Source organism: Hypomesus transpacificus, chromosome 5, assembly GCF_021917145.1.
Source record: "Hypomesus transpacificus isolate Combined female chromosome 5, fHypTra1, whole genome shotgun sequence".
NCBI classification, from domain to species: domain Eukaryota; kingdom Metazoa; phylum Chordata; class Actinopteri; order Osmeriformes; family Osmeridae; genus Hypomesus; species Hypomesus transpacificus.
This window is the reverse complement of record NC_061064.1, coordinates 1,127,185-1,264,684: the sequence shown is the minus strand read 5'-3', so window position 1 is coordinate 1,264,684 and position 137,500 is coordinate 1,127,185. Positions and strand designations below refer to the sequence as shown.

General features: G+C 51.2%; 6 protein-coding genes across 21 annotated transcripts in view; 3 read left to right on the top strand and 3 right to left on the bottom strand.

The window, feature by feature from the left end:
* The window catches only part of ksr1a (kinase suppressor of ras 1a), a 21,801-nt gene extending 12,805 nt beyond the window's left edge, over window positions 1-8,996 (bottom strand). For both annotated transcript variants that reach the window (XM_047020839.1, XM_047020838.1), the window contains exons 1-2: window positions 8,520-8,996; window positions 558-698 (exon numbers count right to left, since the gene is read on the bottom strand). In XM_047020839.1, the coding sequence (XP_046876795.1) occupies window positions 558-698; window positions 8,520-8,729 (351 nt within the window). In that variant the 5' untranslated portion in view covers window positions 8,730-8,996. The remainder of the gene's footprint in view (window positions 1-557; window positions 699-8,519) is intronic.
* Window positions 8,997-14,717: 5,721 nt separating this feature from the next.
* Window positions 14,718-19,000, bottom strand: LOC124468118 (CUE domain-containing protein 1-like). The gene is made up of 9 exons (XM_047020713.1): window positions 18,540-19,000; window positions 17,689-17,819; window positions 17,248-17,374; window positions 16,819-17,029; window positions 16,595-16,687; window positions 16,236-16,383; window positions 15,819-15,877; window positions 15,674-15,743; window positions 14,718-14,798 (listed from the first exon to the last, which is right to left on the bottom strand). Exons 1-9 carry the CDS (start codon window positions 18,846-18,848, stop codon window positions 14,729-14,731), a joined length of 1,218 nt encoding a protein of 405 aa, XP_046876669.1. The 5' UTR covers window positions 18,849-19,000; the 3' UTR covers window positions 14,718-14,728.
* A 6,508-nt stretch (window positions 19,001-25,508) lies between these two features.
* On the bottom strand, window positions 25,509-43,662 carry LOC124467967 (vascular endothelial zinc finger 1-like). Of its 2 annotated transcripts, XM_047020499.1 has the most exons (6): window positions 43,556-43,662; window positions 34,708-35,453; window positions 31,014-31,083; window positions 30,564-30,726; window positions 29,097-29,132; window positions 25,509-28,333 (listed from the first exon to the last, which is right to left on the bottom strand). In XM_047020499.1, the coding sequence occupies exons 1-6, from the start codon at window positions 43,586-43,588 to the stop codon at window positions 27,996-27,998; spliced, it is 1,386 nt and encodes a 461-aa protein (XP_046876455.1). In that variant the 5' UTR covers window positions 43,589-43,662; the 3' UTR covers window positions 25,509-27,995. The 2 variants fall into 2 exon arrangements, with proteins under 2 accessions (XP_046876455.1, XP_046876456.1); XM_047020500.1 differs by lacking the exon at window positions 29,097-29,132.
* A 2,323-nt stretch (window positions 43,663-45,985) lies between these two features.
* On the top strand, window positions 45,986-47,528 carry LOC124468199 (gap junction delta-2 protein). The gene is made up of 2 exons (XM_047020835.1): window positions 45,986-46,057; window positions 46,361-47,528. Exon 2 carries the CDS (start codon window positions 46,363-46,365, stop codon window positions 47,452-47,454), a length of 1,092 nt encoding a protein of 363 aa, XP_046876791.1. The 5' UTR covers window positions 45,986-46,057; window positions 46,361-46,362; the 3' UTR covers window positions 47,455-47,528.
* A 1,089-nt stretch (window positions 47,529-48,617) lies between these two features.
* Window positions 48,618-108,192, top strand: LOC124468198 (unconventional myosin-XVIIIa-like). Of its 14 annotated transcripts, XM_047020829.1 has the most exons (47): window positions 59,116-59,190; window positions 61,021-61,044; window positions 61,790-62,653; window positions 63,280-63,357; window positions 63,474-63,545; window positions 65,082-65,147; window positions 65,622-65,709; window positions 66,063-66,169; window positions 66,913-67,089; window positions 67,195-67,405; window positions 67,536-67,678; window positions 67,923-68,023; window positions 68,619-68,682; window positions 68,839-68,983; window positions 70,541-70,552; window positions 71,256-71,435; window positions 72,060-72,153; window positions 72,721-72,913; window positions 75,418-75,504; window positions 76,866-77,007; window positions 78,700-78,859; window positions 79,017-79,203; window positions 79,519-79,741; window positions 79,851-79,960; window positions 81,790-81,855; window positions 83,221-83,349; window positions 87,212-87,355; window positions 87,900-87,989; window positions 88,074-88,193; window positions 88,373-88,490; window positions 89,249-89,376; window positions 89,581-89,735; window positions 90,943-91,066; window positions 91,541-91,741; window positions 91,820-91,930; window positions 92,218-92,322; window positions 92,686-92,832; window positions 93,023-93,136; window positions 94,436-94,552; window positions 96,113-96,196; window positions 96,855-96,992; window positions 97,480-97,665; window positions 97,807-97,946; window positions 99,889-99,933; window positions 103,981-104,103; window positions 104,479-105,871; window positions 106,746-106,820. In XM_047020829.1, the coding sequence occupies exons 3-46, from the start codon at window positions 61,883-61,885 to the stop codon at window positions 105,854-105,856; spliced, it is 7,374 nt and encodes a 2,457-aa protein (XP_046876785.1). In that variant the 5' UTR covers window positions 59,116-59,190; window positions 61,021-61,044; window positions 61,790-61,882; the 3' UTR covers window positions 105,857-105,871; window positions 106,746-106,820. The 14 variants fall into 14 exon arrangements, with proteins under 14 accessions (XP_046876779.1, XP_046876776.1, XP_046876775.1 ...); XM_047020820.1 differs by lacking the exons at window positions 59,116-59,190; window positions 61,021-61,044; window positions 61,790-62,653 and adding exons at window positions 48,619-48,725; window positions 49,883-51,040 and having other exon boundaries at window positions 70,547-70,552; XM_047020819.1 differs by lacking the exons at window positions 59,116-59,190; window positions 61,021-61,044; window positions 61,790-62,653 and adding exons at window positions 48,619-48,725; window positions 49,883-51,040 and having other exon boundaries at window positions 72,063-72,153.
* Window positions 108,193-123,196: 15,004 nt separating this feature from the next.
* LOC124468245 (seizure protein 6-like) overlaps window positions 123,197-137,500 on the top strand; it is an 80,046-nt gene continuing 65,742 nt past the window's right edge. Inside the window, exon 1 of the mRNA XM_047020904.1 lies at window positions 123,197-123,404. Within this exon, the coding sequence (XP_046876860.1) occupies window positions 123,320-123,404 (85 nt within the window). The 5' untranslated portion in view covers window positions 123,197-123,319. The remainder of the gene's footprint in view (window positions 123,405-137,500) is intronic.

Below are 137,500 nucleotides of genomic sequence, written 5' to 3'. Positions count from 1 at the left end.
CCTAACCCTAGCCCTAACCCTAACCCTAACCCTAGCCCTAACCCTAGCCCTAACCCTAACCCTAACCCTAGCCCTAGCCCTAACCCTAGCCCTAACCCTAGCCCTAACCCTAACCCTAGCCCTAACCCTAGCCCTAACCCTAGCCCTAACCCTGGAGGTCCTGTCTGTGGTGGTTACCATGGCCTCATCAGCTTGTCTGATCCAAGACCAAATCATTCAGCACATCAAGCACAAAATACAGCCATACTAGAACATTCAGACAGGAAACACACACACACACACAGACACAGACACACACACAGGCAAAGTGGTTCAGCTCTGACATCCAGAGTCCCTGGCCTGGTCACTTCTGCCTCCACCCTGCCTCCACCCTGCCTCTCCCCTGCTTCTCCCCTGCCTCTCCCCTGCCCCCACCCTGCCTCTCCCCTGCCTCCACCCTCCTCTCCTCAGACCAGCAGCAGAACCAGCAGCAGACTAGCAGCAGAACCAGCAGCAGACTAGCAGCAGACTAGCAGCAGACTAGCAGCAGAACCAGCAGCAGAACCAGCAGCACGTACCTGGATGAGCTCCGTCCGCAGGTTGATGGTGCGGAGCCAGTCCCCCAGCCTGGGGAAACTGTCCAGCCCCACCGGACGCTCCTGCTCCGGAACCTTCCGCTTACACTGCAGCTGCTTGCAGATGTACTTCATAAGCTTCACCTGCAGGGGGCGGCAGAGCACACAGCAGAGGGAGGGGGGTTAGAGGGGCTGGAGGGGGGGCAGGGAGGTTAGGGGTGCTGCGAGCAGGTCTAATGACTGTCGGGTACAACACACTCCTCTGTAGACAGACACACAGCAACGTAGAACTAGAACATAGAACACACACACACTCACACATGCACACACAGCAGATCATCTCTCACCATCTTCTATTTATCTTATCCCAGAATTATCCAGAGGCTAATCTGACACTTAAATTATTCCAGTCCCAGAAACACACATCTCATCCTCTTCCACACAGCCCTTTGTCTCCATGCAGACCATAACCCACACAGCCCTCTGCCTCCATGCAGACCATAATCCACACAGCCCTCTGTCTCCTCCAGACCATAACCCACATAGCCCTCTGTCTCCTCCAGACCATAACCCACACAGCCCTCTGTCTCCTCCAGACCATAACCCACACAGCCCTCTGTCTCCTCCAGACCATAACCCACACAGCCCTCTGTCTCCTCCAGACCATAACCCACACAGCCCTCTGTCTCCATGCAGACCATAACCCACACAGCCCTCTGTCTCCTCCAGACCATAACCCACACAGCCCTCTGTCTCCATGCAGACCATAACCCACACAGCCCTCTGTCTCCATGCAGACCATAACCCACACAGCCCTCTGTCTCCATGCAGACCATAACCCACACAGCCCTCTGTCTCCATGCAGACCATAACCCACACAGCCCTCTGTCTCCTCCAGACCATAACCCACACAGACATCTAACAGGATTCTTATTTTTAACCCTCTTTTTTGTTGCTTTAGCCTTCAGCAGCAGGGCTGTCAAACAGATATAAATAGCTGTTATTATGGGATGGGAACAGCCACCGAGGGCATCTGCACTGCTGGCATGGCAACCAAGTGCCATTGGAACATTTCAGTGGCTGTGGGTGGGACACTGTGACATCACAGCCCTGGAACACACTGAGTTCACAGTGAGGCTAGCACACACACCAACCCCCCCCCCCCCCCCCACCAGCTCCCACCTCTACAGGCCTCACACACACCACACCAACCCCCCTCCTCCACCCACCACAAACAGAGGTTTGGCTGCAGCGAGGGGGGGGCTTGCCCCTCCAGATAAACCAAAGACTTTTGAGCTCTCCTTTTCTGTTCCAACTCAACTGAACAGACATGAAGAGGAAATGAATAAAAAGGTGTCAAGACGTAACTTGTAGACCCTTGACCAGGTTCATTCTTACTGGCAGAAGAAGACAAGAGAGAACCACCTTAACCTCCACCAACATTACGAGGACACCTACATTCCTGCCCACCAGCCCCCAACCCCTCCCCCCCAGGCTCCCCATGTCCCCCACCGGCCCCCCACCCCTCCCCACCCCTCCCCACCCGCCCCCCACCCCTCCCCCCCAGGCTCCCCATGTCCCCCACCCGCCCCCCACCCCTCCCCACCCGCCCCCACCCCTCCCCCCCAGGCTCCCCATGTCCCCCACCCGCCCCCCACCCCTCCCCACCAGGCTCCCCATGCCCCTCCTGTGAGTAGCTCTTGCTAGCAGGGCTGTGGTGTTAGTTTGCTGAGCCCAGCGCTCCTCTGCTGTGTCGTATTGTGTGTCTCCTTATCTCACCTCCATCACTGAGTGTCCATTACACGCTGTGTCCCCGGGCCGACTGAGCCACCAGCCCACACTCAGGAGCAACAGAAGCATCCAGCAGTCTTTCCTCAGCTCATTCACTCCCTCTCCCACACACAAACACACACACCAAGCACCTCACAGAAAGGCCTTGCAGAGTCAAGCACACTCTCAGAGAGAAAATGTGGCCTTGGGTTGTGAGAAACAGCCTGGCAGGAACCAACAAAAGCCTATCCAGTCAGAGAGATATGATAGAGAGACAGAGACCACAGAGAGAGAGGGAGACCACACAGAGAGAGAGAGAGAGAGAGAGAGAGAGAGAGAGAGAGAGAGAGAGAGAGAGAGAGAAAGAAAGAGAGAGAGACAGCCCACACAGAGAGAGAGAGACGGTGAGAAAGACCCCCGATCGCCCGCCTCGATTAACTGGACAGCTATGGCACTTCCTCATCTGTGTGGAACTCAGGGGGTTAGGGTCGGTTCAGCCCCGCTCCATTTACCACAACACCTCTGGACTTTGACCTCTGTTTTAGGTACATGCAGTTGAGCAGCCAATGAGAAGAGCCGGTTCTGTGGGTGGAGGAGTGATGAGCAGTTTCCAGAACCCCAGCGTGCTGAAAGATAAGGCTGGTATTCATACAGACAACGATCTGGGTTTACTTTCCTAGTCTAACCCTAACCCTAGCCTAGCCCTAGTCTAACCCTAACGCTAGCCTAGCCCTAGTCTAACTCTAACCCTAGCCTAGCCCTAGTCTAACCCTAACGCTAGCCTAGCCCTAGTCTAACCCTAACCCTAGCCTAGCCTTAGTCTAACCCTAACCCTAACCCTAACCCTAGCCTAGCCTAAGTCTCACCCTAACCCTAGTCTAACCCTAACGCTAGCCTAGCCCTAGTCTAACCCTAACCCTAGCCTAGCCTAGCCTTAGTCTAACCCTAACCCTAGTCTAACCCTAACCCTAGCCTAGCCCTAGTCTAACCCTAACCCTAGCCTAGCCCTAACCCTAGTCTAACTCTAACTCTAGCCTAGCCCTAGTCTAACCCTAACCCTAGCCTAGCCTTAGTCTAACCCTAACCCTAGTCTAACCCTAACCCTAGTCTAGGAAAGCAAAGTCTCTTAATCTTTTTCAGTAAGACTGACACTGCAGGTTAACACCTGCTCTGCTTAAGGGGTAACACACACACACAAATACACACAAACAGGCAGCGTGTTGCAGCTAACCCTAACCCTTCCAGTAAGCGTGTTCTGAGGTCTTTACTGTGGGGTTTGGTGAGGCTGGGCGTCATAGACATCTGTATCACACACACACACAGGCACACACACACACACAGGAGATCACACAGGCAGTGCAGTGAACAATACACTAGTGCAGGAGTGACGTCAGGTTGCCTAGCAACCCCACCGAGCCGTCAGCAGTGTTGAGTGGGATTTTCCCAGAGAGGTGAAACACCACAACACAGAGCACCTGCTGAAATGTCACCCCCACACACAAACACACAGATACACACACACGCATGCATGCATGGACACACGCGCACACACACACACCTCCGCTGTCGCTCTATCCTTCATTAGACCACCATTTGATTTTCATTTCCTGGACTTCACACAAACACTAAAGGTGTTTTGTTTCTTTAAAAAAGCCAACCATTACCAGCTCGTCAGGTTGTTCAGCTGAGAGGCCCCACACCTCCACACCTCCACACCCTAACCCTCCACACCTCCACACCCTAACCCTCCACACCTCCACACCTCCACACCTCCACACCCTAACCCTCCACACCTCCACACCCTAACCCTCCACACCTCCACACCCTAACCCTCCACACCTCCACATCTCCACACCTCCACACCCTAACCCTCCACACCTCCACACCCTAACCCTCCACACCTCCACACCTCCACACCCTAACCCTCCACACCTCCACACCCTAACCCTCCACACCTCCACACCCTAACCCTCCACACCTCCACACCTCCCCCCCTCACACCTCCACACCTTCACCCCAGCTCACTCTTTATCACTGTCGTTACACATTAACAGTCTTTTAATATTTCTAAGAGCTAGAAGAAATGAAAGCCGTATTTCAGAATAAAACCCTTTTGTCTGTGATCTACCTTCCTTCGCCACTCTGGTTTTAGACATGGCATGAAAGCACATTCAGCGTAACACAGAAACAAATAACCATCATTTAAGACTCGCCATCTGTAACAAGGAAGCTTTCCAACAAGACATTCATGTGACACCGCTTTTGTCACCAGGGATCAAGCTACCAACCCTCCCATCAGTACACAATATTATCAGCATCAGCCAAACCACAGGCCAGCCCTGCCCCCGTCAGGGTACAGGCGTCCTGCCTCATCACAGCTTATCAGCAGGCTGCAGGACAGACAGCCTGCAGGACAGACAGGCTGCAGGACAGACAGCCTGCAGGACAGACAGGCTGCAGGACAGCAGGCTGCAGGACAGACGGCTGCAGGACAGACAGGCTGCAGGACAGCAGGCTGCAGGACAAGCAGGCTGCAGGACAGCAGGCTGCAGGACAGACAGGCTGCAGGACAGGCAGGCTGCAGGACAGCAGGCTGCAGGACAAGCAGGCTGCAGGACAAGCAGGCTGCAGGACAGACAGGCTGCAGGACAGGTCTGTGTACCGGGCAGGTCTGTGTACCAGGCAGGTCTGTGTACCAGGCAGGTCTGTGTACCGGGCAGGTCTGTGTACCAGGCAGGTCTGTGTACCGGGCAGGTCTGTGTACTGGAGCTGCAGGTGTCTGGATGCTGCCAGCAGGCTGTATGGCAGTATATCACTAATCCTTTGTCCTGACTCTGAGCAAGGTTAGGAGCCCAGCTCCACCACTGCAGCAGCCTGGCCATGGCCAACACATCCAGTTACACCCATGGATTTACACTGGCTACACACCTCTGTCTGTTTGTCTGTCTCACTCTGTCTGTCTGTCTGTCTGTCTGTCTCACTCTCTCTCTGTCTGTCTGTCTGTCTGTCTGTCTCAATGTCTCTCTGTCTGTCTGTCTGTCTGTCTGTCTGTCTCAATGTCTGTCTGTCTGTCTGTCTCAATGTCTCTCTGTTTGTCTGTCTGTCTCACTCTCTCTCTGTCTGTCTGTCTGTCTCAATGTCTCTCTGTCTGTCTGTCTCAATGTCTGTCTGTCTGTCTCAATGTCTGTCTGTCTGTCTGTCTCAATGTCTGTCTGTCTCAATGTCTCTCTGTCTCGCTCTGTCTTTCTGTCTGTTTCTCTCTCACATAAGGCACATGGAAACAGTGGATAAGTCACTGTGCTAACAAGTATGTGAGAAAGACTAACATCTCTTCTGACTGAGACAGAGACACAGAGAGCAGTGAAGTGAATCCCCGCTGTAGAGTCTAGCTGGGTCATGACTGCATCCACCACATCCTGCATGAGACCGCAGGCCTCCACCCTCTCATCCACCCATGACCTCCTCCCACAGAGCGCTCAAAGAGTGGTCCAGAACACACCGGCCCGTGGCCTTCTCAGGAAGTTGGGACTGGTTCCAGAGGTCAGAGTTCACATCAAGCCCAGGTGACCCTTCGTCAGCCAATCCCCTTCACAGGATCACTGTCCTCGGAGTTAACGGAAGGGAGGGAGAGAGGGAGGGAGGCAGCTTCTTAAAACACTAGTGTTGTGATGCAGCTCTGCCCATCAAAGGCAATTTTCATCTTCCCTTCATCCCCACCCCCTAAAGAAGAGAGTCGTTCTTTACAATCACACAACACTTCCTCCTATGGTGGCAGATGCACACACAGCGGTTGCCATGTCATAGGAGGAAGCCCAGCTGATTCTCCCCTCCCTCTTCCTCCCGTTTGCCTCTCTCTTTCTCTCTCTCTGAGTCTTTGCGCGTCATTTGATTTTCTTATTTAACAACCAACCCTGAAAATGCGTAGGAGGAAAGAAGTCTAAATATAGACCCAGCCAAGAGCGAGTAGAAAACTCGGTCCAACACCATGAGAAGACAAAACAACAATGCTCTCCTTCAGGAGGCTCAGGCTGGATCACCTGGGCTGATGATGTGACAGCAGCACTCATCCAAAAGATTAACAGAGGGAGAATTAATCACCAGGATCATCAACATACACTGAATGAGGATCCCGGCTCAGTGTAAAGCAGAGATCTGGACTCTGCTCTGGTCTGGCTGCTGTGCAGCGCGGTCTGAATGCAGTCACGCTGAGGGAAGCATGACTGCTGATGGTGTCCATCACCTCCTCAGACCAGCGCTGCAGCAGGAACACAGACACAGGGAGAGAGACAGGAGAGGCTCTCAGAATGACACACACCATTGTTTTTTTATGTGGGACCAAGAGAGAGAGATAGAAAGAGGAAGAGAGAGGGGAGAGACAGAGAGAGACAGACAGAGAGAGTGAGACAGAGAGACAGACAGAGAGAGTGAGACAGAGAGACAGACAGAGAGAGACAGAGAGAGTGAGACAGAGACAGAGACAGAGAGAGAGAGAGAGAGAGAGAGAGAGAGAGAGAGAGAGGAGAGAGAGAGAGAGAGAGGAGAGAGAGGAGAGAGAGAGGAGAGAGAGAGAGAGAGAGATGCCACACGTCAGGGATAAGCCTGTGGAAACTGAAGTACCTTACTACCTTGCAGTCCTCCACTTGAAGAGCAGAGCACTATTATCTCCTCACTGGCAAGGATCTGTAAAGAACCTGCCCTCAAGTGGAATAACAAAGCTCTTTCAGTGAGAATCTAATATGAGTTCAAGCCTCTCTTGGTCTCTGGAAGCAACAGCCATGTTTGCACTGAGTGTGACAGCCATCCTTTCCCTCAGTCATCACAGGAATCAGAGTGCTTCGGTCATTTACTTGTATCAAGACAACTGATATTTTCCACTGGTCCTGCTGCACTGTTGAGATATACTCCTGCGCTTCTGAGAGAGAGACACATTGAGGCACGCTTGATGTATTTCTGTCGGTTAGACTTTCAAGCCCATGACACAAGGCCTCATAGCTTGGAGCCCTCCTTCCTCCACAACTTGTCTCCACAAACCTTCTTGTGAGAGATAGGATCAACACCACTGCAGAAGGTTAGGATACCAGGCTTCTGTACCGGGAAGTCACACTCTAGGACTCGACCTGGGATGTAGGTTTAGTAAAGTACCAACAGTACCAGAACGCTACCAAGTTAGCTGACTTCGACGTTTTGAGTCTGTATGATAGTCTGGAGTCCAGAAAACCGCAGAGAGAAGGAAGAAGTGAAAGTGTCGGTTTGATTGGCGCTAAAGCTAGGAGCGGACACAAACAGCCCTTTTTTAGCATCCTTCATATGACACAAGTCCCCCCCCCCCCCCCCCCCTGTCAACTCAGTGTTTCAGCTAAATCACTGCCGAGCGAACTCGAGACCCGATCGGTATCCTGTTTTCCTTCTAATATTTCTATATTAATAGATGTCGGAAAGGAAGGTAGAAGATAAGGCCTTTCGAGATCGGTTACAATTCAGCCGTTCCAAACAATATCTGAGTCGGCTGAATATACAGGGCTATAGCTACCATTCATGTAGCCTAGAGGCCTTCGCAGTCCCTCTGCGGAAATCATTACTAGTTCGTCAGAATGATCTGCACACATCTCAACAATGAATTACACACCGGTGCAAGAGCTTTAATGGCAGTGCAAGTACACACGTCAATTAATAGACATTTGCTTAGAGTTATGCAGGAACTAGTATTGACATGAGATTCATTGCCATCCGATGTTATTATATAGGCTAATTTGATTTGCCCCTCAACTAGATTTGCCTGATGCAGAAACGCGAAATCGTGAACCAAGACGAAATTATTGACAGACCCAGTTTGAAAGCTTAGAATGAGTGGAATTGGACCCGTTTGATGTAAACTGCACACAATAGTGCTGCAAACAAAATATCCGGGGGTCCATGCCAAATATTTCACCTAGAAAAAGAGGTCAGAATGAGAGCAAGCGTCCGGAGGAGCGTCTATATTTAGCCAAAGCAGAAATATGGAAACCCTCCATGCAGCGTTATATTCTTGAAATAACCATTAAACCATTGCATCGCGCAAGGCTACAGCAAAGAACTGCAGAGAATTGTGCGAAATAGGCTCACTCACTCATATGGAGCCTTGCTATAAGAACCGAGGCGGACATATAGGCTACATGACTCTGCAAATTGGACGCCTGTGTTTATGCCTTTTATTACCTCCAAAGTACGGATTTCTTGTTGTGTAAGGTCGTTGGATGCGGCGCATTTGGTCCGGAGCCCCTGTAAACTGGAGATGGAGATTTCAATCATGTTCTGGATGAGTTCGCATTGATGTAGCGCGGCCATCGCTGCGCCACCGCCGCTATCCCTCTCCGAGTGCTCATCACTCTCGACCATCTTTCCACCGTTATCAGTCACACTATCCATTCCTCGGCATTTGGGCTCCGCTTTTAGGGCTTGAGTCAAACTGTGACTGTTGAAATGCACATGCAACGGCGACGCGATATAACGGAACTTAACGAATGTCCCGGTTGAAATCTCCCAAATAACTCAATAATTGTATTGGGGTGAAATGAAAACGATGGTCGCTGATGATAATATCATAGAACAAGGCAGTGCAAAGTCCGGTAGCGCTAGGGCTGTGTGTTCTGTCCGTTTAGCTGAGAGGCTCTGTCTTCTCTCTCTCTCTCTCTCTCTCTCTCTCTCTCTCTCTCTCTCTCTCTCTCTCTCTCTCTCTCTCTCTCTCTCTCTCTCTCTCTCTCTCCTCTCTCTCTCTCTCTCTCTCTCTCTCTCTCTCTCTGACAGCAGAGCCTTTCTGCCGTCTGTCAGCTGTTGGAAACAACATTGGGCGCGTTGCAATTTGGGAAATGAAGTTCTTGCGCAGTGGACATCCGCTTATTTAAAGCACACAAGGCTATGGTCGGCAGGCGTTTCACTTCAGGCTCATCGCTATGTCTACACCTCGTAGGCCTACGTTGTACTCGCCTGATCAAATCGGATATTAACGTAATGCATTGTTAAGACATCTGAGTATTAATAAACTATAGATTCTTTGTTCTGGTGCTCTACTGAAGACTATCTGAGTCGGTGTGACTGTGGAGGCAGACGAGAGTGGCAGAGTCAGACGAAAGGAACCGTTCAGTTCTGCTGCTGTAAACAAACAAACACACACATTTAGTCATTTAGCAGACACTCTTATCTAGAGAGACTTACAGCAAGTACAGGGACATTCCCCCCGAGGCAAATAGGGTGAAGTGCCTTGCCCAAGGACACAACGTCATTTGGCACAGCCGGGAATCGAACCAACAACCTTCTGATTAATAGCCCGACTCCCTAACTGCTCAGCCATCTGACCCCCACACACACAAACACCCCCCCCCCCACCCCCTCACCCCCTCCATCACCCTGGTCTCAGGTTAGAGGCAGATCAGGACCATGGAGAGCTGGGGTGTGTGTGTTTAACTGCACATGTGTGTTTAACTGCACGTGTGTGTGTGGGAGTGTAGCGCAGGCCAATCAAGCCGTCATGACTGAAGCTCGCCGTGGTGTTAGGGTGAGATGTTCCCACGTCTTATACACCATGATTACCACTTGAGTCTGAGTCACACGTTTAGTCCTCTACCACCCCCCTGCCCCCCCTCGCCACCACCACAACCCCCCACCATCTGTTGTCAGTCTGTCAGGCTCGGTGGGCTGAGGGGAAGGGAGAGGGTACCTCTCTGGTCCTGCTCAGCAGAGCTCCTGCAGCAGTCCTGGTCAGAAAGCGTTGTATGGTGGTCCTCACCCAGACAAGCCTGCAGGGATGGGGAGGTTGTGGAGGTGTGGAGGGGGGGCACAGCATGTTGATGGGACTGATCATGTTGCATTGGACAAAGGCACGTCCAGGGAGGTTCCTGCTGTGGGTTAACACTGGTGACAGGCTTAGACCAGAGGGAAGCTTTAAGCCTCTAGTGCATACAGTAAAGCCTCATACAGTAAGCCGTTCCGTTGGGGTGCAGATAGCCGTAGCATCTGCTCAAGACTATTGTACTCTCAGGCTGCCAAAACAATTGTCAAAAAAGAAGCCCTCTATACCAAATTGAATGTAAACCATTGTCCATCTCTTAAAGTTCCAACATTAGAATCTATTACAGTACAAGTTGTGTTTATCATTACAAAATATATTTAGTTGGAAACATCTTCATTGAATTCGGTCAAACCATCAGCTCTCAGTTTCACACAAAAATACACATCATCAACAGTTGCAAATAAAATATTGGCCAATATTTACCAGATGTCGAACTGGCCGAGCGCTTGGAGAGCACCAGGCTGGAGGGAGGAGGAGGAGGAGGTGCACCAGGCTGGAGGGAGGAGGAGGAGGAGGTGCACCAGGCTGGAGGGAGGAGGAGGAGGAGGTGCATCAGGCTGGAGGGAGGAGGAGGTGCATCAGGCTGGAGGGAGGAGGAGGAGGTGCATCAGGCTGGAGGGAGGAGGAGGAGGTGCACCAGGCTGGAGGGAGGAGGAGGTGCATCAAGCTGGAGGGAGGAGGAGGAGGTGCATCAGGCTGGAGGGAGGAGGAGGTGCATCAGGCTGGAGGGAGGAGGAGGAGGTGCATCAGGCTGGAGGGAGGAGGAGGAGGTGCACCAGGCTGGAGGGAGGAGGAGGAGGTGCATCAGGCTGGAGGGAGGAGGAGGTGCATCAGGCTGGAGGGAGGAGGAGGAGGAGGTGCACCAGGCTGGAGGGAGGAGGAGGAGGTGCATCAGGCTGGAGGGAGGAGGAGGTGCATCAGGCTGGAGGGAGGAGGAGGAGGAGGTGCATCAGGCTGGAGGGAGGAGGAGGAGGTGCATCAGGCTGGAGGGAGGAGGAGGAGGTGCATCAGGCTGGAGGGAGGAGGAGGAGGTGCATCAGGCTGGAGGGAGGAGGAGGTGCATCAGGCTGGAGGGAGGAGGAGGTGCATCAGGCTGGAGGGAGGAGGAGGAGGTGCACCAGGCTGGAGGGAGGAGGAGGAGGTGCATCAGGCTGGAGGGAGGAGGAGGTGCATTAGGCTGGAGGGAGGAGGAGGAGGAGGTGCACCAGGCTGGAGGGAGGAGGAGGAGGTGCATCAGGCTGGAGGGAGGAGGAGGTGCATCAGGCTGGAGGGAGGAGGAGGAGGAGGTGCATCAGGCTGGAGGCAGGAGGAGGAGGAGGTGCATCAGGCTGGAGGGAGGAGGAGGTGCATCAGGCTGGAGGGAGGAGGAGGAGGTGCATCAGGCTGGAGGGAGGAGGAGGAGGTGCATCAGGCTGGAGGGAGGAGGAGGAGGTGCATCAGGCTGGAGGGAGGAGGAGGTGCATCAGGCTGGAGGGAGGAGGAGGAGGTGCATCAGGCTGGAGGGAGGAGGAGGAGGTGCACCAGGCTGGAGGGAGGAGGAGGAGGTGCATCAGGCTGGAGGGAGGAGGAGGTGCATCAGGCTGGAGGGAGGAGGAGGAGGTGCATCAGGCTGGAGGGAGGAGGAGGAGGTGCACCAGGCTGGAGGGAGGAGGAGGTGCATCAGGCTGGAGGGAGGAGGAGGAGGTGCATCAGGCTGGAGGGAGGAGGAGGTGCATCAGGCTGGAGGGAGGAGGAGGAGGTGCATCAGGCTGGAGGGAGGAGGAGGAGGTGCACCAGGCTGGAGGGAGGAGGAGGAGGTGCATCAGGCTGGAGGGAGGAGGAGGTGCATCAGGCTGGAGGGAGGAGGAGGAGGTGCATCAGGCTGGAGGGAGGAGGAGGTGCATCAGGCTGGAGGGAGGAGGAGGTGCATCAGGCTGGAGGGAGGAGGAGGAGGTGCATCAGGCTGGACGGAGGAGGAGGAGGTGCATCAGGCTGGAGGGAGGAGGAGGAGGTGCATCAGGCTGGAGGGAGGAGGAGGTGCATCAGGCTGGAGGGAGGAGGAGGAGGTGCATCAGGCTGGAGGGAGGAGGAGGAGGTGCACCAGGCTGGAGAGAGGAGGAGGAGGTGCATCAGGCTGGAGGGAGGAGGAGGTGCATTAGGCTGGAGAGAGGAGGAGGAGGAGGTGCATCAGGCTGGAGAGAGGAGGAGGTGCATCAGGCTGGAGAGAGGAGGAGGTGCATCAGGCTGGAGGGAGGAGGAGGAGGAGGTGCACCAGGCTGGAGGGAGGAGGAGGAGGTGCATCAGGCTGGAGGGAGGAGGAGGTGCATCAGGCTGGAGGGAGGAGGAGGTGCATCAGGCTGGAGGGAGGAGGAGGAGGTGCATCAGGCTGGACGGAGGAGGAGGAGGTGCATCAGGCTGGAGGAAGGAGGAGGAGGTGCATCAGGCTGGAGGGAGGAGGAGGTGCATCAGGCTGGAGGGAGGAGGAGGAGGTGCATCAGGCTGGAGGGAGGAGGAGGAGGTGCACCAGGCTGGAGAGAGGAGGAGGAGGTGCATCGGGCTGGAGGGAGGAGGAGGTGCATCAGGCTGGAGAGAGGAGGAGGAGGAGGTGCATCAGGCTGGAGAGAGGAGGAGGAGGAGGTGCATCGGGCTGGAGGGAGGAGGAGGTGCATGTTAACTTGCTGAGCGGACAGAGGGCACAGACTACCGCCCTCTTAAGCTGTGTGCACCCTGTGCTCCTGGCAGACCAGCCTGCCTCCTCTAAGCATGGGTCCAAACATCCCAGCCAGGATTCAGATTAAATGGGATTGTGGACAATCTGACGGTGTGTCCTGTGGTGGAAGGGGCTTCTCCAAGCGGCACAGGAGGACTGAGGATGAACGCAGGGTCAGTCCTGGCTGGATGTCTTCAGGAGCGAAGCAGTTACAGGGGGACTGAGGATGAACGCAGGGTCAGTCCTGGCTGGATGTCTTCAGGAGCGGAGCAGTTACAGCTCTGGCTTTGAGAGAAGTGTGTCATTTCCAAGGGACTGGGCCAGGCTGCTTATAGAGACACACACCCAGCCCAACACACGAGGGCTGGGTGTCAGGGGAAAGACGGGGAAAGACGGTTCAACCAGGATCAACCAGGAAGAGAAATACAGATTTGGACTAGCTCTTTCCTGACAATCCAGGACAATAAAATATTTACAGGAATATCATTTTTTTTTGCACAGAAAGAAAGAGGAAGACAATGAAACACAATCTTTTTAACCATACAGCTTGTAAACACAAAGCTACAGCAACACAAGATGGACTGAAAACATGGAGGAAGCATGCATACGAGCTGCTGGGAAATATTTGTATACAGCTCCACCTATTGGACAAGGCTGGTCAGTGGTTTGAACTCGCAGGACCTCCATGAGGGGAAAGCCTCGGGTCACAAATCTCATCAAACAAAACAGAGTTTGTGGTTCTCACAAGAGGCAGATATACAGTCATAGTTCCATTTAAAACAATGTTGATTTATTTGAGTAGAAAAAATTCGGGATGATTTGAGTAAGCACAAATCAAATTTTTGATCTATTCAGCCTTGATTTGGTTGCAACATGTCACAGGTATTTCAGGGAAAGGAAGGAGCCTGGAAATGACAGAAGGGGAATTCTTCTGTTTTGACATCAAGCTGCAACTCTGGTTTGGGCCATTTTTATTTCTGTTAGACTTCAGTCACATGATCCTGCCATCCTGCGTGATTGGCCAGGGTTCGCTAGCAGCAGATCTGCCTGTCAGTCAGTCAATGGTCACAGCGCTTCCTCTGTGAGGCCAGATGATGCTGAACCATTTATAGATGCTCACCCTTCACCAGGAGGAACAGGAAGTTGACCCTGCTTTATTCTGGGAGAAATGATGTTTTAGTTTGGCTGTGGCTCAGGGGGCAGGGCAGCAACTAAGAGGGTTGATCCATGACTTGAAGTGTCCTTTAACAACACACACAGTGCCGCTCTGCTGGTGAGCAGGCCAGTGCCTTGCATGGCTGTGTGTGTGACTGGTGTGTGTGTGTGACTGGTGTGTGTGTTTAAGGTGCTTGGAGAACCGTTAACGTAGAAACAGGCTGTAAAAGTGCAGTCCATTTACCACTAGAAAATAAGTAGAAACACAGAATGAATGTCAAAGCCCAAGGACATCAAACATGTACGGGTTTTTAAACTGTATCACGTCATAAATCACTACACCACAGGGTACAATATTATTTTATTAGTCAAATGGAATTCTAGGCTGTTAAAGAAAAGATTTACATAGGAGATTATTCTCAAAATATTATAATCAATAATCACTTTTCTTTGTTTTGATCTGAGTTATAAGATATTTTCAAGTCTACAGCAATAGAGCAACAAACCAATCTCCTACAAATACAAATACATTTTGGAATTAATAAAAAGTTTTTTCCTAGTTTAAGCTAGATAATTTTGTTTGAACTTCAGCATCATTTGCAGAACATTTGGTTTATAAATACTGACAAATAGCAAGAGTAAAATGGTTCATGTATGAGTTTCACAAATGAGCTGATGTTTGTTCCTATTTCTAGGTGCTGCTGAACCCTTGTGAGACGAACGTCCAGAGTTCTCCTAGACAGCTCCGCTGTGCCGTGAGAAGGCTTCCTCAGGTCCAGACTTGGTGTCTGCATACAGGGTTTTACTGTGGTGAAGGAGAACAAGAAGGAGAACAGTTACCTTTCTCCATTTCCACACGGAATGAAAAAGTAAGAGGCAGAAATCCTGTTTGATCCATTAAACCAGCATACCTCCCTGTTACCTGTTCCCATGTATTACATGGTAATACAGTAGTTTTACACTTCTATACACCTAATACCTAACCTTGCCTCACATCACACTCTGCTGTCTGTTGTTCAGCCGAACACAGATAACATGGTCCTATAGGAAGCTGAGGATCCCCTCTCAGTCTTACCACCTGGAAGACAACAGGTCTCTGACCTCCCTCCCCTCTCTCCCTCCCCCCCCCTCCCCTCGCTCGCTACCCTCTCTCTCACTCGCCTCTCTCTCAATTCAATTGAGCTTTATTAGCATGACAGTCATTACGACCGCATTGCCAAAGCAAGAGGCACAACAACAGACAACCATACATTAACAACACCATTCAAAGACAACATAAGGAACGACAGTCAGTATTGTCCGGAACATGTGGTAACAACAAAGTGTCAAGAACACAAAACAACAAATTAAAACTAAAACAACTAGTAACAAGTAAATAGCTACATTGAGATGGACAACACATATTACAAATATCACTTCAAGGCTGGTCACATTACAGTCAGGTTTCCCCTGATTTCATGGCACTCTTTAAGAAATCGTCCAGATAGGGGGGCTGTGTTTCCCTCCCCTAAGAGCACTTTCATCTTTTCATCATCCGACAGTGTGGTGAACGATGGTACAAGGGATTCAAATTTATCTTACACGGGACGACCAGAATCAAGACCAGGACCAGGGCGTAGGAGGGAAGGCCAGGTCAGACACTACTAGAAGTCTAGTCTATCTATCCGTTCCTGCACTCACCATGACAACACTTCCTGCTGGGGCACCTCCTCTTCCTGTGTGGCCGGCCTCCGGATCTTGCTGTCGTCTCCTAGACAACAACACGCAGCGTCAAGTCCCAATGGACCGCAGTGGTCATCACCCACACAACCACATGGATACTTACTGTTCAGCGGCCCCTCCTCATCAGCCAGGAGGTTGGCAGTAGAGGTGGTGGTGCCCAGCCTAGACAGGGTGTTAAAGATCTGACTGTGTCAGTCTCTCCTGGTCCTCAGACCCCTGCCCTGCATGTTCCAGATGTTTCCCTGCTCCAGCACACCTAGTTCAGATGGATAGGTCGTCACCAGGCTTCTGCTGAGCTTGATAAGAACCTGTTCATCTGAACCAGGTGTGTTGGAGCAGGGAAACATCTAGAACATGCAGGGCAGAGGGTCTGCGGACCAGGTTGAGAAAGGCTGCAGATTTCTGTGCAGTCAAAGCCCTGATGAACCGCATGAATTGTACCATGTGTTAAATAACATACTATTAATGTATTAACTTAGCGGACGTTGTCAACCAGTTTCATAAAAAGGCAGATTTGAACCTGCAATCTCTAGATCCACAGTCAAGTGCCACCGAGCTGCACCCAGCAGGATACGGACGCTGCGTCATCAGATCTCTCCTCTTGACCTTCCTCCTGCGGGTCTTCTCTGAGAAGGCTCTGACCAGCTCCAGGAGCTTCCTCCTGGTGGCTGTGGAGCATCAGGAGGTCAGACACTGCTACAGTGCTACGGTGCTACGCTGCTACCCTTCTACGATGTTACCCTTCTACAGTGCTACGCTGTTACGCTGCTTCGCTGTTACCCTGCTACGGTGTTACGCTGCTACTCTGCTACCCTGCTACGCTGCTACGGTGCTACCCTGCTATTAGAGTGAAGAACATCGAAAGAGAGAGGGTCTCACATTTGCCCATGTGCTTGAGCTTGTCACTGAACAGCACAGCCTCATCTGAGGCTGGGGTGCAGGCTTCCCCCGAGCCAGACACACGATCATCTCCTGGAGCAACAAAAGGGTTAACACACACACACACACACAACCCAGAAAAGTCACGTTGTGTGTCTAAAGTCAGACCCAGCCCGGGGAAATCTCAGTTGTGTGTGTGTGTGAGTATGTGTGAGAGAGAGTACCTCTCTCCAGAGCAATGAGGAAGTCTCGGTTGTGCTGCAGCTCTCTCATGAACTCGTGGTTCTGCAGCAGGAGGGCCACATGCTCATCCTCCAGGTACCACCTCAGCTTCCTCTCCTGCTCCGTCTCCATGGAGACCCCCGGCTCGGCCGCCTGCGTCACCGACGACAGCGAAGAGGAGGAGGAAGGCTGGGTCAGACTGCTATGGGAGCACTGAAGTGGGGGAGGGAGGAAGGAGAGGGGGAGAGGGTAGGTCAGACACTAACTCAATGCCCTTCAGTACAACATCAGAATGAATAAACATCATTAAGACAGCAGTAATTCCTTTAATGATAAAACATAAATCTAGTCTGTGGGTCCGTGTCAGAAGTTAGGGATGAGGACTGCTGAGTCATGAGAGACCTCCAGGAGCCGGCCCACAATGCACCTACCGACAGGCTGTCCTGCTGCTGTGGCAGGATACGCAGGAAGTTGTCAGGGAGGTTGCCTAGCAACGGTGGGTTCCAGTTCCTGTAGTTGCTAACCGGCCGTTGACTGGACGGGGCCTGGGCGTCAAACCTGGGGCAGGGAGAGACAGAGTCCGTCCACTCAGCCTGGGAGGAGAGCTGGCTGCAGTAGCACACCTCAGCCAGCAGGGGGAGCACTAACAGCCTCAGGAGCAGTCAGCCTCACAGCATTCACATCTCACCCCCCCCCCCCCCCCCCCGGCCCCCCTCAGACAACCTCAAGCCCCTTGCATCTAACCTGGGACTCCTACAGCACCATGCACTCAGCTCATATCTTGACAAATTCATTTAGATATAAATACAGTGTGTATGTTTCTATAGGATTTAGTCATGCTCCTCTGGAAGTGAAGCCCCTCCCCCTCTTGCCTGGGTGGTGGGGCTGGAAGGATGTGCTCAGGGTACTTCCTGTCGTAGATGTGCATGTCGTAGGAGGGGGGGGAGTAAACCGGGGGGGGCTCCTCGTCTGAGCTGTCCGGCTCCAGGGTCCGCTCCAGCACCTGCAGAGGTTAAAGGTCATCAGAGATCCTGACCACACATCACAGGGGTTAAAGGTCACAGAGATGCCAACCTCACAATGCAGAGCACATCTGGCAGGTTAACTGGGGGTACTTCACACAGCATAGGACATGAGCTGTATCAGGGAGCCTGAACCAACCCAGCCACCACAGACTGCATGCAGGACTGGGGTTTCAGTATCTGAAGTGTTGATTCCACCTCAAGCAGTTAGCTTCTCCTCCTGTAGAAACGGGTGGACAGGATTGATGAGACTTGCCAACTAAAGACTTTGCAGGTGAGCCAGAGTGCAATCCATCATCAGGCATTAGGTTTGTCCATATCTTATATGAATGGTTCTGTTCCCCCTCTCGGTGTAGAGTGAAGGAGGGACTCATGCCAGGCAGAGAGTAATACAACTGCAGATATGTCTGCAACTGAAAGAGCTGCAGTAATCTAATCACACTTAACGCTGGTAGCTTGGCTCTAGATCTACTCTCCCTTCAGTGATGTCTCTGATGTCCCTGTGCTCAGTGATGTCACTGCTCAGTGATGTCACTGCTCAATGATGTCACTGCTCAGTGATGTCACTGCTCAGTGACCACAGAGGAGGAAGAGGAGAGGTTCTAGACCAGTCCAGACTGATAACATCAGCAGCCTGGAACACAGCGCTCAGTACAACACACCAGAGGGACCTTCACCCCCCGGGGGGCAGGGAGACTGACCTCAGGAGGGATGCTGTCATCTGAGAGGGAGCTGTCGTCTGAGTGGTGTCCGTCCAGGCTCATCTGCAGCAGCTGCTCCATGGTGGGGTCCACCGCCCCGTGGTTGGCCCGCAGCACGCTCTCGATCACCTGGGGCTCCATGCTGGGGAACATGGAGTGGAAGTCCTCCATGGCCTGTCTGAACTCCAGGCGCCTCACCCGGCGCCCTGGGCGGAGCTCACCGGGAGACGCCCTGTCTCCACCGTGGTCCACGTCGCCGTGGTGACCGCCTCCGCCAGCGCTGCCGCGACGGAACAGGCTGGTCATCATCCAGAGAGCCTCTAGCCTCCTCACCGCGCCCCTCCTCCGGCTCGGCAGCACCACCCGAGAAATCTTGCCTGGCGGGTCTGGAAACGCCTGGCCTGGCTCACGCCTACTGCTCCCCGCACCTCAGATCCCCCTGGTCCCTGTGGGTCCCCCTGTGGGTCCCTGTGGGCCCCTGGTCCCTGTGGGTCCCTGTGGGTCCCTGTGGGCCCCTGGTCCCTGTGGGTCCCTGTGGGTCCCTGGTCCCTGTGGGTCCCTGGTCCCTGTGGGTCCCTGGTCCCTGTGGGCCCCTGGTCCCTGTGGGTCCCTGGTCCCTGTGGGCCCCTGGTCCCTGTGGGTCCCTGTGGGTCCCTGGTCCCTGTGGGTCCCTGTGGGTCCCTGTGGGCCCCTGGTCCCTGTGGGTCCCTGGTCCCTGTGGGTCCCTGGTCCCTGTGGGCCTCTGGTCCCTGTGGGCCCCTGGTCCCTGTGGGCCCCTGGTCCCTGTGGGTCCCTGTGGGTCCCTGGTGTGTTATCCCCGCCTCATGGCAGCCTGCTCACAGACAGCTGGACACCCCACATCATCAGAGTCTCCTCCTCCTCCTCTCCTGACCTCTGCTGCGTGTCCCTGCTGCATCCAACGCTGAGACCGAGGCAGAGATGGAGGCAGGGGGACTGAGGCAGAGGCAGGCAGGAGGACAGAGCTGCTGCTCCAGGTGGAGCAGACCCCGGCAGTCTAGCAGCACACCTCGCCCACGCTGTCAGCTCCTACACCAGGGCGGGAGGGAGGGAGATCATGGCTGATTAGCATCACAATGACTAAGGAGACAAACTGAGTCATTCCTTGCAGAAAGGAAGATTTTGTGCCTTTGTAGACAGGCCTTGTTTTACAGACAGAGAAGAAAAAAAAACGATTTACACAATTAGTCACAAAAAAACACAGCATTTTTCATCAAACACACCCACCCACACACACACACTGGTGTGCTACCCTTCCCACCCACCCACACACACACACCCACACACACACACACACTGGTGTGCTATCCTTCCCACCCACCCACACCCACCCACCCACCCACCCACCCACCCACACACACACACACACACACACACACACACACACACACACACACACACACACACACACACACACACACACACACACTGGTGTGCTATCCTTGCCAAGCAGGGCAGCTGTCTAATCATATTACGTCTGGTCTGGACGGCCAGACTATTGCAACACCCCGTCACCCTGGGCGTCCACGTTCCCTTGGCAACGCTGTGACGTCCCTTCTGCCCTGGGTGTCAGACGAGGAGAGGAGGGTCTGGGGGCAGGAGAGGAGGGGCTAGGGGCAGGAGAGGAGGGGCTGGGGGCAGGAGAGGAGGGGCTGGGGGCAGGAGAGGAGGGTCTGGGGGCAGGAGAGGAGGGGCTAGGGGCAGGAGAGGAGGGGCTGGGGGCAGGAGAGGAGGGGCTGGGGGCAGGAGAGGAGGGGCTGGGGGCAGGAGAGGAGGGGCTGGGGGTAAGAGAGGAGGGGCTTGGGGCAGGAGAGGAGAGGTGGTGTGGCTGACTGTGAATCACAGAGCTACACCAAGGACAGCCAGACAGTCAGCCAGACAGTCAGTCAGTCAGCCAGCCAGCTAGCCAGCCAGGGATCTGTCTCTCACGCGGGCTGGAAGAGACATCAAAGCTCCTGTAAGAGATGTGGGCCAGACCCATCTTCACACACGCACATCTGATGCATAACCAGATCACAACAACAAACTCACAGTACAAGATCTAGCTAGCCTATTCCACAATGCTGTTTCACGATCGGCAGACCTTTCTCTTTCTCAGAGTAGACCCAAACTCCTTCAGGAGGAGGAGCCAGACTCCTGCAAGAGGAGGAGCCAGACTCCATCAGGAGGAGGAGCCAGACTCCTGCAGGAGGAGGAGCCAGACTCCTGCAGGAGGAGGAGCCAGACTCCATCAGGAGGAGGAGCCAGACTCCTGCAAGAGGAGGAGCCAGACTCCTGCAAGAGGAGGAGCCAGACTCCATCAGGAGGAGGAGCCAGACTCCTGCAGGAGGAGGAGCCAGACTCCTGCAGGAGGAGGTGAACCCACATCACCAGATCCATCGTCATGCAGCTGCTGAGTTCATGATCTTCTCTGCCAGCTACCCTCCCATTCTCACTAGTCTAACATACTAACCCTAACCCTCCCATTCTCACTAGTCTAACATACTAACCCTAACCCTCCCATTCTCACTAGTCTAACATACTAACCCTAACCCTCCCATTCTCACTAGTCTAACATACTAACCCTAACCCTCCCATTCTCACTAGTCTAACATACTAAGCCTAACCCTTAATCTGTTCCTACCACCACCGTCTATATTTAGCTCCCCAATCCGGCTCTTCTTCCTGGTGTCTCTCAGCAGTACCCAGCTAACAGCCACCTGGTAGGAGGGCTCTCAGGCCCTGGTAGGAGGGCTCTCAGGCCCTGGTAGGAGGGCTCTCAGGCCCTGGTAGGAGGGCTCTCAGGCCCTGGTAGGAGGGCTCTCAGGCCCTGGTAGGAGGGCTCTCAGGCCCTGGTAGGAGGGCTCTCAGGCCCTGGTAGGAGGGCTCTCAGGCCCTGGTAGGAGGGCTCTCAGGCCCTGGTAGGAGGGCTCTCAGGCCCTGGTAGGAGGGCTCTCAGGCCCTGGTAGGAGGGCTCTCAGGCCCTGGTAGGAGGGCTCTCAGGCCCTGGTAGGAGGGCTCTCAGGCCCTGGTAGGAGGGCTCTCAGGCCCTGGTAGGAGGGCTCTCAGGCCCTGGTAGGAGGGCTCTCAGGCCCTGGTAGGAGGGCTCTCAGGCCCTGGTAGGAGGGCTCTCAGGCCCTGGTAGGAGGGCTCTCAGGCCCTGGTAGGAGGGCTCTCAGGCCCTGGTAGGAGGGCTCTCAGGCCCTGGTAGGAGGGCTCTCAGGCCCTGGTAGGAGGGCTCTCAGGCCCTGGTAGGAGGGCTCTCAGGCCCTGGTAGGAGGGCTCTCAGGCCCTGGTAGGAGGGCTCTCAGGCCCTGGTAGGAGGGCTCTCAGGCCCTGGTAGGAGGGCTCTCAGGCCCTGGTAGGAGGGCTCTCAGGCCCTGGTAGGAGGGCTCTCAGGCCCTGGTAGGAGGGCTCTCAGGCCCTGGTAGGAGGGCTCTCAGGCCCTGGTAGGAGGGCTCTCAGGCCCTGGTAGGAGGGCTCTCAGGCCCTGGGATTTAGGCCTCCATGCAGCCATGGTTAATGCCTGCTGGTCTGTTCCTGAGTTAATTAACATGAGATGATACGCTGTTATCTCATGGAGGTACACTATGCTGTGTTATATCATGGAGGTACACTACACAGCAGCAGAGTCAGGAGGCAGCAGTGCTGGCTACAGGAGGCAGCAGAGTCAGCAGTGCTGGCTACAGGAGGCAGCAGAGTCAGGAGGCAGCAGTGCTGGCTACAGGAGGCAGCAGAGTCAGGAGGCAGCAGTGATGGCTACAGGAGGCAGCAGAGTCAGGAGGCAGCAGTGCTGGCTACAGGAGGCAGGAGAGTCAGGAGGCAGCAGTGCTGGCTACAGAAGGCAGCAGAGTCAGGAGGCAGCAGTAATGGCTACAGGAGGCAGCAGAGTCAGGAGGCAGCAGTTCTGGACACAGGGGTGGATGTTGCAACCTCATTACTGTGGATGCCCTAACCCGACTCTCCCCTGGACCAACACAGTTATCATCCTCCTCATATCCATGGCAACCGGCCCACACGACAAACAGCCTGGCATGTTAGTTTGTGTCGGTCAGCTAAGGTAATCCTGAACAACCACTACAGCAACTATCCCTCAACACAAGAACAGGTGTTGCAACGACTATATCTACTGGTACTTTAACGACTATATCTACTGGTACTTTAACGACTATATCTACTGGTACTTTAACGACTATATCTACTGGTACTTTAACGACTATATCTACTGCTCCTTTCAGCAGACTTACAGCTAAGCTTTTGGTAGAATGTTGCAGGAAGGAAAAACAAGGTGACATTCATCAGGTAAACATCTGGGGTCTGAAACTTCCTTCACACCTCAGTGACAGATTAGACACAGAACTCCCCTTACTGTTAAACAACAGCTTTACACTCCAGCTGCCAACAGGGAGACGGATAGAGAAACTGAGGAAACCGAGTTTCTTATCTCCCCAGGCCGCAGGAAGACAATAGGGACAGAGAGGCTATCCCTGGTCACACCCTTCACCACAACAGCTCCCAGAGAGGCTATCCCTGGTCACACCCTTCACCACAACAGCTCCATAACTCATTCCCGCCAAACTCCTCAGAGGAAACTTCCTCAACTCCACTGAGCACGTGACACAGCCCAGTGAATAGTTGAGATGTGACACTTGAGATGTGGTGACAGTGTGTCAGTTATATATTAAATTGTATTTTTTATCATCTCGCTATTCTTTTTTTAAACACATTGCATGTGACTATATGAAAAACGTGGTTTGCTATACTTGACTGCTTCATCGCTTTAATTGTACCTTGTTTAACTACATGCTCTTATGGTTCTTCCCTTTGGCACTTATTTTGTTTGTTCACAATATGTGCTTCATGTTTTGGCTACTTGCAATGTTTTGGGGCTATATTGTTGTTATTATCAGTGACCTATGCACTTTGTAAAGCTCTCTCTTGGAAGTCGCTTTAGATTAAAACGTCTGCTAAATGAATAAATGTAAATGTTAAGAGTCCAGACTGCATGTTGTGGTCTTTCTCTTCCTCTCCCCAAAACACAGCGTCTGATTATGTGCATTAATCACAAAAATTACAACCCGCAAGATGACAGGGTGGTGAAAAGTACCGGAAGGCTCAGTTCCACGTCCAGTAACCGCACTGCATTTGAATCAATGCAGTTGTTGGAGCCAAGAACCGGGTATTCGGTATTAACTTTCTCCGACTAAGTCGAGATGGACAACTAAGTAGATCTATAACACGCATAGTCATGGCCGTTGTGGAAGCAGCATTATGCCCCGCGCATGGTGCTCCACTTTAATATCTGACCTCACATCATCTTGCCACAGTTACCTAGCTAGCTAGACTAGCTCTGTCGGTGGGTGGTCAGCTAGTTAGAAGACTAGTCAACCCACCTCTCCTGTGTCCTCCCTGGTCGTCATTTTACAGTAGGCTGGCGAACCTCACCTCTCTTTCAACTGTGGCTAGCTGACATTTAAATCACAATTTCTTCGGTCAATTCAAAAACAGTATATCTAGGTTACGAAGTCCTTATCATTAAGGTTAGCTAGCTAGAGCTAAATAGGTTAGCAGGTGAAGCGCGAGCACCGTGCGGCTAAAGACAACTGAGATGCTTGGGCTAGATCGAGCTCTACCGGCAGCGGGACCCAGGACACTGCTCCGTTCGTCTCCGAAAAAAAACTAAAACACAAAACATAATGTTGGACATCTCACAAACTGTCTTGCAATCTCCGTGTACCGTTTGAAATCGGATTTTCCATGAACAGTTTCAGCTGTGCCGAGGTCCTGTCATCTACGTTACCAACTGTCGTCTCAGTCAGTAAGGTGCTGGGTGTCGGTCGCCTCCCGTCGAAGATGGTTCACCCCGTAAAGCTGGTGTCGCTCCACTAACGTCCCCTGGAAAGAAAGGGTTGACACCTTTTAGGGGAACTTTCCGCTACAGTCATCCCATTCATTCGTTAGAGTTACGTTAATATAATCTTCCTCTCAATGTGAAAATATCTTTGATTTATGGAGACTCCTCTGGCCCAAGCACTCACAAACGAAGCTCACTAATGCATCCTTTATTAACATGTAACATGATGTTACAGAAAGCAGGTCGTCCGATATTTACAATAGGCTTTACCAGTGTTTTTTTAAACAAATGTCCTGTAAGTGCGTCTCAGAGAAGGTTGGTTCCAGCAAGATACTGCATTTTTGAGTGGCTCTGGAGCTGCTGGCCAAAATTAGGCTGAGAGCAGGGCGCACTCTCGTGGAGAAAACAGGAACAGCAAGCCGCTAAACTGGAAGTCCTGGAGAGCACGAACATGTTATTTCACACGCACATATGTTAATTTAACACTCGCAAAATATAAGTAGGCCTACTCCAGCACATATTCAACAACCGAGAGTTGTAAAGGTAGCTGCGAGCGAGCGCCTGCAATGATCGGAGACCAGCCTGTTAAATCTGACCTGAGACCATTTTTTATCGAAAAGTTGAAAGTATGTATTTTTTTGTGTCGTGACTGGTGTTGTGTCGTGTGTTTGTTTGTTTCGAATGAAATGTACGTTTAAAAAAAAAAAAGGTAGAAAAAAAGGTAGAAAAAATATTCACTACTGCAGCCTTTCAGTTTGCAGCTTTTAAGTACTGCAGACTTTCACTACTGCTGCTTTTTTTTGGTGAGAAGAATGAAAAAACAAATTTGAAAACAATATAAACAAAAAAGTTTTGAAAGGTTGACAAAAGTACAACCGTATGAGGTGTTCGCCCGCAGCTACAACTCTCTCGGTTGTTGAATTTGTGCGTGAAAAAAACCCTCTATTCCGTTTAGAATTAATTATATGTTTTACTTATCAGAATAGATAAGAAGCAACTTCAATATCCATCGTACAGGTTTGGATGACCTCACTCACCTTTCCACAGGAGAACCACTGCTGAACACGTCATCACATTCAACTGATCAGGAACAAATTCACACTGAAACACACTTAACGGTTTTCTTTTATTTAGACAACCCAAATAAAAGGCACATAAAACATTGCGCATGTTTACGTAATAATTTGACAACCATACATTTAAAAAAATGTAGGAATGTTTAACCTTTCTGCTAGTCAGAAAGCCTAGTCTTCATATATACAAAATTACCGTTAATGTTCTAATACAAAAGATTTATAAAAGGTTATCTTTCACATGTCTACTGTAACTACCACATCCTCAGAACTAAACTTGTTTTGTACAAAGATATACATTCAACTGCCTTAACAGGGGTCCAAGAATTTTCAATTCAGTTTATTTTTTTCATTAAAATTAAGAAATGTTAAAAATGTTCACATCCCCGTTACATTGTTGTATTAAATTTGTCAAACAGGTAATCATAGTGAGTCAAATGCATAAGAAAACAAATAAATCATGGGAATTAACAACATGCATCCTGTTTGTTCGTCAAATTAACCGTTTTTTTTTTTAATCAGAGTGAACTGGTATCCACCGACCTCATCCCAATCCTCAGCGGTGTTTGAAGACAGTTTTAAACCTGGCTCACAGACGGTTTTAAACCTGGCTCACAGACGGTTTTAAACCTGGCTCACAGACAGTTTTAAACCTGGCTCACAGACAGTTTTAAACCTGGCTCACAGACAGTTTTAAACCTGGCTCACAGACAGTTTTAAACCTGGCTCACAGACAGTTTTAAACCTGGCTCACAGACAGTTTTAAACCTGGCTCACAGACAGTTTTAAACCTGGCTCACAGACAGTTTTAAACCTGGCTCACAGACGTTGTCGTCAACTTGTTTGAGCGATCAGGACACTCTAGGAGGCATGTTTCAGTGAGCCTGTTTACATGGTCGGCCCTCGTCAAGACAGCATGCCACAAACATTATCTAGTCCCGTTATCTGCATCCATCTATCAATGTTTATTAGTGTTTTCTTCCTCACAACATCGTTCAGTTAACCCACCACCAGCCCTCAGTATGACACAGGCAGACTGAACTGGTATTTGATCGATACTGGAGACGTGTGAACGGTTACAAACAACATTATTATTAAAATGGACGGCTACGTTTCACAAAATGAAGATTTCTTGGATCCCTAGTCTCTGGAGTTCTACTTTTTTAGAGAGAGAAAAAAAAAAGTATATAGTGAGTTAAATATTTACAAAGTAACATGGGAAAGTCCAGGGTCAAGTTACATGTTAGACATGAACTCCAATAATAAGAAAACCACGTTTACCGGGCCTCACAGAGAGTTCCTGAGTGGAAAGTCCAAACTATGGGGGTCCTCACAGACAAAATAATAAGAAACAAAAGGATATAAAATATAGCTAACAAAACTAAAATCCATCACCAACATAATAGTGTGTGTGTGTGTGTGTGTGTGATCCTTGCTGGACTTTAGGACTGTTGAGCCACTAGATGGCGCTGTTCTGTTTGTCTGATTAACACTTGATTTGTTCTGTGGTAATACTGCTGTTCAGTTATGAGGGATTTCAGTGCAAGACTCATTCATCTCTCACTTAATGTTTAAAACAAAAACAACATCAACTGATGACCAAATAAAAGACCGCCCCACTGCCATCCCTAATGAGAGAAACAAGAATTAGACATATTTAACAGTCCAAAAGGACACTGTCCAGATATCCACTTCAATAAGGGTACAAATAAACTGCTGATGGTGAGAATACATTACCATGACAACTGTACAAGTTAGCCACTGTACCTCAAGAGCATACCTTCTATTTGAAAAAACAAATGCAATACAACCGTGGAAAAAAAATAAAAAGAACATAACCGTCCATGCAAATGGAAGCAACTGTCCCTTTTGTTGAACTCTTCTCCTAAAAACATTAAATACTGATTAGCAGGCTATAGTTAAAAACATCATAAGGAACACCCAACGGCTTTGCCAGAGAACCAAAGGAACATCCAAATCAGCTCTGTACTTATTGCCTTAGTCCATCGTTTCAGTCGTCTTCTCCCAGCTGCTGAGCTGCGGGTGCTTCAGGTGAGGTGTAGCCACACCTCCTCCAGTTCAGACCCCAGCTCTGGACGTTTGCATCACAGTTTAACACTCTTTATCAGACTCACTACATCTAGGTTCAAAGTCCTTCCGATTACAAGACGAAACCTACCTAACTTCTAGTGTTCTCTGCTGGAGACAACGTGTGGGACCACCAGGGAGACTGTGCCCCCTGAAGGACCACCAGGGGGGCTCGGCCCCCTGAAGGACACCCAGGGAGACTCGGCCCCCTGAAGGACACCCAGGGAGACTGTGCCCCCTGAAGGACACCCAGGGAGACTGTGCCCCCTGAAGGACCACCAGGGGGGCTCTGCCCCCTGAAGCCTCAGTAAACACTCGCTTCCAGGTCTGGGGGAGGAGGGGGGGGTGGAGAGGGGGCTGGAGGGGGAGGGAGGGAGAGTGGGAGGGAGGGGGGACAGGAGTCTCTCGTTTATCCATTTTCCCTTTCATTGTTCTCTCTGCCGTCTACCAGGGTGGGGATGAAGGCAGGACTTGGGACAGAAAAGGCATGCTCTCCATGGGCCTCATGGCGATGTTTATATTCATGGGCATGGAGGTGGTGAGGGCCACAGGGTGGGCGATGTTCATGCCAGCCGACGAGGGGATGTTGACGGGCCCGGTGATGGTGACTGGGTGGTGGAGGCTGACTGGAGAGCTGATGTTTACCGTGTTGGTGGAAATGTTCATCGCCGATGCTATGGTGATGGGGTTGTTGCTGGAGATACCCCGGTTCATCGCCGTGGTGATGGGGGCGGAGGCAGTGACGGGTGTGGCCGAGGCAGAGTTGCAGACGTTGTTGCTGTCTGGGGGACAAGGAGAGAGAGGAGCCAGTCAGAGCATGCTAAGGAGCTCGCCCTGTCAGCAGTGCTGCTGTTCATGCCTCCTACCACAACATGGACGGATGCCGTTCAGAAAGGACATTAGACTGTGTGAAAGGACATTAGACTGTGTGAAAGGACATTAGACTGTGTGAAAGGACATTAGACTGTGTGAAAGGACATTAGACTGTGTTAAAGGACATTAGACTGTGTTGCTCTGAGGTGCTAACAAAACAGTGTTCCAGATATCCTGCAGTCCTCACTCCTCATGGGCGTGTAATCGCACATACATGTAGCATGCTGACATACATGTAGCATGCTGATATACAGCTGGGCTCCTGACTACAGCTATTCTGAACCACTGTCTTGTCTCCATCTCGATGCCGTCTTATTTAAAACCTCAACGTAACGAAGGGCTGTTGCCACGCTGCCATGCAAATATAACAGCATTCTGACTGTAAATAAGCTTTACATGTAATAAAGCATAAAGATCTTAAACACCCACTTATCTTGTTTGGATGTTTAGATTTCATGTTGGCACAAGTAAACCCTTACAGGATGACAGAACACAGATGCAAGGATGATGCAATGTTTGAAAGAGCAGTTCCTAACTGCCGCTAGCGCTGCTACCTGCTGTGTTGTTCCTTCTAAAAGCATCCTTTCATTCTCAGTGTGTGACATTGTGTGCTTGGGTTTCTGTCTCCAAGAGGGAGAGGTTGGTTCACACACGGCTACGTTATGTTATTACCTTTCAGTGCCCCTGAGGAATTCCACTGCCAGCTCCCTATTCAGAAATACAGACACACAGGGGTCACACAGGGGTTATAGCAGCCTGCAGGCTAGCCAGGGCCGCTGGGCTGGGCTAGCCAGGGCCGCTGGGCTGGGCCACTGGGTGCGTCCGTTTCCCAACCCGCAGGGTGAGGGCCCAACTCCAGGTGGCCCAGGAGACCAAAACAAATACACCCAGTGTCTCCAGGGGGAGTATATTGAGAATGTTTCTACCACAGTCAGCATACTCCTTCTGGTGGTGTCAATATGCGTGGACGGCTTCAGGAGGAGGAGTCTATATGCTCAGGAGGAGGAGTCTATATGAGGGAAACATCTCGGGTTCTACGTCTAAGGAACTACACAAGACTACCATGTACGATTCAGATCTCCCAGATATCAGCACCAAATATGGGGAATTCACAGGTGGAGACGAACAGACAAATGCACACACACACACACACACACACACACACACACACACACACACACACACACACACACACACACACGAGCAGCTGAGGGAGGAAGTGGTTATTAGGTTGTTCAGGAATGATCACTCAGGTGGTATAGTCCATTAACAATAAGCTGAGCAGTAACACAAAGTAATCTCTGGACTCTCAAGTTCATGAAACCAATCAACCAGCTAATGAGATAGACTAGAGATAGACTAGAGGCATATTTCTGCTGTGACTCTCTGATCTCTACTTCCTGATGAGCTGCACAAATGAAAGCAGCAAGTGGGATGTGTAGTCAGATATCACGCGTGTTCCACTTCCCTCTGCGCACAAAACTAAAATGAGCCAATTGCTGAAAGCACTTTCAATTGAGAACATGAGAACAGATTTCTGCCACAGGCTAACCACTTCTGTCAACTAGAATACATGTCATCAGATTAGCCCACACACCCAGCTTTAGTTTAACGCTCCGCCGTGGTGCTCCGACAGACTGGATTATTGAAGAGTAAAACACCACATGAAGGAAATGCAAACACATTGGAGAGAACAGACGCTTCTGGGTGTGGCAGCAAGGAGAGGTCCAAGTGAGCACTGGTCACATGAGGAGCTTCTGCCTGTCGGGAGAGCTAGGTGGGGGGGGGGGGGGGGTCACAGTCTGTAGCCTGGCCCTGGGACCTCAGAGCTAGGTGGGGGGGGGGGGGGGGTCACAGTCTGTAGCCTGGCCCTGGGACCTCAGAGCTAGGGGGGGGGGGGGTCACAGTCTGTAGCCTGGCCCTGGGACCTCAGAGCTAGGGGGGGGGGGGGGGGTGTCACAGTCTGTAGCCTGGCCCTGGGACCTCAGAGCTAGGGGGGGGGGGGGTGTCACAGGCTGTAGCCTGGCCCTGGGACCTCAGAGCTAGGGGGGGGGGGTCACAGTCTGTAGCGTGGCCCTGGGACCTCTGCCCCCCAGTATGCAGGGAGACATCAGGTGTGATGGGATAGGGGTTACGTACCTTTGTTGCAAGAGTTGAAGTTGGCCTGTCCGTGAGTCTTCAGGTGGCTGGTGATGTAGGCGGCGCTCAGCATCTTCCCACAGATGTTACAGGTGACCTTGCCCTCGTGTCGGATCATGTGGGAGCGGAGTCGGTCTTTGGTGGCGAAGGCAGAGGTACAGGCCTGCAGGGCACAGGGGGTCAACAATCTATTCATAGAGCCAGCGGGTTCCCATTCCCACGCCAAGAACAGATCCCATCATGCACCTGGCCCTGCCTGCTCTCATCCCATCATGCACCTGGCCCTGCCTGCTCTCATCCCATCATGCACCTGGCCCTGCCTGCTCTCATCCCATCATGCACCTGGCCCTGCCTGCTCTCATCCCATCATGCACCTGGCCCTGCCTGCTCTCATCCCATCATGCACCTGGCCCTGCCTGCTCTCACCAGTCTCACACACGCATCTCTTACCGTTACTTGACATTTGAACGGTCTTTCTGAGGAATGGACATGCTTCACGTGGCAGCTAAGGTGATCCGGTCTGGAAAGGAAAGAAATTAAATTTTACAATCTCTCTGCAGAACACACGCATACAGTCAACACATTGGCTTGTTGCCCTGGTGACCTTTCCAAGTGGAGCTCGGCCACCACCATGGCTCTCCAAGGCCTCATTTAGCTCAGCAGCACACCAGCTCAGGGAGACCATAGGCTTCATCGCTCTCTCCCCAGAACTGCCGGCTGGGGGGAGGGGTGGAGGGGGGGGTTTAAAGGCAGATCGACAGCCATAGAGGCTTCGTTACTGAAGGAGAAAAGCCAAGCGCCATCTTTTCCTCTGAGCTTTGGACCGGACGGCTGTTCCTTCCCACCTTCTGTTCCTCTGAAGACGGAAGCTCCCAGACAGAGCCCTGCTGCTGCTGCTGCTGCCAGACAGAGCCCTGCTGCTGCTGCTCCCAGACAGAGCCCTGCTGCTGCTCCCAGACAGAGCCCTGCTGCTGCTGCTGCTCCCAGACAGAACCCTGCTGCTGCTGCCAGACAGAGCCCTGCTGCTGCTGCTCCCAGACAGAGCCCTGCTGCTGCTCCCAGACAGAGCCCTGCTGCTGCTCCCAGACAGAGCCCTGCTGCTGCTGCTGCTCCCAGACAGAGCCCTGCTGCTGCTCCCAGACAGAGCCCTGCTGCTGCTCCCAGACAGAACCCTGCTGCTGCTGCTCCCAGACAGAGCCCTGCTGCTGCTGCTCCCAGACAGAGCCCTGCTGCTGCTCCCAGACAGAGCCCTGCTGCTGCTGCTGCTCCCAGACAGAGCCCTGCTGCTGCTCCCAGACAGAGCCCTGCTGCTGCTCCCAGACAGAGCCCTGCTGCTGCTGCTGCTCCCAGACAGAGCCCTGCTGCTGCTGCTGCTCCCAGACAGAGCCCTGCTGCTGCTCCCAGACAGAGCCCTGCTGCTGCTGCTGCTCCCAGACAGAGCCCTGCTGCTGCTGCTCCCAGACAGAGCCCTGCTGCTGCTCCCAGACAGAGCCCTGCTGCTGCTGCTCCCAGACAGAGCCCTGCTGCTGCTCCCAGACAGAGGCCTGCTGCTGCTCCCAGACAGAGCCCTGCTGCTGCTCCCAGACAGAGCCCTGCTGCTGCTGCTGCTCCCAGACAGAGCCCTGCTGCTACTGCTGCTCCCAGACAGAGCCCTGCTGCTGCTGCTCCCAGACAGAGCCCTGCTGCTGCTCCCAGACAGAGCCCTGCTGCTGCTCCCAGACAGAGCCCTGCTGCTGCTGCTGCTCCCAGACAGAGCCCTGCTGCTGCTGCTCCCAGACAGAGCCCTGCTGCTGCTCCCAGACAGAGCCCTGCTGCTGCTGCTCCCAGACAGAGCCCTGCTGCTGCTGCTCCCAGACAGAGGCCTGCTGCTGCTGCTCCCAGACAGAGGCCTGCTGCTGCTCCCAGACAGAGCCCTGCTGCTGCTCCCAGACAGAGCCCTGCTGCTGCTGCTGCTCCCAGACAGAGCCCTGCTGCTACTGCTGCTCCCAGACAGAGCCCTGCTGCTGCTGCTCCCAGACAGAACCCTGCTGCTGCTCCCAGACAGAGCCCTGCTGCTGCTGCTCCCAGACAGAGCCCTGCTGCTGCTGCTCCCAGACAGAGCCCTGCTGCTGCTGCTGCTCCCAGACAGAGCCCTGCTGCTGCTGCTGCTCCCAGACAGAGCCCTGCTGCTGCTGCTGCTCCCAGACAGAGCCCTGCTGCTGCTGCTCCCAGACAGAGCCCTGCTGCTGCTGCTCCCAGACAGAGCCCTGCTGCTGCTCCCAGACAGAGCCCTGCTGCTGCTGCTGCTCCCAGACAGAGCCCTGCTGCTGCTGCTCCCAGACAGAGCCCTGCTGCTGCTGCTGCTCCCAGACAGAGCCCTGCTGCTGCTGCTGCTCCCAGACAGAGCCCTGCTGCTGCTGCTCCCAGACAGAGCCCTGCTGCTGCTGCTGCTGCTCCCAGACAGAGCCCTGCTGCTGTTCCCAGACAGAGCCCTGCTGCTGCTGCTGCTCCCAGACAGAGCCCTGCTGCTGTTCCCAGACAGAGCCCTGCTGCTGCTGCTGCTCCCAGACAGAGCCCTGCTGCTGCTCCCAGACAGAGCCCTGCTGCTGCTGCTGCCAGACAGAGCCCTGCTGCTGCTGCTGCTCCCAGACAGAGCCCTGCTGCTGCTCCCAGACAGAGCCCTGCTGCTGCTGCTCCCAGACAGAGCCCTGCTGCTGCTGCTGCTGCTCCCAGACAGAGCCCTGCTGCTGCTCCCAGACAGAGCCCTGCTGCTGGCGGACCAGCCAGTCTGGCGGGTGACATGCTCAGACACATTCTCAGGCTCCATAGCAGGGATGGCCAGCCTGCCTGGTGACGGTCAGGCACAGAAGCCTCCAGACACCATGAGCCACGCACAGAAGCCTCCAGCACTACTGTACCTCAGACAGACCTTTGACCACAACATCTAACCACTAAACACATTCCCAGGGAGGTTATGAACCTTGGTGTGAAGCCAGCCAGATAAAACCCCATGGCGTCACCTTCCTGTGACTCACGCTCATGAATGCTCCAGACATCCTGAAAACCCAGTGACGCATCGCTGGGATCAGGGATGGGATGTGGTGCTAAATGCTGAAAGAGGCCATCTTCCAGTGAGCTCCTTCTGAAGAGAAAGGAGGTCTGGGTGCTTCCATGACAACAAGCCTGGACACAGCCTGGACACAGCCTGGACACAGCCTGGACACAGCCTGGACACAGCCTGGATACAGCCTGGACACAGCTGGCTGGGGCAGGCTGGCTAGCTGGGGCAGGATGGCTGGGGCAGGATGGCTGGGGCAGGATGGCTGGCTGGGGAAGGCTGGCTGGGGCAGCTATTCAGTGAGTAGGAGGAAATCCCAGGGTTCTCTCTCCCGGCATTCCCTGGGGAGGGAGGGGGCCCCAGGCTGGCGGGAACCACAGCGTGACGCGCCAATCAAAGCAGCCGCCCTCCCTCCACCCACTCCCCCCCTCCAAGCCCGGCTCCCCCTCCCTCCACCCACTCCCCCCTCCAAGCCCGGCTCCCCCTCCCTCCACCCACTCCCCCCTCCAAGCCCGGCTCCCCCTCCCTCCACCCACTCCCCCCTCCAAGCCCGGCTCCCCCTCCCTCCACCCACTCCCCCCTCCAAGCCCGGCTCCCCCTCCCTCCCCTGGAGAGGGGAACTCTGGGACTCTGGAGTTTGTACTGTGCAGAGCACTGCTGTTTGAACACACTGCTGCAGGGACTGCAAGAGCAGGAGCATTCAACCCTGCTACAAATCAGGAAGCTGCAGCCAATAGGAGCGTCACACTGGACACCAGATGGCCACACAGCCGGGCCCTGACGATTCAGAGGTTAAAGTCATTCTTCAGTCCGTGAACAGCAGTCTACCATCGACCTGAATGTGGAGCAGTTTGTTGGTTTCCTCGGTTCTCTAGTTCTAGATTCTCAGAACCAGAACCTGGGTGTCTTTCATTAATGAGCACAACAAACATGGAAAAAGTGAGAAGAGTTCAAGGACACTTAAACGATGATATAAACAAACATTAAAACACATCTCAAATATATGGCATTTATTATTATTATTATTATAAAGTAAGTATGTGGTGAGGGTAGGGCTGGGCTGGGATTGGGGGGAGTGTCTGGTGAAGGCGGGGCTGAAGGGCCTACCTGGAGAAGCCTTTCCCGCAGACAGAACAGACGTAGGGCTTGTGCACGCCCCCGTCGTGCGAGCGCACGTGGTAGGTCATCCTGTCCTTCCTCTTGAAGCGCTGCTGACAGATGGGACACTCAAAGGGCTTCTCGTCTGAGTGGGACAGCTTGTGGCGGTTCAGGTGGTACACGTCCCTGAAGGCCTTCCCACACATCTCACAGCCGTGGTTCTTCTTCACGGGCTTGGGGGGCTTCTTGGGGCCTCCCTGCTGGGGAACGTTGATCATGGAGGCGGCCGTCATGATGCTGGAGCCTGAGGAGACCGAGGTGGTTGCTGTGGTAAAGATGCCGGCGATGGTGGAGATGTAGGAGGGGGCGTTATTCTCGCGAGGCATGGTGGAGATGAGGGGCACCATGGTGGGCGCAGTCTGTGCCGTCTTCTTGGGCCTGGACACCATCTTGACCCCGGTGTGGCAGGACTCGTGGCGCCGCAGGTGGTAGCTGTCCCGGAAGGCCTTGTTGCAGTAGCCGCAGATGAAGGGGGTCTTGCTCTTGTGCTCCTTCTTCACCACGGGCATGGGCCCCCGCCCCCCACCGCTTGCAACGTTGTCCTTCAGCAGCTCTGCAGCGCTGGCTGGGGGCTTCTGGTCCATCGGGATGGGCAGGATGGGCTTCTGATCCACGGGCTCGGCACCGGAGTTAAGCAGCGGCAGCAGGCTGTTCTGGGCCACCTGGTGCTGGTGGTGGAGGGCTTCATTTGCCTGCTGCACAGACAACACAGTACACAGGTCAGTCACACGGGTACCTCATGGGATATTACAGCTACGCAGGTTAGTCACACAGGTATGCAGGTCAGTCACTAGTAGGAAACCGAATCAGAACAGATCACTTTTTCTAAAGGGCTTCTTGCTACATAGGAGAGATGAGCTCTGAAAGTGTTTGTTGCGATGTGACCTGTGACCTCTGGTGCTGTCCTAACTGGTATAGCAGGCACGTTAACCTCAGTTTGTAGGCTGTTCTGGGTTTACACAACTGTGCACTCTAAGAGATTAGCCTACATCTCCACATTGCCCTTTTATATAACAGCTTGCAGTAAGAAAATAACTAGGCAGGATATTGAATGTAGCATTAGGCTGGGCTGTGTTTGTGTCGTCAGACTGGTTCATGTGGCTGGGAAGAGCCTGAAGTGAGCTGTGTTGTAGTCCCAGCTTCAGCTCACTGCCGCTCAGACGAGCCGCTCGGACCAGCGCGAGATGGCCGCTGCTCAACACCGCTGGCCCCGTCTGGGGAAGAGTGTTTGCACAACATCAGGAGATTCAGAACCACCAGAGCTCTCCGAATTCTGAGATTTGGTTTCACTTTGACAGCGAACCTTTCTGAAGTTCGGGACATCCACCAAACACATCACTTCAGAGGAAGGGGAGAAGGAGTCAGAGAGAATGAGTGCAAGAGAGAAAGGGAGAGTGAGTACAAGAGAAAGGGGTGAGAGAGAGACTATCTGTAGCAACACAGAAATAGACAGTGAATCATTCTGCATGTGTGGCGTCTAGGAGCGCGAGGGCCAGCACAGCACCAGCAGCCCAGCACACAGGACAGCACAGACAGACCCCCAGCACACAGGAGAGAACAGACAGACTCCCAGCCACACACAGGAGAGCACAGACTCCCAGCCACACACAGGAGAGCACAGACCCCCAGCCATACAGGAGAGCACAGACCCCCAGCCATACAGGAGAGCACAGACCCCCAGCCATACAGGAGAGCACAGACCCCCAGCCATACAGGAGAGCACAGACCCCCAGCCATACAGGAGAGCACAGACCCCCAGCCATACAGGAGAGCACAGGCACTTAAAAAAAAACACTTAAAGGTTTAAAGAAAACACCCATATTGAACATATTAGCCTGATAGCGGATCTGCTGTGCCATAGCCTGCTGATGTGCTGTATAACAGCCTGCTGCATGTACACGATGAATCAGGCAAAAACCAACCAGGGTCAGTGACTGTGGGTGTTTCTACAGGAACAGAAATAGGCCCTGGCTCTGTCATTAGCCAGTCACTCAAACAGCCTGCAGCTGAAAAATCTAAATCTGTTGTTGGAAAAATGATCCCCTGCCATGATGTCTAAATCTGTTGCAGCAGACCTTCTGAGCACCAGCAGCCTGACCTCCTGAACACCAGCAGCCTGACCTCCTGAACACCAGCAGCCTGACCTCCTGAACACCAGCAGCCTGACCTCCTGAACACCAGCAGCCTGACCTCCTGAACACCAGCAGCCTGACCTCCTGAACACCAGCAGCCTGACCTCCTGAACACCAGCAGCCTGAGCACCAGCAGCCTGACCTCCTGAACACCAGCAGCCTGACCTCCTGAACACCAGCAGCCTGACCTCCTGAACACCAGCAGCCTGACCTCCTGAACACCAGCAGCCTGACCTCCTGAGCACCAGCAGCCTGAGCACCAGCAGCCTGACCTCCTGAGCACCAGCAGCCTGACCTCCACAGCACCAGCAGCCTGACCTCCACAGCACCAGCAGATTGACCTCCACAGCACCAGCAGCCTGACCTCCACAGCACCAGCAGCCTGAGCACCAGTAGCCTGACCTCCTGAGCACCAGCAGCCTGACCTCCACAGCACCAGCAGCCTGACCTCCACAGCACCAGCAGCCTGACCTCCACAGCACCAGCAGCCTGACCTCCACAGCACCAGCAGCCTGACCTCCACAGCACCAGCAGCCTGACCTCCACAGCACCAGCAGCCTGACCTCCTGAGCACCAGCAGCCCACAAGCTTAGCTACATCCTGGAAGACCTCCATCTCAGATGCTTTTATTCTAAGCGGGGTGGGATGGGGGTGGGATTTGAACCAGCAACCTCTTGACCCACAGTCTAACACCAATGATCTATACCAGCCATAACAAATACAGTGAGCATCCTGCTTTAAACGTCCTCAGTCTAGCTGGGTGCTGTGTGAAGGCATGGGGTCTGTGGTTGTGATGGTGAAACCACACGCCCGCGCTCTCTGTCTACAGCACTCACATGTCACATGACAGGAAGCCAGGGGGAAATCTGGCTGAGCCGCAGGAACCCACCCTGTCAAACCGCCTCAGCAAATCTCAGCCATCACCAGCCACACTAAAGCATGTCAGCTAGTCAGCATCACTAAAGCATGTCAGCTAGTCAGCATCACTAAAGCATGTCAGCTAGTCTGCATCACTAAAGCATGTCAGCTAGTCAGCATCACTAAAGCATGTCAGCTAGTCAGCATCACTAAAGCATGTCAGCTAGTCTGCATCACTAAAGCATGTCAGCTAGTCTGCATCACTAAAGCATGTCAGCTAGTCTGCATCACTAAAGCATGTCAGCTAGTCTGCATCACTAAAGCATGTCAGCTAGTCTGCATCACTAAAGCATGTCAGCTAGTCTGCATCACTAAAGCATGTGAGCTAGTCTGCATCACTAAAGCATGTCAGCTAGTCTGCATCACTAAAGCATGTCAGCTAGTCTGCATCACTAAAGCATGTCAGCTAGTCTGCATCACTAAAGCATGTGAGCTAGTCTGCATCACTAAAGCATGTCAGCTAGTCTGCATCACTAAAGCATGTGAGCTAGTCTGCATCACTAAAGCATGTCAGCTAGTCTGCATCACTAAAGCATGTCAGCTAGTCTGCATCACTAAAGCATGTGAGCTAGTTTGCATCACTAAAGCATGTCAGCTAGTCAGCATCACTAAAGCATGTCAGCTAGTCAGCATCACTAAAGCATGTTAGCTAGTCTGCATCACTAAAGCATGTCAGCTAGTCTGCATCACTAAAGCATGTCAGCTAGTCTGCATCACTAAAGCATGTCAGCTAGTCTGCATCACTAAAGCATGTCAGCTAGTCTGCATCACTAAAGCATGTCAGCTAGTCTGCATCACTAAAGCATGTGAGCTAGTCTGCATCACTAAAGCATGTCAGCTAGTCTGCATCACTAAAGCATGTCAGCTAGTCTGCATCACTAAAGCATGTCAGCTAGTCTGCATCACTAAAGCATGTGAGCTAGTCTGCATCACTAAAGCATGTCAGCTAGTCTGCATCACTAAAGCATGTGAGCTAGTCTGCATCACTAAAGCATGTCAGCTAGTCTGCATCACTAAAGCATGTCAGCTAGTCTGCATCACTAAAGCATGTCAGCTAGTCTGCATCACTAAAGCATGTGAGCTAGTTTGCATCACTAAAGCATGTGAGCTAGTCTGCATCACTAAAGCATGTCAGCTAGTCTGCATCACTAAAGCATGTGAGCTAGTCTGCATCACTAAAGCATGTCAGCTAGTCTGCATCACTAAAGCATGTCAGCTAGTCTGCATCACTAAAGCATGTCAGCTAGTCTGCATCACTAAAGCATGTGAGCTAGTTTGCATCATTAAAGCATGTGAGCTAGTCTGCATCACTAAAGCATGTGAGCTAGTCTGCATCACTAAAGCATGTCAGCTAGTCTGCATCACTAAAGCATGTCAGCTAGTCTGCTGAGAGAAAACGACGAAAATCAGAAAGTAGCTTGGGGAGAAGCCTGGACGTGCTGCTAAATCTGTCTGTTTCAGAGAAGAGAGCGCCTGGTTGTGCACAGCGGGCGGCGCAAAGGGTCCCCGCTGAGGGAGAAGGTTAGTGACGTCAAACTGGAGGAGCTACCCACATCGACTGACATTAATAAATAATCCCATGCAGCGTTTGAGTAGACTGGTCGTCTGCTCTCAGCAGACTAAACAAGTGCTCCAAATCTGACTCACTACAGCAGCACGCCGCAGCAGATAGCGGCAGCTGCCTTTTAGGTAGAGAACCACACACACACACGCCCTGTCCTAAAAGGAGCAGTTATGATTGAAGGAAAAAAATAAACATAATTCTAGGGCCTAGACGTAGGGTTTTGACATCAGGAAACGTAGCCCTTCGGCCACAGACGGTTCCCTGACCAGGACAGGAAGTTGACCAGCGTGTCACAGCTCCTTCAGGGGGTGGAGCCTGCAGCAGGAACAGTCCTAAACCCCAATCAGCAGCAGAGGCAGAAGGTCGCTGAGGACAATGAGCAGCGATCACGCCTGTTAGGGGTCATTATGGCTGCTCAATGGAGCATCTTAAACCAGGGAGGACCCCAACAGACAGTGACAGTTACATGTGGAGTTGGGCTTGGGGGACACCCTGTCTTCCAGACAACCCCGGGAATGGAACCCTCCCATTGGTCACAGCAGTTTCAAACTGAGACCAATGGGGAGGTAGAGGAGACCGGGTACGTCTCATCTGAGTCTTCCTGAGTAGTCACAACGACAGACTTACAGAACTATTTTCTATCAAAAGGCTACCACCAGATTCAAAGCACCCAATGCACAGTTCAAACATTATACTGAAAGGGTGGGGGGGGGGGGCACAATTAAGACAACTTCGTTCTCTTCCGCAAGCACGAAAGGGCAAGGTTAAATACCTGACCCTGCCTTTCAGGTTCAGCCATCCATCTGACAGGGCTAGTGAGAGGGGGGAGGGGGAGACACAGAAAAATGAATCCCACATTCTGCTCCTTACTCCGTCTGCCCTGTTGTGAGAGACACAAATCTGTCCAGAGATGCACTCACTGCCCAACAGGGGGTCTTTGTACGCGTCTTCGCTGATTTGGCTCCCCTATTCATTGGGATAGGGGCTGCGCTTCTCCACACGCATTCTCTATCTCTATCTCTCACACACACACACATTGATTCTCTCTCTCTCACACACACACACACACTCCATCCCCAGACCAAGGGGGACCTGGGAACTCAGTGAGAACACCACTGAGCCCAACAGCCTCTATTGTCTGAGCACCTGCCTGTCTGAGCACCTGCCTGTCTCACCACCTGCCTGTCTCACCACCAGCCTGTCTGAGCACCTGCCTGTCTCACCACCTGCCTGTCTCACCACCTGCCTGTCTCACCACCTGCCTGTCTGAGCACCTGCCTGAGCACCAGCCTGTCTCACCACCTCCCAGGATTACTGTCCTCGTCATCACCGATTGCCCGCTCGCCGGCCCAAGGAGAGAGGGAGGGGGAGACCAGCCAGGCCCCTTCAGACAGGCCGGCCCAAGGAGAGAGAGAGAGAGAGGGAGGGGGAGACCAGCCAGGCCCCTTCAGACAGGCCGGCCCCAGGACAGCGGTGTTGGGGCTGCAGCCCGCTGCGTCTTCACGCCACTATGACCAGTTTGATCCAAATGTGCTCTGAAGGCTGGGTCACTCCTGAGTAAATAACATCAAGATGGAGGCCGGGGGAACAGCAGCCATACGAGATGTGTACGCCACTCAACTCAGACCGGCTGCCAAGACACAAGCAGAGTTCTGCTGAATATACAGTTGTGCAGTTGTGAGGGAGATAAATACAAGCAGAAGATAAAGATCGTGAAATTGTGCTCATTTGTACCTTGGTCACAATCTGCAAGTTTTACCTGTTGGATACCAAAGTACCACATCACAAGGCTTTACATTTTCTTCTCTTTTTTAACAAGGTCTGACATTAATGGTCTTATAATACATTCCTGACACGTCTGCCAAACGACCTTGTGTTAACTCAGCAGAACACACCTGAACATTATTTCTGAAACAAACTCATTTCCAGATGTTCACTTGTACGAGCAAGACTTATTGGAACTCCAGTACTGAGTTATTTCTACTGAAGGCTAAAGGCTTCTACTGGAGGTGATTCACATCTGGTAAGCTACAGCAGGTCTTCATGATTAAATGGGACAGTTGAGTATTCATGTCTTCACCTGGGAGTGGGTCATACAGGGGAAGGTCGTTCAGGCCATAGCCTGGCTTGTTACCAAGCAGCCGTGCTGCCAACATCAATGAGATCAATGAGTGAGGACTTCCAGAAGGTGTTTGGTGTGACTGATACTGGCTGCACCAGCCAACACACAGCACCAGCATGTCTGTCAGGGAGATGGCTATGATCCAAACACACAGATCTTTGGTCCTACTCATCTGAATCTAGAGTGGGTCACTGATTCGTGAGTGAGTCACTGAGTCAAACCAGGGTACAACAGAATTTGCATCATCTACACACACAAAAATGAAGCTGACCAGCTAAACATGCCCAGTCCACATGTTCCCAGGATGTCCTTCAGTTTGAGAGAGTGAAGCGAGAATGAATCACCATCAGGATGATTCACGACGACTCACAGCTGTGTGGGAGACATGAAGGAACATTTAACTTTCACCCCCTGACTCACATCCTGCCACCTACGGATCAGAGAAGCACTACTCAGTTCTGCATCATGCACTGTCATTCATATGACAAAGAAATACATGTGAGCAGCTTGGGTTGATTATCTTTTTTTGTGCTTTTCTTTTCGACATGAAGCTACAACAATTACTTATATCCTCTCTGAGCAGAACCATTACAAACCCTTTGTATCTTTAATCATCCAACAAAAGCAGAGCTGCAGATTAGAGACCTCCAGCAGGTAGATATTTGAATTGTCTAGATTAGAGCGAGAGAGAAGAGAAAGAAAATCTTTTTCAAGACAGAGTCCTGTGCTACTTGAGGGGGTGGGGGTAGAGGGATCAGGTTGCTCCGATTTCGCCTCTTGCAGACCGGCTGCAGGGCCAGCAGACACCGTTAAACTGACCTAGTGCTGGCCAGGGGGCTACGGCACTGCTCGAGCACACCAGTCGCAGGAAAATGTTGAGGAAATGATTAACTCAGAATTTACTGGGGGGGGATATCCTACTTGGATCCTTGTGATCGTTATGAAGACACAAATGACACTCATGGAGTAACATGCAGGCCAACCAAGCTAAAATATTGCTAGCTAGCTCTAACTATATGTACAATATAATTGCATAACTTTTTGGCGAGGTGAATCGCTATTTATACAGGCACAAGTGAGGCTGAATGACAACACAGCTGCCGTGCAACACACGATGTAAACTCAAACTTTGCTTGAATGCATGCCAATGACAAAAATAGTCATCTGAACATGTTGCATAATGGTATTGCTAGCCTACCTAGCTAGGCAATCACGGTAGCTAAGCTACTAGCGCCACTTCTCTTATGAGCCACAATAACGATCAAATAAGATAAACTGAGCCTTATAATAGCGAGGTCGTAGCTGTATTTAGACTGTAAAATGGGTGCATTCTCTTTAGTCCTTATTATGTTGTACACATTTCTGAATGGAGAAATAACTGCTTTCATGTACGCGCATAGTTCGCATTCCACTCTGCCCGCGGTCCGCACTGTTCAACCATGAAGCTAAAGCTGGCTAGCACTGCTAGTACATGGTAAGGTTAGCTATGCTACTCCTAGCAATTTATAGAGGGATGGGAAAAAGTTCATCGCTGACTTTAGAAAGGGTCATCGGTATTCATTCTACTAAAAATGAATGTGCTGATTAACTCACGCTAGCTATCGATTGTTGATGCAAAACATTTCCTTTATCTCCAGGCTGAAAATCGGATCAACGGTTCTCCCAGTGTGAATGAAAAAAACAAGTCTGGCTTGCTCGCTACGGTGGCGTTCCATAAGCCTTCGAATGATCCCTCATGTTTGCGGTCTTTATCACATAACCTAACTTAGGAAACACAAACAAAGCCTCGAAGTTATTCATCAAATAAAGCTGAACGCATTCAGAGTTTTCTCAAAGCATCAGGTACATTTAAAACCCGAGAAAAGAGAGAAGAGAACTGATTTTTTCCTAGCGTCATGCCCTAGCCTCACAGCTGGAAGCCTGGGATTGATGTACCATTGTTGTGCTTGGATAGCTCTACTTAAAATTACACATTTAAAAACCGTCACAATGCGAATGTCTTCAGTTTTCCAAAGTTATCCTATCAATTGTCTTAATTTCTGCTCATCCGGGTTCACTTACCTGAAATAAGAATGTGCTCCAGCTAGGTTCCATTGCAACACTTAAAAAATCTGCAGGAAACCTACAAGAAACCTACAACAAAGCAGCCAAACATGGCAGCTGCTACAACTTCCTGTAACCCTCGGACTGAACCACGTCAAGTGCGTTTTAGGGGAATACTGAGAGTACTGTGCGTGTGGTGAGCAAGCATTCATGTTCTAAGCAGTTGTTTTCAATACAATCGACAGTTTCGACCTAATGTTAAAACGGTTACCAAACTGTATGCAAAATAGTTTGATTATCTTACTATTAGTTCTTTTTGGGGATTAGACACCCCTATGAGGATGTGTTGCCTGGTTCTGCAGCGGGCATTCAATAAATGGCAGAGTCGATCAATTGCGGAGTAGCTGTCGCATGTGGTCTGAGATTTGAACCCGCGCGATTTATGTTCTATTTAATTCTTTTATATTGCTTTGATTCATTAGTTACAAACAACTAGAGTGTTATTATTTCACATCACTTATTCTCTCACTTGAAAGTTATTGTTAAACATATCAGCGATGATAGGCTTAACGAATAGGCTAGGCAAAAACAATTCCAAGTTATACGAGAAACATCCGGCAGTAAAACATGTTTTTTTCCCCTCTTATACTCTTGTGCTTTTGAAAATTCTAACACTGAAACATTTTCTGGTGCAGTGTAATCTTCACAACACATGGGGGCAAAGTTCAGTCATTCGTGTCATCGCGAACCTCATAGGCTTCTAACGAGCCCATCTCTTTCAATGCACGCTGTATTCGATACAATTCTTTATGGCTTTTAATTTTCCAAGAAGTGATTATATATTAGCTGGATACAACACAATAATGATATTCAAGAAATCACAGTTGTACAATATAAAATAATAGGATGACAGTTAAAGTCCTTTATTGCTTTTTGGGAAATCTTATAGATAATTTTGTTTTGGCGTTTTGATTATATATTTATTATGCTGACTGCATGACCGCACTAGGTGCAGTTTCAGGGTACTTTAAAACGTGATCCGGCTACGCACACACACACACACTCACACACACACACACACACACGTTACTCAAATCACAAATGGATTTTGATGAGGTACTAGTATATCTGCTTAAACGTGAGTGGAAATTGTTGAGGAACGTATTTGCGGTGCAACATAAGGACCAGTGGTGTGATTCCCTTCCTGATTCAACACAATCAGAACGTTCCACATCCACATTCTGTGCCAGGATTCTGATAGAGGCCTTGACCCTCCAGTCAAGGAAACAACCACCTTTATTGCAATGATGCCTGCCTTTTCAATAAACCACTTTTTAAATGATGGGGCAAGAATACCTTAATCTTTTGATAAATACTTTAAAGAGGATTCTTTAGAAGATGACATGGTTGTGTTATTGTGGTGAGCAAGGCTGTGTATACTACTCTTGTATTATTGATTACATTTCAGTCTTTCTTACAGGCTACTGTCATCAAATAATACACCATTTGGGTATATTGTCACTGTATGTTTACAAAGGATTTTTCCTAATTCAAATGACCTACCCTGTTGAGTAAACAATCTGACATGATCATGTATTTGATGGGGTTTCCCTAACCCTAACCTCTGTAAAGCAGGTAGGCAGAAGCCCTGTTACCAGGCAGTATTGTTGACATTTTTTCCAGCACGTTCTTTGAACTCTGTGCTCGACTGTGAACGGCTGTTCAGAAAAGGTGCCCCCCACTGTACATTGAAAGCCTTTGTGTTGCATACAGTACAAAGACTGTTTCAGATGGAGTTAGAGAATATGTGTAGTCAGCTGCCTTCATGCAGCTCAATAGACTCCAGCACCTCCACCAACCTGCTCCCACTTCAAATATAGTTATGCAGATTGCTTGCTTTGGCATTTTTCCAGTTTTGGATCGGACAGAGACAAATTTTCCAAAGGTAGGTTTCTCCAGAAATCGTTCATCGCGGTTGTTTGTGTGGTTTCAGCTGTTTTTGCATTTGTACAAAGGCAGTCCACACAGTGTTTCTGTTCACCATGAGCGGTTGTTGATTTGCGAGAGTGAAGGGACAAATTTACTGAATCAGGGAGAAATCAGTTTAGTTTCTGTCAGGGGAAAATAGAAAGGGTTCATTCTCTTACTATTTGTTAGTAAGTGTTCATATCTTTTCACAGTGTAAACATGCCTTGGATTAGTGTTTGCACCCAACCAAGTTGCAGGGTGTAAAAATGTGTAAATTAATACACGTATATATAAGTAGTGTCAGCTACATAGTAAACAACAATAGCAAAACAACGTTTTATCAAGCAGTAAAACCTAATTTGTTTTGAGAAAAACAAAAAACAGAGTTCATAGATTATTGTCAATATGTAGTTTAGAATATTGTGTTTTGACAGTTGAACTTGACAGAGTAAACTAGTCTCCACACAGAGACGCCAGAATTCAGACGCCCTCATTGTAGGATTTAAATAATGTGTTGACATATCTTAAGGTTTCATGGATCTGCTCATTCAGGTGAGGCTGAGCATGAGCCCTATTCACTGTGGGCACCACATATCCAATAATAAGCATTCAATGCCCCGTTAATTAACCTTAATTTGTCAAAACTCTTGAATGAATATGATGCTGATACAAACCGTGGATGAAAATAAGATGAGAATGAGATTAAGATCTCTTTGTTAATACATGAGATGTAATAACAAAGGTTGTTTACAGGTCATATCGTATGTCATGGTTATTGTTAAAATGATTCTTTTAATCATAATCCATAAAAGTAGCTTTGTTGCCTTACAGTAGGTCTTCTGCGTGTTCCCTCAGAAATGGGAGACTGGTCAATTCTTGGCCGCTTCCTAACGGAGGTGCAGAACCATTCCACCGTGATTGGTAAGATCTGGCTGACCATGCTGCTCATCTTCCGCATCCTGCTGGTCACCCTGGTGGGAGACGCCGTCTACAGCGACGAGCAGTCCAAGTTCACCTGCAACACCCTGCAGCCCGGCTGCAACAACGTGTGCTACGACACGTTCGCCCCCGTCTCCCACCTGCGCTTCTGGGTCTTCCAGATTGTCCTTGTCTCCACGCCCTCCATCTTTTACATCGTCTACGTGCTGCACAAAATCGCCAAGGACGAGAAGCTGGAGATTGAGAAGGTCCAGGAGGTGGCCCGTGAGAGGGCCAAACAGGTGGGCCTGGATGAGGACGTGGCCCTGGAGAGTGGCAGCCCCAGGTATCAGCCCTGCTACCTGGAGGAGTGGGGCGCACAGGAGGGGGGGTGTGTGGAGCAGAGCCTGCTGGAGGAGGAGCTGAGGGAGGTGGGGAAGGACCCCACCCAGCTCTCCAACCAGGTCCTGCTTATCTACATCATCCACGTGGTCCTGCGCTCCGTCATGGAGATCACCTTCCTGGTGGGGCAGTGTTACCTGTTTGGGTTCGAGGTGCCGCACCTGTTTCGCTGTGAGACCTACCCCTGCCCCAATCGGACTGACTGCTTTGTGTCCCGCGCCACGGAGAAGACCATCTTCCTCAACTTCATGTTCAGCATCAGCCTGGGCTGCTTCGTGCTCAACATCGTGGAGCTGCACTACCTTGGTTGGCTCTACATCTTCCGGGTGCTGTGCTCTGCTTGCTCCACCTGCTGCGAGGCAGAGAGGAACCCTGTGGAGCGCGTGGGGCTGTACGCCCATCACAACCCCCTGCTTCTGCAGCTTAAACACTCCTTACGAGGCCGGGTGGTCCTCCAGACGCCCACAGCCATGTACCAGGAGAAGAGCAGCGGAGCCCCCGCCATCTCCTTCCAGACGGACTCTACATTGGAGTGCACCTCCAGGAGGAGTCCGGAGGAAAAGGAGCGCACCAAGACCAAGCTGGCTGGCATGAGCAGGCTGGGAAGAGGGAAGAAGTCCTGGCTGTAAACTGGCGTTTTCTGTCTTTTTTTTAATTTTTATATTTCTCTTTTGCTTCCTCCTCTGATTGCGTTTGTTTATCTGAAGATTTGGTTTAAACATGTTTACAGTAAGAGTGCAAAAGCAACTGTCCTTTGAGCCTTTTGCAGTGAATCTTTAGGTATTCAATGCTAGGAGTACTTACCCACCAGCACAGTGCCTGTATGGTCTTCTTTTGGACAAATACATGAGTTAATATTCTCATGTCCATACCACATCCATATCAGTACGTTTGTTGAGATATGATTAAAAACAACAACAGTATGAGCATGCACAGGCATTGTCACATTATAATCCTTATTATAATTTAAACTGTGAGAATATATGTTGTTTTGGTTATCTTTGGAATCAAATGTCACTTTATTCAAATCTAGAGAAACTTTGATAAAATGTGTGGCTGTCATTGATGAATGTGCTCAACAGAGCTAGAGCTATACAGCATGAAAAGGTGCAATGTTTCTAAATGTCTGCAATATCAACTGAATAATACTATGTGTTCAGGAATATTCTGAAATGTATTCAGTTTCCCTCTCTGAGTCAAACAAGGAAGGACAAAAGTAGTGACATTTGAAAAGATAGTATCATGAGTGAAGTAACTTATGGACATGGAGATGTTTACAATAAGAATATATATTGGGCATGACGACTTAGTATAAGTTGATTCTATAAATTATGTGGTGCATGTTTTGTTTGGTCTTTTATTATGTTTCTTTTCTGTGCTACTTATTACAATCCAGGCACGTTTTAATCCTGGCAAACAAATATTGTACAAAATTGATTGAGCTGTTATTTCTGCTGCTTGTCGGACTGATGGTGGGTGCACTTTCACAAACAATTCAGTGCCAGTGAACTGGAAACGTTATAAAGATTGAGTAGATCAAATAAAATTCAAGGTTAAACCAACATGTTGTATTTTTATTGTGTCATGTTGGTCTAATATTCATATCTCTTTTTACTAGGTCACGCCAGTGAGTTTGAGTGAGGCCTATTATCACTGTCAATGAGAACATTTTACCTGCATTCACACCTATCTTGGTTATTTTGCTCTGCATAACATTGCCAGCAGGGGTCGCTTCCGACCGGTTTCCTTTCGTCCTACCATGTGTGTGGACTGTGTGTAAACGGCTCTGCAACGCCTCTGTACAACTAAACTACTGAACCCTTATGACACAATCTCACACAGAGCCCTTAAACGGACTCCTGCAATTAGGACTGACCATCAACCAACAGTATTCAAAGAGGTAAGTAGACGATGCCATTACACATTAGGTGTATAATAGGCAACATCTCCACGAAAGGAACAATTTGTTATCTAAAGCCACCGGTGTGATAAAGAATGAGGGCAAAGCAGCTTAAAGCGAGCGCATTATAAGAACAAGCCTAGGATCGGCTACAACAATAACCAAGCCACAGTGTATCAAAGCCGTTTACAGCGCTGGAAGCTTAGGATTTGTATAAAAATATCGTAAATTTGTATGTGAATGGGACTTGGAGGGCGTATGGGCAGGTGCCTCGTTCACATATGCCCCGTGCAGCAATATTTCGCTCTGATCGATAACCTTTTGTGATGTCGGTGGTCTTTAAGTAAAGAAGTGTCTTTATTTCACGTATAGATGCTTTACGTGTAGACGCAGTAAGTGTCTCACTGCCAAACGGTATCACGCTCAGTAAATTAGACATGCGAGAGCATACCAGACGAACAGTACGGTGGAGTCTGACTAAAAGTCCAGCTAGCAGGTCTCCACTCATCCATTATTTATATTTAATCTCAAACGTGTCAGATCATGGTTAAACTGTAACCTGACAGATCGTCGCACTGGGTAAGGCTTTAGTCCACATTGACAGTGGTTCAACCCTGAACTGAGCTGTTCCAAACTTCGGGTGGTGAAGGTCGTCAGGGGTTAAGTGAACACTTCCCTTCATGAGCTAAAAGAGAAGCGAAAGGAGTAGCCGGTAGAGCCTTTCTGAAACCTCACGATGAGACCTTGTAAACTTGTGCTTCAAATAGTCTCTCTGACAGAGAAGAAGTTCCATTTTTATTTAATGAAAGGCTCTGCAACATCTGATACCCTCACTTCAACACAGGTGTTTGGTTGCACTGTCCAAGCTCTTTTCATTCGTTCAATGTGTTCATTCCTGGCCTTGTAGATTAGAAAGAAATCATGAATCTTGAGACCCAGGCTACATGCTAATCATTGCATTTTGTGGTATTTTACGCATCATGTGTGCGTTATGATCGTAATAAAATGATACCGTTAGTCATTAGTCACACTCTTGACCATAAACCGTCTATGAAGAGTCATCAACTGCCTTGTCTTTTGATCTGTAAGGACATCTCAGTAGCGGACGACTGTGACCACGACAACACTGATGTTTTGCTCCCTCTCTCCCTCCCCAGGTCGATTCTGCGGACAACAATCCACAATGTCTCCAGATGCTCTGGATGATAATCTGAAGAGCTGAAGTGATCCAGTGTTACATGGATCCCGTCAGCTTCTGCTTTACAAACCAACCTTTCCTGGGGTGATAAAAGGAGCCAAAAATGTTCAACCTGATCAAAAAAGACAAGGAGAAGGACAGAGACAAGGATGGAGGGAAGAAGGAAAAGAAGGAGAAGAAAGACAAAAAGGAGAGGATGTCCCAGGCGGAGATGAAAAGCCTGGAGGAGATCAGTGTGAGACGGGGCTTCTTCAACCTGCACCGCGGGGGGTCCAAGAGGGACTCCAGGAGCAAGCTGGAGATCTCCAGCCCCATCCCCATCAAGGTGGCCAGCAACGCGGAAATCAACCTTACGGAGATCGATGCCGAACGCTTCAGCTCCCGCGGCAGCATGGTTCTGGACGCAGGGCAGATGAGCGCAGCCAGCTCCAGCGACGACATCAAAGGCGAGGGGGGTCCGGACAGCCATCGCAGCTCGGTGAAGGAAAGGGCTGCCAGGTTTGGGGCCTTGGCCAAGCAGAACCCCCAGGTGGGTCAGGTTATTAAGAGCTTCTCCTTCTCCCAGAGGAGCAAGGAGGAGAGTCCGTCTGAGAGCTCCTCTCCCTCCGGGCAGAGCTCTGCTGCCCCATCTCCCCAGGTAGAGAGCCGGGGGTTCGACCCCCAGCGCAGACCTGCGCCCGCCCGGACGGTCCACATCCCAGAGCTAGTGGAGAAAACGTTCTCTGCAGACCTGAGTCTGCCGGCTGTGACGGCCCCGGCTGTGCCGGAGCCCCGCCAGCTACAGCTGCAGCGCCGCAACACCGGGGACTTTGGCTTCTCGCTGCGCCGCACCACCATGCTGGACCGCCAGCCGGACGGGACGCTCTACCGGCGGGTGGTGCACTTTGCAGAGCCCGGTGCCGGGACCAAGGATCTGGCCTTGGGGCTGGTGCCGGGAGACCGGCTGGTGGAGATCAACGGGGACAACGTGGAGAACCGAAGCCGGGACGAGATTGTGGAGAAGATCCGTCAGTCCGGAGACACTGTCCATCTGAAGGTGCAGCCCATCGTAGAGCTGAGCGAGTTGAGCCGATGCTGGCTGAGGAACAGCGAGGGCCGCCGCAGGGGATCCGACCATGTGAGTACTACGCTAGGAGGGTTAGCAGGAGGTGGTACCATGCTAGGAGGGCTAGCAGGAGGTGGTACCATGCTAGGAGGGCTAGCAGGGGGTGGTACCATGCTAGGAGGGTTAGCAGGAGGTGGTAGCATGCTAGGAGGGTTAGCAGGAGGTGGTACTATGCTAGGAGGGTTAGCAGGAGGTGGTACCATGCTAGGAGGGCTAGCAGGAAATAGAAAAACTACTGATACTCTTGCAGGTTGAAGATTATTTTTTTCCAGATGTAAACTATTTTTCACCTTGCTAAGGGTGTGAGTTAACTTATTAATTTACTCCCACTGAGTAATACCCTCCCCAGTAAATCGACATGTACCTTTCCAACCTAACCCTCAGTCTATGTGACAAGGCTGGACTTGTATTTCAAGTCACAGTCTCATGCTTGTTTCTAAGACACCTTGCGTAAGTTGTTCTTTTTCCAAGAAACTCACCTTGGAATGTGGCGGCACGTTCCTGTGAAGCCTTTTCTGTCCCACCCTGTCACTCTGTCACCCTGTCACTCTGTCTCTGTCTAGCTGGTAATGTGTGGCATTCTTCAGCAGAGATCCCTGCCTGTTAAACAACTGTGGTATGTGGTTTTGCAACCATGTCATACAGGATGACATGCAGAATGCCGTGTGTGAGGAACCGCCCCCTGTGGAGAGGCTTGATGACGCGTGCGTGTGTGTAATCCCATCCTCCCCCTTCTTCTCCCCCTCCAACACCAAACAAAGGACGGCTGGAGGCGAGCTCTGTTTTAGTTTCAAGCTCTTGTCATATTCTATACACATCATATGACGCTGGGCAGGATGCACCGTCATGCTCGAGAAAAGAAAGGTTTCTTATTTTGCTTTCAGGAAGAGAAGGGTGCAGAGTATTAGATGAAAGTTGGATCCGTTTGCGACTGGTGATGGTGGTTATGTGTCCCAGTCCTCTGAGTGTTTGGAGGTTGTGTTTCAGATGTAAACACAGACATGGTGATCCAGGATGGGGGGGGGGCAGTTAAGAGGCTTATCACCCAGCCAACCAAGCGCCCACCCACTTACCAACAACCCAGTCACCTCCTGACCCTTGCGCCTGCCCCCGTCCCAGATGCCCCTGCCCCCGTCCCAGATGCCCCTGTCCCAATCCCAGATGCTACATACCTCCTGCCCTAGTCCCGTGCCAAATGCCCCACCCAAATCCCCACCCACCAACCACCCATCCACCTCCTGCCTCTTGCCCCATGCCTCCTGTCCCTATCCCCTTCCCCCTGCCCCTTCCTCCTGCTCCTTCCTCCTGCTCCTCCCTCCTGCTCCTTCCTCCTGCCCCTTCCCCCTGCCCCTGCCCCTGACTCCTGTATTATAACTGATGACACAGTACATCACAGACTCCAGACTTGCATTTTGTTCTGGACCACTAGAACTACACAAGGCCTGAAGTTGGAGATTGCATACAAAGTGTCCATTTCCTTTTCTTTTTGCAGTATGTGTGACCAGATCTTTGCCAGTGTGGATCAGGAATGTGGACACATTCAGTACTCTGCTGTTGTAAACAAGATACAATCAAACAGTAAATGTCCATTTGATGGTTTCTGTATTTTCAGAACCGTCAAGCCAGGTAGAATCACCTGTTGACCATGTAGCTTCTGAACATCATGTGAACATTACGGATGTAAACATTTTTATTGACTTTTCCCTACGTTTTAACTTCTGTCTCTGAGATATGTCGGAGACAAGGTTCTGTGAATCTAGTCAGCTTCTCAGTGTATCTCGCTTTCCTTGGAAAATGTAAAGTATTTCCTGAAGTCAGTTGCCTGTGGGTTTTAAAAGCTACCTTCAGTTCTGTCTGCCGTTTTCCTGAACGAGGGATTTCCGCCAGTCCCAGACCTGTAGGAACCTGGTAGGGGAGCAGGGAGGGAGGGAGGCTGGGAGGGAGGGAGGATGGGAGGATGGGAGGGAGGGAGGGAGGGAGGGAGGGAGGGAGGGAGGGAGGGAGGCTGGCTGGCTGGCTGGCAGGCAGGCAGGCAGGCTTCTCCACCCCAGACTGTGTTGTCTGTCTCTTGACGTCTGGTTGAACCTCTGGAAACAGAGTCGCTTCTACAGCTGGAAAGGAACCAGCTGGCCAGCTGTCAGGTTCCCCTGCCAACCCTTCTAACCCAGAGAACACCTGTGAGAGGAAACTCAGCTGTTGACCTCCGCTTGGATCAGCCAACCATGTCCTCCTGCAGAACACTGCTGGAACGGCTGCTGACTGGAACCGGCAGGTATTAATCGTTAGGGAGGATAGTTCCCATAATGCTTCACCCCAGGACTGTCACGACAACAGGATTGTCAGCCAGGGAGTGGTATGCTCCATGAGACTCAAGGTATATACTTACCATGATGCAATCTGTTAGTGCTGGACTCCCTTCCCTCCAGCCCCAATCACCACACAAACTACAGGCTTTCAGCCGCTTGCATGACTAGTGTGTGCGTGCGTGTGTGTGTGCCTGTGAGTGTGTTTGTGTCTGTGAGTGTGTGTGTGTGTTTGCATGTACTTGTGTGGCGTCCACAGCGTTGAGACCCTCCAGCTCTGCTAGAGGAGGAACAGTATCTCTCACTGGTTCTGTCCCAGATACGAATGATCATGACTGTGATCACCAAAGACAGGCCGTTTGGAAAATGAAAAAATGAGAGCTTGTAAGAGTGACCCAGAAGCAGGGACCCTATTTATAGGACGTCACGTATAATAAGATCTGGATCAAGGAGGTGCTGCCATCTATCTAGCTCTGTTTAGTCAAGGATCTAACTCTAGCTGCTCTCAGGTTAAACACTGTGGAGGTGGTGGTGGTGGGGGTGGTGGGGGTCATTGTGTCATTTGATAGTTTTGCTGTAAGCCTTGAACCATGGGTGTGCTTGTGATATGCTAGCCACACTGAGGCACTGAATAACAAGGTGTTCAAAACCTGCCTGGCTGGTTACGGTCATATACCTGTGTGTGTGTGTGTGTGTGTGTGTGTGCACTCAACCAATATGTAACACCCTGAGATAGTTTGCATCTCTGTTGCATACACCCAACACTTCCTCCATGGGGTAGAAGCTGTAAGCATGTGGGTCACATTTCGTATTTCCAGGGGAGTTTTCAGTGTAGTGTGCCATGTCAGTGTATGAACGTTCAGTAAATAGTCATTCATATCTGGCTACATACAGCACATCTAATGGATGCCCTCTATTAAAGTTGCACCAAATGAGGTTATGTAACGGACCAGTGTGAGACAGCAAGATGAATACATGGACCTGAATGGCACTTGGCCCCCAGCCACTGTCTGCACAACATGATGCCAAAATATGTCCAGTGTTTCTCTGGACTCTGTGTTGTCCTCTGCTGTCCTCGGCTGCAGTGTTTCCTGTCTGTACGGGACTGTCAGAGCCACGCTGTGCTCTGGTCACCATGGCTCTGGTCACCATGGCTCTGGTCACCATGGCTCTGGTCACCATGGCCCCAACAGGGGCCTGCCATTCAAACATGTAAGCCAATGTGTGTGCTGCCTGCAGCCTGGGCCCGCCTTCTCTCCACAGTGTCTCTATGGACAGCAGGAAGTCGGTGGAGGTTGTGTGTGTGTGTGTGTGTGTGTGTGTTAAACGATAAGAGAAAGGCCAGTGGCCATGAGCTGTAGAGAAAGGGGCAAAGCAGAGATGACTGTTTACCTAGTTGACACACAAACCAGTTCCTACACCCTCACTGATGACAGGTTATGTCAGGGCCTCCTGAATGCTATGAGGGACAGACTGGTAGTCTGGTGGTGGAGGTGGTGGAGGTGGAGGTGGTGGAGGCTCTCCAGGGAGCAGAGGGGGAATCAGGGAAGCTGGGAACGCCTCTGGGAAGGCTCTTGATGATGGTGATGGTGGATGAAGAGCAGAACAGGGTCTGGCCAATCACAGCAGAACAGGGTCTGGCCAATCACAGCAGAACAGGGTCTGGCCAATCACAGCAGAACAGGGTCTGGCCAGTCACAGCAGAACAGGGTCTGGCCAATCACAGCAGAACAGGGTCTGACCAGTCACAGCAGAACAGGGTCTGACCAATCACCTGAGATGTGAGGAGATCCCAGGCCACACAGCAGAGCATCAGCCTCTGGGGGAGCTGGGTCGTATGGGGGAGGGCTGGCAGATCTGAGACTGGCTCTGCATGGCCTTGACGTTCCATGGTTCCACGTTCCAAGCTACGTTTTGTGTCCCATAAATACACTTTTCTTTCTGCTTTTGGAATGTTATCTGTGTCTGGAACTGGGTCAGAATACATTGAGAGTGTTGGTGTGTGTGGTCATGAGGAGAGGTCTGTTTTGGTATCCTCCCAGTAGATACCAGGTAGGTCTACCTCTTCTGTCTCTGAAGCCTGATAGCATCACTGAGCATGCTCGGACATGAATCCTGTCTCAGGAAGCTACTGTCTGAATGACAACATCCAAACAGGAGGCTCCAGGCTCAGTGTGACTACAGTCAGGCTCAGTGTGACTACAGCCAGGCTCAGTGTGACTACAGTCAGGCTCAGTGTGACTACAGCCAGGCTCATTGTGACTACAGTCAGGCTCAGTGTGACTACAGTCAGGCTCAGTGTGACTACAGCCAGGCTCAGTGTGACCACAGTCAGGCTCTGTGACTACAGCCAGGCTCAGTATGACTACAGTCAGGCTCAGTGTGACTACAGCCAGGCTCAGTGTGACTACAGTCAGGCTCAGTGTGACTACAGTCAGGCTCTGTGTGACTACAGTCAGGCTCAGTGTGACTACAGTCAGGCTCTGTGTGACTACAGTCAGGCTCAGTGTGACTACAGCCAGGCTCAGTGTGACTTCAGTCAGGCTCAGTGTGACTACAGCCAGGCTCAGTGTGACTACAGCCAGGCTCAGTGTGACTACAGCCAGGCTCAGTGTGACTACAGTCAGGCTCAGTGTGACTACAGTCAGGCTCAGTGTGACTACAGCCAGGCTCTGTGTGACTGGCTGGAATCATCATCAGAGAATGATCCTTGATTCCAGACCCTCAGTCTTTTTCTCTGTCATTTACTGTGGAGGAACTGACTGTTTCATATCAGTGTGGATAGTCACCTCCCTAAGCTGTTGTTGGCAAGACTTATCTCTTTAGCTGAACTTGCCAATCCTCTCTGAACAGTTCAAAGTGCACACACAGTAGGAACACAGCTACTGGAAGAACAAGGTGTCCCAGAATGACCACATTAAATGAGAAATTAGTGAAGAGACCCCAGAGTGTGACAAGACCAGACCTGCTGCCTGTCTGTCTGCTCTTCTGTCTGTACTCTTGTCTGTCTGCCCTCCTGTCTGTCCTCCTGTTTGTCTGTCCTCCTGCCTGTCTGTCCTCCTGCCTGTCTGTCCTCCTGTCTGTCTGTCCTCCTGCCTGTCTGTCCCTCTGCCTGTCTGTCCTCCTGTCTGTCTGTCTGTCCTCATGTCTGTCTGTCCTCCTGTCTCTCCTCCTGCCTGTCTCTCCTCCTGTCTGTCCTCCTGCCTGTCTCTCTTCCTATCTTTCTTCCTGTCTGTCCTCCTGTCTCTCCTCCTGTCTGTCCTCCTGCCTGTCTCTCTTCCTGTCTGTCCTCCTGCCTGTCTTTCTTCCTGTCTGTCCTCCTGTCTGTCCTCCTGTCTGTCCCTCATTTAATCACAGCTTTCTCAACCTGACATTCCTGTCACTGCTCCCCTGCAGACACACCTGCTCTGGTGACTCGTCTGTGTGTGGGATAGTTTGTGCTGGTATGTGTGTGTGTGTGTATCTGCACGTGTGCATGCATCTATCATGTGACTGTAAAGATTCCTGCTGGTGATCTGCAGGGCGAGTCTTATTATCATGAGTCATGGTCACGTGGAGAGAGGGAACAGCCATGACTATGTGCTCAAATCAAACTCCTGTTTGCCAAAGGGGTTCCTATCACTCGTTCACTGTTAAATGATTTGGTCATCAGTCTCTGCTCTCCACTCCTGTTTGGCCAGGAAATGTGCTGTACTGCACAGCTAAAGGCACAGTAAATGTTGTCTTAAACTGGTCTGGCTGAATCTGTAGTCCAAAGTGGGTCCTACCAGAGGTGTGTGACCACATCAGCTTGATGGGGATTCTGCTGCTTGCCCTTCATCGGACACCGTATATTTCCTGTCTGACCACAAGCTTTTGTCTTTAAGACAAAAAAAACCACGCCTTTAATCTGCATCCCTGCTCTCCAACTCTGTTTTTAGCAACTAGGCTCAAGTCCTCTGTCGGCTTGTCCAGTCAGACCAAATGAGAAAGTGAATGTTGTGTCATGTTCCTGGAAAGTGATCCAGTAGTCTTGGTGTGAACAATGGGGCCCTGTGTGTGTGGAGTGGAGAGCAGGTGTTCAGGCTAGCCACTCCTGGGCCTGGTGAAGGGCTGCTGTCCTGGGGCTCAGCCTGGTGGAGGGCTGCTGTCCTGGGGCTCAGCCCGGTGAAGGGCTGCTGTCCTGGGGCTCAGCCTGGTGAAGGGCTGCTGTCCTGGGGCTCATCCTGGTGAAGGGCTGCTGTCCTGGGGCTCAGCCTGGTGAAGGGCTGCTGTCCTGGGGCTCAGCCCGGTGAAGGGCTGCTGTCCTGGGGCTCAGCCTGGTGAAGGGCTGCTGTCCTGGGGCTCATCCTGGTGAAGGGCTGCTGTCCTGGGGCTCAGCCTGGTGAAAGGCTGCTGTCCTGGGGCTCAGCCTGGTGAAGGGCTGCTGTCCTGGGGCTCAGCCCGGTGCTGCAGACACGCCCTCACACTGGACCTTCTGGGACGTGAAGGGTAGACCATCCTCCCTCCCTCTCTGCCTCCCTGCCTCCCTGCTAGAGGATGTGGTGTGCTGTGCCAGTGGATCTGAATGGGCTTGTTAGTGCCAGGGAGGGGAGGGGGTGTGTGTGCCTGTCTGAGATGATGATGACCCCCTGTCCCCAACACTGCACCCTCTGTCTGTCTGTGACATCCTCTGAAGACTGTGTCAGTGCCCTGGATGCTGCTGCTTCAGTACTGAGAGAGGCAGTCAGCTCATCTTCATCTTGAAGGGTCTTAGCGATCACAATCAGTAGCGACGTGGAAGAGCTCCTTTTGGCAGCCCCCTGCTGATTCACTGTCATGTCAGCTCCTTGTTCCTAACCCTAACCCTCCTTGTCATTACCTGGGAATGGCCTACTTGTGATCACACCTCTTAGAGAGGGAGAGGGTCTAGTGAGTCTAGTGATTCCTCCGTCTTCACGTGCTGCGACTCCTCACAATCTGGGTCGTGTGACCGGCCGGTGTCTCTGCCATGGAACTGGTTCAGCCAGAGTTGAAACTGGGTCAGCGACTAGAGTGGTGAAGTACGCAGGTCTTAATCTTTGATGTTCAGCGAGTGGAGGATATTTCTCGCTGGGTGTTGCGCTCCTCCAGGGATTAGCCTGGACTAGGGACACATAGATTGGATTGCCGAAGCCACGCCCAGCCCTGTCCTTCCTGTATTTCCGTGTTGTGTTCCTGTAGCCACGCCCCTCTGCCCTAGCCACAACCCAATCCGAAGAAGCCGACTTTTGCCTTCTCACCATTTATTTAGTTTTTCTCGTTTTTCTCCCATTCTGCGGGCGGATCTCAAACCCCTGCCGTTCACACCCGGACGCTGTGTGGGTCAAACGACGAATTTGGGTCACTAGAATCTAGAATCACTAAGACGAGTTGGAAGGCCCAAATCAAACCATTATTCAGTAGTGTGGCTCCCCCTAGTGGTGGTTCAGGGAGAGAGCGAGACAGCGCCCTCTAGTGACAGCCCACAGTCCCATCACACAAGTAGAAATGGAAAACGGCAGACGAGGCCTGTCCTCGTCCCAGGCCTGGGGGCCCTGAGGTCACAGCAAGGAGGAACAAGGCCTCATCTGCCAACCCCAACACACACACACACACACTGGGGACGAGGGTGGCAGGAGGGTGCCACACACACACACACACAGGTCTATTTATAGAGTCCGTAGGCCCGTCCCCGCAGCTGCCTCTGTCCCAGCCAAGGTCCTATCACGTTACCCCCCACGCCCCCCATACTGCCCCCACGCCAGCGTACTGCCCCGGGCTAACCACACTGTCTGGAGTAACCAGCTCCACGTCTGAGCCCACGTCCTGCTCTGTCCTTCCAGAAGAGAACATCTCCAACTTCCTGACGACCACAGGCAGGTACAACCCCAGGCCTCTGCGGAAGGTGTGTGTGTGTGTGTGTGTGTGTAACACTTCCACCAGGGCTCTGCTTGCGTCTCAGAATGGCCTCCTCTGCTGCTTGAGTTATTAATAGTGAAGGCCTCACATGGAGGCTTGGCTAGAGATGGTGTCTCACAGCCACAGTCTCCCCTTCTGGGTGCTCTGTGTGCTCTGTGCTCTCTATGCTCTGTGCTCTCTATGCTCTGTGTGCTCTGTGTGCTCTGTGCTCTGTGCTCTCTATGCTCTGTGTGCTCTGTGCTCTGTGCTCTGTGTGCTCTGTGTGCTCTGTGCTCTGTGCTCTGGGTGCTCTGTGTGCTCTATGCTCTGTGTGCTCTGTGCTCTGTGTGCTCTGTGTGCTCTGTGCTCTGTGCTCTGTGTGCTCTGTGCTCTGTGCTCTGTGTGCTCTGTGTGCTCTGTGCTCTGTGTGCTCTGTGCTCTGTGTGCTCTGTGTGCTCTGTGTTCTCTGTGTGCTCTGTGTGCTCTGTGTGCTCTGTGCTCTGTGCTCTGTGTGCTCTGTGTGCTCTGTGCTCTGTGTGCTCTGTGCTCTGTGTGCTCTGTGCTCTGTGTTCTCTGTGTGCTCTGTGCTCTGTGCTCTGTGCTCTGTGCTCTGTGCTCTCTATGCTCTGTGCTCTGTGTAATTGGACTGTGGTAGTGATGTGGAACTGGGGAGCAGACAGAAGAGGAATTCATAAACGGCACTTCTACACACCAGGACTGGACAAGGCTGCATGTTTTGAGTGATAGTCTTGGAATTGGGTTGGGGTTAAGGTTTTCTTGTGATGTCTTCAACATGGGACTCACTCGCCCTATATTGTTGTTTGTGTGTGATTACTGTAACAGCACTGAGCCAGCCTGCAGCATGAGTTGGTGACTTAGATAGAGACCACTGAGCCAGCCTGCAGCATGAGTTGGTGACTTAGATAGAGACCACTGAGCCAGCCTGCAGCATGAGTTGGTGACTTAGATAGAGACCACTGGCCAGTCTGGACCAGGATGATGACATGCTCGTAATCGCTACACATGCTAGTGGATGTTATTATAACAATATCTAAATATAGCCACATCATTATTTTCACTTCATATAGAGATTCATACATTGATAGCTGTAATTCCTACTTCTCCGCTTCTCTCCTCCTCCAGCTCTCCATTTCATCCTGTTTTCCATCTTTGCCCTCACGCTGCATGGTCCCACTGCCTGAGAAAGACACCAGCCTACAGTCTCTCTTCTAGAGAGAGACACCAGCCTACAGTCTCTCTTCTAGAGAGAGAGACCAGCCTACACACAAAGTGTAGGCTGGTGTCTAACCCTAACCCTACTGCCTGCTGGTGTCTCTCTTCTAGTTTGAAGAACTCTCCTCTCCTTCTTTCTACCGGTCCTTGTCGTTATCAGGCCCCCATCCCATATCTCTATCTCTCTCTCTCTCTCTCTCTCTCTCTCTCTCTCTCTCTCTCTCTCTCTCTCCCCCTTCTTTCTCCCTCACCCTCTTCCCTTTCCTCTCATTTTCCTTCTCTTGTTGTCTCTCTTCTCTCTCTCACCATCCTGCTCCCCCTCCATCCTTCCTTTATCTCTCTCTTTCTCCTCGCCCAGCTCCGCCCATGACCTCTGGCCCCTCCCATGGCTTTCCCATCATGCTTTTCTTTCTGGTAGCAAAAGGGAAGTGCTGTTTCATCCAGGTGTTTGAGGCCTGATCAGTGTGTCAGCATGCCCTTTTCACGCTGGCTTGTGGTCTTACACTGCTTTAGCAGGTATGCGTGTCTTCTTTCTCCCTGTGTGCTTGACCACTCTCTCCTGACCCTTCTCCTGCGTAGGTCAAGGTCGATCCCGAGCCAAACGTAAGTCCCTTCACCTCTGTGTTTGACCAATTTACATTTCCATAAACACAGTTACATGTCTACATTTTAGCAGACTCTGTCATCCAAATCGACGTGCAAATAGAACACACATAGCAAGGGGATGAATGATGAATTCTGAGAAGAAAAAAAAACTTTTAGTTGCAGAATCAAGATATGTTTGTATGCAGGGCGTAGCGCAGAGCAGCATGTTGATATGCAGCAGGGCTGCGTCACTGCTGGAGACAGACCTTCATACAGTACAGTAAACACACAGGGAGAATCTATTAGCAGGCAGGCAGGAGCCTACCGTGACAGCCTCTATTCCCTCCTGAACCAGAACCTCGTCCTGGTATTATTCATCCAGGAAAACAGAACTTAATCTCATCTGGAGACAGATCTGTTAAAGGGGAAGTTTTCCAGCCAACACCCCCATGACGAAGTTCATGATCCCTGGCTGGTTCTTATCTCTGGGTTTCTAAAATTGTTATGCAGAAAATGTTGGACATGAATTACTCCGACGGAGGAGGAAAATGCTAGCTATGAAATGAGTTATGTGTTCTAAGCGAAGGGATGGCTGAATCAGCTGTAGCCTGTGTTGTAGAAAACAGCTGCTTTCTGAAGAGCTTTGTAAGGAATGTCCAGGACTGTGTTAGTGAACAATACTCTGGACTCTCTGTCACGACTGGAGGTTGACATTGTGTGTGCTGACCAGCTCGCCCTCCCCTGTGTGTGTGTGTGTGTCCAGTCTGACGGTGAGGAGTGTGTGAAGGGTCAGTCTGACTCAGCTAGTCGACTCCAGCCTGCTGAACTAGCCTGAGACCCGACAGGTCAGAGAGCTATGGGAGGCCCTGACCCCCCAGCCCCCCCGCCTCCTCCAGCCTCCTCCGCTCCCCCAACATCCTCCTCCAGTCAGGAGACCACAGACCCCACTGGCAGGAAGCTGGTGAGGAGGTTTGTGAGAAGGGTGGTCCCTTTGGTGGACGAGCCGTCAGCCTCCACCCCCACCTCCACCCCCGCCTCCTCCTCCACCTCCTCCACTTCCGTCCCCAAGACGGCCAAGGCTGTGGGCTTGGGGAAGCGAGAGGAGAAGGATGACATCTCCCTGGGGCTGGCCAGCCTGATGGGGCGCGGGAAGACCAGGGAGCACAGGCCTCGCCCCCGCACCCAGGACCGCAGGGGGGAGCAGGAGGTGGAGGAGGAGGGGAAGGAAGACAGCGGTGGTCAAAAGCCGTCCGAGGATAAAACTGAGGAGGCGCCCCCGTCCACCCCAGCCCCTCCCACTCCAGCCCCTCCCACCCCAGCCCCTCCCACCCCAGCACCTCCCACCCCAGCCCCTCCCACCCCTGCCCCCCCTAAACTCAACCCCTTTGCCCCTGTACCTGGGTTCATCCCTATCCCTAGACCCAACCCTTTCACCCCTCCCCCCGGCTTCATCCCTGCCCCCAAACCCTGGAACCCCCTGGCCAGACCTCCAGGCTTCATCCCTGCCCCCAGACCAGACCCCCTGGCCAGACCTCCAGGGTTCATCCCTGCCCCCAGACCAGACCCGCTGGCCCCTCCTGCAGGATTCATCCCTGCCCCGCGCCCAACCGCCGTGAAGAAGACAGAGGTAACCAGGGCAACTGGTAGAGAGGACAGACTACTACCTTACTGGAGCATGCTGTCAGACTAACCACATCACTTCCTGTGTGCACATGAAACCACTGGCTCACGGGGACGTTTTCACTGCTGTGCTCACACGTTTCAGCTCAGACCAACTTCCTGGTTTCACCAAGTTTCTCGTCACGGAGAGACTTGAGTTTCTCTGATGCGACCAAGCTTTGAGGAGGGAGGGAGAGGAGCGGGGAGAGGAGGGGGGGAGAGGGGGGAGAGGAGGAGAAGGTAATCAGCAGGAGAACAGAGAATAACTGGAAAGGTTACAGTGAAAGGTTGCCTCCCAGATGGCAGCCTACAGGGTTTTCTTTAACTGGAGTTGGTTTGAGGAACACGGATGTTTGGAGAACTACTCACTGGTTTCTAATGAGTTCTGAGCATGCTCAGTACTGTAGGTTTGAGCATGACCTAGAATGGTGTGCAGTAGAAGAACTTGTGGCTTACTCTGGAAGCCTTTTTTGTTACCTTAGGTCACTGACTCACCTATGGTGTGTGTTGATGTATGTGTGTGTGTGTTGATGTGTGTGTGTGTTGATGTGTGTGTGTTGATGTGTGTGTGTGTGTTGATGTGTGTGTCTCAAGGTAAAGGCAGAGTTGCGTTCGTCAGAGCTCCCTGTGGGGAAGCCCTCCTCTGGGAGCTCCTCCTCTCTCCCTGAACAGGTGTGTGTTCGACACCCTCACTCTGTACACATCTTCCATACACCTGCCCTCCCAGGGGCCCACCCAGCCTCACAGCACCAACCCCCCTGCACACTGTGTGTGTCTCCTCCACCCAGGTTCCACAACTGATCCCCACAGAGGAGAACCATCAACGTCTGAGGAAGATCTTTGATGGGATTGATCCTACTGTACGGTCCTACTCCCTCCCTCCCTCCCCTCCCCTCCCCTCCCCTGGTCTGCTGTTGCCCTGGCTTGTCTTGTGTCTCTCCTGCCCCTGCTGTGTGAGCAGGGAGGACAGGTGGTCTGGTGTTGGGTTACACCTCTGGCCCCAGCCAGCCAGCCAGCTCCATCCTGGGGGTTACACCACCTACAGCTGGACTTCAGTTACACTTTGGGCCTGCTAGCCGACTGATACCAACTATTATTGTAGTCCAGGGGTCTCCAACCCTGCTCCTGCACAGCTACAGTTCGGTGGGGTGATTCTCCAACTCTAATCTAGCCCACCTGGTTCTGGTGATGAGCTGGGTGATGTGTTGAACCAGGTCGGTTATGAGTAGACTTGGAAAAAACCCTTACAGGAATGAAGCTCTCCTGGTCTGGTCTGTCCTCCTTCCTTTTTCTTGATTTTGACACGAGATGTAGGAGTGCTGCTTGTCTGTGCCGAAGCCTTGAGTTGTCGCTGATGTTTGTCCCCCCTGCTCCCAGATGGACCCCAGTGTGTGTTGTGGGTGCTGGCAGGACACACAGGGAGGCTTTCTGGAGGTTTAAGCGTTAGTTTGGGGGAGCAGGACACTGTGAACCCACTGTGGAGTCCCAACACTGACACACACCCTGATTAAAGACCTGTCGGGTGATATTTCAGTGTGGGCCAGTCCCTCATTACTGTCCTCCTGATCCTCCCTTCAGCACTGCTGTTCCTCTCTCAGCCCAGTAGAACCCTGTTCCTCTCTCAGCCCAGTAGAACCCTGTTCCTCTCTCAGTCCAGTAGAACCCTGTTCTGCTCTCAGCCCAGTAGAACCCTGTTCTGCTCTCAGCCCAGTAGAACCCTGTTCCTCTCTCAGCCCAGTAGAACCCTGTTCCTCTCTCAGTCCAGTAGAACCCTGTTCTGCTCTCAGCCCAGTAGAACCCTGTTCTGCTCTCAGCCCAGTAGAACCCTGTTCCTCTCTCAGCCCAGTAGAACCCTGTTCTGTTCTCAGCCTCAGTGACCAGGTCCACAGGAGCATCCATGACATTGTTGCTGTTGCTGTTAGAAGCGCTTGACTTGGACAGTGTTGTATTTCCTGTTTTCTATTCTATCTGGTGCTCTGACCTCTGTAAATGTGTCTTCCTCCTCCTCCATCTCTCTGTATGTGGCTGCTGTGTGTGTTGCTAGCCCCAGCTGTCTGTAGCAAAAAGCCACGCCCCCTCCGAGGTACGGCCTGCCCCCCATCACACCTGTCGGCAGGTTAGCCCTGCCCCCTCAGCCTGTGGGCGGGGCCTGGCTGGGGTGTGTGCTCATGTGTCCTGCCGCAGCGTAAGCCTGCCTCCCTCCTCTGTCCCCCTCCCCCCCCCCCCCCCCCCCCCCTCCATCACCCCCCCCCCCCCCCCTCCATCACCCCCCCCCTCCATCATCGCCAAACGCAGGTCATGACGTCATGTTGTAGGCTTGCGTGTGTCTGAGCATTGACAGTGACCTCACTGTTGACCTCTGACCCTAACCCTGACCCTGTTCCATCCTGCTTCAGACTAAGGAGGACGAGGACCCTGTGGCCATCCTTCAGGCAGCCCACTCTGCTGCCTCCCAGCCCAAGGTCTGGCCCTTACTGTGCCCCACCCTCCCTGCATCACCCTCCCCCCTCCCTGCATCCTCCTCCCCCCCTCCCTCCTCCCTCCTCCCGCTCTGAGATGCTGTGCGTGCTCACACAGACTACTTCCTCCTCTGGGATGTTGTCTCTGATGATAGATGATAGTCTCTGTCAGACTAGTGGAATACTAAATCTCAGACGAACAAAACAAAGATCATATCTACTCTGTCTAACAGTGTGGGGTGTTGAGGTCCTCAGGGTTGTAGTGAGTGGACAGGGTTGACCTGTGCTGTCTTGCTGTTTGGTGTTTGTGGAAGAGACCTGTAAGCATGACCACACAGAGAGGGAACATTCATTTAACGAGGACCGTTTTCTGTGTGTTTGATGTCTCAGTCCTCTTCCCGAGGTCTGCAGGTGTGTCGTGCACAGGTGTGTGGTGTGTTAGATGGTGCTCAGTGTGTCGGGCTCTCTGTGTTACAGGTGAAGACCGAGGAACAGATCGCAGCAGAGAAGACCTGGTACGGCACTGACAAAGTCTGGCTGGTCCACAAAGATGGCTTCTCCCTGGGTCAGTAGAGCTCTGCAACCAGAACGACTTGTCCAGCAACTCATGATGAGCTGTGCTGTTCCACAACATTCACAGATGGATGGATCATTAAATGGATGGATGTTAGGATGTTGACTCTGTGGTGGTCTAATGTGTGTGTATGCGTGTGTTTGTGTGTGGTGGTCTGATGTGTGTGTGTGTGTGTGGTGGTCTGATGTGTGTGTGTGTGTGGTGGTCTGATGTGTGTGTGTGTGGTCTGATGTGTGTGTGTGTGGTGGTCTGATGTGTGTGTGTGTGTGTGTGGTGGTCTGGTGTGTGTGTGTGTGTGTGTGGTGGTCTGGTGTGTGTGTGTGTGTGTGTGTGGTGGTCTGCAGCCACGTTGCTGAAGACAGAGGCGGGCTCTCTGCCGGAGGGGAAGGTGAAGATCAGGCTGGAGAGTGACGGCTCCCTGCTGGAGGTGGAGGAGGACGACGTGGAGAAGGTAGCAGCTCTGCCCCACCCTCCCCCACCCTGCCCTGCCCCACCCTCTCCTGCCCCACCCTCCCCTGCCCCACCATCTCTAGCCCCACCCTCCCCTCTCCTGCCCCACCCTCCCCTGCCCCACCATCTCTAGCCCCACCCTCCCCTCCCCTGCCCCACCCTCCCCTCCCCTGCCCCACCCTGCCCTGCCCCACCCTCTCCAGCCCATCCTCCCCTCCCCTGCCCCACCATCTCTAGCCCCACCCTCCCCTCTCCTGCCCCACCCTCTCCTGCCCCACCCTCTCCTGCCCCACCCTCCCCTGCCCCACCATCTCTAGCCCCACCCTCCCCTCTCCTGCCCCACCCTCCCCTGCCCCACCATCTCTAGCCCCACCCTCCCCTCCCCTGCCCCACCCTCCCCTCCCCTGCCCCACCCTGCCCTGCCCCACCTTCTCCAGCCCATCCTCCCCTCCCCTGCCCCACCATCTCTAGCCCCACCCTCCCCTCTCCTGCCCCACCCTCCCCTGCCCCACCCTCTCCTGCCCCACCCTCCCCTGCCCCACCCTCTCCTGCCCCACCCTCCCCTGCCCCACCCTGCCCTGCCCCACCCTCTCCTGCCCCACCCTCCCCTGCCCCACCCTGCCCCACCCTCTCCTGCCCCACCCTCCCCTGCCCCACCCTCCCCCGCCCCATCCTGCCCTGCCCCACCATCTCTAGCCCAAAGTTCTTCAGTGTGTGATGTCATCAATGTGTGACCGCGTGCAGGCTAACCCCCCTGCGTTTGACCGCGTGGAGGACCTGGCGTCTCTGCAGTACCTGAACGAGTCCAGTGTGATCCACTCCCTCCGCCAGCGCTACGGGGCCAGCCTGCTCCACACCCACGCTGGGCCCAGCATGGTGCTCATCAACCCTGTCAGCAGCCCCTCCATGTACTCTGAGAAGGTGGGGACCTGGGGGCACACACTTGGGGGGCGGGGCATGTTGGGAGGTGGGATTTGGGATGGAATAAAGCCTTTTTTCCCTGTTTCTCTTTTCTCTCCCCCCCAGGTGATGCACATGTTTAAGGGCTGCAGGCGTGAGGACACGGCACCACACATCTATGGCGTGGCCCAGTCAGCCTATAGGAGCCTTCTGACCACACGGCAGGACCAGTCCATCGTGCTGCTGGGCAGGACGGGCAGCGGCAAGACCACCAACACACAGCACCTGGTCCAGTACCTGGTCACCATCGCTGGCAGCTCCGGCAAAACCTTCTCCGGTTGGTTTGGAGAAACCAAACATGGTTTCACTGGGAAGCCCCTCCTCTGGTGGCCAGTACATGTGTGATGTCATGGTGTGATGTCATAGCGTGAGGGCAGAGTGGTGACCCTGTGTCTCCATGTGTCCAGCTGAGAAGTGGCAGGCTGTGTACACCATCCTGGAGGGCTTTGGGAACTGCTCCACCACCATGAACTCCAACGCCAGCCGCTTCTCTCACATCGTCTCCCTGGACTTTGACCAGGCAGGCCAGGTGGCTTCTGCTTCCATCCAGGTACTGCTGTGTGTCAGAGAGCAGACTGGTACTGCTGTGTGTCAGAGAGCAGACTGGTTCTGCTGTGTGTCAGAGAGCAGACTGGTTCTGCTGTGTGTAGACTGGTTCTGCTGTGTGTAGACTGGTTCTGCTCTGTGTAGACTGGTTGTGCTGTGTGTAGACTGGTTCTGCTGTGTGTAGACTGGTTCTGCTCTGCGTAGACTGGTTCTGCTCTGCGTAGACTGGTTGTGCTGTGTGCTTCCAGACCATGCTGCTGGAGAAACTGCGAGTGACGAGGCGTCCGGATGGAGAGTCTGTGTTCAACGTGTTCTACTACCTAATGGCTGGAGCTGACAGCTCTCTCAGGTCAGGCGAGCTCAACCCAACATGCTCTCTCTCTCTCTCTCTCTCTCTCTCTCTCTCTGTCTCTCTGTCTCTCTGTCTCTCTGTCTCTCTCTGTCTCTGTCTCTTAATACACAAAGCTGTCGTGCGACCGTGATGTAGTTTGTTGATGTTAGATTTTTTTACTTCTTGGGATTACATCTAAGCTGCAAATGGTGTTCATCTGTGAAGATTGTCTTACTGGAAGAAAAATGCATGTCAAACTTTTGTTAGCCACAGACAGCAATAATCGAAAAACCAATGGAATTTTCCCATATACTTTATTTTATGTATTTTTTATTTCCCATATACTTTTTTTTGTCAAGGGAACCAGGGCAATGCTAACTTCTGGGTTGGCCTATAAAATAAGATTTATCTTGAAAGTAGTGACACTCCAAAAATTATATATTAACATTCCATTGGCACTGAGCTGTCTGTGATGCTAAACTCTGAGGGCTTCATTAGCATTAAGTTTTTATTCAAAAATAAAGCAATATTTTATGCTGAAAAGCATGAAAAATCATGTATACTTCTGTAGTCTGGGTGACTGACAGCTTGTCTCTCTTTTTTACCATCAAAGGACTGAGCTGCACTTCAACCATTTTGTAGAAAACAGTGCCTTTGGGATTTTACCTCAATCCAAGGTAAATATCTAACCAGGACCTTCAACACCAGTATGCTGTTTGTGTCTTATCTATAGTGTCCCTCATCCTCTCCAACCATGTAGCCGAAAGCTAATTTCTAGAAACACCTTTTCATTTTCTCCTGTTCTTCTCTAATTTCTTCTTCTTCTCTCCTAGTCGGAGGACAAGCAGCGGGCCTCCCAGCAGTTCACCAAGCTGCAGGCAGCCATGAAGGTGTTGGGGATGTCTATGGAGGAGCAGAAGGCCTTCTGGCTGGTGCTGGGGGCTATCTACCATCTGGGGGCTGCCGGGGCCACCAAGGGTGAGGACAGCCGTGTAGACTAACCCTAACCCTCTGAGGACCTAGCACAGCTACAGCTCACTAACACTAACCCTCTGAGGACCTAGCACAGCTACAGCTCACTAACACTAACCCTCGCAGAGCAGAGCTCGGCTCACACAGCAGCTGAAATTCCACTTTTTAATCTGAAGTTTTGTCATCTTGTGTGTGTGTGCGTGTGTGTGTGTGTGTGTGGTGGTTTATGTGTCGGCTACGTGTGCTTCCTGTGAGAACAGCGTTCCTACAGGCGGTTACAGGCGTATGTGTGCTGTGTTTACTTACCTGGTCTAACGTTCACCTTCTCCGCAGTGTCCGTCGTAGAGGAGGAGGGTAAACGATCAGCGGTGGTGTTTTTCTCCTGAGGGATTCTGGGTTGTGTTTTCCTGTAATCTCTTTCCTCTTTCAGGCTCTCATTTTTCCTTGGGTGTTTAGTTGTCACAGCAACATGCCTAGATCAAGTCTGTTGTAGGATGACAGAGTAGTATTAACAACTTCTAAAATCAAAACCTGATTCAACAGTTTTTGGATACCCTGTCATAGCCTGTGCAGCTGTGTCATGTTTAAACACAAGATGGCAGCAGGAACCTATCTCCATAACTTTCCTTCAGTTCTCCATCTTCCTCATGTCGACTATGAAGAGGGCAATGAATCAGACCGTTGCTTCACTTGCCCCTTCCTAAAGCTCTAAATGAACACTGTCCCTACAGCATGAAGACTGTCCCTACAGCATGAAGACTGTCCCTACAGCATGAAGACTGTCCCTACAGCATGAAGACTGTCCCTACAGCATGAAGACTGTCTCTACAGCATGAAGACTGTCCCTACAGCATGAAGACTGTCTCTACAGCATGAACACTGTCCCTACAGCATGAAGACTGTCCCTACAGCATGAAGACTGTCCCTACAGCATGAAGACTGTCTCTACAGCATGAAGACTGTCCCTACAGCATGAAGACTGTCCCTACAGCATGAACACTGTCCCTACAGCATGAAGACTGTCCCTACAGCATGAAGACTGTCCCTACAGCATGAAGACTGTCCCTACAGCATGAAGACTGTCTCTACAGCATGAAGACTGTCCCTACAGCATGAAGACTGTCCCTACAGCATGAAGACTGTCCCTACAGCATGAACACTGTCCCTACAGCATGAAGACTGTCTCTACAGCATGAAGACTGTCCCTACAGCATGAAGACTGTCCCTACAGCATGAACACTGTCCCTACAGCATGAAGACTGTCCCTACAGCATGAAGACTGTCCCTAAAGCATGAAGACTGTCCCTACAGCATGAACACTGTCCCTAAAGCATGGCTTTTCTCCTTTGTTGTTGTGTTGTTGTGTGTTTGTTCAGTGTTCGAGTGGTGACAATGTATGTGATTGTGAGAGAGCGCTTGTGTAAACACACATCAAGCACCTGTGTTTGACAGAACACCTGCAGATGCTGTTTTTAGGAAGCTCCGATGTTATCTGTTGTGTTCTAACATGTCGTTCTAACTCACATGGTGCATGCTGATCCTGCTGCTCCGCTTGTGCTGCAGACACAGATGAAGGTAAAACCCTCATTCTTCTTATTTGTATTGTTCCGTCTCCCCAGCTTCTATCTGCGCTCACAGACACTGTGTGTCATTAGCATTTTAATGAAGTTCTCTGTCTTGGCTTTGATCGTCTTCACAACCCTCTTGCTTGTCAAAACATGGAACATGTGACGCTCTGGCGGGCCGATGAAACGGGGAGATCCCAGCGCCTCGCTGTCAGAAGCACGTTGTTTGATGTTCCCCGCTCTCCCTCTCAAGTCAGAATAGATTCCACTCAGTACTGTCTGTAAATTAAAACACACTCCAATCCTCCCTCTCTCATCACCCTTCCTCCAGATTAAAGGGAAAACTCTGTTCAGCAGCTGAGGCCAGTCTTCCAGAAGTTACATCTCAGACTGGAATGAGAGTTTTTTGGAAGAATTATTTCTTTGTTAAAATGGAAAAAAGAACTGTCAGATGTTTTGAGAAACTAAAGCACTAAACAGTCCTAACCCTAACAGAACTAAAACAGTACCATAGTAATTAGTCTGATTGCTATCACAAAGAAAGAACAGTGTTTTGGGTGGGTGGGTTTGTGCAGCCTGGCTGTACAATATGGAGTTATCACTGTGCATGTGCTCACATGTCGGGTCACCCAGTGGAGAGCTGTCCTCTGGAAGCACATGAGCCCTGCTGGGTGACGGCAGAGGAGATGATGCCTGCTTGTCTTGTGTCCCAGCTGGGCGGAGGCAGTTTGTACGTCACGAGTGGGCCCAGAAGGCTGCCTACCTGCTGGGCTGCAGCCTGGAGGAGCTCTCCTCCTCCATCTTCAAGCCCCAGGCCACCCTGCCCCGTGGGGGGGCCCAGCCCCGCGGGGGGGCCCAGCGCCCCGGCGCCGACGACACGGGGGACGCTGCGGGTATGACACACACACACACACTTATTTATATATATACACACACTTATACAGGCTCATTCACACACACACACACACACACACTTCCATACATACATACATATTGTGTCATGCTCACACACAGACACAAACACTCATGCACACGCACACACTGTTTCTCATACACACACATTCACAAAGACCCACATGCTCATCACCTTCCCTCTTGCTGTTATGGTGTTAATGACTTATTAAGTAACAAATAGCATCCATTGGTACGGTGCCATTACTGTGTTGGGGTCCTTCTCACACCCGAGATATGACCCCAGCACAGCACCACCTCAGAGAACACCGTCCTCAGCCCCCCCATACACTCTGCAGTCTGTGCCTGCTGGGTTTTAATGCTGCGGATGTGGATGTGTGAGTTAATGTGTGTGTGTGTGTGTGTGTGTGGTGTTTCCCTGTGTGTGTGTGTGTGTGTGTGTGGTGTTTCCCTGTGTGTGTGTGTGTGTGTGTGTGTGGTGTTTCCCTGTGTGTGTGTGTGTGTGTGGTGTTTCCCTGTGTGTGTGTGTGTGTGTGTGTGTGGTGTTTCCCTGTGTGTGTGTGTGTGTGTGTGTGGTGTTTCCCTGTGTGTGTGTGCTCCCTCAGCAGGGCCCAAGGCTTCAGCGTTGGAGTGTCTAGAAGCCATGGCGTCTGGCCTTTACGCTGAACTCTTCACCCTCCTCATCTCCCTCATCAACAGGTTAGTCCCACACACGTCTCTGTGCTGTATCTCTGTGACCTGTCTCTCTGTGACCTGTCTCTCTGTGACCTGTCTCTCTGTGACCTATCTCTCTGTGACCTGTCTCTCCGTGACCTGTCTCTCCGTGACCTGTCTCTCTGTGACCTGTCTCTCCGTGACCTGTCTCTCTGCGACCTGTCTCACTGTGACCTGTCTCTCTGTGACCTGTCTCTCTGTGACCTGTCTCTCTGTGACCTGTCTCTCTGTGACATGTCTCTGTGACCTGTCTCACTGTGACCTGTCTCTCTGTGACCTGTGTCTCTGTGACCTTTCTCTCTGTGACCTGTGTCTCTGTGACCTGTCTCTCTGTGACCTGTCTCTCTGTGACCTGTCTCTCTGTGACCTGTCTCTCCGTGACCTGTGTCTCCATGACCTGTGTCTCTGTGACCTGTGTCTCTGTGACCTGTCTCTCTGTGACCTGTCTCTCTGTGACCTGTCTCTGTGACCTGTGTCTCTGTGACCTGTCTCTCTGTGACCTGTGTCTCTGTGACCTGTCTCTCTGTGACCTGTCTCTCTGTGACCTGTCAGGGCCCTCAAGTCCAGCCAGCACTCTGTGTGCTCCCTGCTGGTGGTGGACACGCCTGGCTCCCAGAACCCTCGTCTGGTGAAGCAGGAGCGCGGCGCCACCTTTGAGGAGCTGTGCCATAACTACACCCAGGAACGCCTGCAGGCCCTCTTCTACCAGCGCACCTTCGTACAGGAGCTGGAGAGATACAAAGAGGTACAGGAGAGAGCTGGAGGAGACACACATACACACACTCCTAGATACAAACACTCATCCATACATTCATACATAAAAACATGCTTGCATACAGTACATACAGACACACTCATGTAAACACACACTCATACATACACACACACACTAACTCAAACGGACACACCTGCACACTCCCTCCCACCCTTGTCTGCCACATTCCAGTAACACAACCACAACACACTGTCACAACACACAACCACAACACACTGTCACAACACACTGTCACAACACACTGTCACAACACACTGTCACAACACACAACCACAACACACTGTCACAACACACTGTCACAACACACTGTCACAACACACTGTCACAACACACTGTCACAACACACAACCACAACACACTGTCACAACACACTGTCACAACACACAACCACAACACACTGTCACAACACACTGTCACAACACACAACCACAACACACTGTCACAACACACTGTCACAACACAGTGTCACAACACAGTGTCACAACACACAACCACAACACACTGTCACAACACACTGTCACAACACACAACCACAACACACAACCACAACACACTGTCACAACACACTGTCACAACACACTGTCACAACACACAACCACAACACACTGTCACAACACACTGTCACAACACACTGTCACAACACACAACCACAATACACTGTCACAACACACTGTCACAACACACTGTCACAACACACAACCACAATACACTGTCACAACACAGTGTCACAACACAGTGTCACAACACACTGTCACAACACACTGTCACAACACACTGTCACAACACACAACCACAACACACTGTCACAACACACTGTCACAACACACTGTCACAACACACAACCACAACACACTGTCACAACACACTGTCACAACACACTGTCACAACACACAACCACAATACACTGTCACAACACAGTGTCACAACACAGTGTCACAACACACAACCACAACACACTGTCACAACACACTGTCACAACACACTGTCACAACACACTGTCACAACACACAACCACAACACACTGTCACAACACAGTGTCACAACACACTGTCACAACACACTGTCACAACACACTGTCACAACACACAACCACAATACACTGTCACAACACACTGTCACAACACACTGTCACAACATACAACCACAACACACTGTCACAACACACTGTCACAACACACAACCACAATACACTGTCACAACACAGTGTCACAACACAGTGTCACAACACAGTGTCACAACACACTGTCACAACACACTGTCACAACACACAACCACAACACACTGTCACAACACACTGTCACAACACACTGTCACAACACACAACCACAACACACTGTCACAACACACTGTCACAACACACTGTCACAACACACAACCACAACACACTGTCACAACACACAACCACAACACACAACCACAACACACTGTCACAACACACTGTCACAACACACAACCACAATACACTGTCACAACACAGTGTCACAACACAGTGTCACAACACACAACCACAACACACTGTCACAACACACTGTCACAACACACTGTCACAACACACTGTCACAACACACAACCACAACACACTGTCACAACACAGTGTCACAACACAGTGTCACAACACACTGTCACAACACACTGTCACAACACACTGTCACAACACACAACCACAATACACTGTCACAACACACTGTCACAACACACTGTCACAACATACAACCACAACACACTGTCACAACACACTGTCACAACACACTGTCACAACACACAACCATAACACACAACCACAACACACTGTCCACTCCACAGGTGCAGTGATGATGAAAAACAGCCTCTCTCCTTCTCCTCTCCTCCTCTCCCCTTCCCCCTCCCCTCCTCCTCCTCTTCTCCCCCTCTCCTCCTCCTCTCCCCCTCTCCTCCTCCTCCTCTTCTCCCCCTCTCCTCCTCCTCTCCCCCTCTCCTCCTCCTCCTCCTCTCCTTCTCCTCCTCCTCTCCTCTGCTGATGCTAGATGTGTACCTATAACAGCTGAAATGAATCATCCCTCTGGTTGTCTGTCCTTGGCCCTGTGGGACTGCTATTATGAAGCGCTGTTTTTAGCACCATTTATTTCTATTCAGTCCATCCTCCATTGATATAATGGATCTGTGCTCTTTTGCCTAATGAAGGGGAATGTTGCTCTCTCAATGACGCTCTCTGGCCCACAGGCCAAACCCCCTGTAGGGTCCTTTGTCACAGTTTGTGTAAACATATTTCAGACACTCATAAATAATAGATTGTGTTATATGTTATAACTAATAATAATAATAATAATAACATTGTTATTGTGTGACCATGTGATTTGAGACAGGACAAGTGTTGTTTATGTCTGTGTTCTAAATGACATAATTACCTAATGGACCACTAATACTGTTTACTGTTTTCCTTAGTCTTTAATGCATGTTGTTTGTTTGTTACTAATGACTCTCTCTCTCCCATGCAGGAGAATATAGAGCTGGCGCTGGACGACCTGGAGCCCAGCTCCTCCCTGTCTGTAGCTGTTGTTGACCAGGCCTCCAGCCAGACCCTGGTAAGGGGCCTGCACACACCCTCACTCCCCCTCCACAGGGCCGGGGGAACCTGGGGAACCTGGGGAACCTGGGGAACCAGTCTAGGTCCAACATTTTACATTTTAAATGTAATTTATTACCATTTGAAGTCCAGGAACAACGATTTGGTCCTGCTCCTATTTGGCAGTTTCTAAACCTGTATTAAATAATCTAAACCTGTATTAAATAATCTAAACCTGTATTAAGTCCAAGAAGGCTGTGCAGGGCTGGGAGGTTGATAGCTGCTGGGTTTGACTCAGTGATGAGATTGGTAAAGGAACAATAACTGACAAATGATTGAGCGTGCATGTAGGTGAAAATGGGACTCTTCCACATGAAGAAATCTATTCTTCTTCACCATTCCCTGGACTCGGATTGACAGCGTTTAGAGTGTGAGGCAGAGGGAAGCTGTCATGATTCCTGTGTGGTTGGTTTGAGGGCTTTGTCGTGTGTAGATGGCTGTCCTCGCTGCAGCAGGGTTCCAGATCAGCAAGTCGGAGAAGAGCCTGGACCCCCAGCCCTCTCTATCAAACCCCAGAGTCATCAGGAATAGACTGGATCACACACCAACATCTGACCTTGACACCAGAAACAAACTCATTGCATGCGTTTAGATGAGGAGATGAGAGATGCTAACATCTTCATCCCATGGAATAGACCAGAGGTTTCCCAACATCCAAGCACTGGTCTGGATAATCATCCAGACTGATGAAACCTGTGCTTGAAAGTACAATGAAAAAAGACGTGACCAAAATTAAAATTAAAATAGTTTGTTTGTGTGGGCGTTTGTGTGTGGGTGTTTTTGTGTGTGTTTGAGGCCAGTACTTTAGTTGATCTTTCCCTGAGGACGGGAAAATGCTTTTTTCTCTCAATTAAAACTCAACTACAATGCAGATTATGGCGACTGTTGTTCTGATAAAAGCAGAGAGAACTCTCGGTCGTCTGACTGACCCTTGAACCCTGGAGTGGGCTTGAGCCGTCCAATCAGCTGACAGCCATGCCTAATGGCCTGTTCCTGCTGTTCTCCTCCTCTAGAAAAAAAGAAACAGCTTGGCTGGAAAAACTAAAAGCTTTTCTGTTCTGAAAGGTGTTACATTTACATTTATTCATTTAAGTGTTAGGGGTTCCAAATACAGTGTTTGAAAGGTAAACATGCCCCTCACAGAGCCTCCTCCACAGCAGGATGTGAGACAGACAGGAGCCTTAGAAGAGTTCTGCTCTGAATCCTCTGGAACAGACTAGCTGATCTGAGGGGCTAGCTGGGCTGTGGGGGGTGCGAGGGGGCTGTCTAAGGCTCTCAGTATGTGGAGGTACTGTAGCTCTCTCTGTGTGTGTGTGTCAGGTGCGGTCTGTGGCGAGAACGGAGGAGGCACGGGGTCTGCTGTGGCTGATGGAGGAGGAGGCCCTTCAGCCGGAGGGGTCAGAGGACTCCCTGCTGGGACGCCTGTTCAGCTACTATGGCCCTGCAGAGGGCGAGGGCAGAGGTGAGGACACACACACTCTATATACTGGATCAGATATGGATTTATGTGTGTGTATATATATATATATTTAAAAACATTTATACATACTAACTACTTACTGACCTTACAAAATTAACAATTTCTTCGTCGCTGTTGATGTCTTCAGTATCGTCTGGATAGTAAAAGTCAGCTGAGTCCTCGATATCGCTCATTTTGAAGATGACGGCAGAGCAGGGCAATAATAATCCGTGTCAGACCGCGGACCGGCGATGAGGTCAATACACGGCTGGCATGACTACCCATTAGCCAATCAGAACGCTCGTACTGTCGTTGCCATATAATAAACACTGAATAATACTGAATAATTGACTGAACAACTGTAGGGTAGTGCGAGTGTGAATCTGAGGGTTCTGTCTGAGCTGTTGCTCTGGCGTTGCTGCCTGTGGCACATTCTGACTGAGCCTGTATGATGTCATACGTGTTGTTGAACCCAGATCTCTGAGCCTTTATGATGTCACAGTTGCAACAGCATGTGCAACTGTGACAACAGCTCTAATCCCTTGTGATGTCACTGTTGTTTGGGGACCATTTAAACACAGCGAACATTCCATAGAAACATCATAGCTTGTATAGAAATTATATATCAAATAAATTCTCAAAAAAAACTTCCAATTGACTGTTTAAAAATTAAAAGGCTTTTGCGGTTCATGGTTTAAATGAATCATTATTTAGATGTAGCTAGCGCCTTGCTAAACCTCTCTCTTACTCAAGACACTGTCTGCTTTATCCAGCTCAGGACTTTGAAACACAGACCGCCCCCCCCCCCCCCCCCTCCACTTTCTCCCTAACTTTCTTTTTCCATACTTGTCTCTGTTTCGGCATCTGCTATTTGATGTTGCAAAAGAACAATAAAAAGTTAACTATATTCAATAATGACAATCAATTCAACAAACTGAATTTGATCCACATAGCACATTTATTATTTAAAGCCAAAAAACATGTTGTGCATATTGAGATGAGTGCCTTTTTCTCTTGGCCATTTCTTTTACTTCATAGCCTCTATATTGGCTAACAGTAATACCAAATGTATAATGTTTTTAGAAAAATTAAAACAATATGGTTTGGAATGATATTTGAATTTTCTAAATGTCGAACATACAGCAGCTTACAGCCACTTGCACCTGGCGCCTCTGGTACAGCCGCATCTTCGGGCTGCAAACTCTCTCGTCTTTTGACGGCGTAAACATGTATACTACATTGTGCAGCATTTGCTTGCAGTGCCCGTTGTTTTTCTCCTTTTCTTTTCCTCTCCATTTCTTTGCTAAAGGAACAACGATGTTAGCTAAAATGGCTCCAACGAATTGGCTGTACTCGAAAAACGATTGATTTTTGACCAATCGTGATCTGTAAAATGGACGGAGAAGTGCACCGTTCGAGTTTACACGGGGGAAATGCCTACCCCCACCCTTTGGATTTTGGATCGCTCCAGTTAAACAGTTGAATGGTATTAAGGCCGTCCTCAAAGTGAGCGTAAACTATTAGGATTTTTTTTCTTGAATAGTGCCGTGGCCGTAGCAGCCGTTTGTTTGACCGGCCGTCCGGGAAATCTCAGAGTCTCCCGATGGCCAGTCCGACCCTGGCTGTATCCTTCCATTCCTCCAGTTTGATGTTGATTTCATAATATCAACAACAACCTCTTCTTCCACCAATCAGGTCCCTCTTTACTCCTGAAGAGTGAGCGAGCGCATCACTTCCTGTTGGGCCACAGCCAGGGGACGGACTGGGTGGAGTATGACGCCGGAGGCTGGCTAAGCCACGCCCGCTACAACCCCGCCTCCAGCAGCGCAGCCAATCTGCTGCAGGAGTCCCAGAAGTAAGGCCCCTCCCACCACCAGCAGTGATTGGCTGGGCCAGCGGGGAGTAGCTTGTGATAATGCTGACCCCCAAAGCCCCCCTGACCTCTTCTGACTGACCCTGACCACCCCTTGACACCCCTGACCTCTGACCCTTGTGTCTGGGGTGTGTTGCAGGAAGACCCTGAGCGGTGTGTTTGCGGGCCGTGCGGGCGGGGCCAGCTTCCTGTCGGGCTCGGTGGCAGGGCTGCAGGGCGTGTCTCTGCCTGCGCTGAGGAGAGCCAGCAGCATGAGGAAGACCTTCACCACCAGCGTGGCCACCGTGCGCAAGAGGAGCCTCTGTGTCCACATTAAGCTGCAAGTGGTGAGAAGCTTTGGGGGAAACATTCCCCCAAAAGTTTTTAAAGGTTGAAACCATATATCTGAAATATATATATTTTTTTTAAAGTTCGATGAGGACTCTACCCCACTATACTTTACGCTATTGTGCTTTAATCTGTTCTAGTCTTCTCTGTTCTCCTCCTCTCTCCTTTCCTCCTTTCCTCAACATTATTTTAGAAAAAAGGTTTTGAAAAAGTATTACTGAAAAAAGGTTTTGAGAAAAGGGTTCCAAAAGAAGGTCCCTGGTCTCTGCAGGATGTGTGCTGGTCTGATCCCAGGTGTGGTCTTGTCTCTGCAGGATGCTCTTCTGGACACTGTCCGCAGGTCCAGGGTTCATTTCGTCCACTGCTTGCTGCCCAAGGCTGATGCCCTGAGGGCGCTGGTCCGGGAGGGGAGTGAAGGCCCAGCCCCTGGCCAGGGCGAGGGGGTCGACGCTGGGCTGATGCAGCTGGATGTGGCCCTGCTCCGGGCCCAGCTCCGCGGCTCCAAGCTGCTGGACGCTTTGAGGATCTACAGGCAAGGTGAGCCACACCCTGCCTCCTCTGTCCTCCCTCCACCCCAGGACACCTCCTCTCACCTCAGACTAACCCAGACCTGTTATTGTTTGCTCCTGTCTGTCCTGTTTCCCAGGTTACCCTGATCACATGGTCTTCTCAGAGTTCCGCCGGCGCTTCGACGTGCTGGCGCCCCACCTGACCAAGAAACACGGACGCAACTACATAGTGAAGGACGCAAAGAGGGTAAGTACCTTGTGTGTGTGTGTGTGTTAATGTACCCTGTGTGTGTGTGTGTGTGTTAGTGTACCCTGTGTGTGTGTGTTAGTGTACCCTGTGTCTGTGTGTGTACACACTATGAGACCAGTTTCCCTTCAACAGCAGAGAAAGCTCTGCCTCTCAGGCACACAGTGATGACCTCATCAGCCCTGGCCGCCTCTCTCCAGCCAGACCTGAACACACACAGCTTCTCTGGATGTCGGGGGTACTAAAAGAGCCCAAACCTCACTGTGCTCTGATCAGCCTCTGAATCCACCCGGCCCTCCTGAGGCTTTCAGCTTTCTGGGTCCTGCTCTGATCAGGAAGTGGTCTTGCTGCTGTGTGAGGGTGTTGGAGTTAGGGACAGGCTGGGAGGCTGCTGGGGAGAGGGAGGCTGGGGAAAAGGCTGTGTGAAACCCAACCTCGAGGCTGACTGGCTAATGCGAGCTCCTTTTGGAGGTTAACCATCAATGAGGGTCAGTTGTGTATGAGCCCTCTGCAGGAGGAGAGAGAGAGGAGGAGAGGAGGGATGGAGGGGAGGAGAGGCACACAACAAAAGCTACTTCAGCGTGGAGTGTGAGAGCGTGAGAGAAGGGGGGTAAGTGAGAGAAAAGCAGATTTCCCCTGTGTCAGCGTCTCGGAGCTGGGTTTCCGTGGAAACGTCGCCAGACAAAAGCCCCTCAGTGTTCAGGGGGCCAGCCCCCTCTGGAGTCTAGAGGATCCTGTCAGGATGGGGGCTCAGGGGCTCCTCTCCCCCCTCAAACCCCCCCCCCCCCCTCACCCCCAGCCCCACAGCCCAGCACAGAGAGGAGGAGGGCAGAGAGGAACACACACACGGAGACAGAGAGGCAGGCTGGCAGCAGAGAGAGGCAAGCAGAGAGAGGCAGGCAGAGAGAGGCAGGCAGAGGGAGGCAGGCAGAGGGAGGCAGGCAGAGAGAGGCAGGCAGAGAGAGGCAGGCAGAGAAAGGCCGGCAGAGAGAGGCAGGCAAAGAGAGGCAGGCAGAGAGAGGCAGAGAGAGGCAGAGAGAGGCAGGCAGAGAGGGAGGCAGAGAGGCAGTCAGGGTGAGGAGCCTTCAGGTCCGTCCGTCTGCATGTGTTCACGTCTGCTGTGGGGGGCAGACCACCATAGGGCCCGGAGGAGCAGGCCTGGAGCAGGGGGGTTCTGGAGGACCAGCTGCCTGGTGGGTCTGGCTCTGACTCCCCTCTCTGGCTCTCTCTCTCCTCTCTCTCTGGGTCTTTCTCCTCTCTCTCTGGGGCTCTCTCATCTCTCTCTGGGTCTGTCTCTCCTCTCTCCGGGTCTCTCTCTCCTCTCTCTGTGGGTCTCTCTCCTCTCTCTCTGGGTCTCTTCTCTCTCTCTGGCTCTCTCCTCTCTCTCTGGGTCTCTCTCTCTCTCTATGGCTCTCTCTCTCCTCTCTCTCTGGGTCTGTCTCTCCTCTCTCCGGGTCTCTCTCTCCTCTCTCTCTGAGTCTCTCTCCTCTCTCTGGCTCTCTCTCTCTAGCTCTCTCCTCTCTCTATGGCTCTCTCTCTCCTCTCTCTCTGGATCTCTCTCCTCTCTCTCTGGGTCTCTCCTCTCTCTCTGGCTCTCTCCTCTCTCTATGGCTCTCTCTCTCCTCTCTGTCTGGGTCTCTCTCTCTCTTTATGGCTCTCTCTCTCCTCTCTCTCTGGGTCTCCCTCTCTCTCCCCCCACCAGGTCCTTCATGGTGGGGCCAGCCAGGGAAAGGAGGGGAGCATGGAACCATGCATCTTCTCTGTCAGTGAAGGTTTGTTGAAGCTTCACTCACAGGAAGTAACGTGTGTGTGTGTGTTTGTGGTTCCAGGCGGTGGAGGAACTGCTGGAGTGTCTGGACCTGGAGAAGAGCAGCTATCACATGGGTGTGAGCAGGGTGAGTATCTGAGTAGCAACCTTAAACAAGACTTGCTGCTGTGGAGAGACCACAGCAGAGAACAGAAGCAGAGATGCTGACTCCTCCCCCTGAGGAATGTGTTTGTGTTTGTCTCTGAGCTCGCTGCCAAGTGCTGCCCGGGTACAAGTGTGTGTGTGTGTCCTGCTGTTCTCCTGATGGTGGACTAGAAGGCAGGATTAGTGGTCTCTCTCCAGACCCCCTGGTGAGACCAGGATCAGAGTGGGAGTGGTCTCTCTCCAGACCCCCTGGTGAGACACAGCTGAGTGTTCTTGCTGTTCAGACACGTTCCTGCCAGGTGATGGACCTGTCTGTGGTCTTCCGTCCCGCTACTTGTAGACTAATCATGGTAAACAGAGCCTGGCACACCGAGGTTTAATCCCATCAGATGGAAGGTGGCCTCCAGCCAAGAAGAGAAATCAAGGAAGAAACATTGTGTGTTGAGCAGAGAACAGCACAGTACCGCTTCCCAGCCAGCTGCAGTGGTGGAGCTTATTAGGACGTGGCAGGGAGGGTGATTACTGCCAGGCTGCTGCCGCTGCCTCCAGGGCGCTGGGTTTGAACCCAGCTCAGGAGTGGATTAGCGCCGAGATGGTCATTCACAGAACATTCCAGCTGCCTCCTAGCAACAGCCGCCCCTGCAGAATGTCAATTACAGCAGTTCTGCTCCCAGCTGGCTGCACAGTCACATGGCTGCTGCCACGATGATACATGACCTTTGATTTATCAGTTTGATGTCATGTTACTGTATCGCGCACACACACACACACACACACACACTCGCTCACTGGGGGTCACGTAGTAAGACTAAACGGCTTTGTGGAGCCAGATTCTGACAGAACAAATTGAATCTTCAGCTGTCTGTCTGCCTCACACAGCCTCCTCCTTCTCTCTGCGGGGGCGGGGGGGGGGGGGGGGGGGGGGCGGGGGGGGCGGGGGGGGGGTCCTATTGGCTGTTTTACTGTCTTACTTTTGACTCTTAAGGGACATGGTTGACCGTTATGTCCAGCATGTGTAATCTAGTTTGTAGATCTTGCTCTGTAGATCTTACAGGCTCTTGTAAGAAGTATGTCTCGCTGAAACGAGACATACTTCTTAATTCACTGCTGGTCTGTACTAATAGTGCTTCAATACATTGGAAAGTAATCAGATAATGCAACTTAAGTGCCAAACAAACAGAAAGTCTTTTGATGAACAGATGAGGAGTTTAGTTTGAACTGGGCTTTGATGCAATGATAGGTTGTGTGTCTTGTTTGAAATGCTGAGCTGATCTAAGCTGTGTGTGTGTGTGTGTACGTTTGATTGTGTGTGTGTGTACGTTTGATTGTGTGCGTGTGTGTTCTGCAGTTGTTCTTCAGAGCTGGTACGTTGACTCAGCTGGAGGAGCAGAGAGATGAGCAGACCAGGAGGAACCTCACCCTGTTCCAGGCTGCCTGCTCCGGATACCTGGCAAGACAGGCTTTCAAGAAGAGGAAGGTACAGGACCACACACACACACTCCAGTGTGGAGAGAGTGAGGTGTTGCTGTGGAGAGTGAGGTGTTGCAGTGGAGAGTGAGGTGTTGCTGTGGAGAGTGAGGTGTTGCTGTGGAGAGTGAGGTGTTGCAGTGGAGAAGTCAGTAACTGATGAGGGTTAGCCTGCAGCAGAGGCTGTGTGCTCTGTGGCATGCTTGAGCTGTAGACACAACGCTGCTGTAAATCTGAAAGTAATCAGAGAGAGACTCTGTAAATCCATCACGCCAACCCATCCCTCCTCCGCCCTCATCCAACCAATCACCGTGGCCGCTGGGACGAGGAAGAGACGTGTCATCCTTAATCTCCACCCCCCCCGCCCCTTCTATGGGTCACTGTCTCGCACGCCTTCACTTCATCCATCCCTTCATCCATTCATCTGTCTGTGAGGTTGGCCCATCTCTCCATCCTAGTAGATCTATGGCCTCAGTCTGTCCCGGTCCTGGCTGTGATGAGGCTGTGAATACACCCAGCCTCCTCTGGGGGTGCTGCTGACTCCCTGCTTCAGAAACCCTTCTGGACTTCCTGATCCTCAACTGGAGAGCACGAGAGAACCAGGTCTCGCTCACACGCACACATTTCAAATTCCAACCGTGGAACCTAGAGACCTCAGAACCTGGAACCTGGGAACCTTAGAACCTTGGCTGTTTCTTCCTGGGAATGTCTTACTACATGGTTCTGTTTTGTAGCTGGCCCCATTTGTTTTTGTTATCTTCGCTCCTATTATTTATCTTTGGCCTCCCTCCCTCCCCCAAGGCTAGAGAAGCTGCTTCTGAGTCATGGGACTGGGTTTGAAGATATGAGCCAACAAAAGGCCATGGTTTTTCCTCTTATGAAGTTGAAAGGTCATCATTCAAGGTTTGGTCAGGCTGGAAGCGTAGCTGTTTCTAATCCTTTGCAAGGTCAGAGGAGCACGGGGGGAGAGGGGGGGAACCTGCCAGCTTTCTAGGTGGCTGCACGGTTACCTGCACAGTCACAACATCCATTAGCACAAGGGCACGTTTTTTCACAAATGCCCTTGTGCATTTCCCCTTTGTAAATGCAGCTATGCTGAAAAGACATTGTAGATATTTTCTGAATTTAAGTTGTTTGTGGTTTAAGTCGTAGTTCTGGGGTTTCAGATGAGAGATACGAGAGCAGAGAGCATATTTCTCCTGTAGGCCACTAGGATTCGTTTCAGTCGGTTACTACGGCTCCTATTTCAGTGGACAAATGGAAACGTGTTTCTAGAATAATACGATTTGTGTTATGATAAAATGAAGATATTTCATGGTCCAGACTTCACTCTTCTCTACCTCATTGTTCTTGTACACTTGATGTATGTCCTCATTCAGCAGCTTGCTGTATCTGAAACCATGTGTACAACATGAGGGATATTCACATGCAAGATTGTATGCTTTCAGTAGAAAGTAATGCAAGCTATATTAGTCTTACTGTTTAGTGGATGAAAAGCACCTTTTGATTCTGTCCGTTCTCTCTGTGATAACACACCAGCAGGAGGGTTTCTTAGCACCTATCGCCCGCTAGGCAAATGTGCCGTCGGTGAGAAAGTAGTTATTCCAGATCCACCAACCTCTGACCGCTGTAATTGGACGAAGGCAGTGAAGTGATGTATTTCTGTGGGAGGCTCCTCATCCATCTCCACAAGGCAGATTAACTTGGTGTGTTTCCATCCACAGGCCTGTCTTACAGTAACCACTCTATAATGAAACTCATCAGGCCCTGCCTCTCCCCCTGTCCTGGGGGCGTGCGGGGGGCGTGCAAGCTTTCCTGCTGCAGGGCTGAGAGAGAGGGGGATTAGGAGCAGACGGCAGTGTTTACCCTGAGACACCAACCAGAAAGCAGCAGAACCCAGTAGCTTGTAGAGGTGCTGAGAGTCGGGATGAACAGATGCCTGGTTCAAACAGTACGATTCTCAGAGGAGGAGGGGCCTCTGTTGTGGAGTAGGAAACTGCTGTCTAAGGAGGAGGGGCCTCTGTTGTGGAGTAGGAAACTGCTGTCTAAGGAGGAGGGGCCTCTGTTGTGGAGTAGGAAACTGCTGTCTAAGGAGGAGGGGCCTTCATCCACAGCTGCTTCAGATGTGCGTCCCCTAACTGACGGAGCTCCTGTGTCTGAGAACCTGCTGCGTCCCTGATCGAGAGAGAGACATTTACATTTATGCATTTAGCAGACGCTTTTATCCAAAATGACTTCCAAGATAGAGCTTTACAAAAGTGCATAAGTCACTGATCATAACAACGAGATGGCTCCAAACATTGTGGGTAGCCAAAACATGAAACATACATTGTGAAAACCAAATAAGTCCCAAAGGGAAGAACCATAAGAGCATGTAGTTAAATAAGTTACAACATTAACCTCAAAAGTGCAAGGGTGTACCTGTGGAAAAAGCAAGCAACAATAATACATTTTACAGCGAGTACAATCATTTTAAGTCAGTTTCAACTAACCAACAACAGCAACAAGTCTCTCAGTACAGTCATTGTGATCCTGGAGGAAACTAACATCAGGTCCAGCCAAGCATTCTTAAGTGCCGTTAAAACAAGTGTGTCTTGAGCCTCTCTCTCAGTAGTCAGGATGCTCTCTCTCCCAGTAGTCAGGATGCTCTCTCTCTCCTCTCTCTCCCAGTAGTCAGGATGCTCTCTCTCTCAGTAGTCAGGAGGCTCTCTCTCCCAGTAGTCAGGATGCTCTCTCTCTCCTCTCTCTCTCAGTAGTCAGGATGCTCTCTCTCTCCTCTCTCTCCCAGTAGTCAGGATGCTCTCTCTCCCAGTCGTCAGGATCCTCTCTCTCTCCCAGTAGTCAGGATGCTCTCTCTCCCAGTAGTCAGGATGCTCTCTCTCTCCTCTCTCTCTCAGTAGTCAGGATGCTCTCTCTCTCCTCTCTCTCCCAGTAGTCAGGATGCTCTCTCTCCCAGTAGTCAGGATCCTCTCTCTCTCCCAGTAGTCAGGATCCTCTCTCTCTCCCAGTAGTCAGGATGCTCTCTCTCCCAGTAGTCAGGATGCTCTCTCTCCCAGTAGTCAGGATCCTCTCTCTCTCCCAGTAGTCAGGATGCTCTCTCTCCCAGTAGTCAGGATGCTCTCTCTCTCCTCTCTCTCCCAGTAGTCAGGATCCTCTCTCTCTCCCAGTAGTCAGGATACTCTCTCTCCCAGTAGTCAGGATCCTCTCTCTCCTCTCTCTCCCAGTAGTCAGGATCCTCTCTCTCTCCCAGTAGTCAGGATGCTCTCTTTCCCAGTCGTCAGGATCCTCTCTCTCTCCCAGTCGTCAGGATCCTCTCTCTCCCAGTAGTCAGGATCCTCTCTCTCTCCCAGTCGTCAGGATCCTCTCTCTCCCAGCTTTGTCTCAGTCAGAGGCCCTTAATGCCAAATACGAAAATCACATTGTGTATTACTGTCACTCAAGTGGCCTAATCTTTTGTTTGTCATATTTATTATGGGCTAAACATCACAAATGAGGCCTATTGAGTGTGTGTGTGAGAGAGAGAGATTCACTGCATTTCGCAGTGGGTTAAAGCTTTCATGGTGTGACAAATCCTAATTGGCCATCCAGACTGCCTTCGGGCCAGATTCTGCTTGATGTTCAGAATGGAGCAGCTCTAATTGGGTTTCCCTTAATCTGCTCCTTTTGCACACACACACACACACACACACATGCATGCAAGCAGCAGAATACAGCATAACACAGCGCACTGGCTGCCAACATATATTGATGTTTGATTTAATGAATCAGAAGTGCTTCCAGTCATAGAGCAGGCTCTGTGGCTTGTCTTATGCCTCAGCATGGCTGACAGACACACTGTGTGTGTGTGTGTGTGTGTGTGTGTGTGAGAGCAGGTCCAGGACCGGGCTATCCGCTGCATCCAAAAGAACATCCAGAAGAACCGTGGGGTGAAGGGCTGGCCCTGGTGGAGGCTGTTCACCACCGTCAGACCCCTTGTCCAGGTCCAGATGACCGAGGAACAGCTCCGAGATAAGGACGTAAGGAGCTGTCTGTCTCTCTCCATCTATCTGTCTCTCTCTCCATTTGTCATCCTGTCTATCTGTCTGTAGCTCTATCAGTCTCTCTCCATCCGTCAGCCTGTCTCTCTCTGTTCATGTGATCGTTCACCTAAACATATTCCTTCAGGACACACCACGTACAGAATGCTCACACAATGAAGGCAGCAGCTGGTCCTGCTGGCCTGGACGCCTGGTTAGACTTGCTGTCTGTGAGCAGTCCCCTCAGCAGAGACTGTGCGTGTGTGAGGCTAGGATGTGCCTGCCTGCCTGCCACCCACACCCTGCCTCCTCTCCTCTGTGTTGCATAACACGCTGCGTGGTCTCCTGTTCAGAGAACGGCGTTCCTGCAGCTCTTCATCTCCTTGTTCCCGTCGTGTGTTTGGGAGCAGGGATGGGCTGGCGGCTGTGGGCAGGCGTGGTGGCGTGGCTGGGCTCCCTGGGGCTGTGGGCAGGCCTCGGAGGCCGCCTGCTGCTGCTCCTCTCTCTGGGTTGTCTGACGGCCCTGGCCTTCTCTCTCCTCCAGGAGGAGATCCTGCTGCTCAGAGGGAAGCTGGACAAGGTGGAGAAGGAGAGGAACGAGCTGAGGCAGAATGGCGAGAGTCTGGAGAGCAGGGTGGGTCGTCTGGGGGGCTGTACCGGGGGAGGGAGGAGGACCTGGTCAGAGGGTATACTGACGTGTGTGTGTGTGTGAGAGCAGATCTCGGAGCTGTCGGCTGAGCTGGCTGACGAGAGGAACACAGGAGAATCAGCATCCCAGCTGCTAGAGACAGAGACGTCAGAGAGACTGAGACTGGAGAAGGACATGAAGGAGATGCAGGTACACACCGCCCCCCCCCCCAGACAACACACACACTCACACACATGCATACACCCCCTAGACACACACACACACCCCAGACACACACACACACAGAGAGACACTACAGATAAACAAAAACACAGACAGACAAACTGACTGCACATGTAAACTGTAGTTGTGTGTGTATGTTTGTGTAGACTAAGTTGGAGGCTGTGAAGAAGCAGCTGGGCTGTATGGAGATGGAGGTGATGGAGGCTCGTCTGATCAGGACAGCAGAGCTCAACGGGGAGCTGGACGATGACGAGGACGACTCAGGTGAGCGCTGACCTCCTGACCCCTGACCCCAGACCACCATCCCCCCTGACTTCCTGACCTCCAGCCCCCCTGACCTCCAGCCCCCCTGACTTCCAGCCCCCCTGACTTCCAGCCCCCCTGACTTCCAGCCCCCCTGACTTCCAGCCCCCCTGACTTCCTGACCTCCAGCCCCCCTGACTTCCAGCCCCCCTGACTTCCAGCCCCCCTGACTTCCAGCCCCCCTGACTTCCTGACCTCCAGCCCCCCTGACCTCCAGCCCCCCTGACCTCCAGCCCCCCTGACCTCCAGCCCCCAGACTTCAAGCCCCCCTGACCTCTAGCCCCCTTGCCTCCGGACCCTCAGGGTGATTGTACTTGATGAATACCGTTGTAGTTGAAATGCTGACTGACCTTAGCCTTACTGGCTAGCCTGGCTGTTTCTCAGTATGGAGTCTCCTGTATTCTGCAGTTTGAGCTCTGGATAATTTAGGAGAACTTTCTTTTAAAAACCCTCCTTCCTTCCAGAGTCTTAAAGAGCTTGCCTGGTACTACCCAGAGCTTTAGGTTTTGATGAAAGAAGTTTGTTTGAGGGAAGTTTCCAGATCTGTTGGCATCTCGTTTAGACTCCAGCAGATCTTCCAGCATTGCTGCTGATACCAACTTCAGCCGCTCAAAGCTGGTTCCTCCATGCAGGCAGACAGTCCTGGATTAAAGGCTCTGTCATCCCAAATGTCATTTGATTCCCCCCCCCCCCCCCCCCCCCCCCCCCCCCCCCCCCAGGAGGAGAGTGGCGTCTGAAGTACGATAGGGCGATCCGAGAGACAGAGTTCACCAAGAAGAGACTCCAGCAGGAGTCTGAGGACAAGCTGGAGACGGAGCAACAGGCCAAGAGACACCTGGAGAGAAGGGTGAGGAGGGGGGGAGGAGAGGAGAGGATGGGGGGTGGAGGGGGAGGGAAAAAAGGGGAGGAGGGGATATTATTGTTATCATAAACAGAATAGGTGCAGAATTTCTTCTCATCAGATGCACTGATGATGTAACGCATCATCTCACCTGGCACTCAGATTGGCTGCTGTCAAACCTTTAGTAAACTGTGTGTGTGTGTGTGTCAGCTTGCAGAGCTGCAGGCGGACAGTGAGGAGCAGCAGAGGAGCATGCAGCAGCTGAAGAAGAAGAGCCAGAGGATGACTGCAGAGCTGCAGGACACCAAGCTGCACCTGGAGGAACAGCAGAGACGCAACCATGAGCTGGAGAAGAAACAGAGGAGGTACACACACACACCTGGACACACGCACACACCTGGACACACAGGGATCAGGTCAGCTGCACTGGAGAACAGGGAGGAGAGGCAGAAGAGGTCTGAGGAGCAGCATTAGCAGGAGGAGATGACTCCGACTCGTAGCACTTGAGAGGCGATGGCAGAATGGGATCCCTCCCCCGAGGCTAATTGAAGATGCTCTGTTGGAGTAATGATTTTCAGCTGCGCAAATGCTCGATATGCCTCTTTTTGGCAGAGGAGAGGAGAATCACAGGAAGCCGACAGTTGGGGACACTAGAATGCAGCTTAGTGTGGGGCCACACGGTTACTAACAGCAGCGCTGTTCTCAAGATTCAGATGCAATCACGTTTTCTAAAGAACAGCCAACTGGTAACATTTAAAGCTGAGTGCAGATCAGATGATGAGGTGAAAACACAGACCTCCAGTAGTAACAGACCTCCTGTAGTAACAGACCTCCTGTAGTAACAGACCTCCAGTAGTAACAGACCTCCAGTAGTAACAGACCTCCTGTAGTAACAGACCTCCTGTAGTAACAGACCTCCTGTAGTAACAGACCTCCAGTAGTAACAGACCTCCAGTAGTAACAGACCTCCTGTAGTAACATACCTCCTGTAGTAACAGACCTCCTGTAGTAACAGACCTCCAGTAGTAACAGACCTCCAGTAGTAACAGACCTCCAGTAGTAACAGACCTCCTGTAGTAACAGACCTCCTGTAGTAACAGACCTCCTGTAGTAACAGACCTCCAGTAGTAACAGACCTCCTGTAGTAACAGACCTCCAGTAGTAAAAGACCTCCAGTAGTAACAGACCTCCTGTAGTAACAGACCTCCTGTAGTAACAGACCTCCTGTAGTAACGGACCTCCAGTAGTAACGGACCTCCTGTAGTAACGGACCTCCAGTAGTAACGGACCTCCAGTAGTAACGGACCTCCTGTAGTAACAGACCTCCTGTAGTAACGGACCTCCAGTAGTAACGGACCTCCTGTAGTAACAGACCTCCTGTAGTAACAGACCTCCAGTAGTAACAGTCTTGATGGGAGGATGACCAGGCACCAGACTTGCCGCCAGTCCTCTCATTGTTTACAAAGACATTTCTGGAATATTCCCCAAACCCGAGCCTCAGAATGAGTGAACTGGCCTGTTCCGGACCTCTGACCCTGGGTGTGTGTGTGTGTGTTTGTGTTTGTGTGCCAGGTTTGACCTGGAGCAGAGCCAGACCCAGGAGGAGGTGCAGAGAGAGAGGACCCAGAGAGAGAAGCTGGCCAGGGAGAAGGACATGATGACCGGAGAGATCTTCAGTCTCCGACAGCAGCTGCAGGTAGGGAGCACGCACGCACACACACATTCACACACGTGTCAACACTGATATACACACATTCCTGTGTGTCCAACACAGTCTCAGATGATGGATGACAGGGTTTTCTCAAGTGGAATCCTGTCCCTGTCACCTCTGCTCTGCCGTCCTGCTGCATGGACGTGGCTCTGACTATCTCTGCATCTTCTCTCTCTCTCTCTCTCTCTCTCTCTCTCTCTCTCTCTCTCTCTCTCTCTCTCTCTCTCTCTCTCTCTCTCTCCTCTCTCTCTCTCTCTCTCTCTCTCTCTCTCTCTCCTCTCTCTCTCTCTCTCTCTCTCTCTCTCTCTCTCTCTCTCTCTCTGCCATATGACGTTGTGTCCTTGGGCTAGGCACTTCACCCTACTTGCCTCGGGGGAATGTCCCTGTACTTACTGTAAGTCACTCTGGATAAGAGCGTCTGCTAAATGACTAAATGTAAATGTAAATCTCCCCCCCCAGGATAAGGAAGTGGACCTGAGTGCGGCCAGCCTGAAAGTGGAGCATCTGGAAGCGGAGCTACAGGACCTCTCCTCCCACGAGTCCAAGGAGGAGGCGTCGCTGTCCAAGGTCCGCAAGCTGCAGCGCGAGCTGGAGGCCAAGGTCAAGGACCAGGAGGAGGAGCTGGACGAACAGGCTGGAACCATCCAAATACTGGAGCAGGTAGGACCATCCACATACTGAAGCAGATAGGACCATCTACATACTGGAGCAGGTGGCAAACATCCGTGTGTGTGACAGGCCAAGCTGAGGCTGGAGATGGAGATGGAGAGGACCCGGCAGACCCACTGTAAGGAGCTGGAGAGCAAGGAGGAGGAGGTGGAGGACTTCAGACAGTCCTGCAGCAAGAAGGTAGGCTGCACCTAAGGCTGCATCGCTGCACCCGACCATGTGTCACATGACATTGTGTTCAGGATTTGGCACACCTCGTTAGATAAGCGCTGAGCTGCAGTCATTCCAGATCTCAGATCAGCCTGTCATCTTAATGTGTTCATGTCTGGAGTGTGTGGATGATATGTACTGATGCAGTGCTGCTACAGCTCTCTGGAACAACTACCAGAGGAGCCATTTGGCTCGATGGATAGGGGTGTGGGTGCTGATCCTACTGTGTGCGTGTGTGTGTGTGTGTGCATGTGTAGCTCAAGCAGCTGGAGCAGCAGCTGGAGGAGGAATATGACGACAAACAGAAAGTTCTCAGAGAGAGGAGAGACCTGGAGGCCCGACTGCTCAGCACCCAGGACCAGGTACGCCCCCACTGGTTCTGTCTGACTGTGTTGTGTTCCAGCTGGTTCTGTCTGACTGTGTCGTGTTCCAGCTGGTTCTGCCTGACTGTGTCTGACTGTGTCGTGTTCCAGCTGGTTCTGTCTGACTGTCTGTCTGACTGTGTCGTGTTCCAGCTGGTTCTGTCTGACTGTGTTGTGTTCCAGCTGGTTCTGTCTGACTGTGTCGTGTTCCATCTGGTTCTGTCTGACTGTTTTGTGTTCCAGTTGGTTCTGTCTGACTGTGTCGTGTTCCAGGTGGTTCTGTCTGACTGTGTCGTGTTCCAGGTGGTTCTGTCTGACTGTGTCGTGTTCCAGCTTGTTCTGTCTGACTGTGTCGTGTTCCAGGTGGGCCAGAGGGATGTGGAGACAGAGAAGAAGCTGAAGAAAGATCTGAAGAGGACCAAGGTGCTGCTGGCCGATGCTCAGATCATGCTGGACCATCTGAAGAACAACGCCCCCAGCAAGAGGGAGATCGCCCAGCTGAAGAACCAGGTAGATCCTCCATCGCCTCGCATCCCTCCTCCACCCTCTTCCATCCCCTCTTATCTCTCCTCCCCCCTCCTTTCCCCTCTACTCCACCCTCCCCGCTCTGGGAAGTTTTGGAATTATCTTTGACCCTGGCCTAATAATCCTCTTTCATGACCCTCTCCTCCCCCCTCCTCCTCCCCCTTCCTCCTCTCAGCTGGAGGAGTCAGAGTTCACTTGTGCAGCTGCGGTGAAGGCTCGCAAGGGCATGGAGCTGGAGATAGAAGACCTGCACATCCAGATGGAGGACGTGGTCAAGGTCAAGATATCTGTGAGTCTGAGGGGCGGAGAGAAGGGGAGAGATGGAGCGAGAGAACAGAGGGGAGAGGGAGATTGGGGATAAAAGAGAGTGGAGGGGAGAGATAGAGCGAGATTTTCTGGTAGTTAGTCTTCCTGACTGACCCACCCCCGTAAACCAGAGCTGTGCAGAGCTGCATTTTTTAAACTTGCTGTCTGGAAGTGTAAAGCTAAGGTAAACACTCTCACTGAAGTATCCTAAACCATAAGGCAGCTTCGTTACTGCAGAGTTCATTTAGTTAGAGTTGTGCATAGTCATTATGTCCAGCTAGCTTGTTTACTTGGCAGGGTTACTACAGTAGTCAGACTGTACACCTTGTTGAGAGACATCATTCCAGAGGGTGTTAGAATGAGCAGGAATATGAAGAACATGATTTATACAGTGTGTGTTTATATAGTGTGTTTATACAGTGTGTGTTTATATAGTGTGTTTATATAGTGTGTGTTTGGCAGCAGAGTTCTTGGCAATCTTCCAGACAGCAGGTTCTCTGCCCCTGGCTGCCCCTGAGCCTCACTTTACCAGTTTAGCAGATACACACACCTGCACTCACTCACACACACACATGTCCACGTACACTAGGGCTGGGCGATACATTGAATATTACAGATTTTGTATATTTTTATATATATGTATATATAATTTTTTTTGCTGGTCCTTGTGTTGCTTGTGTTTTGCAATTACCGTCTGGCTCCTCTTTTATGGGGGCGAAAGAAAATCTTTTTTTTATTATTTAAATGAAAATGCGAACATATCAAGATATATATCGAATATCGTACATTTTTTGTAATATATCGCCCAGCCCTAACTTGCACACACACACACCTACATATACTCACACATACTGTCCATCTACACACACACTCACACTTACACTCACTCCAACACACCCCCTTAGGACCTGCCATACAGGTGAGGCGAGCTGTCTTTCTGTGCGTCTAAATGAGCCAGTCAGAGTTGATGATGTTGGAGGGTCTCCTGCAGAACAGGACCAGCCTGGCAAGCAGCAGGAGAGCTCTGATGGGCCACAGACAAGACCATCATGACCATTGATTACTTTCTCTGGCCTGAAAAACAACCTGCGATAACACTCCTCCCTCCCCTCTCTCTCCTCCCTCCCTCCTCTCTCTCTCCCTCCTCCTTTGTCCCACCCCTCCTCTCTCTCCTCCCTCCCTCCTCTCTCTCTCCCTCCTCCTTTGTCCCCCCTCCCTCCTCTCTCTCCTCCCTCCCCCCCCCTCCCCTTACCCCTTCCCTCCCCCCCACTCCTCCTCTCAGCTGGAAGAGCAGATGAGCAGGCTGCAGAGGGAGAAGAACGATCTCCAGTCTCGTCTGGAGGAGGACCAGGAGGACCTGAATGAGCTCATGAAGAAGCACAAGGCTGCCGTCTCCCAGGTAACGCTGTATTCCTGATGTCTCCTAGGTAACGCTGTCTCCTAAGATATGCTGTCCTCCTGGCTCAGTCTGGACCGGGCCTTAATAACGTCTGACCAGCGCTGTGTCACACCTGCTGCCTCCAGCCCAGCCCCCTCCCGCCTGCTGCCTCCTGCCTCTAGCCTCCCGCCTGCTGCCTCCTGCCTCTAGCCTGCTGCCTCAAGCCTCCTGCCTATAGCCTCCTGCCTGTAGCCTGCTGCCTTCAGACCCACAGCAGACCGCCTCTTAGAGTCAGGGCCTCTAATCACAACTGGAGTTACAAATAGTGATAACCTGAAGTGACAGTTAATGTGAGATGACAGATCACACCACTTCCTATTCTCTCTATCCATCTCTCTCTTCTTTTCTATTTCTTATCTCTCTACTCTCTCCTTTTTGTCTCTCCTCTCTTTGCTCTTTCTTATCTCTCTAGTCTCTCCTTTCTGTATCTCTCTCCACTGTCCTCTCCTCTCTCTCTACTCTCTCCTCTCCCTGTCTCTCCTCTCTCTCTACTCTCTTCTCTACTCTCCTCTCTTTCTTCTCCTCTTCACTCTTCTCTTCCTGTCTCTTTCCTCTCTCTCCTCTTCTCTCTCCTCTCCTCTTCTCTCTCCTCTTCTCTCTCCTCTCCTCTCTCCTCTTCTCTCTCCTCTTCTCTCTTCTCTCCCTGTCTCTCTCCTCTCTTCTCTCTCTCCTCTCTCTTCTCTTCTCTCCCTGTCTCTCTCCTCTTCTCTTTTCTCTCCCTGTCTCTCTCCTCTCTCCTCTCTCTCTCCTCTCCTCTTCTCTCTACTCTCCTCTTCTCTCCCTGTCTCTCTCCTCTTCTCTTTTCTCTCCCTGTCTCTCTCCTCTCTCTCTCTCCTCTCCTCTTCTCTCTCCTCTCCTCTTGTCTCTCCCTGTCTCTCTCCTCTCCTCTCTCCTCTCTCTCTCCTCTCCTCTTCTCTCTACTCTCCTCTTCTCTCCCTGTCTCTCTCCTCTCCTCTCTCCTCTCCTCTTCTCTCTACTCTCCTCTTCTCTCCCTGTCTCTTCTCCTCTCCTCTCTCCTCTCTCTCTCCTCTCCTCTTCTCTCTACTCTCCTCTTCTCTCCCTGTCTCTCTCCTCTCTCCTCTCCTCTCTCTCTCCTCTCCTCTATTCAATGTGACACAATGTGGGTGCCAGCATTTATGCTTTTTTTTACAAAACAGTTTTTCTCTGCACGTGTGGGTGTTGTGGTTCAGAGATGTGAAGATAAGCACTACTAAGGTGGTGCTCTGTTGCTTCACGTCACAGTTCAGGGGTAGAGGCTGTTCCACTGCTCATCATGTTAACGACAGGAGACACAGACATATTACATATTACTACATATTACATATGACTACATATTACATATTACTACATATTACATATTACTGTTTTGTGACATGTTCACGTTTAGTTGATATCTTAAATACACATGGAGCACACACACACACATAGGCATGCACACAAGCCACACACACACACATAGGCATGCACACAAGCCACACACACCTAGTGACTGCTCTCTCTCTGTGTATGGTGTGTGTACAGTCTGCCAGGGACCTGAGCCAGATCAGTGATCTGCAGGCCCAGCTGGAAGAAGCTCAGAAGGATAAGCAGGAGGTCCAGGACAAGGTACAGTCCCCCTAACCCTCTCTCTGTCTCTCTCTCTGTCTCTCTTTTTGTCTCTCTCTCTGTCTCCCTCCCTCCCACCCTCCTGTAAACAGTCCCTCCCTCCCTGGGTGGTTCTGAAGGCAGATAGCCATCTAAAGCCTGCGACCTGGCAGTGATTAGCAGCTCCCTGAGAGAGGCGTGTCGGTCTCCTTAACCACATGAAAGAGAAACTCCAAACCTTGCTCCTCTCACAAGCAGAGCTCTCATTAGGGGGACCTGGTGCATTGTGGCTAGAGTTTTTGTCAATGTTTCACTTTCATCCCCTTATCAGTTATGAGCAAAGTATCAGATTGAACACGTTTGTAAAGCCTTGATCTCCCCACACAAAGGTCCTGGTGATGGTTATCCCCCCTGATGCTGCCCTGGCTCCTGGCTATTAGAGGCCACAAGGCTTATCAGCTCATTGGCTATTCATCTCAAATTCTCCTGGCAGGAAAGACAACAATAAAGCGGGTTATCTGGCCTGCTTGTTATTCACACCGAGAAGGAGGAGGGAATGGGAAGGTTTCCCGTCTGTTAATTGGCTCGGACACTTGTGGAGTGGAGAGCGGTGTGTTGGACTGAGTGAGGTGTGGGCCTGGTTTCCAAGCAGTCCTGTGTGTGTGTGTTGCTCCCCCAGCTGCAGTCACTCCAGAGCCAGCTGGAGTTCCAGGAGCAGTCCATGGTGGAGAAGTCCTTGGTCAGCCGACAGGAGGCCAGGATCAGAGAGCTGGAGACCAAGCTGGAGTACGAGAGGACCCAGATCAAACGCCTGGAGGTCAGCGGGGAGGGAAGGAGGGATAACGAGAGGGAGAGAGAGATGGAGAGAGAGAGGGAGAGAGAGAGGGAGAGAGAGATGGGGAGAGAGGGAGAGACAGATGGAGAGACAGATGGAGAGAGAGATGGAGAGAGAGATGGAGAGAGGGAGAGAGAGATGGAGAGAAAGATGGTGAGATGTGGTTGTACAGTGTAGAGGACACCCCTAACAGACTGATCCATGCTGGGGTTCTATATTCCTGAGTTCAGAGTTAGTCTCATGTCCTCTCTGCTACAGCTCCCACTGGCTCTGTGAGGATTTCATCCTTGACAGGGCTGTGATGCCTGCTCACACACACACACACACACACACACACACACACACACACACACACACACACACACACACACACACACACACACTCAGAGGAGACACACACACACTCAGAGGAGACACACACACACACACAGAGGACACACACACTCAGAGATTGTGTGTGGTTGTCCAGATCCTGGTGGGGCGTCTGAAGGAGAACCTGGAGAAGATGACAGAGGAGAGAGACCAGCGCGTGGCAGCAGAGTGCCGGGAGAGAGACCAGAACAAGCGTCTGCAGAGGCAGAGCCGAGACATGAAGGAGGAGATGGGAGAGCTGGCCAAGAAGGAGTCAGAGGCCAGCCGCAAGAAACACGAGCTGGTGAGACTGGACCAGGGTCAGGGGTCAGGGGTCAGGGACCAGCAGGGGCCTCTACAGCCACCTGGGGGGGGGGGTGAATGTGTGTGTGTGTGTGTGTGAAACAGACATGCTGCAGTATCTCATACTCTGACTGCCCTTCAGGAAATGGACATCGAGAGTCTGGAGGCGGCCAATCAGAGCCTGCAGGCAGACCTCAAGCTGGCTTTCAGGAGGATAGGTGACCTGCAGGCCGCTATAGAGGACGACATGGAGAGTGATGACAATGACGACCTTATCAACAAGTAGGCACCTCTCTATCTCATTCTTCCGCTCTCTCTCTTTACCTCTCCAACTCTCTACCTCTCTCTCTCTCTTCCTCTCCCTCTCTCTCCTGCCTCCTACGTGAGTGACAGTAGAAGTTGGTCCTTGGAGACCAACTTGCTGCTCTGCTCTTTCAGAACGGTTTCCAGCTTTGGGGAACAGTTGACTAAAGGTCAATGCTCGTTATTTTGCCAAGTTGTCATTCAATTAGATTTTTTTTTTTTTTACTTATTATTTCCTTACTGCCTTTCTCTATACCTTCTTTTGCTCTTGCTCTCTCTGCCCCCCTCCTCCCCCATCTCTCTACCCCCCTCCTCCCCCATTAACAGACGGGAAACATTCCTATTCCCTCCTCCTCCTCGGCTGTCTTCGCATTCGCCATATATTTAAAACACTGCTCTCCATTTGGATGTAGAACTGACCCTGGTACGAAATTAACAAAATACTCATTAGACGCAGATCGACATCACTGTATGTAGTGACGTAGCTAGCAGAGATTACCCTTCTTTGACAGAAGACACTTTTTGCCACAAAAACGTAACCTCCTAAACTGTGCAACGGAACGTAAATAAAAATACAAGCAACTCAATCGGGACCAAGACTAAACTTTTGACATCTATGTTGTCTATGTAGTGCAAATATTGACTGAGGCTTAGGGGTGGGAAAAGAAGAAGAAGAAGAAGAAGAATATATATGTGAGAGAACAAAGGTTCTGCCCTTGCCGAAGGCAAAGCACACCCAATGAACAAATACCAGATAAGGTATGGGTTAGTTTGGCTAGAGTAGTACAGTAGGCCTAGATTCTAATGAGAGTGAGCTACACAATGGTTGCGTAGAGCGCGCATGGAGGGGGAAGGGAGAGAGAGTGAGAGAGAGGTAGAGAGGAAGAGGTAGGCCTCTAAGAAACAATGGACGATCAATAGCAACTGATCTAACGATGGTTAGGTTAAATCATTTGTAAAATACAATCAAACATCAACAATTAAATCACGACATGCCAATATGTCACAAGTAAGAAACATTGCAAATCGCAGTTACTTTTGTCGATCTGTTGAAAGGAGTCAATGGTTCGTTATGTCCAACGAATAGAAAGCGGAATCTCTCGTCAAAGTTCCGGGCGCTCAGTGAGTGTGCAGGTTAATAGGAAAGTCAGAAATTATGTGTTCACTTCAGTTATCCTACGAACAAGCGGGGGTGATTGTACGTTGGGGGGTTTTATATTCCCCAAGGAAAGAGGGGTATCCTTGTAAAGGTGAATTCCTGATTGGTCAGTTACTCCCACCTGGGCGTCATCCTGAGATCTGCTTAGAGTTGTGAAGTGGCTGCTAGCTTTGAGTTCTGTTATTTCTAAAGTCCTTGGAATGCTTAAACTTCAGAATATAACAATACAACATTCATAAAGGGTTTTGTTAGTTATTATGACACAATTATTTTGATATCAAGATTGACTGACTTAACTATACCTGAAGGGAAGTTATAATCAAACATTAAATTAAACGACGTTCTAAGTAAATGAGAAAAGCACACATCATAACACATCGACTACTGTCATTGAAATATTGTCTATGAGCCATGTAGTCCTTAAGAATGTTTGTAAATCCACATAAGAAAGTTCTTTCTTATGAATCCTTTGTCTGATACTGTGGGACCATGTTGCCTGTGTTCCTGACCCCATGCTGGGCCAGAAGCTTTGAAGCTCCTGCTCTGGGAGATAAGGACAAAAAGGGGAAAGACCCTTCCCTTGTCGGGAGTAGGAGAAAGGTGTGATGGTACCATGCTTTGTCTGTTGACTCTCTGCTACAACACTACTACCCCCTCCTCCTCCTCCTCCCTTCTCCTCCTTTATAGTCTGTTTGGTGTTTCTCACATCATTTTTTTCTCTTATTCTTCTGTTCTATTGTGTTTCCTTCCACTCGTCCCCAGTTTACAAGACATGGTGACAAAGTATCAGAAGAAGAAGAACAAAACGTGAGAGGATAAAAGCCTCCTTTCTTCCCCCTCTTTCTTCTCCTCCTGTTGTCTCTTCATCCTGCCCTGAGCGAGGGAATGATGCGGTGTTCAGGAGGCCTGTCTGCCTGCACACCTGTCTGCCTGAACACCTGTCTACCTGAACACCTGTCTGCCTGAACACCTGTCTGTCTGAACACCTGTCTGCCTGAACACCTGTCTGCCTGAACACCTGTCTGCCTGAACACCTGTCTGCCTGAACACCTGTCTGCATGTACACCTGTCCGCCTGTACACCTGTCTGCCTGAACACCTGTCTGCCTGTACACCTGTCTGCCTGAACACCTGTCTGCCTGTAGTCAGTCAGGTGGACCCAGTCAGAACCACACAGAGATGAAACAGTTTGTAGAGCAGCCCAGAGCAGCTGGGTGAGCGCTGGTTCTTAAGCTCTACAAACAGCAGGACTTTGGTTTATGTTTCAGTCTTCTGAGCAACACTCTGCTACCCAAACATGTTCGGTCTGCATGACGTCTGAAAGGTTCCTGACATCAAGCTGTGTTCACAGACACACAGAGAGTCAGGGAGAGCTGTGTTCACAGACACACAGTCAGGGAGAGCTGTGTTCAGACACAGTCAGGGAGAGCTGTGTTCAGGCACACAGAGAGTCAGGGAGAGCTGTGTTCAGACACAGTCAGGGAGAGCTGTGTTCACAGACACACAGTCAGGGAGAGCTGTGTTTAGACACAGTCAGGGAGAGCTGTGTTCGCAGACACAGTCAGGGAGAGCTGTGTTCACAGACACACAGAGAGTCAGGGAGAGCTGTGTTCAGACACACAGTCAGGGAGAGCTGTGTTCACAGACACATAGAGAGTCAGGGAGAGCTGTGTTCACAGACACACAGAGAGTCAGGGAGAGCTGTGTTCAGACACACAGTCAGGGAGAGCTGTGTTCAGGCACACAGAGTCAGGGAGAGCTGTGTTCAGACACAGTCAGGGAGAGCTGTGTTCAGACACAGTCAGAGAGAGCTGTGTTCACAGACACAGTCAGGGAGAGCTGTGTTCAGAGACACAGTCAGGGAGAGCTGTGTTCAGACACAGTCAGGGAGAGCTGTGTTCACAACTTCACACACACACACAGTCAGGGAGAGCTGTGTTCAGACACACAGTCAGGGAGATTCAAGTGTTTCAAAACACGCATCATACCAGCCAGTCTGTGGGAGCTTGTCGGTGAGCTCAGGTCTGTGTAGCGGAGATGCACGGCTGCTGGAGGGTGTTTGTCTGGAGCGGTTAGTGTCCAGAGCTGCGTGTTCCTCTCCCGGAGCCTGAATGCTGTTCTGCCTCTGGTGAAGACAGACAGGACACGCGTGGTGTGGGACAGCGTTTTGATGACAGGAAGACAGACAGGACACGCGTGGTGAGGGACAGCGTTTTGATGACAGGAAGACAGACAGGACACGCGTGGTGTGGGACAGCGTTTTGATGACAGGAAGACAGACAGGACACGCGTGGTGAGGGACAGGACACGCGTGGTGAGGGACAGGACACGCGTGGTGAGGGACAGGACACGCGTGGTGAGGGACAGGACACGCGTGGTGTGGGACAGGACACCCGTGGTGTGGGACAGCGTTTTGATGACAGGAAGACAGACAGGACACGCGTGGTGTGGGACAGCGTTTTGATGACAGGAAGACAGACAGGACACGCGTGGTGTGGGACAGCGTTTTGATGACAGGAAGACAGACAGGACACGCGTGGTGAGGGACAGGACACGCGTGGTGAGGGACAGGACACGCGTGGTGAGGGACAGGACACGCGTGGTGTGGGACAGGACACGCGTGGTGTGGGACAGCGTTTTGATGACAGGAAGACAGACAGGACACGCGTGGTGTGGGACAGCGTTTTGATGACAGGAAGACAGACAGGACACGCGTGGTGAGGGACAGGACACGCGTGGTGAGGGACAGGACACGCGTGGTGAGGGACAGGACACGCGTGGTGTGGGACAGGACACGCGTGGTGTGGGACAGCGTTTTGATGACAGGAAGACAGACAGGACACGCGTGGTGTGGGACAGCGTTTTGATGACAGGAAGACAGACAGGACACGCGTGGTGAGGGACAGGACACGCGTGGTGAGGGACAGGACACGCGTGGTGAGGGACAGGACACGCGTGGTGAGGGACAGGACACGCGTGGTGTGGGACAGGACACGCGTGGTGTGGGACAGCGTTTTGATGACAGGAAGACAGACAGGACACGCGTGGTGTGGGACAGCGTTTTGATGACAGGAAGACAGACAGGACACGCGTGGTGAGGGACAGGACACGCGTGGTGAGGGACAGGACACGTGTGGTGAGGGACAGGACACGCGTGGTGAGGGACAGGACACGCGTGGTGTGGGACAGGACACGCGTGGTGTGGGACAGCGTTTTGATGACAGGAAGACAGACAGGACACGCGTGGTGTGGGACAGCGTTTTGATGACAGGAAGACAGACAGGACACGCGTGGTGAGGGACAGGACACGCGTGGTGTGGGACAGGACACGCGTGGTGAGGGACAGGACACGCGTGGTGTGGGACAGGACACGCGTGGTGAGGGACAGGACACGCGTGGTGAGGGACAGGACACGCGTGGTGTGGGACAGGACACCCGTGGTGTGGGACAGCGTTTTGATGACAGGAAGACAGACAGGACACGCGTGGTGTGGGACAGCGTTTTGATGACAGGAAGACAGACAGGACACGCGTGGTGAGGGACAGGACACGCGTGGTGAGGGACAGGACACGCGTGGTGAGGGACAGGACACGCGTGGTGTGGGACAGGACACGCGTGGTGTGGGACAGCGTTTTGATGACAGGAAGACAGACAGGACACGCGTGGTGTGGGACAGCGTTTTGATGACAGGAAGACAGACAGGACACGCGTGGTGAGGGACAGGACACGCGTGGTGAGGGACAGGACACGCGTGGTGAGGGACAGGACACGCGTGGTGAGGGACAGGACACGCGTGGTGTGGGACAGGACACGCGTGGTGTGGGACAGCGTTTTGATGACAGGAAGACAGACAGGACACGCGTGGTGTGGGACAGCGTTTTGATGACAGGAAGACAGACAGGACACGCGTGGTGAGGGACAGGACACGCGTGGTGAGGGACAGGACACGCGTGGTGAGGGACAGGACACGCGTGGTGAGGGACAGGACACGCGTGGTGTGGGACAGGACACGCGTGGTGTGGGACAGCGTTTTGATGACAGGAAGACAGACAGGACACGCGTGGTGTGGGACAGCGTTTTGATGACAGGAAGACAGACAGGACACGCGTGGTGAGGGACAGGACACGCGTGGTGAGGGACAGGACACGTGTGGTGAGGGACAGGACACGCGTGGTGAGGGACAGGACACGCGTGGTGTGGGACAGGACACGCGTGGTGTGGGACAGCGTTTTGATGACAGGAAGACAGACAGGACACGCGTGGTGTGGGACAGCGTTTTGATGACAGGAAGACAGACAGGACACGCGTGGTGAGGGACAGGACACGCGTGGTGTGGGACAGGACACGCGTGGTGAGGGACAGGACACGCGTGGTGTGGGACAGCGTTTTGATGAACCAATCAGGATTTGTTTCGTTTTTTTTGTTGAAGGTTTTGAAAACAAATTGCAACATTGATGAAGACTACTATATTGTTGGTCAGGTGGCTGTAGGGAGGGTTTATAGTGCAGGGCTAGTGAAGGCAGGGGGTTTGGTAAACACAGCAGATGTTACGACTGTTAAACTGTTTGGACGGGTGTGCTCAGGAACAACAGGCACACTGTTTACAACACCATCCTGTCTGTCGACTTGCATCGTGTGGATGTCCTGTTTAACACCATCCTGTCTGTCGACCTACATCGTGTGGATGGCCTGTTTAACACCATCCTGTCTGTGTCGGCCTGCATCGTGTGGATGGCCTGTTTAAACTGGGATCTTGTTTCAACACCCAGATGTCTAACTGCTACAGAGACACTGGGCTTCTCAGCTGTGTCTCCAGCCTGTCCTATCATCACACCTGTCTCCCCCTTCCCCCCAGCGGAGACGACTCGGAGACCGACTCGGAGGTGGAGGACCGCGTGGACGGAGTGAAGTCCTGGCTGTCCAGGAACAAGGGCTCCTCTAAGACCCTGTCAGACGACAGCAGCCCCAAGACCTCCAGGTCAGTGCCCTTCTCCTGTCACCAGGCCTTCGGCTTGGCTGGTTATCTACTGTAGACACCCTGTGTTAGAACACCGTTTCCTGTTGTAAGACAAAGCTTTAGTGAGAGAACCCAGGAAGAACAGGAGCTAATCAGGTTCATGGAGAATGTTGACAGTGAGATCTATGAGCTGAAACATTCTTTATTCAGCACCTCACTGCTTCCACTGAATTCATTTTGCCTCTTGATTTTGCCAGCTGTCTCTGAAAATGTAATTATTGGATCATGGTTTTCTCTCTCAAGTTCAGGACTCCTTACCTTCCTCTCCCTCGCTCTTTTACTCTGTTTTGTTTCATGTTGACTGATTCCTGCGTCTGTGACCTCATGACCCCTCAGAAACGCTGCCAGCATTGACGTGAAGGAGGGGAAGGAGGGGAAGGAGGGGAATAGGGACAGTAAGGAGGGAGAGCAGAGCAGGGCAGTGTCAGTGGTGAGCTCCCTCAGCTACAGGAAGCGCTCCATGAAGGACTCCATCGGGGGCGCAGGAGACGAGAGCTCCCTCTTCAGCACGCTGAAGGAACAGTCGGACGCCCCCGACCTGTCATCGCTCCGCAGGGCCAAGGCCCGGGGCGAGGATGCTGCTGATGAGCGCAGGAGGGCGGGCGAGGACGCAGACGACTGTGGCTCTGTCATCTCCCAGGCGTACTCAGAGGCCACCAGCCGTGCCAGGAAGGGTCTGGAGCGCCGCTGGGCTCCTCGCAGCCCCGACACGGACAGAGACTCCACCCTGTCCTCGCTGGCGCCCAGCCGGGCATCCCTGCGGAGGGCGCTGGATGATGAGGAGGACGGCAGGTCGACCGTCAGCAGCGTGAGCCGCTCCAGCCCGCGGGCCCTGCGCCGCAGCGCGTCCTGGGTGGATGACGGGCGCAGCGACTCGTACGGGCCGACTGTCAGCCCTGGCGGGGCCTGGCGGTCCGGGGGGCGGAGCCCAGGCAGCGTGTCTCTGGCCCGGAGCAGCCGGCTCAGCGAGTTCGGCCTGCGGGATGACGATGACACCGCCAGCGTGGCGTTCAGCGAGGGCGTGGCCTCCAGCTCCCTGAGACGCAGCCTCTCCACGCCCGCACAGCCACGCCTCTCCGACACCGACCCCCCCGACCCGGCCGAGGTCAAGTCCGTCACGCACCGCAACTACCTGGACCCCGACCTGGAGGCGGCCATCAACGAGGTACTCAGCTTCAAACCCATCAAGTTCAAACGCAGCAAGCTGGAGGACTCCGAGGAGGAGGAGGAGGGGGGGAGGGAGGAGGAGGAGCAGGAGGAGAGGAGGAGCGTGCGGGGGGAGCAGGGGGGGGACCTGGGTCCTGGGCGCAGTGCGTCCAGCCTGTGGCGGTCTGGCTCAGCGGCAGAGCGCCCCGAGTCCTCCAGCAGCTCGCGCTCACGCAAGGCTAAGAAGAAGAAGAGCTCCGAGTCCTCGTCATCGGACGGCCGGCGTAGCCACGGAGACCGGAGGAGCAGCTCCAGGAAGAACAAGAAATCCAGGAAGGGATCGAAGAAGAAGGAGAGCGAATCCGATTCCTCCTCCTCGTCCTCCTCCTCCTCCTCATCCTCGGGTTCAACCATCTCCTACCGTAGCTCCAACAGCGTGAAGAGAGGCCCCGCCCCCCCGCGCCCCTCACAGGAGGAGGAGGGAGCCCCCAGGAGAGAAGGCAAGAAGAAACCCAAGAATGTGGACAGTGTGGTGATGAAGTACCTGTACAAGCCTGACAGCGACTAGAGGATCCAACCTGCAGTAGGTGGAGAGGCAGCCGGCTGTGTGTCTGACCAGCCCAGCCTGGGAATGACCCCTACATTAACATGCTAACCCTGTGTGACGGCTGTTTGAACTGGTTGGTTTTCATTAGACTATGGTGTCCCAATCTGTGTGATGATGTGGGTGTAAAAAGCTGGGTTTAATTGCTGCTTTCTTGAGTAATGATGACTCATGATTAAACATGCTCCGTGTGTCAAGGTTGCCAGTTGCTGAGCATTACAAGCAGCAGCAGTCATGTGTGTGCATGTTAACAAGCAGCAAGTCATGTGTGTGCATGTTAATTGAGATTTGGCCCTTATCGACTTAGCGGGAAGACAAAGCTAAATGCATGTTGTTCTTGTGGTAGGACATTTGAATGGACTTGGACACACCCAAGTGATTTATGACTCCAACACATCAGCCGCTGCTACACTAGCATCGATCGCTGAGGGACGTTGAGGCATGACTGAAGATGAAAGGGAATATGCCTCCCGATTGCCACAAATGCCCACTCTCGTTGATGGATATTGGCCAGATATTAACATAATGTATTTGATCTTATATGAAGCTGTCTAACAGTAGCTGTGATCTTTGGCAACCCAGTATTAATAAGAGCAGGGGGGGGGGGTTGGGCTGTGTGCTGATAGACTGTGACCCTGGAGGAGGGGTGACCCTGGAGGAGGGGTGACCCTGGAGGAGGGGTGACCCTGGAGGAGGGGTGACCCTGGAGGAGGGGTGACCCTGGAGGAGGGGTGACCCTGGAGGAGGGGTGATGTATGGCCAGCAGGCTGGTCAGCGTGCTGCCCCAGGGGTGAGCACAGTCTCCTCTCCTGTCCTACATACTAACACTGTGTTTCTTTTCCCTGGTCCCCAGCCCGCCGCTCTACCGCAGACACTTGAGCGTGGCCAAGCCAGAGGAGGAGGAGGAGAAGGAGGAGATGGAGGAGGAGGAGGAGGAGGAGGAGAAGGAGGAGGAGGAGGAGGAGGAGGAGGAGAAGGAGGGACAGTCCCTGAAGGAGAGTGACAGCGACGGGAGGCTGGCAGAAACTTCTGCATAACCCAGGGTTACGCACGCCCCTCTCTCACACGCCACACCCCTCTCTCACACGCCACACACGCCACACACGCATACACACGCGCCATTTTATCTACTGCCTATCTGGCCTCCATGCAGTGTAGCACAGCTGATCCGTAGAAATCACAGACCACAGTATATTAGAGAATGTTCCAGTATGGAAAGTCCATCGACTTAATGAAATTCCATCTTAGTATCTCTCCTCTCTCGCTCCCGCTTCTCTGCAGCCTGTACCTGCAGCCTGTACCTGCAGCCTGTACCTGCAGCCTGTACCTGCAGCCTGTACCTGCAGCCTGTACATGCAGCCTGTACCTGCAGCCTGTACCTGCAGCCTGTACCTGCAGCCTGTACCTGCAGCCTGTACCGCTCCTAAAGCATCCTCAGTAGAGGACTAGCTGTTTTGAAGAGTTATCAGCAGAGCTAAACTTATCATCGCTGGAGTATTTAAGAAAACTGCTTTTCATAACTTCAGCTCCTGTCATCTCTGGAGGTTTTATTAGTAATGTGTTCTGGGTGGCTGCCTGAAGCATCTTCCATAACTGGAGTTCATTAAGCAGCAGTTGACCCTGACCTGTCTCACGAAGATGCGTACTCCTCCCTGCTCTCCATGCCTGCCTCCAATCATCAGCCTGGCATACCTGCCTCTGCTGCAGGAACCATCAGCCTGGCATCAGCAACCGGAACATTCAACTATATTTATCTTGATTTTTGAGTCCTTTATGTTTTACCATTTGATTTTTGAAAGAGGTGTGAAGAGAGTGAGGCTGTAAATGTCACACGCCAGCATCGCGCCTTCCGCTAAATAACCTGCATTTAGTTCAGCAGTTCAGAGTGAAGTGGCTTTCGTGTCTTTAAGGGCTTAGACTTTCTTTAGTCCTCGCGTTGTTTCTTGATCCTCAAAGGGAATACATTTATTCTGTGTGATCAGCTTTCCAGGGATATGTCTCTTTTCGTTTTTATGTTGTGTAACAAGATGCTCATGCACTGGATAAGATTGTGATTGTTTACATGGGTATCTTAGCCCCTTGTGGAAAACGCACGTAACAGAACAGGCAACATGAGATCCTCTGAGATCCCCAGAGGATCATCTCCTGTATAACTGTTTGTTCTTCCTGAAGAACAGTGATATCCTTCACGTATTGTGACCTTATGAATAACCAGTGATAATGTGCAACGTGTGCTTGGAGGAGTCACACGTGTGTGGCTAGGGTTAGGGTTAGGGTTAGGGTTAGGGTTAGGGCTAGGGTTAGGGTTAGGGTTAGGGCTAGGGTTAGGGTTAGGGTTAGGGTTAGGGTTAGGGTTAGGGTTAGGGTTAGGGCTAGGGTTAGGGCTAGGGTTAGGGTTAGGGTTAGGGCTAGGGTTAGGGTTAGGGTTAGGGTTAGGGCTAGGGTTAGGGCTAGGGTTAGGGTTAGGGTTAGCCCAGCTTGGCTGCACATCTTCACACAAGGGGCCACATGCAAACCATCTCCCGTTTGTGCTACTCTGTCTATGCATTAGATATGAATAATAATATGACATTCAGGACACTGTGATGTCAGTGCTTCTGAGCTGGCCAGGGAGCCTGGAAAAAGGTGTTTGGTCTCGACACATTAATATATAATATTGTTTGAAATGTTTATATGATTCATTATAACTTTGAGAAAGGTTTGATTGTTCAACAAATGAACCCTTGTCCTTGGAAAAGATTTTTGCATTAATTTTAATGTCAATAAATCCAACTGTTTGTTTACAGTAACACTGTCGTATCTTGTGATTTGTATGAAGATATTGTAAATGTGTGGTGGAGGCGGTTGTGTGATGTGAGTGAAGAGAGATGCCGGCCAGTGAGATCAGGGCTGTGTCGTTTCAGCCGAGCGTTCGTTGATGTGATCGGGTTACTTCTCCTCGCTTTATCACATGACCCACCCTTTATCACATGACCCACCCTTCCCTGGAGAAGACAGAAGGTGCGTTCGACATGACCCGACTTCATGCGGCGCCGCGGCCGGCTGCAGGCGGCTGACTTGAAAAAGTGCATTCTGGTTAGACTTTTTGTCAGACTTGAGACAGCGCCGAGGACACGTCATTGTGACGTCGCCATCAAAGTACCTTGAGATCGATTCGAGAACTGCCGGCTGTGTAGCCGAGCGCATTTTCTCAAGAGCAACTGCACGGGTTCAAGTGACGACACAGCTATTTCATGATTGGCCAGACTCACACACGACAACTTTGACACGTGTTTTGGAATATTCGGACACCTTCAGTTTTGCCAACGCTTAAAAAAGTTTAATTGAATTGAAAATGTGTTGAAGAAAAGGTTTTAGTCAGCCTCTTCACTAACGGAAAGACCAAGTTAAATTATAAATAAAGTAAAGTAAGCAAACAGCGCTTGATCGGCCATGACATCAACGCAGCAAACCACGAGAAGCTGGAATGTCCGACTTCACAGAGCCGTTTTCAACTCCTCCCCGACTGCAAGCGGCTACTCTCGCCGGTCGTTTCATGCAGCCGCAGTCCATGTCGAACGCCTCTAGAGACACAAACCATTCATGGAAATGATTAATTACAGCAAATACATCTGTGAACATCGCGCATAGATCTATATCAACATCGTGTAACAATGTTCTAGCTAACAATAATGCTCTGTGTAGGCAAAGAAAGGAACCTCCAACATCGACCTCAGATTCTTTTCTCTGCTGGGTATCTCCTGTGGTTTTAGTTCAACATACTGATGATTATAGGAACTTTCTGTTGACATCTTCCCCTAAACCCACGATTGTAAGTATCCTCTATTCATCCCACAAATCTGCCATCCTCATTCCCGACCATAACGCTCTCTGTGCAGGCCCTGTTGGCGAGGAGCTTTAGCAGTAATCTGACGAGTACCCAGTCCTCTGGGGGGCTGCGGGTTTCTCCTTAAAGGCTTTCAGCTGAGTGACAGATTAAATTCTCCTCCTGATTTCCCTTCTTCTGGCTGTAACGTCGTTTCACAAGCCGGTGGAGCAGGGAAGCAGACAGGGTTACTAGTCTCACTAAGCCAAACCTCCCAGGCTGCCTTGCTGGCAGCACCGTGCTGGAGTCTGCACCGCAGAGTGAGTCGTTACCACGCTGCCCCCACACTGCCCCCACGCTGCCCCACACTGCCCCCACACTGCCCCCACACTGCCCTCACACTGCCCCCTCACTGTCCCCTCACTGCCCCCTCACTGCCCCCACACTGCCCCCTCGCTGCCCCCACGCTGCCCCCACACTGCCCTCACACTGCCCCCACACTGCCCCCACACTGCCCCCTCACTGCCCTCACACTGCCCCCACACTGCCCCCACACTGCCCCCTCACTGCCCCCTCACTGCCCCCACGCTGCCCCCTCACTGCCCCCACACTGCCCCCACACTGCCCCCACACTGCCCCCACACCGCCCTCACGCCGCCCCCACACTGCCCTCACACTGCCCCCACACTGCCCCCACACTTTCCCCACGCTGCCCCCACGCTAGCTCATGCTGCCCCCACACATCTTACCATCAATAAGATAGACACGTCTCCCTGACCCGGCTGTTCTCAGGCATGTTGTCCCACACCTCAGCAGTTGAATGTCCCTGGGTTTTGGTCCTGTTTAGCTGCTAGTCAGTCTTTCATTCCTAGGCGGCAGAGCAACTGGGGATTAATAAAAGTCAGCGGAGGTGTGGAGGGGTGAGAGTGTAACCTTGGGGGAAGGCCGCTCTGTCAGGCAGACCTGTGTGAGCAGACAGCCGAGGGGGGATCTGTCTGTCAGCGCTCATCCTCTGTGATTAGTCCTCCCAGCTTTCTGCAGGCAGTGTGCTGTCAGTAACGTGATGATTGGAAGCGCTGGGACGCTGCGCCTGCAGGGACCAGGTGAGGAGGCTGCGCTCATTTGCAATTCTGAGATGAAGAGACGCAGTGAAGTGTGCTGTGATGGGCGCCACTCTTTGTTTGCACATATCATTTCCACTCTAATGAACGCAACGCAGCAGTGCGCCTGTTAGGGGCTGGGAGCTCGGCTCTGTGTTGTTTACGTTCGGTCTGCTCCATGCCACGGGAGGAAGACAAGCTTCACCTCTGTGTGTGGGATCAAAAATGAAACAGATAAAAATACATTTTACCTTGATGGAGACACCAAGGGTGTCTGGTTCACTCCAGAAAGAACTGGACTGTATTATTCATTATATTATTATATTGTTATATTATTCATTGTATTATTCATTCATTCCAGCTCTCTGGAAATAAATATCCTTTTCAAAACATTATTTTAATTATCTGGAGAGGTGATAATTGTTGTTGTAACAGTACCCTGTCCTCTGAGAGTTCAATTTCCATCCTGTTAAAAAAAAAAAAAAAAAAAAAACGTGACAGCAGGCAAACATGTCCATTTAGTCAAACATAAATATGTATTTACAGTATTTCAAGCCGTTGATATGTTTTAATGTACGTTCGGCAGCATTGCGCAGGTACAAAATTCCCCTCACACTATCCAGGTCATGATCTGTTTTCTCTAACATGAAATTCAAAAACATTTTTCATCGACAGAAAAGAGAGAGAGAGGTTGGTCCTGCGTCGACCTGGTCTCCCTCGCCCTGTCCATTAGAGGAAGTGCACCACCATACCCAATCTCTCCTGCACCTTCAAATAAGGTGTTGTCATAGCTACCTGTTGTTGCCACACATTTGCTGTTACAGTTTTCCTGTGAAACTCTGTGTTCCGCACCTCAGAATCAGAATCGTTTTTTATTGCCTCAAGGCACAGCTTGATTAACCAGAATCATCTTTATTTACAAATAAGATCTGTGTAAAAGCAGCTATCAGTCTCACTGTCTGTCTCGCTCAGTTGACCAGAAGAATACAATCAGATAAGCGATGTTGGGAGTCAGCGAGTAACCACAGTGTGGTTATTAAGAGCCCAGAGGAGGTCTCAGTGTCATGGAATTCAAATGTACACAGTGCCGCTAGAATGTTCCTTCACACTTCACACACAGTCTGCTGTGTTGTAAGATGATCCTAGTCATGATGGTCTTGTGAAGGTGTCTGCAGTCTCACCTGCAGCCTTCCAGGCGTGTTCCAGGCGTGTCCCAGGTGTGTTCCAGGCGTGTCCCAGGCGTGTCCCAGGCGTGTTCCAGGCGTGTTCCAGATGTGTTCCAGGCATGTCCAAGTGGTGTCCCAGGCGTGTTCCAGGTGTGTTCCACGCATATCCCATGCGTGTTCCAGGCATGTCCAAGGCGTGTTCAAGGCGTGTCCAAGGCATGTCCCAGGCATGTTCCAGGTGTGTTCCAGGCGTGTCCCAGGCGTGTCCCAGGCGTGTCCAAGGCATGTTCCAGGCATGTCCAAGGCTTGTCCCAGGCGTGTCCCAGACGTATTCCAGGCGTGTTCCAGGCGTGTTCTAGATGTGTTCCAGACGTGTTCCAGGAGAGAACGTAGCCGCTGGGAGAGCAGCCAGACCGTGAGGGTTCGCCTCCTCCTGACGGAGCTTAATGAGGATGTCTGTCTGGGGGAGAGAAGCGTCCATCAGCCAGGATCCCCAGCGCCTGGCCCCAGCAGTCTGTTCCTGGATGAGGATAGACGTGATCACTGCTCAGCACGCTTAATCGTCTTTTAATGCTCCCGTTGTCTAGCTCAATCAATACAAATTCATTTCCGACTCAGGATAAATATCCTGGTGATAGACTGGCTGCATGACGTTCCCATCAGCGGTGATGTAGTGTACACTACTGATGGACATGTTTACAGTGGAGACTGCTACCAGAGGCGCTGGGGGGGGGGGTGTATTACAGGGCTTGTAATGTCAGGGTGAGGATACTAATGGCTTCACAGCTGATGGCGTTTTAACAATCGCTGTGTTTACGAGGGCTTTGTCATTACGCAGATAAACACCAGGGTTTAGCTCCAAGTGGAGTACTGAGATGACACAGAATCCAAGACAACAAAGGATTTCTTTGTTACCTTGAAAGTGACCTTATTATAATGCAAAGACTGTGATATCATTGAGTGGCTGTCTTGTTTAGGCGTCATGTTCCAGCTGCAGATATTCACAGCAGACGGGTAATCAACATCCTTCACACAGCTGCTCAGCCAGTGATGGGCGCCAATTTGGCTGCGTTTATTCACAGGAAGTGCATCACCAACACTCTGAACACGATGTTGAGATCCAGACATTAATCCACTTCAGTCTCTTCAAGCTCATTTTGATGTTGTTGAATGCATGTTGATTACGACGCAAGGAGGTCTGGGCAGGGTGTGGGGTTGTCCTGGAAACGCTGGGTTGTCTCACACCCCAACTGGCAGAGGGGTCAGGTGACTGGGGGAGGGGTCAGGTGACCGGGGGAGGGGTCAGGTGACCGGGGGAGGGGTCAGGTGACCGGGGGAGGGGTCAGGTGACTGGGGGAGGGGTCAGGTGACTGGGGGAGGGATCAGGTGACCGGGGGAGGGGTCTGAACCCTGACCTCAGTCCTGGCCCAGCCTGGATAGAGCTCTAAGAGACACGGTCAGGGGTTGCTTGTTAAAGGGGGACGTCATTTCAGCCGTGAGAAGTATCACGCAGTGAGAAATCAAATGAGAGACCTTGACTTGACCTTGAATAATGCCCAGGATTCAGTAATGGATGTTTTTCTCCCGTTTCCCCGCTCCTCTAACCCTCTCTAAGAATAGCAGCTGAGCCAGATGAGATGAGCTCTCTCCAAGGTGAGAGAATGGGGAGCCCACTCAAAGGGTGATTGTGCTGTCTGGCCGAGAGACATTAATCTTATTGAGGTGAGAGGAGGGCAGTGGTGGACCTGCGGGAACAGGTCTCTCTCGTGACTGGCATGTCATGACACAGAGAGAGGGGGAGGGAGGGAGGGAGGTAGGAGATGGGGGGGACACAGAGGAGCAGGTGGAGGAGATATTCTCCTTAGTGTCCAAAGACACATGGGCTCGATGAGATGGGACTGATGCATCCTAAACTAAGTCTTGCATCACTTCCTCTTCCTTACTTCCTTGTGTGACCATGTGCTGAAATCTGCTGCCTCTGGCTTCCGATGACAATAAAAAAATTACAGTTAAGCTTCTATTTCTCCCTGCGATTGTTCTGCACACTGCGATTGTTCTGTACGCTAGGGGTGATCAGACAGGAGAGGTTTCATCCTCTACGACTGATGGTGACACAGTGGATGGTCATCATAGTGAACCACACACTGCCTGCTCAATCACGATCACACTAATTAACAATGATAAATAGCTGCTCTTGATTTCTTATTAAAGCTCAAGAACGCACATGATAAATCACACAGAGTGCTGAAGATGGCGCTCAGTTGAGCAGAGCTGGCGGGACATTGTTTTGTGGCCAGGACACGTTAGACATTGCAGCCCTGCACGAGCAGAGCTGGCGAGTAGCCAGATCCTCGGAGGAGCTTAACTGAGCCCCTCACCCCTGAGCTGTGTGGGTCGCAGCTATAAATTGATTAGGACCAGAAATTAATTACACATTTAATCGCAGAATTCATTAGCTGAACTAGCTGAACAGATGTTGTTTTCCTGTGGAGGCCTGGCTGGAGGGGGAGAGCGGTGAGAGGAGGGTGAGAGGAGGGTGAGGGGAGGCTGAGGGGAGGCTGAGAGGAGGGTGAGGGGAGGCTGAGAGGAGGTTGAGGGGAGGCTGAGAGGAGGGTGAGGGGAGGCTGAGAGGAGGGTGAGGGGAGGCTGAGGGGAGGGTGAGGGGAGGCTGAGAGGAGGGTGAGGGGAGGCTGAGAGGAGGGTGAGGGGAGGCTGAGGGGAGGGTGAGGGGAGGCTGAGAGGAGGGTGAGGGGAGGCTGAGAGGAGGGTGAGGGGAGGCTGAGGGGAGGGTGAGGGGAGGCTGAGAGGAGGGTGAGGGGAGGCTGAGAGGAGGGTGAGGGGAGGCTGAGGGGATTGGCAGACCATCTCCAGGGACGACCAGAGAGGCACGTTGGCTTTCATCACTGACACTGCTGGGATGGACTGGATGTCAGAGCTGGAATGACCGTGAGGCCGGGCGAGAGGCCGGGCGAGAGGCCGGGCGTGGTCATACCTAAGACCCAGCTCTGTGACTGTGTTACTGTGCTGAAGGTGGTGGTCCAGGGGGGAGCTAGGATCATGCGTGAACTCCTGCTTCCTCACCAGACAGGGAACTCCATATCATCCTGGATGATATAAATCCATACATTTCTGCAGATATTCCCACCATTTTTAGCTCTGTGGAAGCAGCCAAGACTACAGCTCTTGATATAGAGGCCGACAGTTCCAGTCTATAGTTAAATTAGAGAGGATCAAACCTGTGCATTGGTCTTTGTATAAGCTTAAAGCTCTGTTTGGTTATATACAGTATGTGTGCGTGTGTGTACAGTGTGGTTGTACTGTGTGTGTGTGTGTGTGTGTGTGTGTGTGTGTGTGTGTGTACAGCTCAAACAATAATTGTAGGTTTGACTTCTCAGTGAAAGTTGTTCTCTAGTGAGAAAAGGTTGTTTTTGGTCTCTTGAATAGACGGCTTGTATAGAAGAGGCTTTACTTTAAGATCCTTAAATTCAAGCCCCTGAACTCCATCCTCACAGCAGGTATCTGATTCCAGTGCAGGAGGACGCAGCTGTCAGGCTCCACTGTCGATCACACCTAATGGAGGTCATTTGGTCTCAGTGAATGACAGTCTAATAGCTGCTGCATTATTCAGTCAGGTTAATCAATCCTTTTTTGGAAGGCAGTGGCAGAGAGCCTGTTTCCATCACACAGAGTCTGTCTTCCATAAACACATGTTCTTCTTCACCTGTGAGGTTTACTGGATTCCCCTTGGCTGTCAGGCTGTCTCTTCTTCTTCCGTCCTGGGTGTGTGTTGAAGGCCCGGCTCCTTCCACCCCACCTGCAGGGGAACCGCCCGCTCACCCCCTGAAGTCCTGGTTCAACTGCACATGCCCATCTTCACCTCCTGGCCCCCAGCAACCAGCACAGACACAAGGGCAGGCCTGTTGACCAGAGCCCCCCCTGGAACACAGACCGTCTGTACACCCTTTGCAGCCCTCGGAGCTGGAGGGGGTGTGGAGAGCTTTGTGGTGGTTTGTGTAACGTACGTGGACATGTTAGAGGTGTGGAGCCGGTGGAGCCTCCTCTGTGGTGATAATATTAATATCATATTGTGTTTGTTTTGTTGTGAATGAGTGTGTGTGTATGTTAGAGAGAATGTGTGTGTGTGTGTGTGGTACATGCTAGTGTTACCGTATCAGCCTCAAGACTGAAATACTGTTTTGCAAAAGGCCCACATCCAGTCCAGTCTGTCTCACAGGACGAACACCAGGTCTTAGCAGAGCCACTTAGCGTCCAGAGCATGTGGAAGTGGTTTGAGTCGTGGTATGGGGGTATGGAGATGCCTGTTCAGGCAGGTTTGAGAGTGGCTGGCTGGGTGACTCTAATTGAGTGGTCCAGGTGATGGATGGTCGCCGTGGCGATGCATGACTGCTGTTGCCTGGGAGCTGAGCTCTGCGTGTGGCCCTCTGTGATGCATGTTCTGAACCCCAGCAGGGAGACTGCTCCATTCATCACACCTCCTCCCTCCCTCCAGCCTTCCCTTCCTTCTTCCCTCCCTCCCCCCCCCCCCCCCCCCCCTCCCCTGCTCAGCTGGTGGGTGTAAATAGTACCTGATCTGCAGTGCGTCCCTCTGACTGGGGTCTGAGTGATGGAGGTGGTGTCTGGGGGCTGCTGGAAATCACCCAGCCTCCCCCTGCCTCCCCCTGCCTCCCCCTGCCTCTCCCTGCCTCCCCCTGCCTCCCCCTGCCTCCCCCTGCCTCTCCCTGCCTCTCCCTGCCCCCAGGCTGGGTCTGAGTGGTGACCCGTCCTCTCCAGGAAGGGTCTGCTTGGCGGCTGAGTTACAGTCCCGCAGGAGGGCATGGCTCACAGAGATTTACACAACCCAAAGGCAGAAGGCCAAGGGCAGCCCTGCATCACAGCCCCAGCCTCTAAATCAGACCTTAACCCTGACCATAACTCCGACCCACATAAACACCCCTGACATAAGCGTCACCCCAGCCTCCTTATCCTCCACACAGACGAACAACAACACGTCTGGACTCAGCAAACTCAGCTACACTAATGAAGAAATGCTTTGTTTTCAGCCTGTTAGATAAAAAAACACTGGGATTGGATTTCAAACGCTCCACTCTAATTAGAAATCAAACAGGTGATGCAGCCGGCTGGCAGCTAATACTTGTTTTATTCATGAGAGGTGAACCCTTCTTTTAGTTGTTCAGTGCTGTTGTTCTCCATCATCAACCAACTTCATCCACACACGCACACTGACATGGCAATTAGTTCCTTGCATGAGTATTAACGAGGGCCAGCTAACCCTAACATCCCATCATCAACCTGAAAGCTCTCCTCTTGGTACCTGATTGCAGCTGTGGTGCAGCATGGAGTGTGTGGGTGGTGAGGGACAGGGGAAACAACAAGCTCTCCTGCAGTCCTGTGGTGCTGTACATGTCCAGGGAAACACAAACAGCTCTGACTCAACACCCACACAAACATCAGCCCTTTTCATCTCCGAGAACCTGAACTGTTCCTCTTTCGGTCATGTATAACCGCTCCCGAGAGCTGCCATGCCACAGATCTGCTCTCTCTACCCCTACAGCCCCCACTCTCTCGCTCTTCAGTTCATGTTAACCTCACATCACATGAAATCAGCTTTAATCCATCAAAACAGGCGAAAGCATGTCATCCAGAGGGCCTGCAAGCGTGTGACCAGGACCCTCCAGGAACCAGTCTGTCAGAGGCCCCGCCCCCAGATACAGGCACCAGGCTGTCAGAGGCCCCGCCCTCAGACACAGGAACCAGGCTGTCAGAGGCCCCGCCCCCAGATACAGGCACCAGGCTGTCAGAGGCCCCGCCCTCAGATACAGGAACCAGGCTGTCAGAGGCCCCGCCCCCAGATAGAGACACCAGGCTGTCAGAGGCCCCGCCCTCAGATACAGGCACCAGGCTGTCAGAGGCCCCGCCCCCAACTTATCTCCATTTCCACAAAATACTCGTCCTGTTGACACATCCTAACACTTCTCTAGACGCTCCAACCAACCAAGAAGTTTCTTAATCATCTGACATTTTACAAGTCACGCTATTTATTTATGGTTGTGCTGAAATATATTCACTTCCTGTTGAATATTCATGACGTGCACACAGGTTAATATGTGTCTGTGTCTGAATAACTAAAGGCAGATGAATAATAAATGCTTCCTGTCCCAAGACCATGTCTCTGTCATTCTGCAGATGAGCTCTCTGACTGTCTGCAGAGAGGGTAGAGCACATCTCCTACACACACACACACACACGTTCTGCTACTGCCTCAGAACACTTTCTCTCAGCCATGATGATGCAAGTGGCTCAACAGTATCCCACAATGCAGTGTGTTCACACGTGGTGATGTGATACAGGGCTAATCAGCTGCGTCACCCCATCATAACAAGGTTGGTTTTCCTCGATTCTAATCTGGGAACATCCAGTGAAACAGGAAGCCATGAGTACCGGAGATCCACATTTCCTCTGGAGTGAGGTTGATGATGTAATACTCTGCCCAGCCAGCAGGGGGAGCCACGCCTGTTGGCTGTTCAGGGAACTGTGAGTCAGCACCTGGCAGGGGGATCTTTGAAAAGATGGTCAGATGTTTGTTTGTTTGGTTAGTGTAAAGCTTCCTCTCCCTGATCCACCAGGACGGAGGATCTGTTGCCTGCAGCAGATCAATGTTTGAAGAGGAGCGATGTTTTGTTTGCATGACAGGTATTGTAAACATTGTTCTATAACGTTGACTCTAAGGTTATAGTTAAAGGATAAGTCGTTTTTCACTGTTCTGTTGCTCAGTGGTTCTGTAAGTCTAAGACAACTCACTGTGATTTGCGACACATCTGTCCATATCTTAATAATAACAAAATCATAGCCGTACACAAAAGTGAAACAGTAAACTGTGTTTACAAAAACAAATCTGATGATTGATTTAATTTCCCTCCAGTCCCTGTGATTGAAGACCCTCCCTCTCCTCAATCTCCATGTAGCAGGTCAACAGTTTAGCAATCATGGGAGAGAGTGTGTATATCTGTGTGTATGTCTGTGTGTGTGTGTCACCTGTGTGTGTGTGTGTGTCTGTGTGTGCGTGTCACCTGTGTGTGTGTGTGTTTTCCTGCCTCACGTTGTGCAAGCGCACGGCGGAGCAGTAATAACACACCCTGCTGATGTCTGAAATATTCATGTGCAGATAAGTCTCTCTGTGACTCCCACGCATTGCTCAGCCCCAGCCCCCAGCCATGTCTGGTGTTCATCCAGAGCAGAGGCCGGCCCTAGCCCCACCCTGGAAGCCCAGAGGCCGGCCCCAGCCCCACCCTGGAAGCCCAGAGGCCGGCCCCAGCCCCACCCTGGAAGCCCAGAGGCCAGGGAGGTGGGAGGGAGGGAGGGCAAGTGGGGAGGTAATGTATGGGCTTGGAGGGGTGTTGTGACCGGGGGGGTGGGAAGTGAGGGGCCGTGGCGTGGCGTGGGGTGGGGTGGGAGGTGATGGTGGCAGTAGTGTGTGTAAATGTCACCACCCCTCTGTGCATGCTGATGAGTCGTGCCAGTGTGGTGTTGTGGTGAAAGCCCTGTGGTGGAGCTGGTGGAGGGTCGGGGCTGGAGGACCTGCTGCTCTGAGCTGGAGAGCAGCCCGCCTCTACTGCACGGGAAAATCTATATGCAGAAGGTGAGGCCGTGCAGTGTTCTGGGATACAACAATATCAGCTCTGAACAGCCAAGTCCGTCTGATGTACACGGTAACACAACACGGGAATATTTTCTGTTACAAATAAACGCTGAGCACCCCAAGTAGGGAGGTGGTTGCCTGTGTGTGTGTGCCTGTGGGTGTGTGTGCCTGTGGGTGTGTGTGTCCGTGTGTGTGTGTGTGTGTGTGCATGCATTCACACGTGTGTGTGTGTGAATAAGAACATCTTGAAAGCGTGCCTAGAACAGCGCAAGGGAGAGTGAGAGTGTGTGTGTGTACTCTGTGTGTACTCTGTGTGTGGATGTGGGCTCTATAATCAGCTTGTCAGAGAGACAAAGGCTGTCTGAAGGGCATGGATACATGTATGGATATTTAGTCGTAAACATGACCTTGACAAATCCTGGGTGACAGACTGGAAGAACACAGTGTTGGTTCACTTGTTTTATTACAATGTCACATCTATCAAAAACGTCATTCATTTTCATTTTGGACCTTCACAATCACCAATTTTGATACACCTCAATAATTACATTTCGCAAGCCTGGCCGTATTCATTTCCAGGTCAGAATGTTTTAAAAATCACACTGGTTTCATCACATGGTTATAAAAGAGGTCAAACTCAACTCATATTTCCGTTCCCTTTCAGAGGGGACAGGCAGGACCTCAGAGCAGGGGTGAAGAGCCTCCTCTCTACAGTCAGATGCTCTAACCACCAAGCTGTGCTCTTCCCCACGTCTGGCTGGACGTCCTGAAAGAAGCCCTGTTGAATGTAAGAGGACAGGATGGAACCCTGTTGAATGTAAGAGGACAGGATGGAACCCTGTTGAATGTAAGAGGACAGGATGGAACCCTGTTGAATGTAAGAGGACAGGATGGAACCCTGTTGAATGTAAGAGGACAGGATGGAACCCTGTTGAATGTAAGAGGACAGGATGGAACCCTGTTGAATGTAAGAGGACAGGATGGAACCCTGTTGAATGTAAGAGGACAGGATGGAACCCTGTTGAATGTAAGAGGACAGGATGGAACCCTGTTGAATGTAAGAGGACAGGATGGAACCCTGTTGAATGTAAGAGGACAGGATGGAACCCTGTTGAATGTAAGAGGACAGGATGGAACCCTGTTGAATGTAAGAGGACAGGATGGAACCCTGTTGAATGTAAGAGGACAGGATGGAACCCTGTTGAATGTAAGAGGACAGGATGGAACCCTGTTGAATGTAAGAGGACAGGATGGAACCCTGTTGAATGTAAGAGGACAGGATGGAACCCTGTTGAATGTAAGAGGACAGGATGGAACCCTGTTGAATGTAAGAGGACAGGATGGAACCCTGTTGAATGTAAGAGGACAGGATGGAACCCTGTTGAATGTAAGAGGACAGGATGGAACCCTGTTGAATGTAAGAGGACAGGATGGAACCCTGTTGAATGTTGGCAGAATCTAGCAGCATTCAGACCCCTCCTGCCCTTTTTCTGCCCTTGCTGTTGCTTTGCTAGGCTGCCCAGAATGTCGACTTCCTTCACATCCACATGCGTGTAGAACTAGAAAACTCCAGAAGGACCAACCTGTATAAGGCTAGGGTTAGGGTTAGGTGCTGGTAAAGGGTTAGGGTCAGGGTTGTGGTAAAGGTGCTGTTGTTAGGCTGTCTGCATTACCATGATTTGAACAGAGTGAATCGGGGACGAGACCGCTAACAGTTTCCAGAGAGGTAGTGGGAAACGCTAGTGCATATAAATACGTTCTAAGTTTGGATTTAAAAACAGAGGGGCATGAGGGGCTGCAGGTGAGGGGCTGCAGGTGAGGGGCTGCAGGTGAGGGGCTGCAGGTGAGAGGCTGCAGCATGAGGGGCTGCAGGTGAGGGGCTGCAGGTGAGGGGCTGCAGCATGAGGGGCTGCAGGTGAGAGGCTGCAGCATGAGGGGCTGCAGGTGAGGGGCTGCAGGTGAGAGGCTGCAGCATGAGGAGCTGCAGGTGAGGGGCTGCAGGTGAGAGGCTGCAGCATGAGGGGCTGCAGGTGAGGGGCTGCAGGTGAGAGGCTGCAGGTGAGGTAATCCAAATGAAGTTGATTTCCACCGCGTGCTCTGAAGTAATCCTGTGACAGTGAAGCATTATGGGTAGTGGGCTGTGTATCTCTACCTCTGAGTGGGAGGCGAGAGGACCACATCAGTGATGTTTGTGTCAAACACTCACTCCAGGTGTGTGTGAAACGCTCACTCCAGTTAAAGGTCTCTTCTGCGCTCTATCTGCTGTGTGTCAACCCCCAACTCTAAAACATGAACCATGCAGTCCACTCTAAAACATGAACCATGCAGTCCACTCTAAAACATAACCCATGCAGTCCACTCTAAAACATGAACCATGCAGTCCACTCAACACTCATGCTTCAGAGGCCTCGTCACTCTGCAGCGTCACGCTCGCCCCTGACGGACCTCGTGGCTGTATATTGGTCGTTTCATTTCACAGGTTGTTTTTCATGAGCTTCCCTGGACGGAGGGCTGGACAGACGCTTCAGGCTGCTTAACTGGACCAGTGAGCTTCAGACACAGTCACACCCAGCGAACCCAGAGATCTGCCAGGGCCAGTGAGCTTCAAACACAGTCACACCCAGCAAACCTAGAGATCTGCCTACTGTGACTCACTACAAGGGGGGAAAGGGGAGAGAGAGGAGAGAGGTGAGAGGAGAGGGGAGAGGGGAGAGGGGAGAGGGGAGAGGGGAGAGGGGAGAGGGGAGAGGGGAGAGGGGAGACCAAATCGAGGGGACTGAGGGACTGAGAAAGACAAGTGTCTCTGAGATGACCATGACATCCACATTTGACTGTGTGTGGGCGCAGCTTAGTCCTGATGACACGTCACTCCTATTGTGGCTACACAGACTGGAGGAAGGGACTCACAATGAGAGAACAATGACTTGTGAACACAAGCCATCCGACCACCCCGTAGGGGGTCAGAGATGGCTGAGCGGTTAGGGAGTCGGGTTATTAATCAGAAGGTTGTTGGTTCGATTCCTGGCCATGCCAAATGACGTTGTGTCCTTGGGCAAGGCACTTCACCCTACTTGCCTCGGGGAGAATGTCCCTGTACTTACTGTAAGTCGCTCTGGCTATCCTAGGCTGTGTATATTATTTAGCAAACAGACATTGACATCAGCCATTTCAGTCATCAATGTTAATTTATACGCCCTTCTAGCAAGCCACACTGAACTTATTATCAACGAAAACCCTCCAGTAAGTATAACTACGGTGTCAGGACAGAGGTGCGAGCGTGTTTGAACGACCTTGCTTAAGTTTCTCTTTGATTTCTGCAAGGTCAGACAAAAATACATATGAAGCACCTCGGCTGTGCCAACTTTCGGTCGGAGCGGGGACGCGGTACCTCATGCTGACGCTAGGAGCTATCCATGGTGCTGAATCCTCAGCCACGCAGCCCACTCTCTTCAAGGTGCTGACAGCTGAGAGCCAGCAATCCGCTTACTGAGCGTTGAAATTAAACGGGCTCTGCATTTCATTGGATTCTTGTCAGATCTGCTCATTGCTCGATTCGCTAAATAAGTACTTCGACAGTAGTGCTTTGCGATTATTTCACTGAACGCGCGAACGTTTCATTTTGTCGTTTGTTTTGCTCTGGAAAGTATTTAATGCGAGAACGTGTTTTGTAAGCGGAGAGCGACTTCGACTTCTATAGACATGTGTATGGGAAGAGACTACCAATTACACGTCCTAGTTACGGTGTGGGTTCTCGCTGCCTCGGTGACACGATCATACGGACAAGGTAAGAACTAGATTTATCATGTCCTGTGCTTTTGGAAAATACATTTCTAACTGGCAGGCTCCTGTTCAGTCAGAGCCGTACACCACCCTGCCCCCAGCCCGGCGTACTGTCTTACAGTAGCCTACAGTTCATGACTCTATGCACATCTACAAGTGTGTTCGTGGTGCAATTACAGGAATGTAGGCACTGGAAGAGAGTGGGCAGTTTGAAGTGGAGGCTGCTAATGGACTAACCGACATGTTCGGCTTCATGAAAAGAACAAAGAAGCCGATAAATAGAAACAAAGAGAAATGTCCTCAAGGCCATAAAGTAGATATTTGAGATGTAATGTTATCGGACCATAAGGCAACGGTTAGTAATTTTAATCAAAACAGCGGCCTGTAAAGTGTAGCAAAAAGGAAACGCCTTTAATTATATTTAGCCCAGCCTTTTAATACATTGAATAACATTATTTAACAAAACATACAAAGTTCACATAGGGATTATGAATACTTTAATACGTTAAATATAACTTTACTAGCCTATTTATTGGGATTATGGTTTTGGAAATCCCGTTTAGGGAAGATAATATGCTTTGTTGCGAATAGGCCTGTTTATCACATTTTAAATTGCAGTAGAATAAGACTATTAAACTGCAAACTTGAATAGTTAAACGACAAGTGACGTGACTTAAATAGCAATTAGAAATCGAAATCCTATCCACCATAAAACCACAATTCCTTATACAACCATATTAACAGGACCACAACTGGTCTGGTTTGCATTCCGGTCCATGTGGCAGACGGTATAAGGTAATGACGTTTTAATCCTCGGGAATCGCTGAAGATTACTGACTGAGCTGTTTGGCTCCTAGTTGCAGAAAGCGCCTCTCAAAATCCTGCCCGATCATTTACGTTATACGTTTAAAAAGTTGATTTATTTCCCCATTGTCTTTTGACGTCATAGACAAAACTTTTTTTGTAAAGTTGAATACTTTCTTCCTAATTAACGCGTTCTTTATTTTTTATATTTATTTTTTACTTTTGTGAAATCGATTCCATCTTTAAATCCATCCACTAAAAATGGTAAAACATAGCCTACATTATGTTTTAATTTCATAAAGCGTTACCTTTTTCATGTTAATTGAGCAATGATTCGGTTTAGTCAGGATTTTTGTATGTTTCACCTCGGCTGTATTCCCAGACAGGAGTCTGGCCTAAACTGTTGTCAGGTTGTTGTTCTCTAACATAACAGTTTCAGCAGGCCTGACGTCATAAACATGCCGAGCTCTCCTGAGCTTCAGACCGACATCCCATTCGAGGCATTGTGAAAGAGCGAGGGCACTAGGAATTGCAAATTCCAAAATCGAAAGTTATTTTTCTGCGGCGGTTGAAGCGTCCCATTTTATGCATTTTCTTCTTCTACAGATTTCTCTTAGTTAAGTATACTCTTGAAAGTTTCCGCTGAACGGCGATAGCCACAAGCAGATTTACGATTTGGTCATCATAATTCCACATTCTTGAACTGTACTACATCTGCAAATGAGTGATTAGCAACAGAAGAACATGCAGTGTACTGCAGTGAATGTCATTTCTGCTGATGTCTAATGCCAGTCGACTGACATTCAATCTGGTAAATACCTAGAACATTGTATTACATTGTGTACCAACAGTTGTATTAGCTGTCAGTAATAATAGCTTTCTCAGCATAGCCTTCGTGGTACAGGCCAAGTAAACAGCTCAACAGGTCAAGAGCCACAGCACTTTGTGCTGGTGGGAGATGTTTGTGGGAGAATTGCTGACGTGTTTAAGAATCTAAAATCTTAAAGTCCCCTTGAACACAACAGCAACGCTCAGGTCTCAAGGCTGGGACTAGGGAAAACAAAGAGCAGCTGTCAAACCCCAGTTGAAAGCTTCCATTAGCACACATTGTTCTGCTGAAAGCTATAACTATACTCAAATGGACCTTTTTATTATTTACATTCAAACCCAACCACACACTCTCTCACACACACACACACACACACACACACACACACACACACACACACACCCACACAAGCACACACACAGTGCTTGCATACATAACACACAGCTTGCTGGACTGTCTCCATGCCCCTGTGTGGTATAGATTTATATTTTTTGCTCCAAATCTCATGCCATTCATGGGTGCCTATTATCTTTCCACCTCCTATGATGTCGTGTTTAGAAGACGTAGCAGAGGGAGATGGGATGGGCTGCTTCATGAATCCTGCTGCTCATTAAATGAATGACATGCCCCTCCTGGTTGATGGAGCTCTCCTTGACATGCCACTGTTGGTTTGAATGAAAGATGAAAGCCTGCGATTAGAATAATGAGCTATTCAAGGAAGCCCGGCTGTTGAAGAATAGAGGATTATCACCCATTGCGGTACGTCAGGGCTCCGTGTCCAGAATACAGCTTGGAAGCTGTTCCTTATTCATGCAAGCCAAATAAATGTACATCGTTCAGAACTACGATTCTTCATCTGGACTCAGAGCAACTCATTGTGTTAGGCATGCTTGTATTTGGTGACTATACAGTGCCCTCCATAAGTATTGGAACAGTGAGGCGAATTCCTTTATTTTTGCTGTAGACTGAAAACATTTGGGCTTGACATCAAATAATGAACGTGAGACCAGAGATCAACGTTTCAGCTTTTATTTCCAGGTATTTACATCAGGATCTGATGCACAACTAAGAAAATATCACATTTTGTTTGAATCCACCCATTTGTCATGTGAGCAAAAGTATTGGAACAGATATACTTAAAACATATTTAAGTGAATAAGACTTAATATTTAGTTGCAAATCCTTTGCTTTCAATAACTGCAGCAAGTCTGTGACCCATTGACGTCACCAAACTTTTGCATTCTTCCTTTTTGATGCTTTCCCAGGCTTTCACTGCAGCCTCTTTCAGTTGTTGTTTGTTTTGTGGGGTTCCTCCCTTCAGTCTCCTCTTAAGCAGGTAAAATGCATGCTCTATAGGGTTTAAGTCTGGAGATTGACTTGGCCAGTCTAATACCTTCCATTTCTTGCCCCTGATGAACTCCTTTGTTGTTTTGGCAGTGTGTTTTGGGTCGTTATCTTGCTGCATGATGAAGGCTCTGCCAATCAGTTTGGTTGCATCTTTCCTTAAATTGGCAGACAAAATGTTTCTGTAGACTTCCGAGTTCATTTTGCTGCTGCCATCATGTGTTACATCCTCAATGAAGATTAATGAGCCCGTCCTAGAAGAAGCCATGCAAGCCCAAGCCATGACATTACCTCCACCGTGTTTCACAGATGAGCTTGTGTGTTTGGGATCATGAGCAGTTCCTTTCTTTCTCCAAACTTTAGCCTTTCCATCACTTTGGTAAAAGTTAATCTTTGTCTCATCAGTCCATAAAACTTTGTCCCAGAATTTTTGAGGTTCATCTCTGTACTTTTTGGCAAATTCCTTCCTATTCTTCTTGCTAATGAGTGGTTTGCATCTTCTGGTGTAGCCCTTGTACTTTTGTTCATGAAGTCTTCTGCGAACAGTAGATAGTGATACCTTCACTCCTGCCATCTGGAGGTTGTTGCTGATCTCACTAACAGTTGTTTTAGGGTCTTTCTTTACAGCTCTCACAATGTTTCTGTCATCAACTGCTGATGTTTTCCTTGGTCTACCTGTTCGACGTCTGTTACTTAGTACACCAGTAGTTTTCTTCTTCTTCAGGACATTCCAAATGGTTGTACTGGCTATGGCCAATGTTTCTGCAATGGCTCTGATTGATTTTCCATCTTCTCTAAGACTCACAATTGCTTGTTTTTCACCCAAAGACAGCGCTCCGGTTTTCATGTTGTTTTCACCTCTGAATACAGTCTGCATAGACAAAACCTATCTTACCCAATCTGAACCTGAGTGTAGACATTCAGTGGTATTTATTGATTGAATAATGTATGTAATAGGACACACCTGGGCAACAAAACACACCTGTCAGTCATATGTTCCAATACTTTTGCTCACGTGACAAATGGGTGGGTTCGAACAAAAAGGTGATATTTTCTAATTTGTGCATCAGATCTTGATGTAAATACCTGGAAATAAAAGCTGAAACGTTGATCTCTGGTTTCACATTCATCGTTTGATGTCAAGCCCAAATGTTTTCAGTCTACAGCAAAAATAAAGGAATTGGCCTCACTGTTCCAATACTTTTGGAGGGCACTGTATATGTCACTAATAAACAATAGCTTACCATACTGTACATGTCACTAATAAACAATTGCTTGTCATATCTGTCACTGATGAACAATAGTTTTCATGTACAGCATGTCACGGGTAAACAGTTGCTTGCCATACATGTAACTAATAAATAGTGGCTTCCATATATAGCATGTCGCTGATAAACAATAGTAGGCAGAGTGCAGTGCTTGAAAGCCGGACAGAATGAAGGATGTTCCTTCCTGCTTTAAGAAACAAGCAGTCTGTCAATCAGCAGGGATCTGGAGTGATCATCTTATTGTATCTTTATAGGCTGGCAATGCCGAGGATGGGGGAGAGAACTGGTGGATGGGGAGGAAGGGGGGGGAGGGAGGGGGAGGAATGGATGGAGGGGGAGGGAGGGAGGGAACAGACGTCCCATTCACTTAAAGTGCTCCAGAATCATCCCATGAATCTGGAGGAGGGTTAGAGAATGTTCAACACCTGTTTTTTGGATTACTGGTGATTAACTTCATCAAGGGCTATTCACCGTCTGTGCGCTGTCATAATTAGTTTCGCTTTCCCTCAGCTTGTCAATGGTAAATGAGAGTCATTATGCCAGAATGCCCCCTTTTCCGGACTTGGCGTCTGGCTGTGACTCCGCACGCCTCTCTCTCTCTGGCTTCCAGGTGGGGCTCTAAGCCTGAATGCTTCCATTTCCGAAACTCTCCACGAGCAAAATACTGCTATTCAAACTGTGTTTAGTACGTTCTAACATAAGTACTTTTTCTGTTTTTATCAATCCTGTTGTATGATTCTGTTCTAGGATGGTACATTTTCGTTACATTCTGTTTTCGCCGGGTTACATGCTGTTTATTTGAGGTGAATTTCTAAAAGGTTTTCAATTCAGTACAAAACAAGCTGCTAATGAGAGTTGCTGCTACTTGCAGCATGGGTCCTTGGATGTCTCAAAATCAGAATCAGGTTTTATCCGCTATGTAGGTTTACACCAAAACGGCATTTACTGTGGCCGGAAGGTGCAAACAATCGGTTAGTTTGATGAACATGTCTTTTAGCCTTCAGAAAGAGATGGAACAAACAGGCTCTTCAGCAGGACTCAGCACCTGTTTGAAATCCTGTTTCCTCTGTCCCCTAGCAGTCCACTCTGTCCCCTAGCAGTCCACGGGGCCAACACATTCAGCAGTTTCACACCAGACTCCCCCCAGCAGGGCTGCACCGGGAAGGAAATCAGGGGACTCTTCAGGAGAGAATGCCATCACTCACAGTCAACCAATCATGATGAATTCCTTTCCTTAGAGAGGGCAAGGGCAGTGAGGCCTAGGACAGGAAGGGCCGGGAAGGGAGGGAGGGAGGAGGACTGGGGGTGGAGAGAGGTTGTCAGGGCAGGGATGAAAAAAAAACGGAACTTGATAAATCATAAGAAAGGTAGCTTGAATGGACTTTCTCTCATTGTCTAATTTCTTCCTCCCCCTGCCCTGCCTCCCTCCAGCAGGATAGAGTGATGACTGCCACCTTGTCACCTCACACAAGGCTGTGGTCTCTCGCCGGTCTCCCCTGAGCCCTGGATCGATCCCCACACTCCTCCCAGACAGAAAAACAACCAGTGGTGTTCCCCCCCTCCTCACAGGTCTCCCGCTCCGCCGCGCTGCGTACTCACCTGGGTAATCAGGACTGGCGTCTCTGCCAGCTTCTGAGGGGACCTACTCTCTGAAACGATTAGGACCAGAGACAGCTCCAGCTCTCTCTGCCCTCTCCTCAATGCCACATCCCATCTAGAAAGCACTTCATCTGGGCTGGAGGAGCGGCGGCCCTGGGCCGGCCAGCCCCGTGTGGAAGGCAGCCGGTAATAGCCTGGGTAATGTGTTTGGGGGAGCAGATTCAGTAGTCACAGCCTGTGCTGACACCACAGTCATGTCCTCTGATGTAATTGAATTCATCAGGAAGAGTAAACATATTCCAAGTAACTGAGATAATGATGTTGCTAAAGATCAAGGCAGGGGATCGCACCTTAACAAGTGGGAGAAAACAAGCAGAGATGGGCATCATCGTTTGGTCTTTTCTGACACTTTAGATAAATACTAAGAGTATTGCAGCCATGATTGTGTGGATGTATGTTCCTGTCTTCTAGTCTGAGTTGCTCATGATAACAGACTGAAGGTTTGAGGTTTGGCAGCTCGATCTTCCGACAGTACATCACGGAGAGTAAATACTCGCTTTACCTGATAGCAGCTTCTACAATCCCCATTTCAGTGTTTGTGTACTCAGACCCAAGACAGAAGTTCTCCTTAAAAGACTGGCATTGAATATCTATAACATTAACGTTTTAGTAACTGACGAGACTCTGGGGTATTCTCAGTGCATCGAGGCAGACACACACACATTAAAGGTGCTGTGCACCTGTCCCGCTAGCTCTCCTCCCAGGACGCTGCTGACAGCCTTGCCTGTTGTCTCTGTCGTCTCTGTCGTGAGGCTGCAGGGTGAGACCTGTGTAAGATCCCAGAGGATCTGGCCCCATGAATAATTTAGCGCTTGTAATGTCTACCACCATGTCAGAAATATTGAACACTGTCGCTCACCGCAACCGCGGCGCAGTCGGGAAACCATCTGACTGTTAGAGCAGTCATTAGCAACCATGAAGGACACCCCCAATCTCCACACACACACACACACACACACACACACACACACACACACACACACACACACACACACACACACACACACATACAGCCCTAGTGTTATGACAGCCCACCATCTCCCGATGTCGCAGTCGTGAGATACCCTTCATTAGGATGCTGCTCTCTGAGGAGGGTTTTGTAGCAGAGAGGACAGATCTCTGCTAGGCTGCCATTGATCGCTGGCTTTCCTTCAACAGCTCTGTGTTCCCGGACCACGGAGAGGAAACTGCCTACACCCCTCTGACCATCCTCCCCATCCTCCCCCTCTCTCCCCCTCTCTCCTCCATCCTCCTCATCCTCCACATTACTATCTTCCTCTCTCTTTGTCTCTCTCCCTCTCTCCCTCTCTCCCTCTCTCTCCCTCTACCTTTTTCCTTTTACCATTTGGTCCAGTATTCCAGCACACACACACTAACTCAACCCAAGAGGATGGTGTGTGTGTGCTGTGTGCTGTGTGCTGTGTGCTGTGTGTGTGGTGTGTGTGTGCTGTGTGTGTGCTGTGTGTGTGCTGTGTGCTGTGTGCTGTGTGTGTGCTGTGTGTCGCGTCGAGGCCGGCTGGGAGGAGTGAGACTGAGGGCTTGTCAAAGCCCCACAGCTGTTACTTGGGCTCTGCTCGGGTGAAACAGGCAGTCTTAATGTCTCACTGCATTGTCAATGCATTGGAAAACAGAGAAGGCCCAGCCATGGAAGGCTGATGTGATTATAGAGTGTGTGAAATAGTATTCCTTTTCTCTGTGAGTCAGTGTTATTTATTTATCTGCTTCCCTGGTGTAGGAGCTGGGCGTGAATGGGATTGTCCTGCCTCTCTTCAGACACACAGCAGATGAGTGGATGTGTGTTTTTTTCTGCGTCCAGATAATTCGCAGGGAGAAAGTGAAAGAGCAGAAAGATTGGATTGTTTGATGTGTCTTTCTTCTCAGGAGTCCTTGAACTCCACATCGTCGTGTTTGGGGTTGTTACTCTCCCCGCTGTTGCTTTCTGAAAAGCACTGAGACCCAGAACCAGCTTTGCTGGGAAAAGGCTAACTTTGGCAGGTGACCACATAATGCTAGATTTGCCTGTAAACACAGTAATCACATCAGTTGCTGTCATTCTCTAGATAGTTCCTAGATTATTGGTTTAACTTTTCTTGTTTGAGCTGTTCAAGCTTGCTGTGGGCTGTGTCAGTGGGCCGTGTCTGTGATTCCTAAAATACAGACATGGAACTAACGTGGCCAAGACTACAGACATGGAACTAACCTGGCCAAGACTACAGCATATCTTCTGTGAAGTGCAATTTTTGTATGTTGTTTACTATTTTTCTTTTACCATTAATTAATATTAATAAGAGAAAAATTGGAATCACAAATATACTGTATACAGCACTGACTTTACACACACATTTTGAGCAGGATGAATAAATGAGAGATGTTGGAGTATGTGTGTCTGTGTGTGTGGTTGTGTGTGTGAGTCTGTGTGCGCAAGCGTGTGATTGAGTGAGAATGCATAAATGCGTGTGTGCTTCCATGTTCAGTGAGTGTGTAAGGTCTAGGAGCGTGTGCAGCATGGCCCTCAGGTTGCTCTGACTCACCCCCACTCCCCCCTCCTCCCTCCCACCTCCCCCCCACCCCCCCTTCTCGCCCGCCTCCTCCCAAAGACACACATCTAAAGTCTCAATGCTGTTTTCAGAAACGTGCGAGTGGGTTTGTATGTGTTGTCATGTTCTGCGTGCGAGTGCTGAGTCAGGTGATGCTGGGTAAACTGCCCCGGGCATCACTGCACAATCTATTAAAATCACTGTCACTTTTCTGTCAGATTATTTATTTTAGAGCGAAGAAATGTATTTTGCAGAGATTGGCTCCTGTGAGTGTAGAGGGGCAGGGAGGATGGTTAGTGTGTTTGGTGAGGAGCAGGGAAGGAGTCAGAGTGAGCCGTGGCTGTGTGGACCACTCAGGATTAACGATGGGATTAGAGATGCGAGCTTGGAAATGAAAGTAAGACAGAGGGAGAGATGATTCGAGGGGCTGAGATGTAGACACACAGCCCCTGTCGCCCTTGGTGGGGACATTGCCATGGCCCCCAGATCCCAGACCCAAAACCCTGGATCACAGCCCCCAGAAGCCAGATCACAACCCCCAGACCCTAGATCACAGCCCCCAGACCCTAGATCACAGCCCCCAGATCACAACCCCCAGACCCTAGATCACAGCCCCCAGACCCTAGATCACAGCCCCCAGATCACAACCCCCAGACCCTAGATCACAGCCCCCAGATCACAGCCCCCAGATCACAGCCCCCAGATCACAGCCCTTTAACCACAGCCCACAGCCCTCGCCAGACCTCTTTGCAGCATGTACCATAATTGCTCTGTGTTGTTTGAACGAGTGAACAGGGAAGGCTTTGAGGATGTTGGGAGGAGCCTCCCTAGCAGATGGTTCCAGCTCTGCCCCCTGTGCTTCCGACCGCTAACATCAGACACAGCGCCAGCCAGCTCGAGGAACTGGAGGTTGTTTGAAAGCGCAGCTATAATGGGCATCCCAGATGTTTATCTGCAGACGGTTGGGGGAGGGGAAGGAGAAGGAAGGTGGCAAAGATCATCTACAGGCGTCCTTTGAGCAGACAATGCTTGATGTTGCTACTGACGCTACTCTCACACTGGAATTTGCACTATTTTTGCCTATTCTGTTTCTAAAGAAAGCCCACCTTCTTCTCCGCAGCCACAGGTCCACGTGGCCCTGTCCATCCCTGTCTGTTGGTGTGATGTGATGAGGCCGGGAGATCATGGGCGTGGTGCAGAGTCTCAGATAAACAAAGGCTGTCTCTTATCATTTCGCTGCAACACAAGATCAGGACCAGGACAGGCTGGTCCATCTCAGTTAGATGTTTTCAGTTTTGTTGGCCTTTTTTTCCTTTTTTTTCTTTTTTACATCAGATTTTTTCACAGCATCTGAGACACATGAAGCGTGGAAAAAAAGCTGATTTCACAGCGACTGGAGGAGAACATCTGTAATGAGATTACCACGTCGGTGGCTTGTCTCAGGTATTTTCATGGCAGGAACCATGCCTCGGTGCCTCTGTGCCTCTGTGCCTCTGTGCCTCTGTGCCTTGTGATGGGCTGATTTTAAACAGTTTGACAGGAACACAACTCTTTGGGTGGGGAAAAAGAGAGATACTGAGAGACAGAGGAAGAGAGCGAGAGATGGAGAGAGAAAGAAAAAGACAGACAGAGAGGGTCACGATGCCCAAAAATGTCACCACAAAGTCTGGCCCCTGGTTCCACTGCAATTACCTCCTGTTAATGAAGCACCCCCTGTCCTGTGTGTGTTTGGCCTCCCTGTAGCCTGTCAGCACACACACACACACTGTCACACACACACACACACTGTCACACACACACACTGTCACACACACTGTCACACACACAGACACACACACACACACACACACTGTCACACACACTATCACACACACACACTCTCTCTCACCCTCACACACTCACGGTAATCCCACTGACGGGGCCCTCTGTTTAGGAAGCTGTTTACCTTTGCTGCTGTGTGAGTTGGTGAGGCAGGGGCAGGGGCAGGGGCTGGGGCATTTTGCTCCAGAAGAGACAGCCAGGCTTCCGAGGCGACTAACTGAATTTAAGTGAGGCTGCTCTCGCTCCAGGACTCCCATCTCTGTCTGGAGGGAGAGCGGTGAGGACACACTGACAGCCAGCGGGGAGGGGACGAAGTCAACAAAGAAGCCAGGAAGGAAGGTGGATAGAAGGAAGGGAAGAAGGAGGGAGGGAGGGAAGGAAGGAAGCAAGGAAAGGCTGTTAGGCCTCGGTCGGTCGGTGGGAGGGGGGGAGAGAGGGAGGGCGGTTTGGCCTCTGTAGACTCTCAGTTGGCTTCTACACACCCTGCTAGTACTCTGAGCCATGTCTTTGGAGTCACACTGCTCACTGGAGTCTGTGAGCAAGGTACCATCAAGGCTTCACTTCATGGTTATTTAAGGATAAACACTTTTATATCCATTTTTATTTTGTACCAGTTAACATTGTCAGTGATGGTAGCGGTGGTTCATGGAGGCGTGTTCAGATGTCTGTAGTTTCGGACCAGCAGCCCTCCTCTGATAAGACTACAAACCCCAGCAGCCCTACTCTGATAAGACTACAAACCCCAGCAGCCCTACTCTGATAAGACTACAAACCCCAGCAGCCCTACTCTGATAAGACTACAAACCCCAGCAGCCCTCCTCTGATAAGACGACAAACCCCAGCAGCCCTACTCTGATAAGACGACAAACCCCAGCAGCCCTCCTCTGATAAGACTACAAACCCCAGCAGCCCTACTCTGATAAGACTACAAGCCCCAGCAGCCCTCCTCTGATAAGACTACAAACCCCAGCAGCCCTCCTCTGATAAGACGACAAACCCCAGCAGCCCTACTCTGATAAGACTACAAACCCCAGCAGCCCTACTCTGATAAGACTACAAACCCCAGCAGCCCTACTCTGATAAGACTACAAACCCCAGCAGCCCTACTCTGATAAGACTACAAACCCCAGCAGCCCTACTCTGATAAGACTACAAACCCCAGCAGCCCTACTCTGATAAGACGACAAACCCCAGCAGCCCTCCTCTGATAAGACGACAAACCCCAGCAGCCCTCCTCTGATAAGACTACAAACCCCAACAGCCCTACTCTGATAAGACTACAAACCCCAACAGCCCTACTCTGATAAGACTACAAACCCCAACAGCCCTACCCTGATAAGACTACAAACCCCTGCAGCCCTACTCTGATTCTCCAGCTTGTGACCTTTCCAGAGCCAGAGTACTGTTAGGGCTTCCATCGCTGTCTGTCTCCTGGACTCTTTTCAGCTCCAGGGTTCAAGGTGCTTAAGGCTCAGTTTCAGACACTTTCCCTGGAATCCTTTGGAATCTGATTCAAGATCATATTTCTGCAGGTTGGATCCTGTATCCATTACTTCAAACAGTTTTGTAACAACATGCAGATGGCATAACCTGGCTGACCTCTGTAACCTAAGGTGACAGCTAGCGTTCAGCTTACAGGCTTAAAAACGGAATTGTGTGTGGGAGTGAACAGTTGGACGAGAATCAGATTAAGCAATATACAGTACATGTTTTCAGCGGGATATGCCCTCTGTAGAGTGGGGGCTGCACAGCTGAAGAAGTGTATGGAGGAGAGCAGAAGGAGGAGGGATGAGGGGGGAAGCTGGGGTATTTAACATGGGAGAAAGTCTATGTACATATAAATTGTAGCCGGTGTGAACTGGTGAAACGCACTCCTCAGGTATGTAATGGGCCACCCGCGTCAATGAATAGCTAGCTTTTCTTTGGCGTAGCTGGTAGTGGTCGCGCTTGGCAAGTCAGAGGTGGTGAGTTCGACTCCTGGTCGGTGCGGCCAGATACCTCTGACGGAGTTTGCTTGCAAGACCACGTCCGTTACATACCCGTTACAAATGATTAAACTCATGACTGGCGAGTGATACCTGTGTCATCATGTGAATGTTAAGTGTGTATCTGTCTGTCTTAGACCAAATACTTGGGTTTCTACTTCCGGTTAGGGGTCAAAGGTAAAGAGTCCCTAGTTTTGAAAGGTTGAAAAAATACATAATTTTTTACGTTTTTGAAAAGAGGTTTTGAAAGGTTGAAAAAAAAAATCCATAAAAGGTTTGTGTGTTGGCCTTGTCTCTTCCTGGAACAATTGTTTGTATTCTGGCCTGTAGTCCAATCTGCCCAAACCCAAACAGGCTGGCTTGTGTAACTCCCTCAGAGAGAGTAATCCTGTGCTGAATCAGAGATCTGCATGGCAGAGTCCTTTGTGTGAACACCAGCCACTGTACCAAAGATGATGACAAGGCCGGTTTCTATCACTGTGTTACTAAATTAGATTTCTTTCTTAAATCTACTTTGGTATCTTGAAAAAGGGAAGTTATTTAAATACTGGTGCACATGCAGCTTCTGAAGATTTGCAGTTTACAACCTGCTGTGCATTAACAGACCTTGTGTCGTACAGTGTTTTTTAACAGTAGTTACGTAACCAAGCTAAGCAGGTCAGTATGTTTCCTAGAAAAGCTTTTGAGGGAGAACCACCACCGGAGGAAAGACACAACACTACGTTTTACTCAAGCGTAGGGTTGCCAATGTGGTCAGTTGTTCTGCAGTGATCCGGTTACAGGGGCCGCTCCAGCCCTGCGTTTGGCCGATGCCAGCGAACATTGCAGGTCAGGGTTTGCTAGGGTCAGCTGTGGTTGGTTGGTTGGCGGCGTGGTGGTGGAGAGCTGCCCTGGCCAGCAGGCTCCATCCTTGAAGCAGTTTGCTGCAGGGACGTACGATGAGTCCTATTACAAACTGTGTTTCCTGGAGGCACAGCAGCTTTGTGGTCTTGGTCCTGGTCTTGGTCTTGGTCTGGTCCTGGTCCTGGTCCTGGTCTTGGTCCTGGTCCTGGTCTTGGTCTTGGTCTTGGTCTTGGTCTTGGTCTTGGTCTTGGTCTTGGTCTTGGTCCTGGTCCTGGTCTTGGTCCTGGTCTTGGTCTTGGTCTTGGTCTTGGTCTTGGTCTTGGTCTTGGTCTTGGTCTTGGTCCTGGTCCTGGTCTTGGTCTTGGTCTTGGTCTTGGTCTTGGTCTTGGTCTTGGTCTTGGTCCTGGTCCTGGTCTTGGTCTTGATTCTGGTCTGGTCCTGGTCCTGGTCCTGGTCCTGGTCCTGGTCCTGGTCCTGGTCCTGGTCCTGGTCTGGTCCTGGTCTTGGTCTTGATTCTGGTCTGGTCCTGGTCTTGGTCCTGGTACTGGTCATCTGAGGTGAGCTTCTGGGAAAAGCAGCGTTGACATGCTGGTGTTTGATGTGGCTGTAATAACGGCCTTGAAGTGTGTCTGTTCTTCTACTGGGAGAACATGTTCTTCCTTCTCCATCCTCCTTCTGAAACTGTTTCCCAAGTTCAGTCCTGAAGCAGCCGATCTTTGGATTCTGTTTGACTTTGCGCTTTTGAGTGATAACAGTTTGAAGTTAGGTGTGATTAAGTAGTAACAGTTTGAAGATAGATGCTCAAGCCCCCCCTCTCCCTCTCCCTCCACTACCCCTCCCCCCTCCTCCCTCCCCCCTCCCTGCTCCTCCCTCCCCCCTCCCCTCGTTCCCCACTCCCCCTCCCCTCCCTCTCCCCCCTCTCTCTCCGCTGGTATTGATTGGTTTAAACTCCCTCGTGGCAGCTGGCCTCGTGTAGCTGACAGTAACCACACTATTCATTATTCATCGCA

Bases quoted from the DNA above. Each gene is read 5' to 3' on its own strand.
- LOC124468118 (XM_047020713.1), bottom strand. From the start codon at position 18,848: ATGATGACCAGCCTGTTCCGTCGCGGCAGCGCTGGCGGAGGCGGTCAC. The intron at 17,030-17,247 runs GTAGGTGCATTG...CCCCCACTTCAG, and splicing joins AGCAGCAGGACAGCCTGTCG to TGCTCCCATAGCAGTCTGAC. The intron at 15,878-16,235 runs GTTCAAATCTGC...CACCCTGTCTAG, and splicing joins TGTGGATCTAGAGATTGCAG to GCTGGGCACCACCACCTCTA.
- LOC124467967 (XM_047020499.1), bottom strand. From the start codon at position 43,588: ATGGAACCTAGCTGGAGCACATTCTTATTTCAG. The intron at 30,727-31,013 runs GTAAGAGATGCG...TGTGCCCTGCAG, and splicing joins CGTTCAAATGTCAAGTAACG to GCCTGTACCTCTGCCTTCGC. The intron at 28,334-29,096 runs GTAATAACATAA...CTTGTCCCCCAG, and splicing joins TTCCTCAGGGGCACTGAAAG to ACAGCAACAACGTCTGCAAC.
- LOC124468199 (XM_047020835.1), top strand. From the start codon at position 46,363: ATGGGAGACTGGTCAATTCTTGGCCGCTTCCTAACGGAGGTGCAGAAC.
- LOC124468198 (XM_047020818.1), top strand. From the start codon at position 50,027: ATGTTCAACCTGATCAAAAAAGACAAGGAGAAGGACAGAGACAAGGAT. The intron at 72,914-75,417 runs GTACAGGAGAGA...TCTCCCATGCAG, and splicing joins AGCTGGAGAGATACAAAGAG to GAGAATATAGAGCTGGCGCT. The intron at 88,491-89,248 runs GTGAGCGCTGAC...CCCCCCCCCCAG, and splicing joins CGATGACGAGGACGACTCAG to GAGGAGAGTGGCGTCTGAAG.